This window comes from Heterodontus francisci, chromosome 25 (genome assembly GCF_036365525.1).
Source record: "Heterodontus francisci isolate sHetFra1 chromosome 25, sHetFra1.hap1, whole genome shotgun sequence".
In the NCBI taxonomy this organism is placed as follows: domain Eukaryota; kingdom Metazoa; phylum Chordata; class Chondrichthyes; order Heterodontiformes; family Heterodontidae; genus Heterodontus; species Heterodontus francisci.
Window position 1 is genome coordinate 29,241,510 of NC_090395.1, and position 144,179 is coordinate 29,385,688.

General features: G+C 44.5%; 1 protein-coding gene across 1 annotated transcript; it reads left to right on the plus strand.

Moving 5' to 3' along the window:
• Positions 1–17,908: 17,908 nt before the first annotated feature.
• Positions 17,909–85,652, plus strand: LOC137384069 (ras association domain-containing protein 8-like). Its single transcript, XM_068057643.1, has 5 exons — positions 17,909–18,162; positions 18,506–18,745; positions 23,534–24,438; positions 61,206–61,332; positions 85,515–85,652. The coding sequence occupies exons 2-5, from the start codon at positions 18,643–18,645 to the stop codon at positions 85,622–85,624; spliced, it is 1,245 nt and encodes a 414-aa protein (XP_067913744.1). The 5' UTR covers positions 17,909–18,162; positions 18,506–18,642; the 3' UTR covers positions 85,625–85,652.
• Positions 85,653–144,179: the final 58,527 nt, after the last annotated feature.

A 144,179-nucleotide genomic window follows, 5' to 3' on the forward strand; every position in this document is an offset into this window, starting at 1 on the left:
TAGCTTGTGTTGACATTTTTCATCTCCTCTGGCCCGGTTCAGGCTAGTACTCATCATTATTTCTGTCCCAATTCACCTTGGCACCCTTTATCCACACTGTCCCAGGCCAACAAGAACAACAACTTGCATTTATATAGCACCTGTAACATAGTAGAACATTCCAAGGCACTTCACAGGAGAATGTGAATTATCGAACAAGGTTTGACACCGAGCCACTTAAGGTGATATTAGGACAGATGAGGTAGGCTTTAAGGAACATCTTAAAGAAGGATAGAGAACTAGAGAGGTTTAGGGAGGGAATTCCACAGCTTTGGGCTTCAGCAGCTGATAGCATAGCTGTCAATGGGTGATACAATTAAATTGGGGATGCACAAGAGGTTAAAATTGGAGGAATCCACTCGGAGGGTTTTAAGGCTGGAGGAGGTTACAGAGACGAGGAGGGATGCAGCCATGGAGGGATTTGAAAACAAGATGAGAATTTTAAAATCATGGCATGCTGGACCAGGGGCTAATGTAGGTCAGTGATCACAGGGGTAACAGGTGAACGGGACTTGGTGTGAGTTAGAATACAGACAGCAGAGTTTTTGATGAGCGCAAGTTTATGGAGAATGGAAGCTAGAACTCTGACCAGGAAGCATTGGAATAATTGAGTCTAGAGGGAACAAAGGTATGAATTGGGGTTTCAGAAGCAGATGAACTGATACAGAAGTGGAGATGGGCGATTGTTTATGGAGGTGGAAATTGGTGGCCTTGGTGATGGAGCAGATATGGGTTTTGAAGCTTAGCTCAGGATCAAATGGAATGCTTAGGTTGTGCATGGTCTGGCTTAACCTTAAACAGTGACCTGGGAGAGGGATGAAGTTGGTGGCAAGGAAACAGAGTTTGTGGCGGGGACTGAAGACAATGGCTTCAGTCTTCCCAATATCTATTTGATGGAAATGTCTGTTCGTCCAGTACTGGATACAGGACAAGCAGTATAACAAATCAAAGGCAGCGGGGGAGTTGAGAGAGGTGGTGATGTAGAGATGTGTGCCACCAGCAGACATGTGGAAACTAATGCTGTCTTTTTAGATGATGTCGCCGAAGGGCAGCACGTAAATAAACAGGAGAGGGCCAAGTATAGATCCTTGCAGACATAACAGTGAGGGAGTAGGAAGAGAAGCCATTGCAGATAATTCTCTGGCTATGATTGAATAGTTCAAAATGAAACAAGACGAGAGCAGTTGCACCCAGCTGGACGATAGAGGGAAAGTGTTGGAGGAGGATGGTGTGGTCAACCATGTAAAAGGCTTCAGGCAGGTCAAGAAGATGAAGAGGGATAGTTTACCACCATTGGACACATACAGTGTTCATGCTGGCTGTCTGATCTTCTGTCTCAGTTCATTTTGGCACTCTTCATCCCACCTACACCAGTTTATGCTGATGCTGTTCACCCAGTCTATCCCAGTTTACTCTGGCACTCTTCATACCGTTTTGTGTCAGTTCATGCTGGTGCTTTTTATTTTATTTCTCAACCTCTTTTTCACATTGATACTCTTTCCCCCAATTCTCCGCTCCCTCAGCCGATTCTGTTAGAAGCTGATCTTGTGAAACTATCATCATATCAGGAATTGCTGAGCACAATGCACAGCAGAATGTCAATTCTCCTAGTGTAGCAAGGCGAGCAGAGAACACTGCTGATATTCACCTGCCAATGTGGACAAGTGAATGCTCAGTCCAAAATGCAGGTACTCTGGATGTAGGTTTCTTTCACTGGGTCCTGTATGTGGGAAGGGATGTGAAAATGACTGCATGGTTTTCTAATGCTTTGTCCAGTGTTGAATTAACTCGTGCACTGATGCTTTCAAATAGCCAGTCATTTATACTCTTTATTACTGATCCTGTTATCACTGCAGGAGTTACAATTCATAATTGGAGTAACACGTCTGCAGGATGCTGGATCTGTTGACTTGCCCTTCCTCCATGTGTGCTCATTGTGTGGAAAAACACACCATTGGCGTGTAAAACCAATGATGTGTGTCAGGTGTCTGTTACAGGAAGCCGCCCAATTTTCATTTCCTTTAGATGGGTTTCTATGGTGACACCAGGCCATTGAAAATTAACCCCAGTGTACAGTCTGCTTCTCCAATTCGTACTTCCCCAAGACCGCAACACTAAGGAGCACCTTCCCTCCTGTTTAAAATTGAATGGCTCAAACACCATGGTTGGCTTCACTTAGCCAATGTCCCTTGCTACTTTCCACCTTTTAGAGGCATCCTGCAGTATGGACCTTGGCTCTTCAACCAAATTTCTCAATTTAAAAAAAAAGCATAAAATCAAAGGGATGAATTTTTTGTCATTAGTGCTCCCAGTGCAGAAGGTCGTGTCTGGGAGCACATGCTGGAAATTTACCTCCGACTTTGGACAACATGATGGACAGTTCCAGTTTCAGTTCCTTCAGTTGACGACGGAGTCACTTTAAAGCATTAAAGTCTCTGGATAGTCACAGTAATACAGTTGTGAGGCTTCTTTCACACTCATAATCCCAGTGATTTAAAATTTGTACCATAAAGAGACAGAAGGCTTAGGGAGGTAAAGGTCAGTCAGCACAAAGCAGAACTGCCCTTTCTTTGTTAATCTCTTGACAGCTGGCAAAAAAAGATTTAAATCCTGGATGGTTTAGTCTGCAGATCTGGATGAATGAAGAAAGGATTTAAATATTGGAGAGTCCCAGAAACCAGCATGGGGTGGTTATCAATTAGACAATGTGCGCCTAGTTGACAAGTTAAGCCCGAGCTTTTATATGAGCCCGGTCAATAGCTGAGGATGCACTCGTATTATTCCATCACTCAGTGTGACATCCTGCCCATCTGATGTATTCACTATCAGTAGACACAGTTTCATAAAAAAGGTGTAAATCTGGAACTCACTCCCTCAAAAGATTTTAGATGCTGGGGCCGAATTGAAATTTTCAAGATCCTAAGATTGATAGATTTTTGTCAGCTAAGGATATTGAGGTTAATGGATCAATGGCGGATAAATGATCTAATTGGTGGAACAGACTTCAGCAGCTGAATGGCCTCATGCTGTTCCTATGATTTCTTAATCATATGGCAAGCCCTATCTGCTGATATAGCACTGGTAGAATCAACATTCCTAATTTTTTTTTTAATCAGTTGGAGATCAATGATGCATATCTCTAAAAGAAGGTCTGCATGGTTGAGGGGATGTCTGATTAGAGAGAGGGCAATGTTTTTTTTTCAATTTCTGTGGCTCTGACATGTCCGTGCTTTATTCCTGGGCACGAAATGTGGAAAAGCCAAACAGAGTCAGCACAAACCTTCTCCAGTTCATTAATTCCCGAATGGGGCGGGTTCCTGCCGCAGAGATAATGAATAATGACCTTCTTTGGAAACCTGCGTAACCTTCAGAATTATTCAGTCCTCTTGACAGCTTTTCAAGGTTGGGATGTAATTTGTAATCATCTATAGTCATCTGACAGCATGTTGATCTTAGTGAGTAACCCTTATACTGCTGAATAAAGACCAACTCTGTACAGTTACACAGGGAATAACCTTTACCTGACTAAATAAATAAGAACTCTGCACTCTGAGTAACCCTTAATGTACTGAGTTTATGGTAACTCCATTCACTTACACAGTGAGAAAGCCTTACCTGCTGAATTACCTGATTCACACTGTGATATCAAGAAACGACTGAAGGCACTGGATACTACAAAGGCTATGCGCCCTGCCCTGACAATATCCTGGCAATAGTACTGAAGACCTGTGCTCCAAAACTTGCCATGCCCCTAGCCAAGCTGTTCCAGTACAGCTACAACACTGGCATCTACCCAGCAATGTGGAAAATTGCCCAGGTATGTCCTCGACACAAAGCAGGACAAGTCCAACCCAGCCAATTACCGCCCTATCAGTCTACACTCAATCATCAGCAAAATGATGGACGGTGTCATCAACAGTGTCATCAAGCTGCACTTGCTTAGCAATAACCTGCTCAGTGACGCTCAGTTTGGGTTCTGCCAGGGCCACTCAGCTCCTGACCTCATTACAGCCTTGGTTCAAACATGGACAAAAGAGCTGAGCTCAACAGGTGAGGTGAGAGTGACTGCCCTTGACATCAAGGCAACATTTGACTGAGTATGGCATCAAGGAGCGCTAGCAAAACTGAGGTCAATGGGAATCAGGGGGAAAATCCTCCGCTGGTTGGAGTCATACCTAGCGCAAAGGAAGATGGTTGTGGTTGTTGGAGGTCAATCATCTGAGCTCCAGGACATCACTACAGGAGTTCCTCAAGGTAGTGTCCTAGGCCCAACCATCTTCAGCTGCTTCATCAATGACCTTCCTTCAATCATAAGGTCAGAAGTGGGGATGTTCGCTGATGATTGCACAATGTTCAGCACCATTCATGACTCTTCAGATACTGAAGCAGTCTGTGCAGAAATGCAGCAAGCCCTGGACAATATCCAGGCTTAGGCAGATAAGTGGCAAGTAACATTTGTGTCACACAAATGCCAGGCAATGACCATCTCCAACAAGAGAGAATCTAACCATCTCCCTTTGACATTCAATGGCATTACCGTTGCTGAATTTCCCCACTATCAACATCCTAAGAGCTACCATTGACCAGAAACTGAACTGGAGTAGCCATTGTAAATATCGTGGCGACAAGAGCAGGTCAGAGGCTAGGAATCCTGAGGCGAGTAACTCACCTCCTGACTCCCCAAAGCCTGTCCACCATCTACAAGGCACAAGTCAGGAGTGTGATGGAATACTCTCCACTTGCCTGGATGGGTGCAGCTCCAACAACACTCGAGAAGCTGGACACCATCCAGGACAAAGCAGTCCGCTTGATTGGCACCCCATCCATAAACATTCACTCCCTCCACCACCGACGCACAGTGGCAGCAGTGTGTACCATCTACAAGATGCACTGCAGCAACGCACCAAGGCTCCTTAGATAGCACCTTCCAAACCAGTGGCCTCGACCACCTAGAAGGACAAGGGCAGCAAATGCATGGGAACATCCCCTGCAAGTTACCGTCCAAGTCACACACCATTCTAACTTGGAACTATATCGCTGTTCCTTCACTGCTGCTGGGTCAAAATCCTGGAACTCCCTTCCTAACAGCATTATGAGTGTACCTACCCCACATGGACTGCAGCAGTTCAAGAAGGCAGCTCACCACCACCTTCTGCAGGGCAATTAAGGATGGGCCATAAATGCTGGCCTGGCCAGCCACGCCCATATCCCATGACTGAATGAATAAAAAAAATTAACACCACACAGTTCCATAATGAGCAATCCTTACCCTGCTAAATAGACAAGAATTCCATACAGTTATAGTGTCAGAACATCCGAAGCTCCTTCGACCTGATACATTAACTCGCTTTGGGTGTAACTGGATGTAGTTCAGGAGATACATTGACTACAGTATGGCATGGAGCTTAATTGTGAATGGGGTCTTTTTTGCTGCTCACAATATGTCCAGAGGAATATCTTCTGATGGGCATCTTCTCAGTTTAACATCTCATCAGAAATCCAGCATCATGAACAGTGCAGTACTCCCTCTGTACTGCACCAGTCAGCCTGGATTTTTCACTTAAATCTTTGGAGTGGGGTTTGAACTCTGAGGTGAGAATACTACCCACTGAGCCTAGGCTGACCTAGAAATATCAATACTGAACTGGTAAATATCAATACACTGCAGGTGGTAGTAGGCTGTGGAGAACTAAATCTGTTGATTCAGGAAGGTTTCCTGGGTCAATATGTCTCTACGTGGGAAACCAATGCTGCTCATTCTGATACATGCTCACCATGCAGTGTTTTTGCCAGGTGAGGAAGGAGGTCCCAGGCTCCCTTCTTGTCCTTCTTCTTATTTGACTGCAACAGGGTTTTTTAACAGTGGTTGTGCTTACCACCTCAGCGAGTGTTTTACCTTTTACCTTTAATGCGATTGGTTCTTTCACAAATCAGACAGGATTTCTTGAGTTTAAACAAGAGGTGTCATGCAGGCCCCCATCTGCTAAGAATGGGGCACAGATATTTCGCCACATGAACATTACATTTTAAAATTGTTGCTGGGAAGAAAAGAAGGCCTATTACAAGGGGTTGCCAAGCCCCTGACTGGAAAGACATTTTGCATATTAACAAACAGTACTTGGAAAGGACAAAGGGACCACTCCCTGCTCCAATTTAATTCACAATTCTTTCTTTCTTTTTTCTTTCTTTCTTTTGGGCCTCCTTATCTCGCGAGACAATGGATACGCGCCTGGAGGTGGTCAGTGGTTTGTGAAGCAGAGCCTGGAGTGGCTATAAAGGCCAATTCTGGAGTGACAGGCTCTTCCACAGGTGCTGCAGAGAAATTTGTTTGTCGGGGCTGTTGCACAGTTGGCTCTCCCCTTGCGCCTCTGTCTTTTTTCCTGCCAACTACTAAGTCTCTTCGACTCGCCACAATTTAGCCCTGTCTTTACGGCTGCCCGCCAGCTCTGGCGAATGCTGGCAACTGACTCCCACGACTTGTGATCAATGTCACACGATTTCATGTCGCGTTTGCAGACGTCTTTATAGCGGAGACATGGACGGCCGGTGGGTCTGATACCAGTGGCGAGCTCGCTGTACAATGTGTCTTTGGGGATCCTGCCATCTTCCATGCGGCTCACATGGCCAAGCCATCTCAAGCGCCGCTGACTCAGTAGTGTGTATATGCTGGGGGTGTTGGCCGCTTCAAGGACTTCTGTGTTGGAGATATAGTCCTGCCACCTGATGCCAAGTATTCTCCGAAGGCAGCGAAGATGGAATGAATTGAGACGTCGCTCTTGGCTGGCATACGTTGTCCAGGCCTCGCTGCCGTAGAGCAAGGTACTGAGGACACAGGCCTGATACACTCGGACTTTTGTGTTCCGTGTCAGTGCGCCATTTTCCCACACTCTCTTGGCCAGTCTGGACATAGCAGTGGAAGCCTTACCCATGCGCTTGTTGATTTCTGCATCTAGAGACAGGTTACTGGTGATAGTTGAGCCTAGGTAGGTGAACTCTTGAACCACTTCCAGAGCGTGGTCGCCAATATTGATGGATGGAGCATTTCTGGCGTCCTGTCCCATGATGTTCGTTTTCTTGAGGCTGATGGTTAGGCCAAATTCATTGCAGGCAGCCGCAAACCTGTCGATGAGACTCTGCAGGCACTCTTCAGTGTGAGATGTTAAAGCAGTATCGTCAGCAAAGAGGAGTTCTCTGATGAGGACTTTCCGTACTTTGGACTTCGCTCTTAGACGGGCAAGGTTGAACAACCTGCCCCCTGATCTTGTGTGGAGGAAAATTCCTTCTTCAGAGGATTTGAACGCATGTGAAAGCAGCAGGGAGAAGGAAATCCCAAAAAGTGTGGGTGCGAGAACACAGCCCTGTTTCACACCACTCAGGATAGGAAAGGGCTCTGATGAGGAGCCACCATGTTGAATTGTGCCTTTCATATTGTCATGGAATGAGGTGATGATACTTAGTAGCTTTGGTGGACATCCGATCTTTTCTAGTAGTCTGAAGAGACCACGTCTGCTGACGAGGTCAAAGGCTTTGGTGAGATCAATGAAAGCAATGTAGAGGGGCATCTGTTGTTCACGGCATTTCTCCTGTATCTGACGAAGGGAGAACAGCATGTCAATAGTCGATCTCTCTGCACGAAAGCCACACTGTGCCTCAGGGTAGACGCGCTCGGCCAGCTTCTGGAGCCTGTTCAGAGCGACTCGAGCAAAGACTTTCCCCACTATGCTGAGCAGGGAGATTCCACAGTGGTTGTTGCAGTCACCGCGGTCACCTTTTGTTTTTATAGAGGGTGATGATATTGGCATCGCGCATGTCCTGGGGTACTGCTCCCTCGTCCCAGCACAGGCATAGCAGTTCATGTAGTGCTGAGAGTATAGCAGGCTTGGCACTCTTGATTATTTCAGGGGTAATGCTGTCCTTCCCAGGGGCTTTTCCGCTGGCTAGAGAATCAATGGCATCACTGAGTTCCGATTTGGTTGGCTGTATGTCCAGCTCATCCATGACTGGTAGAGGCTGGGCTGCATTGAGGGCAGTCTCCGTGACAGCATTCTCCCTGGAGTACAGTTCTAGGTAGTGCTCAACCCAGCGGTCCATCTGTTTGCGTTGGTCAGTGATTATGTCCCCCGATTTAGATTTGAGGGGGGCGATCTTCTTGATGGTTGGCCCAAGAGCTCTCTTCATGCCATCCTACATTCCTCTGATGTTTCCGGTGTCTGAGGCCAGCTGAATATGACTGCATAGGTGTTGCCAGTAGTCGTTTGCGCAACGCCTAGCTGTTCTTTGTGCAGTACTTCTGGCTGCTTTAAGTGCTGCGGATGTTAAATCGCTGGGGGCTTTCTTGTAGTTCAACAGTGCAATGCGCTTAGCGGCTATGACAGGTTCCAGCTCTTCATTATGAGATTGAAACCAGTCTGCATTTCTCTTCGCACTTTTGCCGTAGGTGGTCAAAGCTGACTCATAGATGGCGTCTCTGATGTGGGCCCACTTGGTCTCAGCATCCCCTGTGGGAGTGTTTTGAAGGGCTGTTACAAGTGAATTTAGAAATTTTTGTAACAGCTGTGGGTGAGAAATTCTGCTCGTGTTGATGCGCGCGGGGCCCTTCTGCTTGGAATGATGCAACTTCTTTGGTCTGAGTCTAACCTTGCTGCACACCAGGGAGTGGTCGGTGTCGCAGTCCGCACTGTGGAAGCTGCGTGTGATTTGAACACTGTTTAAGGCGGCTCGCCTTGTGACAATGAGGTCTAGCTGGTGCCAACGATGCGATCTTGGGTGCCTCCATGAAACCTGGTGACAGGGTTTAGTGTGAAAGAACGAGTTGGTGATGCAGAGGTTATGATAGGTACACAACTCAATTCACAATGGACTTCTGATTACCAGACATTGAATGTGGAGAGGCTAGCATTCCAGGTTAACTACTAAGATGGCCAAATACACATCATGACATGGTCAGACCAGTTTAGTCACATGGCTGTTGGAGTTTTTTTGAATTTGAACTTGCCACAGAGAACTTGAACTCCAAGCTCTTTGCTTCTGGACTGAGAACATCTCTCTCCTGTCTGCTTCCCATCTCTTTCTCACAGGAACCCCAAGAGAGAAATGTCTCCTACAATGAACAAGGTTTAACAATACAGGGGCCCAACAAAAAGCAAGACTAACAGCAAAAGGAATACAGTGAGCTCAAAGCACAGTAACAAGAAACTCTTCTGATACTGCCTCAAATCTCTTTTTTTTTTCCTTCTCTTTTCTGTCTCTATTTGCATGTGCGTATGCATGCTAGCATGGGGTGCGGTATGTATCCATAGGCGTTAACTGAATTAGAGTTTAAGTTTCTTAATAAATTTTTACTTTTCTTCTTTAAACCTAAGAAAGCCTGTTTACGCTCATTTCTTTGCTTTATAATTTGGAAAGTGGTGAACAAGGATTCACTAAGGGGGAGCTCAAAACACAGTGTTTAAAAACATAAACCCTGTTACAATAAGACCAGGTGAAGGCTAAAAGGGACCCCTCAACACCTTTCTCACCTGGTCGTAACAGAGGTGGGTCTATTGTTAACAATCTATAGCCTCACTATCCAAGGCCCCAAACACTCCTTTCAGGTGAAGCAGCGATTTACTTGTACTTTCAATTTAGTACACTGTATTCGCTACTCACTATGTGGTCTCCTCTACATTGGGGAGACCAAATGCAGACTGGGTGACTGCTTTGCGGAACACCTCCGTTGAGTCCGAAAGCATGACTCCGAGCTTCCGGTTGCTGGCCATTTCAACACACTCCCTGCTCACATCTCTGTCCTGGGATTGTTGCAGTGTTCTAGTGAACATCAATACAAGCTCAAGGAACATCATCTCATTTTACCGATTAGGCACACTACAGCCTGCCGGCCGGACTGAACATTGTGTTCAATAATTTCAGAGCATGACGGGCCCCCTTTTAAAATTATTTTTAGTTATTTTTTCACACTTTTTTTTTTTTCTTATCTTATTTTAGTTTGTTTGGTTTGTTTCTACTGTGCCTACCCACTTTTTATTTCATGTTTGTGCTTGGGGCCAGCGTGTTCAGTTTTTTGTCAATTAACACCCTCTCTGTACTAACGCTTTGTCTTTCACCATACCATTAACATACCGTTTGCCTTTGTTCCATGACCTTCTGGTCAGTTATTCTCTGTGATGTTGTCCTATCAACACCTTCGCTTTTGTGATCTTTTGCCCCACCCCCACTTTATTTGCTTAAAACCTATTACATTTCTGGCTCTGCCAGTTCTGATGAAGGATCACTGATCTGAAACGTTAACTCTGCTTCTCTCTCTACAGATGCTGCCAGACCTGCTGAGTATTTCCAGCATTTCTTGTTTTTATTTCAGATTTCCAGCATCTGCAGTATTTTGCTTTTATTATACTGAGTTACTGCCTGTCTGTCTTTGTTCAAGGAAACCTTTTTTCACAGAGATGGCAGATGGTCACATGACTGCCTCTGTGTATTCACTGGAACCTTCTAATATTAAAGGTTTGGAATTGGCACCCCAGTCCCCAGGATGCCAATAACTGTAGCAATAACCTACTCAGTGATGCTCAGTTTGGGTTCCACCAGTGGCACTCCGCTCCAGACCTCATTATAGCCTTGCTCCAAAAATGGACAAAAGATCTGAATTCAAGGTGGGGTGAGAGTGACTGCCCTTGACATCAAGGCAGCATTTGACTGAGGTATGGCATCAAGGAGCCCTAGCAAAACTGGAGTCCACGGGAATCAGGAGGAAAACTCTCTCTTGGAGTTGTACCAAGCACAAAGGAAGGTGGTTGTGGTTTTTGGAGGTCAATCATCTGAGCTCCAGAGGACATCACTGCAGGAGTTCTTCAGGGTAGTGTCCTAGGCCCAACCATCTTCAGCTGCTTCATCAATGACCTTCCTTCAATAAGGTCAGAAGTAGGGATAATCGCTTATGATTGCACAATGTTCAGCACCATTCTTGACTCTTCAGATACTGAAGCAGTCTGTGTAGAAATGCAGCAAGACCTGGACAATATCCAGGCTTGGGCTGATAAGTGGCAAGTAACATTCACGCCAAATAAGTGCCAGGCGATGACCATCTCCAACAAGAGGAGAATCTAACCATCTCCCCTTGACATTCAGTGACATTAAAATCACTGAATCCCCCACTATCAACAACCCGGGGGTTACCATTGACCAGAAATTGAACTGGAGTAGCTATATAAATACTGTGGTTATAAGAGCAGGTCAGAGGCTAAGAATAAGCAGTAACTCGCCTCCTGCCTGTTCATCTGCAAGGCACAAGTCAGGAATGTGATAGAATACTTTCCACTTGTCTGGATGGGTGCAGCTCCAACAACACTCAAGAAGCTCAACACCATCCAGGACAAAGCAGCCCTCTTGATTGGCACCCCATGCACATTCACTCCCTCCACCAGCGATACACAGTGGCAGCAGTGTGTACCATCTACAAAATGCACTGCAGCAACATACCAAGGATTGTCAGACAGCATCTTCCAAACCTGTGACATCTCCCACCTAGGACAAGGGCAGCAGTTGCATGGGAACATCACCACCTGCAAGTTGCCCTCCAAGTCACACACCATCCTGACTTGGAACTATATTGCCATTCCTTCGCTGTCGCTGGGTCAGAATCCTGGAACTCCATTCCTAACAGCACTGTGGGTATACCTACCCCACATGGACTACAGCAGTCCAAGAAGGTAGCTCACTACCATCTTCTCGAGCAATTAAGGGTGGGCAATAAATGCTGGCCTAGCCAGTGATGCCCACATTCCATGAATGAATAAAAAAAAAATTACACTTGGAGGGGCTTTGCTGTTTCAAAAGTCAAGGTGTTGGGATTGTCTTGAATGCCATGCTAATGAAGCAATCTTGGGTAATTCAATCACTTAGAGCAAACCATTGTTCTGGGTCCGTACTGCCCAGACCTCTGTTTCCGGTTGGGTGTTTGGAATGTGAAGAGGTATTTCAGTTGCAAACTGAGGTGCCCATCTTTGCTGCTAGTTTTTTAAAAGTCAACTGCAGGACTTTATCCATTAAAAATTTTTAATTTAAGTTTCCAACCATTGAATTAATAATCCCTCATTTGGCACATTGATTTTTTTTCTTGACAACAGAGATTGGGCTTCAGGGCCTTTGAGTAGAGATGGGTTTGTTCTGATGTTGTATTTATATCATATAATTGCTTCTGGTGACAGCCTTATCTTGGGAGGCTGTTATATAATTCTGTCAGCACCACTGTTGCCAATGGCGCATAGCACCACCTCAAGAGCTCACTTCTTTTCCATGCTAGCATGGTGCAGCATTACCCAAGCATTTGCCACATTGGCAGCCAGTTTTTGTTGAGTCATCAGTCCACGAAGCTGGTTACAGTTGTGAATCCACACTGCGTTTGCACGAACATCAATTCTCTGAAGCATGGCAAAGATTCATAGCATGCAGAATTAACGTAAACAGAACTGTCTCCAACTGCAGTGACTGTCTGAAAGAAATGACCCGCACTTTGTGCTAAGATTCATCTCCAGTTAATTCTAATTCATGCCAGTTTGTAGAGGAAGACGTGTCATTTCACTCTATGCAGTTCCACCTCACCGATTTTGTTTTAATGTTGCTTAGGACAACATAAACCGAGCAGGCGATTTGTTGAGGTGTGTTTGTATATCTGCGTATACCATGGTTTGCTGCCCAAGTGCCACAACATTGAATAAAATATCCTGGCAGCAGTGAAAATACTTGTCTGTCAATGTCAACCAATCATTGCACACAGGATGCACAAGCTATTATTAATCACCTGGATACAGCAGAAAAATCATTGTGGCGATTAAAAAATATTGTGGGCTGAGTTTTGGTTTTGGGGGAAGGAAACAAGAGCTGCGACTGTTTGTGGGTCCAAAACCTGCCCCTGGTGGGAAAACTGGGACTTTGATCGGGGTGCCCCTTAATTGGCATTGAGACAGTTCCCCAGCCAATTAAGGGTGGCAGCTGGGCTGAAGGGCCAATCACAGGCCTTCCAGCTTCAGAGGCGCAGCTGGCTGTAATAAATGGTAAGTAACTGAGAGTGCGCTTCTGCATGAAGGTGCCCTTCAGCCAGGCCACCACTGTGGGGGGGGGGGAGGAGTCCCCCACCCAGGCAGCCAGGGAAGGCCTGTAGGTCTGCCTGGAGTGTTGCTACCCTGGCCAGGTGATTGAAATGTTGCCCATTGCATCGGAAAACTAGAGGCTGACTGAAAAATCCCATTCATCCTCCTTTTAAGTGCTGTCGTCGGGGATCTTAATGAGCCTAATTGGCTTATTTTGCTTCCTCAGAGAGCAGTCGAGTCTGGGTCATTGAATATATTCAAGGCTGAGTCAGATAGATTCTTGATAGAAAAGAGAGTCGAGTGTTATGGGGGGCAGGTAGGAAAGTGGAGTTGAGGCTACATTCAGATCAGTCATGATCTTGTCAAATGGAGGAGCAGGCTTGAGGGGTCGAATGGCCTACTCCTAATTTGTATGTACATATGGCTGCCTAGCTCGTGGGAACAGGCAGCCTCGCCAGTCTCCAAACACGCCTCCCCCAAAATGGCCGGCCCAGGGAATGGTTTCGGGAAACCGGCATGCTGGCTGGTGCCGGTATTTTTCAGATCCCATCCTGTCTCTTCCTGACCTTGGCAGGGGCCCTGAAAATCTGGCTCCCATGTATTTTGCTCATTTTCTTTGAACACTTCCATTTATTAGTTATAAAAATATTGGAAATGCAAAAATAATGTGGTCAAGAACAACATTCCCTCTGCACTGCTGAGCAGCAGTCCAGAACTTATTGCACAATGCAACAAAGGGGCCCCGTGCACAGCAAAGGGAAATGAGAGGGAACATTGGTCAAGAATCATCCAATTGGGTAACAGAGTCTGTTCACTTTTCAATTGGCCATGAAAAGAAAGTTGCATTTATATAGCACCTTTCATGGTGTCAGTCTGTCCCAAAATCCTTTCACAACTAATGAAGTACTTCCGAAGTGCGGCCACTGTTGGAATGTAGGAAACCGAGCAGCCAATTTGTGTACATTAAGCTCCCACAAACAGGAATGGGATAATTTTATTTTGTGTGTGGTGGTGTTTGAGGCCTCCTCGGCTCTTCTTCAAAATAATATCATGGCATCTTTTATATCTACCTGAGGCCCCCTCAGGTAGAACATCTCACCCGGGACATGGCACCTCTGGTGGTGCAGCCTGCAGTGAGACTTGAAACCACAACTTTCTGATTTAGAGATGAGTGCTATCAACTGAGCCACAGCTGAATCTTGGTGGACCTAGTGGATGGACGTGTTAGACAACAATGGGGCGCGTGTGGGGGTGTGGGGGAAAGATGTGATGAATCCTCCAGGAATTTGTCCAACGAGAGTTGTCAAACCAAGCGCAAGAGCATCTATTAACCATCTGCTTGCAGGGTCGCTTCAATTATGGATCTTCTTGAACCAAATTGAATTGGTTACAGATCAGGCCTCCACTGGCCCTCCTTTCATACCTGGTCTGTTTACTTGCTGAAATGTCCCAACTACAACATAGCCATTTTCAGTTTGAGAGTTCTAGTGTCCTTTTTTAGACCAAGGCCTTCAATACTGAATGAAGAATTACAAGACTTGCAATTATATTACATTTTATCACATCTGTCATAACTGTCCCAATGCTACATGCAAATAAGTGATGATGCTGGTCGCAGTTTTGCCCCAGAGTTAGATGGTTGTGAGTTTGTGGCTGCTCAGGTCCTCACTGCAGGGAAGTTGCTTAAATTGGCACATCTTGAGACCAATTGCTAAGGGAAGGTTCTATAGGTTGGCAGCTGCTTGTAAACCCCTGGCTCCTGCTCATAGAGAGTGTCCAGGTTACCAAAGTCAGGAAAAAAAAAGCTGGAAGTTGCTATCTTTTTTATTTCTTTTTGCATTGTTTGATACTTTGAAGTGTGATGGCTGCATGTTAGTCAGGGATATGTATATGTATTAGAATTCTCGGGCTTGAGTGAGGAAAGTTCTATGCTCTAATGTCAGTCTTGGCTCAACGGTAGTATTCAAGTAATAAGAGCAGGAGTAGGCCACACAGCGACTTGAGCCTGTTCCGCTATTCAATACAATCATGGATGATCCTTAACCTCAACTCCACTTCCCAAAAATCTGTATAACTCAACCTTAAATATATTCAATGATGGAGCATCCACAAACCCCTGGCGTAGAGAGTTCCAAAGATTCATAACGTTTTGAATGAAGAAATTTCTCCTCATCTTGGTCCTAGATGATCGACCCATTTATTCTGAGACTGTGGCCCTGTGTTCTAGATTCCCCAGCCAGGGGAAACTACCTCTGTGTCCACCCTGTCAAGTAAAGGCCTGCTCAAGTCACAAAAAAAAATGACCCAAACCCGATGGAACCACACAGGACCCAAGCCCGTCCCGACCACTGGAATGTTCCCTTTACTTACCTTCCAACTCCCAATCTTCAGGAAGCTGCAGCATGAGCATGATGATGTCATAGAGATGCTCACTGCGGGGACTCAGTTTCCCTGCTTGACATTCTGCTCTAAGCTCAGGTAAGTTTTTTTTAAAACTTTTAACACTTACCTGCAATTCTTGCTGAGTGTGTCCGACCCAACACACGTCATCGGGTCCTGTCTGGTTCGGGTCGGGTAGCAGGCCTTTACTGTCAAGGGCCTTTTAGAATCTTGTATGTTTCAGTGAGATCACCACTTCTCCTTCTAAACTCCAGAGAATACAGACATAATTTACTTAGCCTCTCATCATAGGACAGCTCTCATTCCAGGAACTAATCTGCCTCCAAAGCAAGTATATCCTTCCTTTAAATATGGAGACTAAAACTGCACACAGTACTCCAGGTGTGGTCTCACCTAAGTCCTGTAAATTGTAGCAAGACTTCCTTATTCTTGTACTCCAATCCCCTTCCTATGAAGGCCAACATGCCATTTGCGTTCCAAATTGCTTGCTGTACCTGCATGCTAACTTTGTGTTCCTTGTACAAGTACACCCAAGTGCCTCTGAAAATCACCATTTACAAATTTCACGCCTTTTAAAAAAAAAATTCTGTTTTTCTATTCTTACTACCAAAGTGAACAACCTCACACTTCCCCACATTATACGCCATCTGCTATCTTATTGTCCACTCACTTAGCCTGTCTATATCTCTTTGCAGCCTCTTTTGTGTCCTCACTGCTTACATTGCCACTGAGCTTTGTATCATTAGCAAACTTAGATACATTACTCTCGTTCTCTTCATTTCAGTTATTGATATAGATTGTAGATAGTGAGGTCCTAGCACTCCACTAGTCACAGCCTGCCAACTTGAAAATGCCCTGTTTATCCCTACTCTCTGCTTCCTATCCATTGTTCAATCCTCTCTTCATGCTAATGTATTATTCCCAACTCCATAAGCCCTTATCTTGTGTACTAACCGTTTGTGTTGCACCTTATCAAATGCCTTTTGGAAATCCAAATATGCTGCATATATAAGTTCCACTCCAGAAACCTGAACACATAATCTAGATTGACCCTCCATTGCAGGACTGGGAGGGGTGGGGGGGGGGGGGGGGGAGGGGTGGTGCTGCACTATAAGAGGTGCCACCTTTCATTAAAAGGAGACATTAAACCAAGGCTCCATCTGCCCTTTCATGTGGACGTAAAAGATCCCATTGCACTATTTTGAAAGAGAGGAAGGGAGGTCTCTCCAGTGTCCTGGCCAATATTTATCCCTCAACCAAAATCACTAAATCCGATCATCTGGTCATTATCTCATTACTGTTTGCGGGACTTTGCCTGTGCAAACTGACTGCTGCATTTCTGACATTACAACAGTGACTACACTTCAAAAAAAAACTTTATTGGCTGTAAATGCAAGCCTTTGTTTCTTTCTTTCCATTTGTGTGTTGTGACAGATGACCAGTGGCCAAGTCATTGGTTAAAGATTATATCCACATTGCAATTATGAATCAAAGGAATTGTGTTTTTGTTTTCAGTTTTGTTCTTTATCACAGGCTGCTATTGGTAAACAGCAGTTTCCCTCTGATCGGTGTCATGGTCAACTTTGATGACCAGGATGCTGTGTTTGGTTAGAATGATGGGCAGCCAGTGGACTCGGAACTTCCCCCAAGCAGCAGCCAATACTTGGAGAGGCGGAGGAAAAACCTTTGAAATGACAGCTGTTTACCTGAACTGAATACTAGAATGCTTTGGAAATGCACGGCATTTTCTGTTTCTGGCTAACTAGCACAGTAGGAAGATTCCTCCAGGAGGAGGCCATTCTGCCCCTCGAGTCCGCTCTGCCATCCAGTTAGATCGTGGCTGATCTGTGCTTCAACCCTATTAACCTCCCCTGCCACCGTCCCCACCGCGCCCCCCCCCCCCCCACCCCCCACCTTGCTCCATATCCCTTACCTAACAAAGGTATGCCCTTACCTAACAAAGTTTACTAATCTCACACTCAAAAGCTCCAATTGTTCACTATCCTTTTGTGTGCTTCCTATTTGTGAAGATGGTGCATGATGGTTGGGTGGTCTGTCTCTATTGTTACTATCCGATTTGCTATACTTCCTGCTGAATTCACAAACACCATCTGCTGCTGCTGCTTGTTACTGATCACAAGGTTAGAGTGAGAAAGTCAAGATAAACAAAAGTGTGGACCAGTCACTCATATATTTAGTTCAAACCTGAATCAGGGCGGGTTTGTAGTTCTGAAGTATTTAATGCCCAGCATATCTCTAGTATCTAATGTGATGATGAAATTGTGTGCAAAAGCAGGAAACTGCTGAGCGTGCTCTCTTCCGTTTGCCCTATGAAATTCACAGAAAACTGTGCTATATGCTGCTGCTGTCTCTGCCTGTCAATGTCGATAGACTCTCCTGTCTCATAGGAACATAGAAACTTCTAGATGAATAAAGACCGAGATCCATCTAGTTCACCTTCTACTACCCGAGTAGTCATGTGATATAACAATTTATGTCGTCGTTCAGTCATAGTAATCAATCTCTATCAATTAGTCTACAGCAGAGCCAGACACAGCGCGAGGAAAACTTTGATGCAGACCTTTGGGAATCATAGGTCCAAAGTCACCTGTTCCCTCAAAATTCTAAACTACACCTGGTACTGTAATGAGTTCTGTCAACACTGTGTAGACTCCAGGTTATACTCTGTGCTGTAACAAGGTGTATCAACTCTGCATACATTTATAACAAATCTAAAGGAGGTTGTGAGAACAGGTAGTGTGGGATGGAAATGCTACAGTAGGAGTTACCAGGCTGAAACATGCATTGATGCCCACTGATAAAGAACGAGAAGGTTTATCCTGTTTTAACCTGTGCTATCTACACCTGGGACTATTTTTTATATTGACACTATTCTATAAAGGTATTTGATTGCTCACTGGAACAAATCCCGATGCTGTCTCTTTCAGCTCAAAGTTCAGATTTTAATTTTCTTTTCCCAGATTCGGCCTTCACCCTAGTGACACGCACTCAGTACCCGTCTGAGGAGAAGCTATTGAAGGCCTTCATGAAGGTTTGGCACTGAGACTGCCTGCGGCCCCTCCCTTACTTCCCCCTCTCCCGATCGGAGCTTTGGACCATGGAGCTGAAGGTGTGGGTGGACGGAGTTCAGCGAGTGGTCTGCGGGGTCAATGAGAAGACCACATGCCAGGAGGTGGTCATAGCCTTGGCTCAGGCCATGGGTAAGGAGAGCATTTTCTGTCTGGTGATGGGTGATATCTGGGACGAGCGAATAATATCCTACAAAACCCTAACTTCATTTCTGATTGGAATTGGCAGGATCACCCTCAACAAGGGTGCACATAATGGGGGTGGGGGAGGCAACCTTTTGGAATATAGAAAGAGTTTTGTTTCTGTACTGTATGTATTTAACCCCTTCTGATCACACACAGACACATTCCTGTGGAGGGTTGTGTGTTGGGGTGATGGGGAGAGATTGTTAGCATCCACTACCTGTGTCTCCGGCCCCTTTGGAAATCCCAGTCAGACTACTTCAAATCATGGAATCATCGAGCACAAAAGGAGGCCATTTGGCCCATCGTGTCTGTACTGGCTCTTTGGTAGAGCTATCCAATTAGTGCCATTCCTCTTCTCCTTCCCCATGGCCCTGCAAGTCCCTCCTTTTCAAGTATTTATCCAACTCCCAAAGTTACAATTGAATCTCCTTCTCCTGCCCTTTCAGATGGTGCATTCCAGATATTTTTGCCAGTTATCTTTAAATCTGTGTCCTCTGGTTACTGACCCTCCAGTCAGTGAAAACAGTTTCTCTCTATATACTTTAACAAAATCCTTTTACAATTTTGATTACCTCTATTAAGTCGTCTCATAACCTTCTCAGCTCTAAGGGGGTGCAATTTTGCTGTGGCAGCTAACAACTGTGCCGGTGGGTCGATAGGACTGTGATGGGTGCCTCCAAAATGTAACTATTTTCCTGATGTGTCTCTCTGCCAATTTTGCCCACGCTAGCAATCGCTCTGCAATCTGCCTTCCAGAAACTGGTCTTTAAATGCTGAAAATGACTCCCTTCTTCCACAGCGTTGGCAACAGGGGAAAGTAGGGCCTCCCTGCCTTCAGTGTTTTTAATGGACTGTAACAGGGGATTTATGTTCCTCCGTCATACTGGGAGAGGATCGGAAAATGGAAGCAAAAAAAAAAGACAATTTTGTGGTCCACACCCTGAAGACGCCTGAAATACATCCAACCCATATTGGGTCAGGTGATTTTTTTTTTTCCCCAGGCATCCTAGAGGCTGCCTCAAACAGGCATTAGGCTCCCTGTATATGCTAATGAGTGGTCCAACACCAACTTTAGGACCCCTCCCTGAAATTGGGCAGCTCTGCTCAGGCTTTCCTGCAATGTAGGTCAATCTCAACAAAAAGGTCATGTGGAGTCAGGAGGAACAGGAGTCCTCCCCCGAAGGCCACTGCCAGCTTTATGGCACCCCTCTCGTTCACCTGTCCCAGAATCTACCTCAGATCCGCTTGGCCCATCGCAATCACTGCCTTCCCATTCTCCTACCCAACCCCGGGACTTGGCTGAAATAGGAAGCCCAAGTTGGATTGATTGAAATGGGTGAACTGCCTTTGGAGTTCCTGGTAGCTTACCCCTTTTATTATAATTGGGTCTGAGGCACAATTCTGGGCAAGCCTCAGGCCTCTGAGTTAGGCTGTCCTTGTGTGCTGTCGGTTATGTGCCCAGAAACTGTAATGTTTCTTGTGAAGGTGTTAATATTGACTATGTAGATAGTCACTCAGGGACAAAAGAATATAGCCTGTATCTCCAGAGTAAACTAGAAGGGGGTTGACTTTAATGGAAGGTAAAACTGAGGGGGAGCTGTAAAACTAGTGGCCAATCTAATGGGGTCAGTTTTCCTCAGGCATATTGGACTAAAATCACCCCCTAAGATCCTGAATTCTCTTGGACTTTTTTCTGCACTTCTAGTGAAGTTAGGGTGATGCAGCAACAGAAAATCCAGGGGAGTTCAAGGCCTAGGCCTTGCTGACTCTCCTGTTGCCATTGTAGTTCAGTGCAGCCACACTGTTCCATCTGCTGGAGGCACTAGGCACTGCAGCCTACTCAACAGAGCACCCTCTCCTGGATAGTTAATAAGAGGAAGAATTGGTCTAGTCACTCACTGCAGGCTAGGAATCAGCCAGTGATATTAGACGAGGGAACGTTTAACGCGCTCATATGGATTACACTGACCAACATTTTAGCACAAGTGTTGAGATTTATTTTGAGTCCTCACATCTGCTAAATTGATGGACAAAGGAACACCCTACAAGTGCCTTTGGTGTTTGTCTTCTGATATTGTCAACAGTCGTTTCTAGGCTGTTGTATTGCAGCCCGAAAATTAATTCATAAAGAATGTGTTCATACATAGCAACCAGAATGATTACTGACTCACAGCATTAAAGGAAATCCCAACATTTTCTATAGGCATATAAATAGTAAAAGGGTGATAAAAGGAGGAGTGGGGCAGATTAGGGACCAGAAAGGGGATTTACATATGGAGGCAGAGGGCATAGCTGAGGTATTAAATGAATACTTTGCATCTGTCTTTACCAAGGAAGAAGATGCAACCCAGGGAATGATGAAAGATGAAGTAAGTCAGACACTAGAAGGGTTTAAAATTGATAGAGGATAGGCTGTCTGTACTTAGTGGATAAAGCACCGGGACCAGATGAGATGCATCCAAGGATACTGAGGAAAGTGAGGGTGGAAATTGCAGAGGCACTGGCCATAATTTTTCAGTCTTCCTCCGACTCGGGAGTGGTGCCAGAGGACTGGAAAATTGCAAACAGTACACCCTTCTTCAAAAAAGGGTGTAAAGATAAGCCCAGCAACTCCAGGCCAGTCAGTTTAACTTCGGGGTGGGAAAACTTCTAGAAAAAATAATTTGGGACAAAATCAATAGTCACAGGGACAAATGCAAGTTAATTAAAGAAAGCCAGCATGGATTTCTTGAGGGAAAATCATGTTTAACTAACTTGCTGGAGATTTTGAGGTGGTAACAGAGAGGGTTGATGAGGGCAATGCTGTTGATGTGGTGTACATGGACTTTCAAAAGGTGCTTGATACAGTGCCACACAACAGACTTGTGAGCAAACTCGTAGCTCATGAAATAAAAGGGACAGTAGCAACATAGATACGAAATTGGCTGAGTGACAGGAAACAGAGTAGTGGTTAACTGATGTTTTTTGGGCTGGAGGAAGGTTTGTAGTGGAGTTCCCCAGGGACCAGTGTTGGGACCCTTGCTTTTCGGGCAGATAGGTAGCAGATGAAGTTCAATGCAGAGAAATGTGAAGTGATTCATTTTGGTAGGAAGAACATGGAGAGACAATATTTAAAAAAAAAAAGTACAATTCTAAAGGGGGGGTGCAGGAGCAGAGGGACCTGTGTGTAGATGTGCATATGTCATTGAAGGTGGCAGAACAGGTTGAGAGAGTGGTTAATAAAGCATACAGTATCCTGGGGTTTATTAATAGGGGCATGGAGTACAAGAGCAAGGAAGTTATGTTGAACTTATATAAGACACTAGTTCGTCCTCAGCTGGAGTATTGCATCCAGTTCTGGTTGCTGCACTTGAGGAAAGACATGAGGGCATTGGAGAGAGTGCAGAAAAGATTCCCGAGAATGGTTCCTGGGATGAGGAACTTCAGTTATGAAGATAGATTAGAGAAGTTAGGACTGTTTTCCTTGGAGAAGAGAAGGCTGAGAGGTGATTTGATAGAGGTATTCAAAATCATGAGGGGTCTGGGCAGAGTAGATAGAGAGAAACTGTTCCCACTCATGAAAGGATCAAGTAAGAGAGGGCACAGATTTAAAATATTTGGTAAGAGAAGCAAAAGCAGCATGAGGAAAAACTCTTTCACACAGCGAGTGGTTAAAGTCTGGAATGCTCTGCCTGAGAGTGTGGTGGAGGCAGGTTCAGTTGAAGCATTCAAAAGGAAATTACAGTTATATGAAGAGGAAGAATGTGCAGGGTCACGGGAAGAAGATGGGGGAATGGAACTGAGAGAATTGCTCTTTCAGAGAGCCAGTGTGGACACAGTGGGCCGAATGGCCTCCTTCTGCACTGTAACAATTCTGTGATTCAGTCCATCCCTAATTCCAATCAAGCCTCCCATGCACATCACACTCCCCACTGTAAAACAGCAAAGCAGCGGAAGACTGAAGGAAATTCATGTGGAATGACTCCAGGCCTATTTGGACCATCTCACCCATGTGAAGCAACTTTGAATACTTTAGATTAATAATAGATTGGAGGTTTTTTTTGCTTAATTAAAAAAGGCAGGATCTACCTGCGGCATTGCAAATGGATATAGACGATCCTGTGTCACCATTTTTTTTTTTTTAAGAGCAGGGAGTTCTCTTAGTATTGGTTGAGGGTGAAATTTTATGTATGATACTGTCAAAACAACTGAACCAATCATTTATTTCATGTCCTGTTTGCGGGAAAATAAATTAGTTCCACCACCGACAGTCGCTGTGTCAAAAAGTAGTCTAATAATCCAGATAATCCAATCTAGTCCATTGCATATGAAATACTTTGGAATGTCCTGAGAGGTGTGATAAAGGTCCCATATTAATGCAAATTCATTTGTTTTAGTTGACTGGATCAGGGAGAAATGGAAAAGTTGCTTTTTCAGAAGGGACAGTGATAGTGAAAGTTGGGCCTGCTGTCAGGTATGGCTCAGTGGGTAGCACTCTTGCCTCTGAGTCAGAAGTCCAAGAGTTCAAGCCCCACTCCAGAGCTCAATGTGAGTTTACATTCTAGTACTGCACTGTTGGAGGTGCTGTCTTTCAGATGTGATGTTAAACTGAGGCTCTGTCAGCCTCCTGAGGTTGTGAAAGGTACCATATAAATGCATTTTTTTTTTCTGCTGCTTTTGGAAGAATCAGGCTCTGGTAGGCCACATTCCCTTGGACAGTCTGTGTTAGCAACTTTCTTTCACTCTCATTCGCAGGTCGTACTGGACGCTACACTCTGAAGGAAAAGTGGAAAGATGTTGAAAGACATTTGACGCCAGATGAGAAACTCTTGCCCTCCCTTAGTAAATGGGGCCAGCAAGCTAAGGATGTCCAGCTGATACTAAACCGCACCGGGCCCTCCGTCAGCCTGCGGCCTGTTTCAGACAAGCTCCGAGGACCAGAGAGGAACATCCATAGGCAGAGCCTTCCGCCACTTGCAAAGCTGTGGAATAAAAGTGACAAAAATAGTCACTTGAAAGAAGCCAAGAGGAAGTCCCTAAACTTTGCTGAAGGAGCTAGAGAGTGGCTGGAATCCTTTGGGAGGAGCAAGGAAGGAAAAGCCAAGATCAAAGATGCCGAGCCTGAGAAAAAGGCCGCAAGCTCTGATCAACATCCAGGAGAGGACCTGAATCAGCTACTCCATCTTCAGCAGGAGAAGCTGAAGAGTCTTCAAGTGGAGCTGGAGTCAACAGAAATAGAGATCAAACAGCTGGGGGAAGATGGCCAATCAAATGACAGTGTGGAGATTATCAGACTCCAGGAACTGATTAGCAAGAGGAGCGCTGAGGCAGAGGAAGTGGAATTCTGGGAGAATGAACTAAAAGCTGAGCAGCTCCATGGGGGAGAGCTGAGCGAGCAGCTGGAGGAGATGAGGGAGAAGCTGGAGGAGTGTGAGGAGAAACTGAGGGAATGCATACTGAAAGTTCAAATCCTGGAGGCCAACACTGAGATGGCCAGGTCCCAGGGGGAATGGCAGAAGGCCAAATCCTGTCACTGCATCAGAATCAAGGTACAGGAACTGAAAGAGGAGATAACTATTAAATCTCAGGAAGCTGTTCAACTGAAGGAGGATGTGAGTCTGGTGGAGAAGGCCATTGAGAGGGTGGAATATGAAATTCAGGTCAGTCTGTAGGAGGATTTTGGGCAGTCCCAGTGCCGGTGACCTTTCTGTGCTCATATGTTTTACTTGTCATTTCTGAGAGACTAAAGAGCTGTGGAAGGGAATTTTTTTGTTGGACTTTTCAACCAGTAAAGATGCTGTGCCCAGGATAAGTGTTCCCTCTCTCTTACTGCACGCTATTTCAGAGGAGCAGCAGAAAACTTTTTTCCTGTCTATTTTCCTCCTCTCCTTTCCTCAAGATGCTGGCAGCCTCCCGTTACCTCATCCAATTGGTCATTCATGATGTGTGAGCGTAAACATTAGAGGTGCTTGGCTATTCAACCATGGGGGCATCACACCTGGATCCTAGTTACTACTCTGACCCAAATTACACATACACACCCACACAAATATGTGTTCCAGTAGAAGGCTTAGATAGCAGTCAGTACCTGGACCCCGGCTGATTTATTTTTCCCTGTTCTCTAACTCAGTGGTACTGAGGTCAACTGTCTGATCGTCACTGCTGCTCCAGCTGCAGTCGACTAATTCAACCTTGGCGGTAATTGAAGGTAGCACCACTCTGCCCAGTGCCTTTGCCAATTAAGCCCAGCAAACATTTGACTATATATGACCACCATAAGTTGGAATGTCCCAACCTGCCCTGAGTCCCATTCATAGGGCAGTTCTGCCAACACTGAAGAACCTGGTTAGTTTCCCTGGCACCATCCAAAATCTAGACCTTGCTCAGAACAAGGAAACAAGTCGGGAAAACCCGTAAGGTATGAGCTGGCATATGAACAAGCAAAACTGGCAGCAGGAAGAGTCCAGCTGGTCTGACAGCCTGTCCTGCATTCATGGCCAGAGCATTCCGACTGACTAAACATTGCTACCACCCCCACCACCCATCCCCCACCCCCTCCATCTCCCCACAGCTGTATAATCTCCTGGGAAAGGCAATAAAAGGAAAAACCCCAGGGCCAAAAAGGGGAAAAAATCTTTGGAAAATTCCTCTGTGACCCCCTGCAGGCATTTTGGAATTGGTCCAAGAAATCACACGGCTTACATGTACTTTAGTTGTTAATTCACTTGCTCTATATACGAGGAGATCTCTGCCACAGTCAGGAAGCAATCCAGCTCCCTGTTAAAGGCAGAGGGCCAATACTCACCACACCAGTGGCCATCACATTCCAGAACCTCACTATTCTCTGACAGCTGGGGAGTATTTGGGGATTAGGAAATGTGAAAGGGAACGAAGGGGAGGGTACCAGAGGAATGGAGCAGTGCTTGGCAGCACCTGTAGAAGCAACATCAGACAAGAGCAAAACATGGAGGCGGATGAGGGAACTGTCTCCAGTGCTTAACCTGCCAGGTTCAAGACTAACATCCCAACCAGTAAAAATAAACCCAAAGGACAGGATTGGTTGAATATAGATTTTAAAGTGCTAAAACACATTTGCATGTTGCCTGTGCTGACTCAGTGTCTGTCAGCCTGATTGGGCCCAATGGCTGTTCTGTTTGTCGCAGGCTTATTAACCAAGGTGGTGAGTTTCATTAGTAGGCTAGTCAGGCACTTAGTATCTGGAGCATTGCTTAGGCACTCCAATAACATCATGGGGAGGTATCCTAATTTAAATAAATGATCAGGCCTTAATGAGTCTTTGGTCCCATATCGGAAGCCACTGAACATATGTGGCACGTGGTAGGCCTCAGGCCTCTGTGTCCAACACATGGGACATGTTACTGGCCCCTGTGTGTTAACAGACAGGAACCTTGGCTTACCTTCCCACCCCCCTACTTTTCCCCACCCTCCCCGTCCCATCTGGAGACCAATTGTTACACCTGTACTTAAGGTTGCCAACTCTGGTTGGATGTATTCCTGGAGGTTTCATCACATGACCTCCTGCCTCCAACTGCCCTTCCATTGGTCACTCAACATGTGCATCCTCTCAGCTCGCTGCTTTCCCAGGGCCAATCGGAAAGCAAGTAGACTCTTCTTCATCCGATTGGTTGATTCTTGACTGTCAGTCAAACAGTCTTTACTCTCAACTCTGATTTTTATAACTAATAAACAAAGGTATTCAACGAAAATGAAAACTAAACATAAATCTGTCTTGTTTATTTTTTTTTCTCCTGGGTTGCTCGCAGCCGTGTCCAGGAGATTAACCTTTAATTCCTAGAGATTCCAGGACAATCCTGGAGGGTTAGTAACCTTACCTATACTTACTACTCTATCTGAGTGTATTGAATTAAACCAAAGAACAAGCCAAGGCCTTCAGCATGCTCCAGTATACTACACAGTGCATTCCTGTACTGAGCCATTGGAGGAGCTTCCTAATAAAAGGATGGGAAGCACCTGGAAGTTGTTAGAGCGTGGCACTCTGTAAGACACCCCCTTACCTTTTTATCTAAAGTCTCACATGCCACATATGGCCTGCAGCTGGTTAAATATAATGGGCTCATCCCATCTCCAGAACCACAGGCAGCATCCTGTTAACTGAAAGGAGTTGCCTACACCTTCTAAATTTTAACCTCATCCCTCCTCTGTTGGAGGCTGGGTAAGGTTCCACAAACCCCCAACACACTCCAATGCTTCATCCGTGTGAATCTTGGCAGCAACTGTCAGCAGGTAATTCAACCACGGGGTCCAATGAAGCCAGACCCCTCCCTAGCCCAGGGATGGCCAATCACACGCCCCGAGCTGAGATCAACTAGCTCAGGCTAGACTGCTGATTTGAACCTGCTCTCTCGGTCTCAGCTACTCACTGAATCAATGCTCTACATTTGTAATGGGAATGTCCTGAGGTGTTAGAGATTTGGGGGTGTGGGGTATGTGCTTCTGGGAACAGATATTCCCTCCAGTCCATCTTTCTAAGTGCCCATGATTATCGAACATGGATTAGATTGGTGGGGCTGTTAGCATCCTGCAGTTGCAGTTCCCCCAGGGAAGATTCCTTGAGGAAAAATATTTAAACTGAACAGAGATTAAATATTTTGACTCATCTGCCTTGCATCTGGCTGTGCTCACTGGGTTGTATCACACAACTTTCTCTCCGCCTGCTCTCTGCCCTTACTATCCCTATCAGTGAGCTTAGATGCTATAACATGATCTGAGAAACTAAATCTGGACAAGTTTGGCTTTTTCCTCCTAGACGCTCAGCCCACACTACCAGTAACCTTGTGGTTTATGGAGCTTTTTATAGTTTAACCAACATACTTCAAATTGATGCACAACTATTCTTTGGTAATTCTAATTATGTACAATGTCAGCAGCTGTTTATTGCGGCATTCTGTATTATTCTTGCGCTTCAAACCTGTTTGTAAATGGCAAATTTCCTGTAATGTCCCCTTTCTGTGTAAATAAAACTGTGTTTTATTTTTAAGTCATCAAAACAATCATTCTTTTCAGATTTCACCTCCTGAATTTCAAATCTCTAAAGCTTTTGAGGTCTTTGGTTTTGATTTGCATCGTTCCAACAAAGCTGTTCCTTCCCTCCACCAAAACTGCCGGCAGTTCTTTTTCCTCCAGACAGATATTGGTTTATAAAGGATTCCCCATTTCTAGCATCTACTGCAGCTTGTGTTGAGACTGTACCCCAGCCTGAGCACTACCAGCCCTTGCTAACAGGAACTTATTTATGTTTAGGTCTGGACATTTGTACCTTCTCCCCCTCTCCCTTCTCCCCCTCTCCCCTCACCCATGGGCTAAGTGGCCTCTTTCTGTGCCTTACACTTCCTGTGATTTCTCTCCTCTCCCTTGTTCCCCTTATTGCTTTCCTCTCCTCCTCCCTTCCCTTTCTTCCTCCTCTCCTCCCATAGGAACAGGAGTAGACAATTTAACCTCTCAAGCCTGTTCCACTATTCAGTGAGATCATGGCTGATCTGCAAACTAACTCCACCTTTGTCCCATATCTCTGAGATTCTTCTTATCCAAAGGTATTCTCAATCTCTGATTTAAAATTAACGATTGCTCTCGCATCAATTGCTGTTTATGGAAGAGTTCCAAACTCCTACCTCCCCTTTCATGTGTAGAAGTGTTTCCTAATTCACACCTGAAAGGTCTGCTTCTAATTTTTAGATTATGCCCCCAGTCCTAGACTCTCCAATCAGCGGGAACAAAGAACAGTACAGCACAGGAACAGGCCATGCGGCCCTCCAAGCCTGCGCCGATCTTGATGCCTGCCTAAACTAACACCTTCTGCACTTCCGGGGCCCATATCCCTCTATTCCCTTCCTATTCATATATTTGTCAAGATGTCTCTTAAACGTCGCTATCGTACCTGCTTCCACCACCTCCCCTGGCAACAAGTTCCAGGCACTCACCACCCTCTGTGTAAAAAAAAAAAACGTGCCTCGCACATCCCCTCTAAACTTTGCCCCTTGCACCTTAAACCTATGTCCCCCAGTAACTGACTCTTCCACCCTGGGAAAAAGCTTCTGACTATCCACTCTGTCCATGCCGCTCATAACTTTGTAAACCTTTATCTTGTTGCCCCTCCACCTCCGTCGTTCCAGTGAAAACAATCTGAGTTTTTCCAACCTCTCCTCATAGGGAATAGTTTCTTTCTCTCCAATCCTGTTCCACTTAATATTCTGATAACTTTAATCAAAGTTCATTTAGCTTCTCTCCTTTCTTCCTCCCCTCCCACACGCTACTTGCATCCTTTTTTTTTGGAGCTTTTTATTCTCTAATGGAAGCAGTGTTCCCTAAAGCGTCATTTCTCTGATTTATTATTCAGATGTGAGCCTTGAATGTGAGTTCTGGCAGAATACAGCAGCTTTCACAGCCAAGGCCAATCCTGTCCCTTCTGAGGGTCAGAGATTATTGGCAGCTCCAATCCCAAAGGCCACACCAGGGTCATGCCCCAAGGAACTTTGACCCTTCTGAGTCTATATTCAGTCACTTGCACTCCAGAATTCATCAAACTAAGTGTTACATATCAGAGGATCACACTTTGCTATAAATATAAAATGATTGTATGTGAAGGAGAATGAAAGGCTGTGGTTTTCCTCACCTGGAGCCAGAAGTTTACCAAACAGTAACAATAGCCTTCTGAGTGGCCTTGGGAGTTAACCAGCACTAACAATTACCCACAGTTTCCTTTTCAGACTTCTTCCCCACAGAGAGTACTTGAGCTATTGAGGGTTAGGCCAGGTTAGCAGAGTGGTTATGTTACTAGATTCACAACTTAGAGGCCTGGATTAATATGCCAGAGACTGGGGTCAAATCCCACCATAGCAGTAGGGAAATTTTTAAATTCAGTTGATAAATCAGTGTTGATGACTCAATAACTACTGGATTGTTGTAAAAAACCCATCCGGTTCACTAATGTCCCCTCGGAAAGGAAATTTGCTGCCCTTACCTGGTCTGGCCTCTGTGATTCCAGACCCACCCTTGTTAAGCCACTCAGTTAAGGGCAACTAGGGATGAACAATAAATGCCAACCTTGCCAGTGATACCCACATCCCATAAATGAATAAATTAAAAAGAAAACTAAGCTCTCGACCATAGCATGTGAGCAATGCCACACAGATCATCCACCAAAACCCTATTGAAATTGGTTTATTGAGACAATGGACACTTCATAAACATAAGTTTTATTGTAGCTGCTTAAACAGTGAATATCTGAACCACGCACACTGGGAATATGTCCCAGCATTGGTCTCTGGTCTGTACTGAGTTTGCTGATCTAAATTGGGGTGCTCCAACTGGCCTTAACTTAAGTAAAGGAATATTGGCTGGTATTCCCGCTCCGGGGAAACCAGTATCCAGTGCATCCTACTGGGAAGTATCTGTGTGGGGGTTGGGGAAGGACTGGATGGAGCTTTGTTGTGATGCCCCGAAAGGTTGAATAACTTGCTGACTCTTGGGCCTTCATATTAACCCCTACAATGAGCAGCAGAGGGTGGGAGGGAGGTTAAAGACTGTTACGATGAAGCATGCCCAGCAAGCAGCGCGTGCTACCTTTTTATACTGTGCGGGATATCTGGTATCCTCGTGTCCCACCGTGGTGAGGCAAAACACCACATTAACATATTTAAATCAGGCTTCAAGAGTGAAAATGGGAGCTTGATTTAAAATTGACTACTGCACAAGCTTCCCGGGGTTGGGAAACTTGGCAGGGAAAGAGAGGCGGGCGCTTCCGGCTTCACAAAGTAAGTACTTTTTCCAGCACTCCTTGTGGGCCAGGAAAAGCAGGAGTTCTCCCCTCATCCTATTCCCTAAGGAAGACCTTGATCTCCACCCTGCCAATTGTGCCCTCCGTCGCCCCACCTGCCATTCCCCCATCCTGATAGTGGTATGTTTTCCCTCAGTCTATGGCCAGGCTGTCAGTTTGGCCAGCCACTGTGAGGGAAAAGGAACAAAGAAATTAGAATGAGTTCCTGCTGTTAAATTCAGCGGGACCTCCTCATCCACTGGCCTTGCTGCTTTTGGCCTCTCCTGAACCTTCCCCTGAAATATCAGGGCCTTGGATTTTTGACCTACACATAAAGAATTGTTGTTTGGAAGTATCCCAGTGCAATGAATCTGTTCCTCTGAGCCAATAAAGGCTCAATATGGACTGGATTTTACAGACTCCCTGACATCAGGGTTCGTGGTGGGCGGGGGGGGGTGGTGGTGGGGTGTGGAAAATGCCTCCAGGTGAGGGCTGCCACGCACCCCTACGCTGGGAGGGCATGGCCCGATATTGCCGGCGGTGGTGGGGCCTCATGGCGCCCCCGCCGCTCGGCAACGGAACCCCCATTTGCATGTTTAAATAAATTTAAATGAATGCATTAATCATACTTATGCCGCCACCTTCCATCCTGCTGCCACTTTCCTGTCGTTGGCTGGCACTCCCGTGCCTTCGGATCCCCGTCCGGGGGAAATGAGGTGGAACACTTGTGGGGGGAGTGGGGGGGAGGTAAGGAGGAGGAAACAGGGTCAAGTTACATCATTGGTGTAGGGGATGGTGGGAAGGGTTTGAGGTTAAAGTTTATGCATTTTGGGTGGTTGTGGGGGGGGAAGGTCACGTGGACAAGGTAAGTGTTCTGGGGGGGGGGAAGGGCAAGCAATTTTATGGTTATGGGGGCGGTGGAAGAGGGACAAAATAAATGTATGAAAACAAATTAAATACATTTAAATATTTAAAGCTAAAGTGAAACGGTAGGGCTCAAAGCCCTTTTAAAAATGGCACCAGCGCCTGCGCACAGGCAGCTGACGCCATTGCCGGGGACGGACAGCCCTCCCTTTCCACGTGATTGGAGGGGGGAAGGGCGGCCCACCCCAGCTACTTAAATGAGCTGCTACAATCCGTGACAACCCATATCTTATGTGAAACGCAGCAGCTCCAACAATGCAGCACTCCTTCAGGACTGCACTGAAGTAGTAACTTAGGATATGCAGTCTGTAGAGGGACTTGAAACTCCAATCTTTTGAATCAGAGGTGAGTGAGCTACCAACTGAATGAAGCTGTGATTTATGGGGTAATTTTAACCTCAATTTGCAAGGCAGGAAACCCCTGGATCAGGTATGATGATTTTACACCTTGCCTGGTATTAATCTCCTCACATCTTAATAGAGAGTAAAATCAGCATTGCCCCAATTCTGCTAGTTTTTTTCCAATGGTCAGGTCAGATTAAAATTGCCCCCATATAGATTTTACTTTTTTCCAAGTACAATTGTCAGCAGAGATTGTGCACTTTATGTGTAATGCATAGGACACAAGCTGTATAAATGCTTCACTATATAAACACTCCCACACTCCCTCTGTTCATGCAGCTTCAACCATTTAAACGTCAACATGACCCTTCTCCAAGGTCCAGCTTCCAGGACTTGGGTAAACAGAGTTGTGTCCCTGTGAGCAGGTGAACCCTTCAGGGCAGCTAAGCAAAAATCTGTATTGGTTGGCATCCTTCCATCTACAAAAGATGAAGGACACGCAGCAAGCAATCCATTTAAGTGGGGTGTCTTCTGTTGGTGCACCTTTGCTAATGGCTGTGAAGACCAATCCTTGAGAGGCAGGTTCTGCCACAAGTGCTGCATATGAAGCTACCAAGTGTTGCTGTGAGTTGTTTTTGATGTTGGTGCCTGTTTCCAAGCTGCTGTAGCAATTGGTCATCGTGGTAGTGCACACCAGTCCACAGAATATGTTGCCATTTCCCTCTTTCGCCAGCTACTGACTCCCGGGGACGGCCGTTGACATTTAGGGCCTTCATGTCATGCTTGCAAGCATCCTTGAAGTGGAGCTTTGGGTGCACCACTGGTTGTCTGACCCCGGCTGCCTCACCATACAGAAGGTCCTTAGGTATGCAACCGTCTTCCATCCTGTGGACGTGTCCGATCCATCGAAGCTGCCTCTGCTTGATTAGTACCAAGACTCTTGGGAGCTCTGCCTTTGAGAGGACTGCTGCATTTGTGATTTTGTCCTGCCAGGATATACCCATAATGCACTGTGGACAGCAAAGATGAAAATTATTGAGCTTCTCTTCTGGATAACTGCAAGTTGTCCATGTTTCACAGCCAAATATCAAGGTGCTGAGAACACAGGCCTTATAAACCTAAGCTTGGTCCTAAGGGTCAGCTTGGTGTTATCCCATGCATGTTTCACCAGTCTGCCAAAGGTGGTAACTCTTTTTTTCCCTATGTGTGTATCGAGCTCTGCATCAAGAGATAGATTGTCTGTCTGTCACTGTGGTCCCAAGGTAGTAGAATTTGCTAACCACTTCCATTGGGGTGTCATTTAGTGTGGTCAGGGGCAGAGATGCAACACCTTGTCCCACATCCATGGTTTTCTTGATACTTAAAGTCAAGGAGAATAAGTTACAGGCATGAGGGATGCATGACACCAAAATCATTGCACTATACAAAAACAAAGGCGACAAAGGAGACTACAACAACTACAAGGGTATCTCACTCCTTAGCGTCACGGGGAGGCCTTTGCTAGAGTCATACTTTAAAAAAAAAAGTTCTACTTGATTGGATTTCCTAGTAGGTTGACTGGAAACTCTTAAACGTGGTGCTGGGTTTCCATGGGTGTCTGGCATCTGGCCGACCAAGCAAATATTTTAGGGCAGGGTTACTCAACTGTAACTAAGGGCTGCCATATTGGTCCTTGTCTGTCCTCCATCCTCAGCCACTTTGCTGGTGGGTTGTGAATGGAAGCCCAAAGACTCTTGGAGGAGCATTCTTCCTGAGGGCTACAGATAAGATGAAGGAAATGGACTGCCAGTATCTCATCACTATCACTGTGTGATTATTGGTCAGGCAGCTACCTCACAAATACACAAGCTTTTTACCATGTTTAAGAGTCTCCAGACCAGCTGCCAGAATTCTACTCTGTTTGCAATGCTCACTATTTCTACACAGGGACACACTCCCACGTTCGTAAGCCGAATGGTCTTCAACGTATGTTAATAGGAGCCAAGGCTTAGCCACTAAGGCTTAGACCAAGTATACACTGTGATGTTTGTAAACTTCTCACTGTTTATCAAGCTAAGACAAATTTACCTCCTAAATGAGAGAAAAATACAGTGAATGCTGGAAATCTGAAATAAAAACAGAAAATGCTGGAAATAGTCAGCAGGTCAGGCAGCCCCTGTGAAGAGAGGAACAGAAAAAGTTCTGATGACGGGTCACCAACCTGAAACGTTAATTCTGTTTCTTTCTGCACAGATGCTGCCAGATCTGCTGAGTATTTGCAGCATTTTCTGCTTTTACCTCCTAAATTGTTGGCTTGCAGGCTTGTATGGAGCTGCTGGAGTAGAAGCCTGGTATCCCGGTGGCAGGAAGCAACAACAAGGTTGATAGAAGCGAATGTGTATAGCTGGACTAGCAGGCATCAACAGCAAGCATAGCTGTCTTAGAATATGGAGAGGCAACACAGTTCACTTCACTCGGTGGTGGACAAAAATGGAGACTCGGGCAAGAGGGATAAGTGGATATAGATGTGAATGCACTGGTAGATGATGATCTTTAGGATGCTGTGGCTCAATTGGTAGCACTCTCACCTGAGTTAGGAGGTTGTGGGTTCAAGTCCCACTCCAGAGATTTTGAAGTGATTTATGACTTTAACCCCTTATAGGGACTAAACCAAATCAGGAGTACATCCCAATGAATCTCCTTTAATCAAGTTCAAACCAGACAAATTCTCAAGGACACTTATTTGGGTCCAAAGAATTGCACTAGCTTTTCCTCAAAGAAAGGAAAAAAACAGAATATTACCATCTTTTTGATAGCCTATTTTAATAATTATGGTTAAGTCACAAATATCCCAGATATTATAAGGGTCTGGGAACTCTCATCAATACGTATCTCTCCACTTAGTGACACAGAGAGGGGGTTCTTTGTAGTTGTATACAGAATGCTACATGAGATGATTTATTAACTTTTATAGATTTATTAAAGAATTTAACATACAATATGTTTCTAAGTGGATACGTATGTCAGAATATCAAATATTAGTAAGAGATGTAACACATAATCTTATTTCTAATATAGAATCCAAAAGTTTAACCTCGCTAATTTTACAGCAAAATATCTTTAGAATATCCATCAAAATTTAAAGTAAACTTTTTACCTTAAATTCCCCTTAGTTGAGAAACATTGAGAAATTCAACACTTCTAATTTTCACTTCAAAAACCTCTCATGTTTATACTGTTTCTGAAGTGTCATCTGACTTCCAGCATTTAGATGTAACCTTCCAGTGTGTGTTTAAAATCCATATCTTTAATTACCATTTCCCCTTTAATGTTTTACTGAAATTCCTTTGTTGTTGAAGGTGTGAGCATTTATCTGGTTAAAATGTTTATAATTGTGTTTACTTAAGCTTTCTTCTTCCTGTTAGTCCATTCCATTTATTGTTAATTGCCCTTTCCATGGCACCCCAAAGCAACCTCCAGAGCCGACCTGTCTGCACAAACTAAGTTTGTTTCTACCTCCTTACTGAGAGGATATTTCAATGTGTGTGTTTATCTTCCAAGCCCCTGACATCAGAGACACAAATGAATTTCCCAACTTATTTCTGGTTCATAACAGGACCTTGAAATTTTCTAACTCTACCTTCTTAAAGGGGAATGTTAGTGAGTTCTAAAAACTGACCATCCATTCAATCCCTAACTCGAAAAGGCATAATACACCAACTATTTCCAAATTCTATTTAATTAAGCCAATTATACCTATATTCCATCACAATTTGAGCACAAAAACCAAGGCTGGACTCCAGTATAGAGGGAGTGCTGCACTGTTGGAGGTGCTATCTTTCTATGAGATGTTAAACAGAGGCCCCATCTGCCCTCTCAGGTGGATGTAAAAGATCCCATGGCACTATTTGAAGAAGAGTAGGAGAGTTATCCCCGGTGTCCTGGCCCATATTTATTCCTCAATCAATATGACTAAAACAGGTTATTTGATCATTATCACATTGGTGCTTGTTGGATTTTGCTGTGTTCAAATTAGCTGCCGTGTCTCCTACATGACAATAGTGACTGCATTTGAAAAGTACTTCGTTGGCTTTAAAGTGGTTTGTAATGTTCTGAGTCGCTATATAAATGTAAGTCTTTATTTTTAAAGCCTGCGAAGAGATAACGTGGAGCTGCTGGGACAGGGCATCTCGGAGCGTAGGGTGCATTCGCCGACGTAGAAACCAGCAATGATAGGGCACAGAGACAGGCTTTGAGGAGTGAAGGCTGAGTATAGGAATGTTTGGCTGGAAGAGGTTACTGTGTTAGGATACGATGAGGAAGTCATGGAAGGATTTTTACAGTGCATACAAGGTCAGTCTGCTGGGTCACTCTGAGGTAATGGGACTTGGTGAGGACAGGGACGATGGTAATGCAGGGTGTCTCGCAAGTGAGGATGTGGGCCAAGCCATTTTGAATAAGTTGGAGTTCATTAAGGCTGGAGACTGTCTGGCAAGAATAACATTGAACAAGTTGAGGTAATAAAGGTCTGGAGAAAGGGTCAGACATGCTAGAGGGGGAGAAAGGGGTGGAGGTAGGTGACATTTTTGGGCAGAATGCCAATATTATGCTTGCTGAGACAACTGACCCCATATTCTGAGATAATGTGATCAAGGTAGGGCATATAAATGATAGAGTGGGGAGGATTATGGAAGTGACCATAGGAGAGGCATGGATGGGAATGAACCCTGAGAGAGGGACAAAAGTGAATTGTGAAGGAGAGATCATCAATGAAGAGCATTTGGTCAATGGTATGAATACAATGGAGAGGCAGAGGGAGAATAATCAAAAAGATATTCGGGGTAATTTTAACCACAAAAAAACAGGTTGTGGGTGGGATGATATTTAAAAAATCTTAAACAGACACCAACCTACCTCCACTCTGCCCATTTATTGTTTTAATGGGGTAGGGACAGTCATTTAAAAAAAACATGAATTACGATACTTTGATAAGTCTAAAAAGATAGGTTGATTATTTAAGTATTATAATGAGACTGCGTGCCTTGTATTTAATCTGTCTTCCATGTTTAATGCTGGCTGGATAGGTTTCCTGGGCCTCAGGAATCCTGACAGCTGAAGGGAGACAAAGAACAGTAAGTGCCTTTATAGCACTGCCTGTGGGCCAGGAAAAGTTGGAGCTTATTTTCCTTCCTGCCCACCATCAGATCAAAAGTCTTCCCCCATCCAAAGACTATCTGTATCAGACCCTCCTTCCCCTAGAGATCTGGGATTGGACCCTCCCTCCCACTGGAATCCACTTCACAGGGAGCTAAGCCTGCCAATCAGGCTGACTTCCGGGCAGGACACCTGCTGGAAGAAAAAAGAGATACACATAACTCCCCTCCCCTCCATTGACAAAACCGCCCCAGTCAATATCGGGACCATTCTTTCCGTTTGTGCAGTTACTGTGCCTGAGTACAATGTGAGCATTCTACAGACTGAGACCCTTCCTCAGTCTGTTAAAAGAATGCTTTGAACTTGAGTAAAGTGACTTTGCTTGTGTTGGTCAGAGCACAGGGTGGGATTTTAGAATTGCATTCCACACAGTGAGGAATTTATGATTATGAAAATTAATAATGTCATTTTATTAAATGTGAACTCACTAAGGTATCAGTGCAGCTGCCTCTATCATAGATTGTGCTGTTTCAAGAAATTCATACTGGAATGAAGGAAAAGTGAAAATAACAATTCAAAACACAAAACAAGAGAACCTTTTACCCCAAACCCTTGGAGCACAACAGAAGGAAAGGATTGGATTTTCTCTACTGCCTTTTACATCCAGTTTGCAGCCAATTAATTACTTTTGAAATGTAGTCACTCTTGTTTTACAGGTAAATGCAGCATGCAGTTTGCACGTGGCAAGACCCCACAAACTGTAGAGAGAAGAATGATCCATTAATCTTCTTTTGGTAGGACAGGTTGAGGGATTAATTTTGGCCAGGACACCAGGAGAACTGTAAAATAAAAGCAAAATACTGTAGATGCTAGAAATCTGAAATAAAAACAAGAGATGCTGGAAATACTCAGCAGGTCTGACAGCATCTGTGGAGACAGAAGCAGAGCTAACGTTTTAGGTCTGTGACCCTTCATCAGAATACATCAGTTCTGATGAAGGGTCACTGACCTGAAACGTTAAATCTGCTTCTCTCTCCACAAATGCTGCCAGCCCTGCTGAGTATTTCCACCATTCCTTGTTTTTACACCAGGAGAACATCTTGCTTTAAAAACAAAAAGCCACAGGGAATTTTACACGCACTTGAGCAGGCAGACTTGGCCTCGGTTTAACATCTCAGCCAAAAGGCCACAGTCTAGAAAATCGAGCGCACTCATATTTGAGCATAGGCAGGTCAAAGTACAATTCCAGCACCTGAATGGTGAGACTTCAGGCCTCATTTCCATGATGGCAACGATCTGTAGAAAATGAGAGCCAGCTCGCCCAGTGAAGTGTGTTTGAAAATCAGGTGCAGAAATGCTAGCAGCGGCCTCAGGTAAGAGAAGGAGGACAGCCAGTTTGGAAGTTAGTGGAGACTGGGGTGGGGGGTGGTGGGGGGGAGAAGGGTGATTGATAGCCGATAGTGACAGATAGTTAGCTATGGGGGCATGATTGGTAGTTGGGTGGGTCTGGGAGTTAGGAGGGTGGGTGTTAGCAGCCGCATTCTTTTAATGAGGGGTCAGGATGCACACTCCTCCTTCCCCTCCTGGCTCCAAAGTTATGTAAGTAATTTTAAAAACTTATCTTGTTGGTTGAGGCCAAACAGGTGGTCCTTAAAGTAGGCCTGATGTTCCTGAGATTGCCCTGGTTTGCTTCAGGCCGCCTTAAACTGGTATAAGACCCCTTATTTTCATGTACAAATGACCTAATGTCTGTTTATGTGCCTCCAGCCTGACATATTGTAGGCTTAGGAAGCTATTTGGCAGCCAAAAAACAGATTCTACATGACCAAACTTCTCTGCCCATACCTCCAACAGTGCAACTTCCTCAGTGCCATACTGGAGAGTCAGCCAGGATTATATGCTCAAGTCCTGGAGCGGAGCTTGAACTGCAATCCTTTGCCTCAGAGGTGAGAGTGTAATAACTGAGTCAAGTTGACACGTAAGCAAGCTCCTGAGAAAATCAGCCTGGGCATTTAACAACGTATTATTTGTAGTTTTGTGATGCTTGCTGATGTTAACCTCTTCTCAAATTCACCAAAAAGATCCAAAGTCTCCGAAGTTTTTGAGATCTAAGTAACCATTCTGCCTTGGAATTCGGCTTCTGGACATTAATGTATCAGTCCTTATTGTGTTAATATGAATTTCTGATGTCCTCTATTTTAACAGTGGTGTTAAGTAATTTACTTTGAGACTGGTGCATCTGTTAAACAAAGGCTGCGTTTGCTGACAACACAACAATTAGGTGGTGCAATACTTGCACATGTGCAAATGCAGCCGGGTGCTGATGTAGGCTGTGCATGCGTAGCATTATACTGACAGCAAGACTCCGTTCTGCACTTGTGTGAAGCTGGGAGCACTCTGATGACATCAGCACTGGGCTGCATTGTCAGGAGTCACTTTGTTTATTTACAGATGAAGGACTGTGTTCATGTGATGACATTTAAAGAGCCTCATCCCTAGACATTCATGCTCTGTTCCAACAACCCTTGTGTTGTACATTTATTATCTGCTTGATATTACAACTGAAGAATAAGAAAGAAACACTTGCATTTATATAGCACCTTTCACCACCCCAGGACATCCTAAAATGCTTTACATCCAACAAAGACTGTTGTAATATAGGAAGCACAGCAGCCAATTTGCACGCAGCAAACTCCCACAAACAGCAATGTGATAATGACCAGATAATCTGTTTTAGTAATATTAATTGAGTGTTGAATATTGGTCAGGACACTGGGGAAAACTTCCCTGTTCTTCTTCGAAATAGCGGCATGGGATTTTATATGGCAGGTTGTAGAACGTCTCATCCAAACTGAATCTGGTCTGTTCCTTTCGGGCGGGGGAGATTAAAATCGGGGCACTCGTGCTGTGGCTTTTCACTTGTTGCTTTGCTGGAAGAAACCCCCTCTAGATGTCAGCTTGCTTTCAGTTGGTAGCACTCTTGCCTCTGAGTCAGAAGGTTGTCAGTTAATCTGTGCTATAGAAAGAAACATTTCTATGATTATATGCCCAGATAATCTCGGCTGATACTTCACTGCAGTACTGAGGGAATGCTGTATGGCCCTGCATAAAATGAAATGTTGAATGGCAGCCTATCTGGTTATTCAGGTGAATATAAAAGATCCAATGCACTATTTGGGTGTGGTATTCCAGCCAACATTTCTCCTACAACCAAAATCAGATGATCTGGTCATTAGTTTATACACTGTTGGAATCATGTTGTGCACACATTGGCTGTGTTTGCATACATAACCGTCTCTGCACATCAGACATAATCCATAGGTTGTGAAGTATTTGGAAGGTCCTAATATTGTGATAAGATGCTATATAAATGTAGTTTATTTCTTTTTATAGTAAAAAAAAAATTGTAAACTATGATCTTTCTTGACTTTCATAACAGGGGGAAAAGATCACATTGTTTCACTTTGCTAGCCTTCAGTTCCAAAACAGGGCCATCTTTCCCCATCAGGGAGTTTTAACAGATGCATTTTCTTGTAGATCTAGGTTCCTCTTCCTTGCCTGAAAATACGGTAATAATCAGCCACCCATTGCCTCCTATAAGCACCACCCATTGGCAGGATAAATGGATTGGCACTGACCTCTTTTATACGCAGCCTTTCAGAACAAAGGGTCACATTAAAGGTTTCTACCATGTTACGAGGAGCCCAGCAACAAACCTGTAATTACCACAAGAAATTAGACGCTTCAAATATCATTTTTTTTTGATATCCTAGCAGGTGAAACTTACCCCAAAGGCACTTCAGATGAGATGCATGTTTTAAAAAGGAGATTAACAGACTCAGCTGATTAGGTCAGAGGTGATGTATTCTCAGGTGCTCATTACTCTAATGGTCCCCATTCACAGATGTGCATGCTGTCATTTACAGCCATTTTAACATTTGGTTAAATGATAATGTAATCAGACCATTATTGTGTACATTATGAAAGCTTACTGTGTAAATGCTGATGAGAATTCATTCTGAAATAAGGTAAACCCATATAAACTTTCTTGTCTCCTATTCTATCGATAACACTATAGCCAGTCTTCTCTAAATTCTTATCTAGATGTTTCAAATACACCATTCCACTTGGTCTTACTCCTTCCTCTCTGCATCCTCATTATGTTCAAATGAACAACAACACTTGCATTTATAAAGCACCTTTAACATAATATAACCTCCCTAGGCACTTCACAGAATCGTAATCAGAAAGAAATTGACACCAAGCCAAAGAAGGAAATATTACAAGATTATGATAGGCTTATATATGTTGGACAAGTTCTCATTAATTGATGGGACAAGGACTAGGAGACACAGATTTAAAGTTTTGGGCAAGAGCTGCTGAGGGAACGTGAGGGAAGAACTTTTTTCCGTATTGAGTGATAATGACCTGGAACTTGCCACCCACAGGGGCGGTGAAAGCGGAGACAATCAATGATTTCAAAAGGAAATTGCATGGGCATTTGAAGGAAATAAACTTACAGGGCAATGGAGATTGAGCGGGGAAGTGGCACTGACTGGATTGCTCCATGGAGAGCTCGCATGGACCTGATGGGCCGAATGGTCATCTTCTATGCCATAAATGACTCGTTGACTCTATTCGGACAAAGGACCAACACTTCTCTTCAAGGTGTTGTCTATGTTTGGAACCATGCTGGTCGTTGGCTGGCTTGACCAGACCTTGTGACAATGATGTGGGTGTGTCTCAAAATGTCATTCTCTCCTCCTGAAGGTTCTGTTTGGAAGGATTGTCCTCAACTGTTAGTGTGTTGTTTGTTGTCTCTTCATCTGCAAAATGTACGTGGGTATACGTAGTTGATGCTGGTTGGTCTCCTTGTGTATGGCTAGCAGAGAGTTCCCTGAGATGAGATCGATTCCTTCACAGTACTGCACTATTTGATGTTGTCACGTGGTTCTTTACACACCTTGGACACCTTTGCTAGGATCCGTGTCTGTTCTTGCGGGTGAAGGACCCTCCCCTTCTGGCCAACATATAGTGGTGGTAATCCTGCACCCACATGCACATCATGTGCGTCTTTCATCTTATCTTGTTTCTGATTAAATCGGTCTGTCTTCAAGGATGACTTGGTGAGATGATAACTTGGTTGTGTGGTTCTCACTCAACCAAACATAATCTCAGCAGGTGATAGCAATCTGGAGTCTAATGGCATTGTGCGAAGATGCAATAATGCAACTTGGATATCTTGCCCGGTTTCCGAAAACTTTTTGATCAGCAATTTGACTGTCATGAACATATGTTCAACCATCCCATTCAAACAAGGATATCTGGGTGATGATGTGACATGGTTGCTGGACCATCGTTTACACATATCTTGGAATGATTTTCGAGTGTATTGTGGGCCATTGTCGAACACCACGTCTACCGGAGCAACAAAACGACTAAAGATAGCACTAAAAGTGTTGCCCACTGCTGTAGTCGATGTGTCTCGAAGCTTCTGCACAATAGGAAATTCAATAGGAAATTTGGAGTGATAGTCACTAAGAGATAATCTTCTCTGCCCACAGAGTACAGATCTGTTGCTATCTTTATCCATGGTGATGATGGTATGTCATGATGTTTAGAGGCACAGCAGCAGTTGCACCTGTTCCATTTGGACCTTTCAGAATGTGAGATGTGGGATACTCAGTTGATCAACTTGACTGACTGCTTTTTCATCAGATTCTCTGCCCATGCTGTCAGACTTCATAGGGGAATGTTATACCGATCCAATGGGTGTACACGTGTTTTGATTGCTGTGGTCTTCTGACTGGGTCAGCTTGTGGATGGTGACCATGATAAGTTCCAGGTCTGTGACCTTTCATTAGAACTGTTCTGATGAAAGGTCACAGACCTGAAATGGTAACTCTGTTTCTTTCTCCACAGATGCTGCCTGACCTATTGAGTGTTTCCAGCACTTTCTGTTTTTAGTTCAGATTTCCAGCATCTGCAGTATTCTGCTTTTATTACCATGATAAGTTTGTTGCATACCAGCAACCCTGCTACTGCTGGTCCTGATACGACCACTGTGTAGAATATCTGAATAGACCATGTTGACTCATTGTACCTGCATTTCAGGTCTAGGGAACCTAGGCACTTCATTGTCGAACATTGTATGCCATAAGCTTCACACTTGTGAGTTGGACCACAGACCTCCATGCCTCATTGGACATGTGCTTGAGAATGCGGAAAGGTAGAGTGTTGGCACTTGGACCTGTGTTAGTATTCACCCTCAGTTGATGCGGTCCAATCTTATTGGGGCAGACAATCTGGAGTGTTACAAAAGCTTCCTTTTGTTAATGGACTGAACTGTTCCGCTAAGGTGATCATGTGAAATAGTTGTTTGCCTGTAGTGTCTTCACCTCGATCCACCTCATCTATTTTGGTCAGGCATTCCCTATTGTGTGGCTGGGGCTATGCTTTTGGCAATGCCTGAAAATGTCTCGCCTTCCTTTGCCTTTGGGTGGAGTACTTCTGCAGTTTGAGCACTGCCCGCACTAGCTTCTCACCGCGTTCCTGCTTCTAGACCTTCTGCAAAGTTTTGCCCAGTGCCCTCTAAGCCCACATGCCTTGCATGTGTCTGCACATGCTGGGCATCAATGTGGTTGGTGGGAGAGACCGCAGTTATTGCAGATCTTGTTCTGCCTGGCTGCCTTGGAAATGTACCGACAGGCATTTCGGACCCTAAGGCTTGCAAACACTGTCTCCCTGCGATAACTGCCTTGTATCTGCATCCATCCTGTAGTCTTCTCTCCAGGCCCTGTCCCTTTGGCTTTTCCAGGAAGTCTTTCTGGAACGCCTCAGTAGGAGTGAAGGCGATTACCAACTCCATAATTCATTTCGAGAGTTCAGTATCATAGAAGTCGCATTCTTGTGCTTCCTCTCTGCATCAGTTAACAAAGTTGTCCAAGCTCTCATTGGCTTTCTGTGCATACTGCATGAGTTCCAGGTGGTGTACTCTGAAATTAACTTTAATCCCAAGATGACTTTCTAATGCTGCCCATTGCTTTAATGGATCCTTCTGGTCAGCATCAGATAAACCAGAGGTATTGATTCTATGTGGACCTTTGCTTCCTATGGTGATCCTACTTTTTATAGCCTGCTTCTCTGCATCCACAACCTCATGGTCTAGGAAGCATAGTTCAATCCTCTGCTTAAAATGTTTTAACTTGCCTGGGACATCAGATGCTTTCCAGTCCATCTCTGGAAATCAGGCTGACATTGCCTAAGCCTTCTACTCTTCTGCCCCAAGGAGCAAACCTTGCTTTAAAAGTTGCAGCAAGCTGCGATGTCTGAGGAGCTGAGCAGGAGCCATTCCTGGAGCTGTGCTGCTGCAGTGTGGGCTTGCGAGCTTGTAGGCGGGTGGGGCCCTGGCACTAGGGTTGGCTAATGGTGTGTGAGTGTGGCGATGACGGGAAGGAATCAACACCAAAACACAATGCTGCACTGAGCTCTACAGCTGAAACTACTGACAGTTTACTTTCTGGCTCAAAGTAAAATTGGAGTGCACCCAAATTGCCTTCAATCATGACTCACACTGTTGCTGTCCTGATGTGAGAGCTGTGATGCAGTTGCAGTGCTTCAGGTATGGCTTTTGACTTGAATTTTCATTTTCAGCTGCTGATCAATGCTGTTGACTCACTACTGCTGCCACCATAATGTATTATCTCTTTCCAGACTAATATAAATGAAGCTGAAGGACAGGCATAAAGGTTTGAATGCGGACCTTTAATGGAGACTTGTTGCTTCGGCTTATGCATGCTAACTGTGCAAAAGAACTGAATCACGTGATATTGCATCACTTCCTGCGATGACATACTTTTTAGCATAAACATATATTTAAATGATTATAATTAACATACTAACAAATACACTATCACAACAAAAAGTGTACACAGTACTCCAGGTGTGGTCTCACCATAGCCCTATGCAATTGTAGCAAGACATCCTTGTTCTTTCACTCCAGTCCCCTTGCATTAAAGGTCAACATGCCATTTGCCTTCTGTCACAATCCCATTAGGGACAGTTAACTTTTAAAACAAGAAGTCAAATTCTCAGTTATTACTAAAAGAATTACGCCACAAGATTTCACAAGAGTTAAACAAAGCAAAAAACTACTAACTTAACATTATGATTTGAAATCACTTATACTTTAAACTTAAAATCTTAACAAAACATGATGACGTATATTTTAAACTCTAAATCTCAACAGAACACCCGGTTTGACTTTTGCTTTCACCCCAAGTATTCCTTATACTTTACAGGATCTTGGTGGGTTTTCATTTCTCCTGGGACCAATCAAAGTGTACCACAGCTCTTAGGAATTCACTTCGATTTTCCTTAATTTCTCAGCTGTCTTCCGAGCTATGAGATCTCCTGGGGATTCTCCAACTAGCATCCGGCTAGGCAATCCTCCAGCTCTCTCTCAACACCTCACAAACCTAAATTTCCCAGCTTGAGCATAGACTGTACTCAAAACAGAAACACCCCTGGTTCCTGATGGCCACTTTTCTCTTGAGTCCAACAGCTTCCAAAGCCAACTGCTTTCCAAAAAACAACTAACTGTTTGTGTTAGCAAGCACAGAGATTTAAAAAAACCTGATCAACAGACCTGTCCCCCTGCATCATCCAGTTCCATATCGATATGGTACATGTGGCAGCACAGTGGTGCAGTGGTTAGCACCACAGCCTCATAGCTCCAGCGACCCAGGTTCGGTTCTGGGTACTGCCTGTGTGGAGTTTGCAAGTTCTCCTGTGACCGTGTGGGTTTCCGCCGGGTGCTCCGGTTTCCTCCCACAGCCAAAGACTTGTATGTTGATAGGTAAATTGGCCATTGTAAATTGCCCCTAGTGTAGGTAGGTGGTAGGAGAATTGTGGGGATATGGTAGGGAATATGGGATTAATGTAGGGTTAGTATAAAATGGGTGGTTGATGGTTGGCACAGACTTGGTGGGCCAAAGGGCCTGTTTCAGTGCTGCATCTCTCTATGATTTTAATGTGGGATGTCCCAGATAGCAATTCAAACTAATTACCTCCAACTCCAAACATCTCGTTGATTTATGATACCCACATGAATAATTGATATTACTAACAATAACATCATAATCCTTCCAGACTTTCTGGCTTCAACTCTCAACTAAATAAGGCCACCTGCTGTTTTATAGCTCTCACCTCTCCAGTTCTATCTCTCTGTAAGCGCTCATGGAGAGATCTTTGAACTTTAAATCTTGTGTGGACTGCAACATTTTGAAATTCTTACAGCTACACATTTAATTCCCTAAAACTAAAAGTGACCTCTAACATAGTAATACAAATGATAAATTAGATGATGATTACACATCCTATTTGCTTGCTGTACCTGCATGCTAACCTTTTGTGTTCCTTGTACGAGTATACCCAAGTCTCTCTGATCATCAACATTTAAAAGTTTCATGTCTTTTCAAAAAATATTGCTTTTCTATTCTTACTACTAAAGTGAATAACCTCACTTTCCCACAATATGCTCCTTGTTGCCCATTCACTTAACCTGTCTATATCTCTTTTTAACCTCTTAGTGTCCTCCTCACAGCTTACTTTTCCAACTAGCTTTGTATCATCAACAAATGTAAGTGCATTACGCTTGGACTTTTCACACTGAATTTTCCCCCTGGAGTCGGGAAACAGGATTCCGGACTGTTTATGGGTCCCGACCCTGCCTCCAGCAGGAAACTGTTTAAAAGTCAAGATTTTTACCTGGGTGAGCCCTTAATTGGTATGGAGTCAGATTCCCTGTCCAATTAAGTGCGGCGGGTGGGCTCTCGAAGCTGGAGAGCCAATCAGAGGCCTTCCAGCTTCAGAGGAGCACCTGGCTGCAGTACAGGGTAAGCAACTGAGAGGGCGCTTCAACAATAAGGTGCCCTCTCAGCCACTTTTTAAAAACTTTAATTAAAAAAATACAAAAAGCAGCCAGGCCACCACTGTAGTGAGGTAACCCCTCTACAGGCAGCCTTTGGCTGTGTACCCACTCTGGCAGGTAGGGAGGGCCTGTAGGCCAACTAGGAGCTCTGGGACCCAGTCTGCCATGGGATGCCCGCCTCCAGGCAGTTAAACTGCCCCCTATCATGCCAAGAAACTAGAGGCTGCACTAGTCAGCCTCCTTAATTCCTGCTTAACAAGGCTCTTAAAAAGCCTAATTGTCTGCCAGTTTCGTGGGAGTGGGTGACCTTGTCGAGCCCCGAGCCCGCATCGGCCAAAAATCTAACATCGAGAGCAAAGGTGGGAAGCCAGGACACTGGCTGACCTGGTAATTTTCAGGGCCCATGTGCCTCTGTTGGCGGGGCCCAAAAATTCAGTCCTTCAGCTAAGTCATTAGTATAGATTGTAAATAGTTGAGGCCGAAGGACTAATCCTTGTGTCACTCCACTAGTTGCAGCCTGACAACCTGAAAATGTCCCATTTATCCTTACTGTCTGCTTGCTGTCTGTTAAACAATCCTCCATCCGTGCTAATACACCACCCCCAACTCCATGAGCCCTTATCTTGCGTATTATGCTTTTGTATGGCACCTTTTTGAATGCTTTTTGGAAATTCAAGTAGACTACATCTACTGGCTCCCCTTTATCTACCCTACTAGTTACAACCTCAAAAAACTCTAATAAATCTGTTAAACACAGTTTCCCTTGCGTCAAACCATGTTGACTCTGTCTGATTTTACTATGATTTTCTAAGTGTATTGTTAAGGCTTCTTTAATAATAGATTTCAGCTTTTGCCCGTTGACTGATGTCAGGCTAACTTGCCTATAGTTCCCTGTTTTCTCTGCCGCTCCTTTCTTGAATAACAGTGTTACATTTGCTCGCTTCCAATTCACTGGAGCCATTCTAGAATCTAGGGAATTTTGTAAAATCATAACCTGTGCATCCACTCTCTCTGCAACTATCTCTTTTAGAACCCTAGGATGTCGGCCATCAGGTCCTGGAGATTTATTGACTTTCAGTCCCTTCAGTTTCTCCAATATTTTTTCCTCTGTTGACATTGATTACTCTAAGTTCCTCACTCTTATTAGGCCTTGGTTACCCTCTATTTCTGATGTGTAATTTGTATCTTCTACTGTGAAGACAGAAACAAGAAGAAAATTGTTCAATGTTTCTGCCATTTCCACATTCCCCATGATAATTTCTGCTGTTGATGCCTCTAAGGGGTCAGGGTTTGCTTTAGCTACTCTTCTTTTTATATACTTGTAAAAGCTCTTGCAATATGTTTTATATTCCTGGCTAGTTTACTCTCATATTCAAAGTTTTCCCTTTATATCAACTTTTTGGTCAGCCTTTGCTGGTTTCTAAAAGTCTCCCAATCCTCAGGCTTGCAACTATTCTTTGCACCACTATTGGTCAAGGTAAAGACAAAAAAACGCTTGGAAATACTCAATGGGTCTGGCAGTACCTGTGGAGAGAGAAAGAGAGTTTAAGAATGGGAATTTTCCCAGGCAAGGGTGGTGGGTGTGCATACATACATGCGTGCCATGAGTTAACTTCCCTGAAATTGATGTCGAGTCAAGATCCTGACTCTATTCCGCCCTCTTTTGGGTTTCTGTGGGGGGGAATTGAAGGCGAGTGGGGAACCCCTTTAGATTTGTCGAGTAAGTTATTAAGATAATTAAAAAGCAAATTTAAGAACTGTTTTAACCTTTGTTTTCCCAGCTAGGGAACCTGTTTTCTGACTTGTCAGCAACTCACCAGGGTCACAAAGGTGAGTGAATAGAGGGAAGAGCTTCTTCAGTGAAACTGACCAGATGTGAAAGACTTTGAAGAGTTCCATCCATGGCCTTTGTGAAGCTGCTGTTCAAAGCACCTGTTCTCTGAGAGTGCTTTCACTGCCTGACAGGAGATTGCCAACTTCTTGGAAGGCACTTCACCTGTCTAGTACTTCAGTCAACTTAAGCTGCACTTCCCTGCTGTCAGCCTTCACCACGGCAATGAAGCAGCTTATGCAGCTCTACCTTACATCTCTGGTGAGGGTCAACAGCAGAAGCCACATCACTGCCAACAGCTCCAGCAGCAGCAGGAGCAACACCCGCAACAGCAACAGCTGCCTTCTCCTCAGCCACATGTCCCTTTACCATCAGAGGGATGGACAAAGAGATCCAGCTGGAAGGAAGCCAGACTCTCAACACAGGGTCTATAGACAGAGGATCAGCTCTCTCGATATGACTGAGCACCAGTGCCTGAGGAGGCTTAGGCTCTCACAGCAGCTGCTGATATCTGGGTCCTCCTGGAACACGACCTCCTTCCAAGTGGAGCAGGTGGGCGCATATTGGTAATGGCCGACAAGGTGCTTGTCACTGGAGGACAACCACGCCCACTCCCACTTCCCCACCCTTAGGTCGCTGCCTCTCGCCAAGTTGTGTGCTCTCTTCTCCTGCAAGGTGTGAGTGCTCATAATGGCTTGTGTGAAGAGGAGGGAAGGATGACATTTGTAAAGGGTGACTGTGAGCCTGTGACTGTGACCTCAAAACTCCAATTGCTGGTCAGCCCTTGTAACCTATTCCATGGTCCCTTTAATTAGAAATCCATCCTTTGACAGAATGGGTGCTTTTGTGTGTTCTTGTATTTGTAGCTTTGCTAGGGCATTCTGGAGAAAGTCTTAGGATCTGGATAAAGTCAACTAACAACTCTTTATTGTTAATATTTACTTTATACACTCTCCATAAGCCTCCTAAGCTAGCATCCGCTGTTCTGCTATCTCTTCTTCTCCTCAAGCCCATCCCATGTGACTGTTACATCATCACTCTTACGGTGGGAGGGGTTACTCTCACTGTCTACAATATTAACCCTTTAACTCCTTATACTACATCTCCCCCAAGTCTCTATCCAACATTTTCTTAAACATGCATGTTATATATATATATATATATATATATATGTATGTGATGCCATTGATTCCCTAGCCAGCGGAAAAGCCCCTGGGAAGGACAGCATTACCCCTGAAATAATCAAGAGTGCCAAGCCTGCTATACTCTCAGCACTACATGAACTGCTATGCCTGTGCTGGGACGAGGGAGCAGTACCCCAGGACATGCGCGATGCCAACATCATCACCCTCTATAAAAACAAAGGTGACCGCGGTGACTGCAACAACTACCGTGGAATCTCCCTGCTCAGCATAGTGGGGAAAGTCTTTGCTCGAGTCGCTCTGAACAGGCTCCAGAAGCTGGCCGAGCGTGTCTACCCTGAGGCACAGTGTGCCTTTCGTGCAGAGAGATCGACTATTGACATGCTGTTCTCCCTTCGTCAGATACAGGAGAAATGCCGTGAACAACAGATGCCCCTCTACATTGCTTTCATTGATCTCACCAAAGCCTCTGACCTCGTCAGCAGACGTGGTCTCTTCAGACTACTAGAAAAGATCGGATGTCCACCAAAGCTACTAAGTATCATCACCTCATTCCATGACAATATGAAAGGCACAATTCAACATGGTGGCTCCTCATCAGAGCCCTTTCCTATCCTGAGTGGTGTGAAACAGGGCTGTGTTCTCGCACCCACACTTTTTGGGATTTTCTTCTCCCTGCTGCTTTCACATGCGTTCAAATCCTCTGAAGAAGGAATTTTCCTCCACACAAGATCAGGGGGCAGGTTGTTCAACCTTGCCCGTCTAAGAGCGAAGTCCAAAGTACGGAAAGTCCTCATCAGAGAACTCCTCTTTGCTGACGATGCTGCTTTAACATCTCACACTGAAGAATGCCTGCAGAGTCTCATCGACAGGTTTGCGTCTGCCTGCAATGAATTTGGCCTAACCATCAGCCTCAAGAAAACGAACATCATGGGGCAGGATGTCAGAAATGCTCCATCCATCAATATTGGCGACCACGCTCTGGAAGTGGTTCAAGAGTTCACCTACCTAGGCTCAACTATCACCAGTAACCTGTCTCTAGATGCAGAAATCAACAAGCGCATGGGTAAGGCTTCCACTGCTATGTCCAGACTGGCCAAGAGAGTGTGGGAAAATGGCGCACTGACACGGAACACAAAAGTCCGAGTGTATCAGGCCTGTGTCCTCAGTACCTTGCTCTACGGCAGCGAGGCCTGGACAACGTATGCCAGCCAAGAGCGACGTCTCAATTCATTCCATCTTCGCTGCCTTCGGAGAATACTTGGCATCAGGTGGCAGGACTATATCTCCAACACAGAAGTCCTTGAAGCGGCCAACACCCCCAGCTTATACACACTACTGAGTCAGCGGCGCTTGAGATGGCTTGGCCATGTGAGCCGCATGGAAGATGGCAGGATCCCCAAAGACACATTGTACAGCGAGCTCGCCACTGGTATCAGACCCACCGGCCGTCCATGTCTCCGTTATAAAGACGTCTGCAAACGCGACATGAAATCGTGTGACATTGATCACAAGTCGTGGGAGTCAGTTGCCAGCATTCGCCAGAGCTGGCGGGCAGCCATAAAGACAGGGCTAAATTGTGGCGAGTCGAAGAGACTTAGTAGTTGGCAGGAAAAAAGACAGAGGCGCAAGGGGAGAGCCAACTGTGCAACAGCCCCAACAAACAAATTTCTCTGCAGCACCTGTGGAAGAGCCTGTCACTCCAGAATTGGCCTTTATAGCCACTCCAGGCGCTGCTTCACAAACCACTGACCACCTCCAGGCGCGTATCCATTGTCTCTCGAGATAAGGAGGCCCAAAAGAAATATGTATGTGTACGTGTGTGTGTGTGTGTGTGTGTGTATATAGACTTCTTTGTAAGTCTGGATTGCTGGCTTGGTTGAACTTCACTACGGAGTGTTGCATTCTATTCGATTTGGGTTTGTTCATCTTCCTCTGCGTCTTCCAAATTAATTATTGGCTATTGCTCTGATTTCTCCCTATGTTCCCTACAGTCGTGTGTATCACATATGATCACTGATTGTTTTTGTGTTTATGGATTACTGTACCTTCCCTTTCCAAGTCATGTATCCATATTTTTTGACCATTGTTTAATTTGGGTAAACTTCTTGCTCGAAATTTTCTATTATAATTCTGGCTTTGTTTCCTTCTATAGGAGTTTTTCCCTATCCTGTAATTTCTCATAGTCTTGAGTCTTCAATCCAGAAATTCATTTCTGAGGCAACACTGGAATCTGTTCTTTAACTTCCTGCCCATCAGTAATTCTGCTGGCAATAATCCACACACTAATGGAGTTGAATGATAAATTAGGAGTGCGATAGGAAGATCTTCATTTTTCTTGAGTAAAGATTTTATGGCTCTCACACCTCGTTCTGCCTTGCCATTGGATTGTGGAATACCTTAGTGAGCTTGTGAGATGCTGATAACCCATCTTCACTGCAAACTGAGTAAAACATTCATTCGCAAACTGCGGTCCCTTGTCTGATAATACTTCATCTGGAATCCCATGTGTCGCAAAGATGTCTTGAAGAATCCTGATAACTACTTTGGTTGTAGAATATAGCCTTCTGACTTCTATTCACCTTGAAAAGTAATAAATGATAATTAAATATGTCTTTCCACTAAATGAATAAATCCATACCTCGCCTTTGCCAAGTTCTAGTTGGAAATTGTGTAGTTAATAGAGGTTTGAGCTGTTCTGGCCTCTGTATCGTGCATGTCTGACAGTTCTGGATCATGGTCTCAATGTTCTTAGATATTCCAGGCCACCATATTGAAAACTGTGCCCTCGCTCTGCACTTGGTTATACCCAAATGGCCTTGGTATAGACGATCTAAGATATCGGATCTCATTGAACTAGGAATGACAATTCTGTCGTTGTAAACTAATAAGTCATCGATTATGGTAAAGTACTTCCTGTACTCATGGAATGTCTTCATTTTTTTCCCTCCTGGACTTTTTTGTGGCCACCCTTGTGTACAATACTGTCTAATGCGACGGCATTCTTCATTGGTTTTTTGGGTTTGTCGTATTTCTGGCAACTTCTGTGTGCTTTCTGGTTAATTTTGTGCTGTATGTCGTGAATATGATTCTGTGTCGCATATGAAATTCACATCTTCCTGTGTGGAATGGTCTACCACCACCCTTGATAGTGCATCGGCTGCCGATTGCAACTTCCCTTGGATATATACTGTCTCATACATACACCTCATCAATTTTGGACAAATTCTTTGTATACATGGAGGCATTTTTGCAATTTCCTTTTTGTTTAACAAGGATACCAAAGTTTTATGGTCTGTCTCAATGACGACACATAAACTAATGATGTAATCTGAAACATTTTCACATGCCCATGTGACGGCTAGAGATTCTTATTCCATAACTGCATAGCATGCTTCTGTTTCTGACAAAGCGCTTGATATACATACTGTTACGACTGAGACGGGAGCAATGCACTGTCAATTTGGTCCCAATACTCCACAGGTCGTAGCATGATATTAAAATTTTCCCACCTAACCAGATATCAGCCAAATTAAACATTTTATTAATGCCCAGAATAAATACATCAAACCAGGTGTCTTTAGACAAAAACAAAATAACTATTTATAAATAAACTAAATCTTAACACTATTAAGATAAATTTATGTCTAAAGGCCTTATAACTTCTTATTTAACCTAAGCCCCTACCCCCCACCCTCACCCTACCCAACGCACACCCATATGCATTCAAAGCTAACAATAATTAACTGGTTTAAAAAAAAAAGTGTTTCTTGGGAATAAAATAAGTAGTTGGATTGTAAGTCCTGGTAAGTTATGTTCCCAGTTGCTGAGGTGTCCCAGAGTAGAGTAATCAGATGCCATTTGAAGTCTCCAGGCAAATTCGATGGAACAGTTTTTAATAGATAGGCATTCAAAATATTTCAGCTGTAGCAGGTGTCCCACAGTTCTTTCAACAAGAAGCACATGAATAGGTTTACTTGGATTTTAAAATCGGTCGTCTTTTGGTAAAAACTTTATTGAGAGTTCCAGCAAAGACAAGTAGGCTATAGGAGAGAGTTTCTTCTGTAACAAACCTCTTAGAGCTTCGAAGTAAAATGGAATTTACTACCTCCTACAATGCCAATTGTTCTTTTTCAGGGGTTTATTCCTCTTTAGGCAAACACAGTTTGAGCTCAATGTAGATTCTCCCTGCTGAGATATAGACAGCTTGTTTTCAGTGTACAGCATGCTTTGTTTGTTCCCCAATCACCCTGGTTTTAGTTGGCTTTTACACACCATTAAAGTTTACAGTACACTCTGTGACCTTATTTCTCTCCTGCTGGCACACTGTGTCCCCTTAGTTTTTAAAGGTACACATCTTTTTAAACAGAGTCTTAAAGGCACACCGTTTTAAACAGATAAAAAAACTGCACTTCCATGACAATAAGAACATATGAATTAAGAGCAGGTGTAGGCCACTTGACCCCTCGAGCCTGCTCCACCATTCAGTAAGATCACGGCTGATCTGATTGTAAGCTCAACTCCACATTCCTGACTACCCCCGATAACCTTTCATCCCCTTGCTTATCAAGAATCTATCTACCTCTGCCTTAAAAATATTTAAAGACTCTGCTTCCACTGCCCTTTGAGGAAGAGTATTCCAAAGACTCACGACCCTCAAAGAAAAAAATTCTCCTCATCTCTGTCTTAAATAGTGACCCCTTATTCTAGATTCTCTCAAAAGGGGAAACATCCTTTGTGGGATATTGGTCTACGGGGACCATCAGGTTGCTCCTGAAAAAGACGCACCCAACCAGCTACGGAGGCATCTGCTGCTATCGTTGTAAGTAGTGTAGGGTTGTAATGCGTCAAGATGTCCGGAGTAATAAGTGTCTGTTTAATTTTCTGGAATGCTTGTTCCTGGCAGGAATTCCAACACTATGCTTGCTGTTTTCTGAGGAGATCTCTCAGTCGGTCAGTTATCTGTGCTAAGTGAGGTAGAAACTTTGCTAATTGACTCACCATTCCCAGAAATCTCTAGAGCTGTTGAACGGTAGTAGGAAGAGAAAATTCTGTACTGGTCCTTGTCTTCTGTGGATCTGCCATTATACCTTCATTGCTCACAGAAGGAAGATGGTTGTGGTTGTTGGAGGCAATCATCTCAGTCCCAGGACGTCGCTGCAGGAGTTCCTCAGGGTAGTGTCCTAGGCCTGACTATCTTCAGCTTCTTCATTAATGGCCTTCCCTCCATCATAAGGTCAGAAGTGGGGATGTTCACTGATGATTGCACAATATTCAGCACCATTTGCGACTCCTCAGATACTGAAGCAGTACCTGTGCAAATGCAGGAAGACCTGGACAACATCCAGACTTGGACTGATAAGTGGCAAGTAACATTCACGCCATGCAAGTGCCAGGCAATGACCATCTGAAACAAGAAAGAATCTAACCATCTCCCCTTGACGTTCAATGGCATTACTGTTGTATGATTGCCTTTAAGAGTGATGTTCCTTTAAGATCTTAGTATGCTAATGAGCTAAGTACCAGGATGTAGTCATGTGACTACAAGCTGAAGTCACTCTGCAACTGTAACACCCAGATGAAGGTTCTGTAAATGGTTTGCTCTACTGTATATAATAGTTTACTGTAATAAACCTGTTTGAGATCGTCAGCATAACTGGACTCCACACATCGCATTTATGTGCATCAGACAACATAAATCACTCATTATAATTACCATCACTGAATCCCCCACTATCAACATCCTGGGGGGTTACCATTAACCAGAAACTGAACTGGACCAGCCACAAATACTGTGGCTACAAGAGCAGGTCAGAGGCTAGGAATTCTGAGGTGAGTAACTCATCTCCTGTCTCCCCAATGTCTGTCAGCCATCTACAAGGCACAAGTCAGGTGTGTGATGGAATACTCTCCACTTGCCTGGATGGGTGCAACTCCAACAACACTCAAGAAGCTTGACACCATCCAGGACAAAGCAACCTGCTTGGTTGACACCCCATCCACCACCTTCAACATTCACTCCCTTCACTACTGATGCACAGTGGCAGCAGTGTGTATCATCTACAAGATGCACTGCAGCAACTCACCAAGGCTCCTTCGACAGTACCTTCCAAACCTGTGACCTATACTACCTAAAAGGACAGATGCATGGGAACACCACCACCTGCAAGTTCCTTTCCAAGCTGCACACCATCATGACTTGGAACTATATCTCCGTTCCTTCACTGGAGTTGGGTCAAAATCCTGGAACTCCCTTCCTAACAGCACTGTGGATGTACCTACACCCTAAGGACTGCAGCAGTTCAAGAAGGCAGCTCACCACCACCTTCTCAAGGGCAATTAGGGATGGGCAATAAATGCTGGCCTGGCTGGCGATGCTCACATCCCATGAAAGATTAAAAAAGAATTGAAGTCTTGGAAAATTTGCACTTCTCATTTAGAGTTAGTACTGCTTCTTGAATTCTCTGTAGAACCTATCGAACTCTTTGGTCGTGTTCCTCTACTGACTGCCCATGTATCAGGATGCCATCCATGTGACAAATAACTCCTTTGAGCCCTACTAAGATGTTGGACATAGACTGTTGAAAGATCTCTGGTGTGGAAGTTATTCCAAATGGTAACCTATTTCAACAAAATCGCCCAAAAGGTGTTATAAATGTGGTCAATAATCTTGAGGTCTCATCAAGGGGTACCTGCCAAAACACACTATTGACATCGAATTTCGTAAACATGATGCTCTGAGAGAGTTTCGCTAAACTGTCATCACCTGTGGACATTGGGTGAATCTTAAGCATTATTGCTTTGTTGAGTTGCATTAAATCCACGCAAATACACAAAGTTCCATTTTGCTTTGAGACAGGAACCAAGGCTGAACACCACTCCATTGGCTGTGTTACCGGAGAAATAACACCTATTCTTGTCATCTCTTCCAATTGTTCTTGGACTTTGGTCAACATTGGATGAGGTATTCTTCTTGGTGTGACGACACACACTGGCCTGGCCCCTTCCTTCAGTGTCATCCTTTACTCCATCTTGAGTCTTCCATGCCTTGTAAAAAAAGTTTTGGGTATTCTGCTTGAAAGCAATTGTTTACCTTTGTTTGCTTGACTTCATCTATCTTAATCAACTGCAGATCTAAACATGAATTCCTGCTCAGTAAAGAAAATTCTTGTCTATGCAAGACAAATAAAGTCTCTGCCAGTTGTCTTCCTACATGCTGAACAGTTGCCAGTTGTCAGCAATGTCACATCACCCATGCCTCTTGGTCAGACAGTACTGTGACGCTAGTCCCTGTGGCAAGTTTAAAATTTGTGAGGCGTCCATTCAGAAACCTTGATCTGGGTTACTAATTTCTCCCAGAAAACCTCCTGGTTCTTTCTCATCTGGATATTGATGTACTTGATTAACTGCTCTTTGTGTGAAGGTCTTCTGCTTTGTACTCTTAAAAGAGTTCCCATAATGTCCAGTTTTTTTACAATTAAAACACTCTGCTTTATTTGGTGGACACTGCTCCTGTCTGTGGGTCTTCCTGGCTCCATTACATTGGCACGGTTTCCCTGTGTCATGCAGCTTCTCACCTGTATATGTTTTCTTTTCCATGAGGTGTTTCTCTGACTTTGGCCTCACAAACTGTACTGGCATTAGACTTTTCTCATCCACGGTTTGTCTTCAGTTCATAGAATGGGCCTTTTCTGTTTGTGAACTTCAGCCTGTCTTACAATCTGAGTGGCCTTTTCCAGTGTAAAGTCTTCCTTGGATTGCAAAATGTCTGATAAGGATTCATCAGCTATGCCAACGACTATCTAATTAGTTCTGCCTTTGATTTGCTGTATTCGCATCCTTCTGCCAATCTATACAGATCATTAATACAGGAATCTACAAATTCACCAATCTTCTCCACCTGCTTATTAAATTTGGCTCTTTCCAAGATGTTATTGTCACGAAGATTGTAATATTTATCAAAGGCTTGAAGTACCTCTTCAAATGTACCGGAAGCCTGGTTGATCCCTTGTTGGACAATTATGTCGTCCGCAATTACACTTATTGAATATAAAAGGGTGTTCACTTGTTCCACTTCTCATTTGGTATGGAGTTGAGAAGCAATCCTAAATCTTAGGAACCTTTTCCTCCTTAAGGACCAATTTATACCTGATTGGGTCCATCTTGCTCGTAAAAACTTTCAGGCATTCCAAATTTTGAAGCCATATTATTTTCTTCAATAGACTTTTAGAGTTTGCATGCTTTAATGGAGGTGGTCCCACTGTTTTTGAGAGTTCCCTGCTGTTTTAATAGGCTTTTTAGGGTGTTCCCCTTTCTTTGAGAAATTCAGTTTGTTTGTTTTCAGGCTTGGTTGCTTTAATGGAGGTGTCCGTGCTGTTTTCAGGGTTTCATGCTCTTTGCCCTCAGGTTCAGCCCGAGTAAAGGATTGGGTTTTCCCCCTTTTTTCATTTACAGAGCACAATGGCTTTAGAGAATTATTTCAAGCTTTTCAAAAGGTTTTATAACCCAATCCAAGACCATTGGTATCGTGATTCACCCAATTGCTGGATTCTACTTGCAGACCACCACATTTCTGTGGTGCAGCCTGTATTTCTGTGCTCTGACTCACCACAGTTCCGAAGCTCTTCACAGCCTCTTCAGCAGTTTTCTTACTGTACTGGGACAGTATTCATCTTTAAATTTCTCTGTTCACCACAATTTTATTGTTGTTTTACCGCCAACATATTGTGTGTTGTTGTATTTGTAGCATTGCTAGGGCATTTGGGAGAAATGCTTAGGATCTGGATAAAGTCAACTAACAACTCTTTATTATACACATTTACTATATACACTCTCCACAAGCCTCCTAACCTAGCATCCTCTATGCTGTTATCTGTTCTTCTCGTCAAGACTATCCTATGTGACTGTTACATCATCACTCCTATAGTTGGAGGAATTGTTCTCACTGTCTTCAGTATTAACCCTTTACCTCCTTATACTACAGGCACATCATCCTGACTGCCCTACCCTCCCAAATAGGTTGGGAAATCCGAAGGCAGGATGAGTTAAAGAACCCTGACTGTAAGCCTGTCCATTAGATCTAAAGATGGTCCCACAATTCCAGCAGGGGCTAAATCCAGAAAATTCCTTCCAACGTTTCATGTGGGTGACCCGTGAAACATTAACTTCATTTCTCTCTCCTCAGATGCTTCCAGAGCTACTGAGTATTTCCAGCATTTTCTGTTTTTATTTCAGATTTCTAGCATCTGCTTTTGTACTTGGTCAAAGCTTTAGGTTTTAAGGAATGTCTTAAAGGAGGAGAGGGAGGTAAAGAACTAGAGAGGGAGAAAGGTTTAAGCAGGACATTTCAGAGCTTAGGGCCTAGATGGCTGAAGGCATGGCCACCAATGGTGGGGCAAAGGAAATGGTGGATGCATAAGAGGCCAGAATTGGAGGAACGTAGAGTTCTCTGAGAGTTTTAGGGCTGGAGAAGATTACAGAGAACTCTAACTTAATCTCATTCTCTATAGCACCTCAAAATAATATCCCTTTAGCTTCCTCATTCTTCCCTTGATCTTACTATCTACAGACTTTTAAGATGCAACCAAATGTACATTTTATTACTGCATTTGCCTTACCTTCCCTCTTACACTTTTCAACCTTGGTGGCATCCCGCACTATAGGCCTTGGTCCTTCACTATAATGTTTCTTAATTTTAAAATAAGACATTTATTAAGAGATTCACAGCTGTATTTTAGGGCAGGATGTCCATAAATTGCCAAAAGGTAATTAGAATGTGCAATGTGAATAACACATTACCATATTTATATTATAACATTCGGTTGCTATTTTGAATTGATTAAATTTTGTTTTTAATTGCTCCACATGGCACTGTATCATTTCTTGTTAGTTGATACCTAAGGACTGAATTTTTGCCTTATTTATGGGGAGCTAGGGATGCTAACCCTCCATGACTGCTCTCGAATCTCTTACATTTGAAAATTACTCTCCTGGACACTGCAGCATGCTTTTTTTTTTCATTTGCTTTGAACTTTTTTTTAATAAAATTATTGGAGACAGGAAAAATGGCTGTTTGACTGAGTGAGACGTTTAGAAGTGAAAGCCATGTGATGAAACCTCCAGGAATATGCCCACCAGAGTTGGTAACTCAATGGCGAGCTCTGTGGTGACCTTAGTAAAAAGGTGCTAGCTTATTCCTATGTAATGCCTTGGATCGTTATTGAGCCAAGTCAATGCCTTTGTTTGAATCGCAGGCAATGCCGTTTCCTGCCATTGTGTTCATTACAAATATTGCACAGCGCAATTTCACCCAGTTCTCTCTCTGGGCTGTAGACACAGTGGTCGGTTCGTACACAAAGACTGGCAGGGCTAAGCGCTCCGCTGCTTTTACATCGACCTTAGCGGATGCCATTGCGTGAGTCTCCCACACCAGCCGGCAATCTCCAATGTAAATTGGCCGGACTCACTAAGAGTGACCGGTTGGGAAGACCTGGTAAATAAATTCTGAGTCGCCTGGAGAAGAAACTTGGCTGTGGTGTAAAGCAGGCCACCGATTCCCTTTGAGCACATTTTGTGCTACTGGCCAAGATCAGTTTCAGCCCCATTGTCTTTGGATGGCCATTCTTAACAAATCTGGCAAGCCTGAATCACAGTAGCTGCCCGGAACATGGATCTAAGCACCCAGAGACATCACTGTAAGAAAGCCTCTAAGCCTAATGTAAAGCAGGTTAGGAAGAATAGAATACTGTTCATTCACCTCTGAGATGTTGGTCAAAGCCACTGACGATCATAGTGACATAGAAACTGGAGTAGGCCATTCAGCCCCTCAAGTCCATTCCACCATTCAATTAGATCCTAGCTGGTCTGCATCTCAACTCCATTTACCTGCCTTTGCTACATAACCCTTGATACCCTTCCTGAACAAAATTTATCCATCTCGATCTTGAAAGTTCCAATTGTCACCCAGCACCCACAGCCTTTGGGGAGCTAGTTCCACATTCGCACTACCATTTGTGTGGAAAAAGTGCATTCTGATTTCCCTCCTGAATGGCCTACCTCTAATTTTTAGATTATGCCCTCTTGTTCTTGATTCCCCCACCAGAGGAAATAGTTTCTCAGCATCTACCCTAACAAATCCTTTTAACATTTTGAACACCTCGATCAGATCACCCATTATTCTTCTAAACTCAAGAGAATACAAGGCAAGTTTATGCAGACTGTCCTCATAATTCGACCTCCCAACCCCTGTACTTTTCTAATAATGAGGGACGATATTCACCCTAATAGACTCTAGAACTTGGAACCAAGCAACTTCTCTTTTTCCCCACACAGAGGAAGCGCTGTGAGCTGGATGATCTAACCAGAGAGCTGCGACAGGCAAACCTCCTCCAGTTCATTCAACAGACGGGGGCCAAGGTCAGCATTCTCCCGGCACAGGAGGGACCTGCTGCGGCCGCGGGTGAGTAACTACAATTACTCCTGTCACTGGCACTCCGCTCTTTCACTGCAATCCATTGGCAAGATTCCCACAAAGAAATGGACTGAACCACAGGGTATGATCCCCAAACCACTGGTTGAAAACCCAGCAATTCCAGATAATGAACCTGAAATATGAATGACTCAGTCCCCAGAAACCAGTAGCCCCAATTAAAGGAGAATGGTAGCCCCTTTATATATTCTAGGTGGGGAACTCTCTTTTTCACACTTTCTCAAGTGAAAGTTTCAACTGAAGGTCAAAGATGGAGAATCCATAACAGTGCCCCGAATAAAGAGAGGCGGCTTTTTCATTTCTATTCACAAAAGCTCTTAACCTTTGATCCTCAGCGATTGTTGCATCATCTTGTCATGAAAATGTGACAAAGCATTTACTGTATCTTAATAAAGCAGGAGCTCTAGGTGTGAGGAGCATTGTGATTAGTGAGTGACTTGACATGTTTTAAGTTGCAACCTGTTTATTTTTATTTAAGCTAGGCCATTTATTATCTGAGCAGGCATTCTAGTTTCAGTTTCTGATGTGAACTGCACAGCAAATGTCTGGTTTGTGGATGTGGTTATCTCCATTTACTGTTTTTTTTTGTCATTCAGTTGCACAGGCTTTATATTAGGATATTGAAGCTTGGCTGAATCCAACCACCTACTGTGGCTCCAACAAAAACCCACCCAGGGCCTCAAAATGGAGATGACCACCACAGCACAGAGCGGAGAACTGGTCCTGGGAGTTAGGGGCATGGCACCCAACCCAGCAGCTGGGAAACAGGCAGTTGCCAGGAAATTCTGCAATACCAGAGAGAAAGACAGAATTTAAATAAAGGAACCCCCAATACTAGTGCAACAGTACAGGTAGAAAAAGTATTTTTGACCAAGTCACTCCCTCTGGTTCCACTCACTGGACCTCATTCAATTTGGCAATTCTATGTTACATAAGAAATAGGAAAAGGAGTCAGCCAATCAGCCCCTGGAGCCTGCTCTGACATTCAATAAGATCATGGCTGATCTGATTGCGATCTTAAACCCACTTTCCTGCCAGCCCCCCATAATCCTTGACTCCATTGTAGATGAAATATCTGTCTATCTCAGCCTTGAATATATTCAATGACACAGCCTCCACTGCTCTCTGGAAGAGAATTCCAAAGATTAATGACCCTCTGAGAGAAGGAATTCCTCCTCATCTCCATTCCCACTTTATTTTGAAACTGTGCCCCCTTGTTCCAGATTCCCCCATGAGGGGAAATATCCTCTCAGCATCTAGCCTGTTAAGCCCCCTCAGAATCTTATATGTTTCAATAAGATCATCTTATATTCTTCTAAACTCCAATGAGTATAGGCCAACCTGATCAACCTTTCCTCATAAGACAACCCCTTCATCTCAGGAATCAACCTAGTGAACCTTCTCTGAACTGTTTCCAATGCAAGTATATCCCTCCTTAAGTAAGGAGACTAAAGCTGTACACAGGACTCTAGATGTGGTTTCACCAATGCCCCGAACAGTTGTAGCAAGACTTCCCTACTTGTATACTCCCTCCCCCTTGCAATAAACGCCATCATTCCATTTGCCTTCCAAATTACTTGCTGTACCTGCATGCTAACTTTTTGTGATTCATGTGCAAAGACACCCAAATTATTCTGTACTGCAGCATTCTGCAGTCTCTCTCCATTTAAATAATATTCTGCTTTTCTATTCCTCCTGCCAATGTGGACAACCTCACATTTTCCCGGATTATACTCCATCTGCCAATTTTTTGCCCACTCACTTAACCTAACTATATCCCTTTGCAGACTCTTTGCATCCTCCTTATAAATAGAACTTCTTGTTCTATTTGTTTTTCAACCTTTGAGAAGTGTTCTGAAAGAAAAGGGCCTGAAAGTTAAGTTGCAGTTACAGTTTTTTTTAAAAATTCGTTCATGGGATGTGGGCTTCGCTGGCTAGGCCAGCATTTATTGTCCATCCCTAATTGCCCTTGAGAAGGTGGTGGTGAGCTGCCTTCTTGAACCACTGCAGTCCATGTGGTGTAGGTACACCCACAGTGCTGTTAGGAAGGGAGTTTCAGGATTTTAACCCAGTGACAGTGAAGGAATGGCGATATAGTTCAAGTCAGGATGGTGTGTGACTTGGAGAGGAACTTGCAGGTGGTGAAGTTCCCATGCATCATGCATGCAGTTTGTTACCTAACCTGAGAACTGAGTTATACTGGCTTGCACTAGGGGACTGAGCTCTGCATTGCTTACTTACATTGTGAGCCAGAATTATTTAAATTTTTGAGATCATGGCCAGTAGCATCCAATTTATCAAAACATTACATATGAATTAGGAGCAGGAGTACGCCACTCGACCCCTCGAACCTGTTCCGCCATTCAATACTTTCATGGCTGAACTGATTACTCCACATTTCCACCTACCCCTGCTTTAGCTTTGGGCATCCAGCAGACCTCAGAATGTCTTTTAAACTTGCTTTGACACCTCACCACAGTTATATCCTGTGTGGATTTGATCGCATCAGCAGCATTCTTATAAATGTAACTGAACTCTTAGTCTGTGGGTGTGAAAACATGCATGTGATTTGTTAGTACCCCATGTACATAAATGGGCTGCAAGTGCAGCTGGGCATTGACAGCATATGTACCATGTATTGCATCGAACTAGTTTCTAGGAACAATTCTGCGTTTGCTTTATTAAACAGCTGTGGATTGATTTAGTTAGAGCAACAGTACAGTGAGATACACAGTGCAGGATGGGCCCAGGCTTGATCTGTACTGAGTTAGTTGATCTCAACCAGGTACTGTTTAGATCACTACAGTTGGTCCAAGTATTTCTGGACTGGGGAGGAATAATCAGCCAGGTTCAGGCTCTTGGCCCTGCTATTTACAGCAAAGTGAGAGGGGAGCAGGGAGAAACCCAGAAATCCTAGGACGTGGAGTTCCTAATGCATTTATTATCTTTTATTCAGTTTTCCTGCCCACCCCTCACCCACCTCCCCAACAGACAGCCAGGGCCTGATTTTTACGTCCTGTCGGGGGCAGGAATGGAGTTGGGCAGGTGATTAAAATAACTCGCCGGCCAGCTTCCTGTTACCATTCCTGCCGCCGGCAAGTTTCAACAGGGTAGGGGGAGGCCGCCAGCTCTGAGAAGCTGCCTGATTCCCAATATGGTAGTTAAAGAGCTCATTGAGAGTTTCTGGAAGGCCATGTTTAGATTTTGGTGGGGGCTCATGGGCTGCAACCTGGGTCACAGGCAAACCAGGTGCATGGAGGTGGTAACACAGCGGGGAGATAGTCATGGCTGCCCCAAGAAATTAGGTGGGTGCATAAAAAAAGGAGAACGGGGTTGGGGGGGGGTGCGGGGGTGCGGTCTCAGCTATTGACACACAGGTGACATTGGGTGTGCTCAGGTTGCGGGGAGAGTGTCCTGTACATGTTCAGACAATGCAGGGGTCACCACCCTCCTGGCATTGCGGGGGCATAAGAGGAGGGAACAAGGCTTCCAGACACAATTGGGAGGCCACCCAAGCACAAACAAGGGAGCAGCTGGCAATGGGGGCACGACACTCAGATTTCGGGGACAGCAGCAGGAAGGGCAGAGCTCTGGACATCAGGACAGCAGAGGAGAGCGACGAGGGACAGGGTGAAAATGGAGGCCATACCCTCAACATAGGATGTACCGGTGAAGAAGGAGCTACCTTGAGATGACCAAGAAGCAGTAATGGAGGAGACTATGACTCTCCAGGCAGATGGTCACTGAGATTTATGCTGTTACTGCAGAAGACCTCTTGCCTCGCAACACCGCTCGCCATGCCCTGCCAGTAGCCATCAAAATCACTGTGACCTGGAACTATTTTGCTTCTGGCTCCTTCCAATGATCAGCTTTGGACCTTCATGGCGTCTCGCAAATGGCTGTATACCGCTGAATCTTATAGGTGCCCAATTTGCGAGTGCTGGACAGTACATTCAATTCCAGACAGATGGGGCTTTGCAGGCACAGAGGGCAGTGGGTTTCGCCTCCATTGCTGGATTCCCACAGGTGAAGGGCGTCATTGATTGTACCCATGTGGCCATCAGTGCACCAGTGACCTGCCAGTTGGATTCATCAACAGGAAGGGCTTCCACTCCCTATCGTTTAACTGGTCTGCAACCACAACAAGAACTTCCTGCATGTGTGTGCTTATTTTCCTGGTAGCTGCCAGGGCTCCTTCATCCTCCAGCAATCCAGGCTGCCACAGCTCTTCTCTCCACCCAACAAACTACTGTTTGGATTCTAGGGGACAAAGGATATCCCTTGAAGAGATGGCTACTCACTCCTCTGCGAGAGCCCAAGCCACAGCCCCAGAGGTGCTACAACCGAAGTCCTCAGTCACAAGCCTCTGAATCCACTGAAGACGCATGAACCCCAAGAGAGAAAAGTCTCCTACAGCGAACAAGGTTTAAGAATACTACTGGGCCCCAATGAAAAGCAAGATCTACCTACAATCAAGGACTCTACAGTGAGCTCGAAGAAGCGTAACAAAAACTCTTCAGGTATTCCCTCAAGCTTTTCCACTTTATTTTTCTTCTGCTCTTTTCTGTCTCTATTTGTATGTGTGTATCACGTATGCATGCAAGTGTGCATGCATCTGTTGGCGTTAAGCAAATTCGAGTTTAAGGTTAATAAATTTAAACTTTTCTTCTTTAAACCTACGAACGCATGTTTATGCTGGTTTCTTTGTCTTATAATTGGATAGCAATGAACAAGGGTTCACCAAGGGGGAGCTGAAAACATAATGTGTTTAAAATTAAACCCTGTTTCAATAAGACCAGGTGAAAGCTGAAAGGAAACCCTAGACCTCATTCTCACCTGGTTGTGAGAACATCAGTTCAGAGGTTTCACTGTCCCTGTGCAAGGACCCTTGCTCCCCTTCCCCATTTCATCCCTCTTTTCTTCTCCCATCATTAATAAATGGAAGCTCACACATTGTTGTTACGCCCATGGTGGGAGGAGTGCACTGTTTATTCTAGTTCCACTTTTCCATAGGTCACAACATATATTTAAATTTTTTTCCACTTACCGATACGGTCAATCATAGACTCTATTTTTATCCCGGAATAAAATACACCAACCAGGCTTCTTGAATAAACAATAAAATTATCAGTTTATTTTAAAACAATTCTTAACCAGTAATGACGTAAAGCATAAACACACAGATTGAAATATTAAAGTTCCCTTTTTACCTTAGACCACACACACACACACAAAAACTGGTTAACCGGAAGAATAAAGGGATTTGCGTTTTAGAGCTTTATTACAAAATAGTTAAATAGATGCTAATTCTTGAAGAAAAAAGAGAAGATATGGAAAAATGTCCCTTGTTTTGGTTTGGCGTCCAAATGCGTATAGACGGCTGTCACTGGGATCTTCCTAAAACAGTTCTTTTCAGATGACATTGAAGATCAATTTGGGTAGGCTTCCAGGAAATGCAGCAACAGAGGTTTCAGACACAGCAGGAATGCAGCCACAGTTTCAGTCTGCTTCTTACACTTGCTTTTCAGCTCCTCGAGAGATGGAAAACTGGCAGGCTTTTTCCAAACTGCTGGAAGAAACTGAGTTGGAGTGGTTTGTTCTTGGCAAATTATTTCCAACTCCTTTTCAAACCACTGTTCATCCCCAAACAAAAACAATAAGTGTTGGAAATACTCAGCAGGTCTGGCAGCATCTGTGGCGACAGAAGCAAAGTTAATGTTTCAGGTCTGTGACCTTTCATCAGAACTGGCAAAGGTTAGAAAAGAATTAGGTTTTCAGCAAGTGAAGGAAGGGGGTGTGGGAGAGAACAAAGGGGAAGGTGTTTGATAGGGCAGGAGAGGTTAAATAACAAAGCTGTCCTGGGACAAAGGCAAAGGGTGTGTTAATGCTTGTGGTGAAAGAAAAAGCATTAGTCCAGGGAGACTGTTAATAGCGGAATAATAGACAGCTCTGACTACATGAAAAGCAGGCACATGGTTAAAAAATAAAATATAAAAAAATGGTCAGTCATGCTCTGAAGTTATTGAACTCAATGTTCAGTCTGCAAGGCTGTAGAGTGCCTAATCGAAAGATCAGGTGCTGCTCCTCGAGCTTTCATTGATGTTCACTGGAACACTGGAGCAGGCCTTTGGCATCCCCATCCTGGAAGGAAAATCTGGCCCCCAAGTTGGCAGACTGCCGGTTGCTGGGCAGAAAAGCCAGCGCGGAGGGTCGCAGCCAATGTCCATTTGGGATGGTCCTCAGCAATCAGGATTTGAATGGGAGGATTGCAGGGCAGGAAGCTTGGCATCGGAGGTTGGGAGGTGTGTGGAATCGGCCGATCACAGCAGCAAGAAGAGGCCACAATTGGTAGAAGGTTTGCTGGGGAGGGGCCTGGGTTGGAGGAGGATAGGTGGGGTTGTAAACACTCCTGTACCTCCTGACCCACAAGGAATGCTCCAAAAACCGCTTACCTTCTGCCGCCAACTGTTCCCGTCTTCATTTCACTGCTGGGTTTTCTGAGCCCTGGAAAAGCTGTCAGGCCAGCATTAAATTTAAATCAGGCTCTCAACAGCACTGTAAGAGTCCGAGTTAAATATTATAATGAAGTGCCCTGCCTCTCCATGGTGGGGCACAGATACACCATGCAAACTGTCATAGTACTATGTGGCAGATACATACACGGTGGTTTGGGATCATGTTTCCGAGACTGAGGTGGACCTGTGAGGGGACAAGTACCAGTGAGCGGGAGTCAGCTTAAAAGAGGCTGTGAGAGGCCTGAGAAAGAGCAAGACTGAGGCAGATCTGCAAGGGGGCAAGCACCAGCAAGCGGGAGTTCCAGTGTCTTAAAAGAGGCATATTCTCACACACTCTCACAGGGACAGCAAAAGAGTTCCACGACTGATGCCACAGTTCAGGAAGTGACGCATTGCAAGGGGAGGCAGCTGATTGGTAAGTAGGAACAGGTGGGTATTTCTACCCTTTTTTACTACTTTCAATAGCTGAAGTAAAAGTAAAGGTAGGGACTTTAGAGTGTAGTAGGTTGTGTTTGGAGTGGAATAAGGTCCATAGCATAATTAGTACTCTAAATTAAAGGGGGTAATGAAAGAGCTTAATCTAAGGGTAAGTCTCAGTAGGAGAGCTCAGCCTCATGACATGCTCCTCCTGCGCTATGTGGGAAATCAGGGACATTTCCAGTGTCCCTGGTAACCACGTGTGCAGGAAGTGTGTCCACTGCAGCTACTGGCTGACCGCATTGCGCAGCTAGGGCTGCAGATGGATTCACTGTGGAGCATCCGCGATGCTGAGGACATCGTGGATAGCACGTTTAGCGAGGTGGTCAAACCGCAAGTAATGGCTGCACAAGCAGAAAAGGGATGGGTGACCACCAGGCGGAGTAGTAGGCACAGGCAGGTCGTGCAGGAGTCCTCTGTGCCATCCCCCTCTCAAACAGATGTATCACTTTTTGAATACTGTTGGGGGGGGATGGCCTCTCAGGGGAAAGCAGCAACAGCCAAGTTCGTGGCACCACGGATGGCTCTGCTGCACAGGATGGGGGGGAAAAAACTGGGAGAACCATAGTGATAGGAGATTCAATTGTAAGGGGAACAGACAGACTTTTCTGTGGCCGCAAACAAGACTCCAGGATGGTATGTTGCCTCCCTGGTGCTAGAGTCAAGGATGTTTCGGAACGGCTGCAGGACATTCTGAAGGGGGAGGGTAAACAGCCAGTGGTTGTGGTAAATGTCGGTACCAACGACATAGGTAGAAAAAGGGATGAGGTCCTGCAAGATGTATTTAAGGAGTTAGGAGCTAAATTAAAACGCAGGATTATTTCCTGCGCCACGTGTTAGTGAGTATAGGAACAGGAGAATAGACCAGATGAAGCGAGGCTGGAGAAATGGTGCAGGAGAGAGCGATTTAGATTCCTGGGACATCGGGACCTGTTCTGGGGAAGGTGGGGCCTGTACAAGCGGGACGGGTTACACCCAAGCAGGACCAGAACCGATGTCCTCGCAGGGGCGTTTGCTAGTGCTGTTGGGGAGGATTTAAGCTAGAATGGCAGGGGGATGGGAACCTGAGCGGGGAGACTGAGGAGGAGAAAACAAGGATAGAAATGAAAGACAGGAAACAAAAAGGCAAAAGTGGAAGGCATAGAAATCAAGGACAAGAAACAAATAGGGCTATAGTGCGAAATAATGCTAAGATGACTAAGAATGTTAAAAAGACAAGCCTAAAGACATTATGTCTCAATGCACGGAGTATTCACAATAAGGTAGGTGAATTAACTGAGCAAATAGATGTAAATGGATAGGATATAGTTACGATTACGGAGACATGCCTGCAGGGTGGCCAAGGATGGAAGCTGAACATCCAGGGGTATTCAATATTTAGGAAGGACAGGCAAAAAGGGAAAGGAGGTGGAGCAGCATTGTTAGTAAAAGAGAAAATCAATGCAATAGTGAGGAAAGATGTTAGCTCAGAGAATCCTGATGTGGAATCTATATGGGTGGAGCTAAGAAACACCAAGGGACAGAAAACGTTGGTGGGGGTTGTATAGAGACCCCCAAACAGCAGTGGTGATGTAGAGGATGGCATTAAACAGGAAATTAGAGACGCATGTAATAAGGGTGCAACTTTAATTATGGGTGATTTTAATCTACATATAGATTGAGCAAACCAAATTATCAATAATACTGTAGAGGAGGAATTTCTGGAGTGGGTACATGATGGTTTGTTGGACCAATACGTTAAGGAGCCAACAAGGGAACAGGCCATCCTAGACTGGGTATTGTGTAATGAGAAAGGATTAATTAACAGTCTTGTTCTGAGGGGTCCCTTGGGGAAGAGCGACCATAACGTGATAGAATTCTTCATTAAGATGGAGAGTGAGAGAGTTGATTCCGAGATTAGGGTCCTGAACCTAAATAAAGGAAACTATGAAGGTATGAGGCGTGAGTTGGCTATGATAGATTGGGGGTTACTTAAAGGGTTGACAGTGGATAGGCAATAGCTAGCATTTAAAGATTGCATGGTTGAATTACAACAATTGTTCATTCCTGTCTGGTGCAAAAATAAAACAGGAAGGGTGGCTGAACTGTGGCTTACAAAAGAAATTAGGGATAGTATTATATGCAAGGAGGAGAAATATAAAATGGCCAGAACAAGCAGCAAACCTGAGGATTGGGAGCAGTTTAGAATTCAGCAAAGGAGGACAAAGGGATTGATTAAGAAGGGGAAAATAGAGTATGAGAGTAAGCTTGCAGAGAACATAAAAACTGACTGTAAAAGCTTCTATTGATATGTGAAGAGAAAAAGATTAGTGAAGACAAATGTGGGTCCCTTACAGTCAGAAACGGGGGAATTTATAATGGGGAACAAAGAAATGACAGACCAATTAAATACATACTTTGGTTCTGTCTTCACAAAGGAGGACACAAATTACCTCCCAGAAATGTTGGGGAACATAGGGTCTAGTGAGAAGGAGGAACTGTATGAAATCAGTATTAGTAGGGAAATGGTGTTAGGGAAATTGATGGGATTGAAGGTCAATAAATCCCCACAGCCTGATAATCTACATCACAGAGTACGTAAGGAAGTGGCCCTAGAAATAGTAGATGCATTGCTAGTCATTTTTCAAAATTCTATCGACTCTGGAACAGTTCCAACGGATTGGAGAGTAGCTAATGTAACCCCACTATTTAAAAAAGGAGGTAGAGAGAAAACAGGGAATTATAGACCGGTTAGCCTGACATCAGTAGTGGGGAAAATGATAGAGTGCATTATAAAAGATGTAATAGCAGAGCACTTGGAAAACAATGACAGGAACGGACAAAGTCAACATGGATTTACAAAAGGGAAATCATGCTTGACAAATCTACTGGAATTTTTTGAGGATGTAACTAATAGAATAGATAAGGGAGAACCAGTGGATGTGGTGTATTTGGACTTTCAGAAGGCTTTCGATAAGGTCCCACATGAGAGATTAGCTTGCAAAATTAAAACACATGGGATTGAGGGTAAGTTACTGGCATGGATAGAGAACTGGTTGGCAGACAGGAAACAAAGAGTAGGAATAAACGGGTCTTTTTCCGAGTGGCAGGCAGTGACTAGTGGGTTACCACAGGGATCAGTGCTAGGACCCCAGCTATTCACAATATATATTGATGATACAGATGAGAGAATTATATGTAATATGTCCAGGTTTGCAGACGGCACGAAGGATGGGAGTGTGAGCTGTGAGGAGGATGCAGGGGAGGTCCAGTGTGATTTAGACAGGTTAAGTGAGTGGGCAAATACATGGCTGATGCAGTATAATGTGGATAAATGTGACGCTATCCACTTTGGTGGCATAAACAGGAAGGCAGATTATTATCTGAATGGCGATAGATTGGGAAAGGGGGACGTGCAGCGAGACCTGGGTGTCCTTGTGCAACAGTCGCTGAAAGTAAGCATGCATGTGCAGCAGGCAGTTAAGAAGGCAAATGGTATGTTGGCCTTCATAGCGAGAGGATTCGAGTACAGGAGCAGGGATGTCTTGCTGCAATTATACAAGGCCTTGGTGAGACCACATCTGGAGTATTGTGTGCAGTTTTGGTCTCCTTATCTGAAGAAGGATGTTCTTGCTATGGAGGGAGTGCAGCGAAGGTTCACCAGACTGATTCCTGGGATGGCAGGACTGACGTATGAAGAGAGATTGGGTTGATTAGGCTTGTATTCACTAGAGTTTAGAAGAATGAAACCTTCAAAATTATAACGGGACTGGACAGACTAGATGCAGGAAAAATGTTCCCGACGGTGGGGCAGTCCAGGACCAGGGGTTACAGTCTAAGGATAAGGGGTAAGCCATTTAGGACTGAGATGAGGAGAGATTTCTTCACCCAGAGAGTGGTGAACCTGTGGAATTCTCTATCACAGAAAGCAGTTGAGGCCAAATCATAAAATATATTCAAGAAAGAGTTAGATATAGTTCTTAGGGCTAAAGGGATCAAGGGATACGGGGAGACAGCGGGAACAGGGTACTGAATTTGCATGATCAGCCATGATCTTATTGAATGGCAGAGCAGGCTCAAAGGGCTGAATGGCCTACTCCTGCTCATATTTTTCTACGTTTCTATGTTCTATGTTTCACGACTTTTAATTTTTAACCCCCATCCCCACACCGACCCTCCCCTGTTCCCTACAACCCTCTCACGCCCATCGTTAATGATGATCTCCTGACTGCTGTTCAGTGAATCATGTGTGTGGACATCTTTGAAGGGAAGATGCCCCCACAGTTGACTAATCTACCAACACTCAATGTCCAGGCTCATCCAAGTGAAGAATGATTAGCTGAGTTAGGCATTGGAGGGCGCTTGGGATCTTTGGAATGGTATTTCATCAATAACTCAGTGCTTTCAAGAGAGGTAGGGTAAAATGAAGGAAAAACTATTCTCTATGGCTGCATGTGTGCTGTCTGCAGAATGCACTGCAGCAACTCACCAACACTCTTCAACAGCACCTCCTAACCCCACAACCTCCACCACCTAGAAGGACAAGGGCAGCAGGTGCATAGAAACACCACCACCACCAACAACAGCTGCATTGATATAGCATCTTTAAAGTAGTAAGTTATCCAAAGACGCTTCACAGGAGCGTTATAAACTAAAAGTTGACCACCAGGTCACACACCATCCTAAAGCACTTATATCACCATTCCTTGTTTATCACTGGGTCAAATCCTGGAACTCCCTGCCTAACAGCACTGTGAGAGCACATGATCTACAGCAGTTCAAGAATAAGACTCACCACCATCTTCTCAAGGACAATTAGAGATGGGCAATAAATGATGGCCTTGCCAGCGGCATTCTGAGGAGGACAAAGACACAATCACAAGACGAGGAAGGCCACTCGGCCTATCTTAGTTCATTCATCCAGAAAGATCTTATGTTCTCCACACCCCCGCTGCCTCCATTGTAGCATCTCATCATTCCTTCAATAATTCCAGAATTCCAGCACACAAAGACTTTGTATGAAGAAGAATTTTTGATATCTGTCTTACGTTTGTTTTGAGTACTTTCAGCCTGTCCAGCATCTCCATCCCATTGATATTGAAATTGTTAATTCCACTTCGGTTCCCTTTGTTTGAAGAGAGCATGTTGCTCACATCTTCCTTTGTGAATACTTGGAGAAAGTAGTCATTTGAGCTTTGGAAAGTGGTGCCTCACTAGCAGATAAATTCCACATCAGAACAGCAAGAGCTGTTAGTACCAGTAACTTGAGATATAACCACATTAGTTGGAACATGTGACTCCTAAAGCTTCATGATATGAACTGTGCTAATGAAGATGAAAGCCTTGGCTCAATAAGGAAACGCTTTGAGGTCGGGCTCACCAAGGCTCAGGAGTTGCAGGTTGCAAAACTTTTCAGTGCAGTCGACTTTTATAGAAGGGATATTTGTGCCAAATAGTGAAGACTGTGAATGCAAGCATACTCCAGCACACACTTAGCATTCTCCTGGGAAGCAACAACTATATCACAGCATGCTTTTGCTGTCATGTCCTGTCATTTTGAGTGTGAAAAACACTCCCAATCTGAATTAGGGCCCAATGTGAAAAATAATTGCAATCACAGTTCTGTTCATTTGATTGCAAGGTACATGCCATGATTGATAGCTCTTTCTCCCTGCAGGGAGAAATGTTGCCACCTTTCAGCAGGTTCAATGATGTATTGTTTTGTTTGAAAATGTTCTATTCAGGCTGTGGGCTTCTTAAAGGGGAAGTCCAATCATCCTGCTGCTGAAATCTAAAAATTAATTGCAGCCAACTTCCAACTTGTTGAATGTTACCTTCATCATTTTTAATTTGATTAATGAGCTGATTCTATACTTTGGAACAGAGAAAAGGAAAAAAAAACACTTGTATGGTACCTTATTACATTTCCCAGTAAAATTCCAAAGTATTTCGCATGGAATTAAATATTGATATGACCGAGGTGGGAGGAGTGCACTGTTAATTCAGTCCCACTTCTCCACAGGTCACAACATATTCTTTAAATTTTCCCACTTACTGACACAATCAATCGGATACGCTATTTTTCCCAGAATAGAACATGCTAACCAGGTTTCTGTACTGAACAACAACATTAACAGTTTATTATAAAACAAGTCTTAACTAGTAATGAAGTAAAACAATATCACATCAAATTATTTAAAAATCCAACATTAAATTTTCGCTAAAAGGCCCCTTTACCTTAGTCCCTTCACACACACAGACACACACACATATATGTGTATATATATATATATATATATATATATATATATATATATATATACCGGCTAACTGAAAGAATAAAAAAGGATTTTTAGATCAGAGCTCTATTACAGACAGAAAAATAAAACACCTGGGTAGATCACTTGCCCACCCCTGAAAAAAAAGCAGATAAGACACGCTGCATTAAACTGGCACACAGTTCCACCTCCGAGCACATGCAGGCAGGATCTTTAGAATCTTCCAGAATTAGCTCTCTCCAAGCAGTGTTGAAAAGTAATTTTGCAGGCCTTTCTCAAATACTGGAAACAAGACAAATTGACACACTGAAATTCACAGAGTCTTTTAGGGAATTGTGAGAAAGTGAGCTGGGTTGTAGTCTTCTGTTCTTTCTTGGAATTCTTTCCTTCTGTCTTTTTTTGACACTTCAGCAGCACTTGACTTTTTAAAAGCATTCAGTAAAAATCTGGTCTCTTCCTCTAGAAGGTAAAACACACACACTGACTAACAACCAGAAAGCTTGATAGTTTTTTGCCCACCCAGATGTTCTGTTGTTACTAGGCTTGTCCAATCAAAGAAGTGCTTCTCAATTTTCTGCCCCTGTTGCCATGGCTTCTGCTCATCTTTAACCCAAGCCATGTGACAAACAGCAACACTGTTGCCAATCTGGCTCTCACTGTCTCCTTGATTAAAAAAACGTATTTAACTTAACTATAAATTCCGTTCAAAAATATTACAACAAAGCAGAGTCACTCTCATATTATCTTGAAGTGTAATGTCTGTAATTGGAGTACTGTGAACAAATTCTGGTCTCCATATTATGAAGAGCATCAGGAGGTACTGGAGAAATTGCAAAAAAGATTTACTAAAATGATACCAAGACCTAGAGATTACACCTATCAGGGAAGGTTGAACAGGCTGGGGCTCTTTTCTCTAAGAAAGAAAAGACTGACGGGTGACCTCATAGAGGTCTTTAAGATTATGAAAAGGTTTGACAGGGTGGATGTCGAGAAGACGGGTTCACTTGTTGGGAGAACAGAACTAGGGATGATAAATGTAAGATAGTCACTAATAAATCCAATAGGGACTTCCAGAGAAACTTCTTTACCCAGAAATTAATTATAATATGGAACTCGCTACCACAAGGAGTAGAGGTGACTAGCATAGATGCATTTGAGGTAAAGCTAGATAAACACATGAGGGAGAAAAGAATAGCAGGCTATGTTAATGGGAACGAAACAAAACTAAAATACTGTAGATGCTAGAAATCTGAACTTAAAACAGAAAATGCTGGAAATATTCAGCATTTGTAGAGAGAGAGAAACAGAGTTAATGGGATGAATTCTTCTAGCCTTGTAGTGGCAGGAGTGGAGGCAGGATGTTTGGAGGGGCCAGGAAACTACTAGCGGGGAACAGTGTCGGAACATACCTTGGAGGCTAGATAGAATTGGGATCAGCACGGAGTGAGTCACTGGGTATGAGTGTGCTGCAGCCAGGCCAGGGGTAAATGATGGTTTGTTTGTCAGCTAACTGGAGGGAAATGTCGTAGAGTCATTTACGGCACAGAGAGAGGCTATTCAGCCCATCAAGTCCATGTGGACTCTTTACAGAGCTATCCAGTCAGTCCCACTCCTCTGCTTGATCCCTATAGCCCTGTAAGTTTACTTCCTTCAAGTGGCCGTCCAGTTTCCTCTTGAGTCATTGATTGTCTCTGCTTCCACCATCCTTGTGGGCAGCAAGTTCCAGGCCTTTCCCACCCGCTGTGTAAAAAAGTTTATCCTCATATTCCCCGGATCTCTTGACCAAAACTTTCAATCTGCGTCCCCTAAGCCTTGTACCATTAATTAATAGGAACAGTTTCCCCTTGTCTAGCTTATCTAAGCCTGTCATAATCTTGCACACCTCTATTAAATCTCCCCTCAATCTCCTTTGCTCTAAGGAGAACACACCCAGTTTTTCCAACCTAACCTTGTAACTAAAATCCCCCATCCCTGGAACCATTCTGGGGCATCATAGAGTCATGGAGTCATACAGCACAGAAACAGGCCCTTCGGCCCATCGTGTCTGTGCTGGCCATCAAGCACCTACCTATTCTAATACCATTTTCCAGCACCTGGCCTGTAGCCTTGTCTGCTATGGCATTTCAAGTGCTCATCTAAATACTTCTTAAATTTTGTGAGGGTTCCTGCCTCTACCACCTCTTCAGCCAGCGCGTTCCAGATTCCAACAACCCTCTGGGTGAAATAATTTTTCTTCAAATCCCCTCTAAACCTCCTGCCCCTTGCCTTAAATCTATGCCCCCTGGTTATTGACACCTCCGCTAAGGGAAAACGTTTCTTCCTATCTAATCTATCAAAGCCCCTCATAATTTTGTATACCTCAATCATGTCCCCCCTCAGCCTTCTGTGCTCTAAGGAAAACAACCCTAGCCTTTTCACTGTCTCTTCATAGCTGAATTGCTCCAGCCCAGGCAACATCCTGGTGAATCTCCTCTGCACCTTCTCCAGTGCAATCACATCCTTCCTATAGTGTGGTGATCAGAACTGTACACAATACTCCAGCTGTGGCCTAACTAGCGTTTTATACAGCTCCATCATAACCTCCCTGCTGTTATATTCTATGCCTCGGCTAATAAAGGCAAGTATTCCATATGCCTTCCTAACCACCTTATCTACCTATGCTGCTGCCTTCAATGATCTATGGACAGGTACACCAAGGTCCCTCTGACCTTCTGTACTTCCTAGGGTCCTACCATCCATTGTATATTCCCTTACCTTGTTAGTCCTCCCAAAATGCATCACCTCACACTTCTCAGGATTAAATTCCATTTGCCACTGCTCTGCCCATCTTACCAGCCCATCTATATCGTCCTGTAATCTAAGGCTTTCCTCCTCACTATTTACGACACCACCAATTTTCACGTCATCTGCAAACTTACTAATCATACCTCCTATATTCACGTCTAAATCATTAATGTACACTACAAACAGCAACGGTCCCAGCACCAATCCCTGCGGTACACCACTGGTCACAGGCTTTCACTCGCAGAAACAACCCTCGACCATCACCCTCTGCCTCCTGCCACTAAGCCAATTTTGGATCCAATTTTCCAAATTGCCCTGTATCCCATGGGCTCTTACCTTCTTAACCAATCTCCCATGCGGGACCTCTGAAGTCCATGTAGACTACATCAATTGCTTTACCCTCATCTACACATCTAGTCACATCCTTGAAAAATTCAATCAAGTTAGTTAGACACAATCTCCCCCGACAAAGCAATGCTGACTATCCCTGATTAATCCCTACCTCTCCAAGTGGAGATTAATCCTGTCCCTCAGAATTTTTTCCAATAGTTTCCCAACCGCTGATGTTAGGTGTTACAAGAGTGCTTCTATTTTTTTTTGTAAAATATGTTTTAAGGACTTATAGTTGAATTATGGATACTGATTCATCTGGAATCTTGGAGATGCTAAACTTTGTGGGTTTTTTTACAATTCAGCAGAAGGTTCCTGGATTTGGCTTCTAAACAAGTCTTCTCTGCACCCTCTCAAGGACCCTCACATCCTTCATAAAGTGTGGTGACCAGACTGAATACTGCTGCGGAGGACTCTGATGAGGACCTCAATGGAGCAACATGCAGGAGGGCACTAATGGATGCTGGGTACATTGGTTGGTGTGCCAGACAGTTTCCTGTCACTGTCAAGGAGCATGGAGGAGTCTGGCCCCAACTTGGAAGAGGGGATGGCATAAACCTTTCCCTTTGTGCTGCAAACCCAGAGGCAATGCCACTGTTGTCCCCCCATATCTTTTGCAGCCTTTGTGTGGACAGGTCACCTACTCCTCTGCCATCCCTGCGAGGATGCAGCAAAAATTTCTGTCAAATCTAGGAACTCAAAACTACACTTCAAGAGTACTTTCAGACACTTTCCAATAGAAAAAGTTTCAAAATGTAACTTACCTGCAATCGGGGTGCCTAGCCCTTTAAATAGCCCCACTGCAGGGCCCACCTTGCTGCTTCGCACTTCTTGTTTCAGGAGTGGACAATGCATGAAATGCCAGGTTCTGCGTTGTCTGAATTTGGAATCCTGGATTCAGATCAGCTAGTTAGGTTGTCTGACGTCAGAAAAGCGCTAATTCAACATGTTCGGGTGCACGCAGGGGGTGTCACTGCTTGCACCCATGTCATTGGAGAACACCATGCGGGCCGTGCACATAACAACGCGCATCGCAGCCTATCCTCAGGGAAGCCGGGTAGGCCTGCATAGTACTGCTTTGCAATGCAAATTTGTGTGCATAGGTTAGAAAGCAGCAGTAACCTTTTACGTAGAAGATTGTGAGGCTGCGGGATGTCAGTGTCAATATTTGAAAATAGGCTAGCTTGGTGGTTGAAGGAAAGGAATATAAAGAGATTAGGGAACTACTTGTCTGGAGTAATCTGTTTTGGTGTTGTAATTCTATGTAATCAGGAGAAGGGGGCCCAAGTCTGTGATGAGATGGTTGATCCCAGCTAGTGCTGCAGTTTTCACAGAAGTAAATCAGCATTAACAGGACAATAAGGGCTTAAAAATGTAGCCAGTAGCCTCACTACCCTGTTGACATTGACTGTAACTTTCACAGCCTGGGCTTGAAGAAAAAGAATGCCGGTCGGGTAACTGTGCACCTGCCAGATCTATGAGAGGCCATTACCCTGTGAAAGAAGGGAGCAGAGGCTCAGTGTGTAAATGTGCACAGTTTGGCACTGAACCATGCAGTCTAGGAAGATCCTAAATTCAACCTGTTGCCTGTGCTGAATTACATGACACCAGGAGGATTGCATCTGACCTTAGTATCCTCGGATAAACCAGTAGGAACAGAAACATCAACCAAGGTTTCCACATCTGCCCATTGTCTATGGATATTGTGGAGCATGGATCTGTGTAAGGGAGAGTAGGGCGGAGCTTGGATATAGTGCTCTTCATGATAAGATTGACTACTAATGTTATTTATGCTCACACATAAGAAATGGCCCGTTGGGCTGTGAAACTAATGCTAATTCTAGCGCATTCCCAATTTTCATGGCTTCACTATCGGCAGCCTTCAGCTGCTAATGCCTAAGCTCTGGAATACCCTCCCTAAACCTTGCCACCTCTCTACCTCTCTCCTCTGTTAAGTTGTTCCATAGAATCTACCTCCTTGATCAAGCTTTTGGTCACCTGCCTTAATATCCCCTTCTGTGACTGGGTGTCTTTTTGTCTGGTAACATTCCTGTGAAGTGTATTGGGACAGTTAATCACATTAAAGGCGCTATGTACATGCAAGTTGTTATGGTTGGGCTGTGAAGTTAATGTGAGAAGATAATATGCATTTTAAACAACATCGTTTTTGAAATGGGAGCTCCAGTCTAAAACGTCTTCAAAGGAAAGCAGAGAGTTTACGAGCTCTCAGATTTCTGTATTCTATGTTTGTTGACTGACTGCACATTATTCACGTTGCGGTAGATTAATGAAACACATGTTTTCTGTAATGATGCACTGGTTTCCTTTCAGCAGATGACACTATCTTTTTGGAGTTAGGATGAGGCCAATATTTGCAGAGTGTTCCCCCACCTGCCCACACAAAAATTGAAACAATTGAAAGCTACAGTTTGAAGAGTGATGAGGGAAGGAATGCCAAAGGAGACAGGGGAAGTTAATAAAGAGAAACGAGAGGTCTTGAGGGAAGAGACACTCTTGTTAATAAAGCAGATCAATCACCTTCGTGAATCAGCAGCATCCTCCAGCCCCAGTGTTATACCAGCTGTAGCAAATCAACCAGCACATCCGGCTGACATTTCATACACTGAGGAAAGAAATGGGGTGAAGATTGTCCTTGACAGCGAGAGGGAGATGATGGAACCTAGGAACCTAGATGGAGCCTCTTGATCCTAGAAAAGAAAGCATACGTATTAATGCAGTGCCTCCTGTCTAACAGTCACCCCAAGGCTTTATAAAGATGAAAAGGCATTTGCTTAAATTAGCGCACAGGTCTTTGAGCTCTATTCGAACTCAAGATGTAGCCCTGATTTGGGGCAGGATTTACACATTTTAAAATCTAGGAAATGAAATTATGTTTGGAGAATCCGTTGGTCTCGTTCTGCCACCATAACAATGGCAGAGAAGACCTGCCATCCGATGGCAAATTGTACCCTTGACTCCGTCCTGTGTTCCATGTATGAATAGGGTGGGTGCCTTTTGCACTGCTATTGGGGCACCCACCAAATAAAGCCATGCCACAACGTCAGAGTCCTAGCCAGGCTGGACAAAGGAGTCTCCAATGCCCGAAAAGTAGTTCTGGGACTGGTTGCTATAAGGAGCCTTTGAGTCATAGTGACTTCACTTTTAGCAGGACATGCAAGTGCACCAGATTTGTACAGAGGTATGTAGCACTGGGGGCTATAGAGGCAGAACTGACCAGAATTGTAGCAGACGGTGCCATCTCTCCTGTTCCACCTCTTTCAGTGATTTCTCACACTGAGTGGTGGGAGCCCCAGTATTGCCTGTCCCTCTAATTCTAACAAAAAAAGCCAATGGACATAAGGCTCCAAATTCCAACAACCCCCCTGATGTGTCTCAGATACAGTGCCATTTCTCCAAAATGGATGGGGATTTTTGGAATCGTCATATTGATATCTCATCAATGTAAAATTCTAAACTCATGAATCATGGGACCCACCCAACTGGCTACAATACAATGTTAACTGCTCTATAAGATGCAACCGTGATTCAGCTTTTATGTAGAATTTAGTGAAGAGCCAGTCGAGGCATGGTGGCCTACATGACCTCCTGTGATGTAAACATCACTGGTTTTCTATTTAAAAGAAATTTGGGGGGGGTGGGGGTCATTTTCCATGGCCTGAATTTTACGCCACCCCAGCGAGCCGGATGGTGCTGGTGGGGTGGTGTAAAATGGAGCAGGAGGTTCCGGGAAGCCATCCCGACCCGCTCCGGCCTCCACTCCACTTTACACAGGGCCGGGGGAGGTGGGGTGCGAAAAACGGGCTGCCTGCCCCAGGCCAATCAAGGCCCTTAAGTTGCCAATTAATGACCACGTAAGGGCCTTCGCCCGCTTCTATGGGGATTTTACCTATAGCAAGCGGATGTCTTGGAGCCGGGAAAGGCTGCCCAGTGAAAGCTGGCGGCCTCTCCGCGCCCTGGGGGTGGGCCCTGACAAACGGGCACAGGGTGCCTGATTGAGTGCCATCCCCGCTTCCCCAACCATCCCAGGACCCAAGACGCCCTCCTCTCAAATGACCACCCTTGCCTCTCTGGGGCCCGACCAATTACCCCCAGCGAGGCAAACCAAACTTACCTGCACTCCTGGTTCCAGATCTTCAGCTGGGCTGCAGTCCTAGCAGTGACCACTGCTCCCGGTGGCGCTGCTGGGACTAAGAGCTGCCGGCCCGATGATTGGTCGGCAGCTCAATGAGGCAGGACTTCCTTCTTCAAGCGGGTGGAAGTCCCGCCTCGGAACATTTAAAGCCTGGGGACCTGTAGAATGCGGGACGGATCCCCACGTTAGGCGGAAGCGGGTTCGCCACCGACTTTTACATCGATGGGCAGCTCCAGTCCGCACGACGTAAAATCCAGTCACATGTATGTGTTGTCCTGGAAAACCTTGCCTGTTGCCTGTAAATAGCACACTCATGATTTTCCTATCTGCTCCTGCAGCGGGCAAGCTTTCCCACCCCTGGTGCATACAATGACAACTCACCTTTAATCATAGAAAGTTCCAAGGTGTTTCACAGCAGCATAATGAAACAAAAATTGACACAGAGCCAAAGAAGGAGAGATTAGATTCGGTGACCAAACACTTTGTTAAAAAGGTAGGTTTTAAGCAGTGCCTTAAAGGAGGAGGGGCGGAGTGGTGAAGAGGTTTAGAGAGGGAAATCCAGAGCTTACGGTCTAGACAGCTGAAGGCATGGCCACCAATGGTGGGGTGAAGGAAATGGGGGATGCACCAGAGGCCACAGTGTAATTAGAAAATGCTTAACTTTACCCTTCATTTTTACTGTACCTCTATTCGTATTGCAGTATAACCAGTCTAAATTCCAAATAAAAGATGGCTCCACACCTGTGGCTGTCATCTGGCCTCAAGCCATTTGACTGCATTTAATTGAGTTCAAGGTTTCAAAACAGTTATCAACACTTCAGAGATTCATTCAGGGTTCAGAGTAGTGTTCACTCATGGTATATTCACACTCTTCCTTTGATTCATTGGCACCATGCTTCAAAATCGATGATCATGCGAAGCTCCACACATCAATCTGCAGACAGGAGCTCATCGAAAGCTTCAGCTATCAATCCTTATGACTGCTGATTGTCTGCCACCTCAGATGATCTGTCACCTTCAGCACCAGGTGTTAGCTATGGAACAATTACTTTCTGATGTGTATGAACATTTTCTAGATTGCCTTACACCTGCATTAAAACTCTGGCTCAGTGTTAACTCCCTCGCCTCCAAGTTAGAAGGTTCAAGCCCTACTCCAGAGATGTGAGCACAAATTTTAAGCTGACACTCAGTGCAGTATTGAGGCAGTGTGACTGTAATTTATTAGGTTCATTTATTATGGGCAACAGCATATTTTTTGCTCAAACTGTATAACCTTGTGTCTCTGCATAAGTTGTGAATAACAGTGGCCATGCTTTCGGGTGATCACTCTTCTTCATCCTCTTGTCCATTACTTTTTTTTCTTGTCATGTTCTTAATCTTTGAATTTCTCCTTTTTCAGGGTTGCGCCTCGCTTTCCTGTGGTGATTTGTGTCTGTGGATGGCACTAGTATTTGGGAGAATGAGCATGTGGCCATTACGCTCTTCAAAGAAAGCACTTGCATTTATATAGCACCTTATCTGGCCTTCAGGCCATCCCGAAGTGTTTCACATTCAATGGGTTACTTTTGAGCTGTGATCTCTATTGTTGAATATGCAAGTACGACAACCAATTTGCATACAGCTGGGCCCCACAAACAGCAAATAAGATAAACGATTAGTTAAGTTGTTTCGGTAGCATTGGTTGAGGAAGGGATGTTGGACAGGACACTGGAAGAATTCCCTGCTCTTCTAATAGTGCCAGGGAATCTTTTATAGCATCCTGAACAGGTACATAGGACCTCAGTTTAACATCTCTCCAATTATGCAGCAGGGAACAGAAGTGTCTGCCTGGAATTGAGCTTAAAACCACAGCAGGACTTAAAGGTGAGAGCACCATAATCTTAGCCAGGCTGACACCTATAAGGAAGTCACAAGATGACCAGTATGGGAGATGGAAATGTCACACCAGAATAGGGAGAACTCTTTTCCCTTTTAAGACACATTGGACTGGATTTTGCTGTGAAACTAACAGGGAGACTAACAGCGTTCACCATTAATTACGTGCAAATTAGATGGCAACTTCCAGTGAACACACATGCACTGTTAAAAGTGAAAATCTGGGAAGTTGCTGTGCAAGACGCACTGCTCCTCTATAAGCTGTGTGAAAACAATATCTTGCTATCTGGCTCCACATTCAAATTTATTGAACGGCGCGATGATAGCACTGATACGGACTAAACCGGCCAGAAACTGTTAGAGTTTGTCCATTCCAGTGTAAGGATCCTTTTAATGGCATGATAAGTCTTAATTACTGCCAAACAACCTCTCTGGCACTAAAAATTACTTTTTATAAGTATGGAGTCTCCTTCCTCCAGCTTTTAATTATTGCTGGAAATTTAAAATGAATTTAAATAACATTTTTTAGAAAACTTTTTTTCTGTCCCTTTTATATATTTCTCTTAATCCAATCTTTCTCTCTCTTTATTTTGCTTTCTATATCCGATTTGTTATTAATTTTTCTAACATATTTCCTCGTTCAGAATCTACACAGCTCATTAATGATTCTTCTCACTGATTAGGGAAATACATAGTTGCTTTCCTTGTTCACATCGGTTCCAGAAGTTCTGTAGAGGGCACTGTGCTGATTAGATGTTCCACTGACAGCAATTTGCCATGCAAAACCCCATAGCAAGTTTATGGGCAAGTTCAAGTCTAATGAACAGCAGGCACCGTTCATTTGCCACTCAGAGCAAAATCAGGGCAATTGTTTGGCAGAGAGGAAGCACTAACCTGGGACTGCCTGATGCTGACATTGGGTAACAATAGCAAGACAGTGCTCCATTGATTAATGTTGGTATCATTTACATTGATGGCCATGATGGGCTTCCCCTCTCAAAAACCTTATTGATAGATCAATGTAATTCTGATCTTCCATGCAGTGGTCAATGCAAAAGATATTGCCAACTCCAGGATTGGCAAGGTTAAGTGATTTTTAATTGGTAAGGGAATTCACATGTACGACCATGATGTAGTTATATTTGTTTCTAGAGTTGCATGGATGGTTACAGTTTATTGGAACACAACACATCAGTAAAGGGACCAATTGCTCTGAATGACTTTAATTTTATGTTGCTCTGCATCAAAACCGATAAAGGCAGTGGAGATACCCTAAGTAAAGCAGCACAGCATCTGCCTGCTTCTCTCCCCTCTTGTCCTGGTGGCAGTGAACTAGTGTAGGGCACACTTCTATGCATATCAACAGGCTTCTAGTATCTCACCCAAATGGTTATTCTACATCATTGAGTCTGGAGACTGAGGCAAAGTGTAACTGAGTGCAGTGAACAATCAAAAAAGAAATGGACAGATTTCTAGTTTATTGGCGATTAGAGAGGTATTTAAGCTTAGCGCAGAGGTAGTAGATCCAGGCAGTTCTGGAGCAATGAGATGAATGGACTGACTGGCCATTTTATGCTCATTTTCCATTCAAATTCCTGTTACTAATCAGGGAGAGACTGGATTTTGCCTCTTTTGGTGGCTCTACTTTTGCACTAATGCAATTTGAATATTCATCCATGTTTTTTTTTTCTCCTTTTACAGTGTCTCTGCTCCATCCAGACTCTTTCAAGTGTGAAATGCTTCCTGCCAAAACCAAGGAACTCCAGTACTCAATGGTCTCTAGTTTTAAGCAAGAAGGGATCTACGTATAACTCTTTCATTTTACACTGATTTTGACTCATTTACATACAACAGATCACTCCAACACATGCATGGCCTGTGCTAATGGGTTGATAGTGTTGATAGGAATTAGGCGAGAAGAATACATCACTGATGCATTGAAAGTTTTAAAAAGGGACTTAATTCTTGCTTTAAGGCTTCAGCCACAAGAAGGTGACCTGATCCAGTTGTGTCTTGGATTTGGATCTAGCTCTTAGACTGGGAATTGCAACCACCATATTAACAGCATGTGCACTGTCTTAATACAGCTTAATCACACCGAGACATGTATATGGATATGATACTGAGAATGAAAATGAACATAGCACATATAGTATTGAAGCTGGTACAATACATTTAGTACCAATGAGAGTACATAGATCGTGCACTGTACTGGGCCAAGAGCAACAACTTGTATTTATATTGCGCCTTTAACATAATGATACATCCCAAGGCACTTCACAGGAACTTGTGGCTTAGGCAGCTGAAAGCATGGCCACCGATAGTGGAGAAATTAAAATCATGGATGCTCAAGAGGCCAGAACTGGATGGGCACAGTTATCTTGGAGGGTTGTGGGGCTGGAGGAGATTTTGGAGATAGGGAGGGGTATCTGCTGAGTACCTGTACATAAATTTGGGACTGCATGTAACAGGATGTACATTTTAGTATCAGCTAATTCTACAATAGATATAGACCTGGAACTGTGTATACTTTGTCAGTCCATTGGGTACTTTAATAAATAGTTGAAAAAAGACCAGGAGTACGTTGCTGTGTCAACACAGTCTACCCATTACCTGTTTTCATATGGATCTGACACAGAGACTGAGAGTAGCAGGATACATAAAGTACTTGAATGCCCAAGGACATGACACTATCAGGAACAGGAAGTTCACTGTTCTACTGCAGTGTACTGAATTCCTGTACATGTACATAGTTAAAGTACTGAGACTGAAAGTCATATTTTCAGAGTCACAAGATTGCATTTTCTTATTAACTGCACACCCTTGTATTCAGCTCAGATCTTGCCAATGCAAAACTGGTGCAGAAGTACAGACACTTTAGAAAACATTGCAAATGCAGAATGTGTTGAATAATTAGAGAGTTAGCACATTTATATTTTCACAAAAAACTCTGAAGTTTTCCATTCTACTCCATCAGCGGGTGAAAGCTTAACATGATTGACTGAGAAAGTAGATGAACATCCAAAAGAAGGAAAGAAGCTCTTTATTTGTAACTTTTTATATCTAAATCATTTCTATAGGAATGCACAGAACCAATAAAGGTCAATTCAGGCCATCTAGGTGACTAAACAGAATACACAGTTCACTATCTAGATCCTTCAACTGATTTTTTAGTCAAATATTGAACTCACATTTAAAGCTACTGTGCTAGCTATCAGCCTCACTTGCCTTCCTGAGCAGTAGATTTGCCAATCCTGCAGGATTGTCCCAGAATTTCCTGTAATTATAGAGTCATAGAGTAATTATGGCATAGAAGGAGGCCATTTGGCCCATCGAGTCCATGCCAGATTAATTAAAGATTAATTTCCTGGACACTGCTGTGAGCAACATGGGAGAAAAAAAATAATAGGGGCATTAAAAAAATGTGTGCTTTGAACACTTCCATTATTGGTTATAGCAATAATGGAAATGGGGGGGGAAAAGGCTTTTTGAGCAGATTGTAGGTTGTAGTAGGGGAGGTCATGTGATGAAACCTCGAGGAATGTGCCCAACCAGGGCTGTCAACCCGACTGAGCAGTCCACTCCAAGCATTCAGTAGTGTCTCTGTGAAATGGTTATAGTTGATCTATCCATTCACCTGCCCTCTACTGAGCTTCATTTTTGTTGCTGGGTTGCAGGTAAATAGTTTCTCAGCTGTGTCCTGTGTGGATATGGGGAAAAGGGAAGTTGAGTGTGTTCACACAATGTCATCGTTCCTCCTACAATCTACAGACTTCTAAAATGCAAACTTGGTACTATCTGAACATTACTTCTTGATTTACACTTGTCTGCTCTTGCACTGTTTTGTAGCTTCAGTGGTGTCTTGCAATATGGGCCTTGGCCCTTATCCTACGGTTATTGTAATAAATTTTAAAATCACCCTCAAGATCAAAAAGCTTAGCAGTTTTTTCAAACACAGTCCATTCCTTCACTCCAAGCCAGCTGTGACCATCGGTTCAAGCAAGGTATCAAATAGCAATTGGCGATTGGTTCACTGTAATGTACTTGCAGTAAAATATGCTGCATTTTTAGAATTTATTGCTTGTTTCTTCAACTTCTCGACAGATGTCTCCAGCCATTGACATATTAAACTTTTATTTTAAAATAAAGTCTACACTATCTACACGACCTCAATGCAGGAGTATTTGCAAAACTTTTTCTCATTTGACGGCAAGAAAATGTTTTCCAATTTGTATTCATGCAGGCAATACCCCTTTAAATAATTCGCTGGATGTAAAATTGGGGATACACAAGGCACCAGAATTGGAGAAGCGCAAAGATCTTGAAGGATTGTAGAGCTGGAGGAGGTTACAGCGAAAAGGAGGGATGAGACTGTATTGGGAATTGGAAACAAGGATGAGAATCTTACAAGAAGCATTGATGGACCTGGAGCCAATGTAGCTCAGCATGCACAGGGCTGATGGGAGAATGCTAATTAGTGCAAGTTAGGATACAGGCAACAGAGTTTTGAATGACTTCAAATTTATGGAGGGTGGTAGATTGTAGTCAGCCAGGAGAACTTTGGAACAGTTAAGTCTAGAGGTAACGAAGGCCTGGATGAGGATTTCAGTAGCAGATGAGCTAAAGCAGGGCAGAGTTGGGCAAAGTTATGGTGATTGAGCAGATATATGGCCAGCATCTCAACTCGGGATCAAGTACGACACCATGTTGCGAACCGTCTGGTTCAGGCTCAGGCCATCATCAGAGAGAGAAATAACGGCAGTGGCTGGGGAACAGAGTTTCCAGTGGGCTTCAATCTTCCCAATATTTTGTTGGAGGAAGTTTTTCCTCATGCAGTACAGGATGTTGGACAAGCAGTTTGACAATTTGGAGACTGTGGAGGGGTCGAGGCAGGTGGTGGTGAAGGACAGCTGTGTGTCATCAGCAAAAATGTGGAACCTGACATTGTTTTTTCTGATGATGTTGCCGAGGGACAGCAGGTAGATGAGAACTAGGAGGGATCCTTGGGGGACTCCAGAGGTAAGAGTATGGGAGCAAAGAGAGGAGCCATAGCAGGTGATTCTCCAGCTATAATTGAAGGTAAAATAATGGAACCAGGTGAATACAGTCCCACCCAACTGGGTGATAGAGGAGAGGCGTTGGTTATTGTTCCCAACATGGACCGTGGCAACTGGATCTTCCTTCCTTTCCAGGTTCCTCTCCGGTTGCTCTGAGATATTCTTTACATTTGCACCAGATAGTCAACACATCCTTCTGGACTCTTGGTCAGGTGAGAATGGGTGACCAAAACCTTGGTCAGAGGTAAAATTTACAGAGTGCCTTAAAGGAGGAGAGAGGTTAAAGAGGTGGAGAGGTTTTTGGAGGGAATTCCATTGCTTAGGATTGAAACAACTGAAGGGACAACCACGAATGTTGGGGCGACTAAAAACAGGGATGCATAAGATGCCATCACTGGGGAAGTGGCAAGGTCTCAGAGTTTTGTGGGGCTAGAGGAGGTTACAGAGATAGGGAGGGGCAAGGCCATGGATGGATTTGAAAACAAGAATGAAAACGTTATATTCAAGGAATTGCCTGACCAGGAGCTGATGTAGGTCAGTGAGCAAAGGGACGCTGACTGATCATGGCTGGTCTTTACCTCAACTCCATTTACCACTGAATCACTAAAAACTCTGTCAATCTCTGTCTTGGAAGCTACAATAGGTTTCCAACATCCACCATCTTTTGATGGAGAGAGAATTCCACTAACTTTCATGTGAAAAAGGGTTTTATACAGTTCAATGCAAGTATCTCATATGTTTTCTTAACCACCTTATCTACCCCTCCTGCTGCCTTCAGGGATCTGTGGGATTGCACTCCAAGGTCCTTCTGATCCTCTACATTTCTCAGTACATTGCACTTCCATTTGCTACTTTTCTGCACACCTGACTAGTCCCTGCAGTCTGTAGCTTTCCTCCTCATTATCCAGTACACGGTCAATTCAGGTACTGGCACTGCCTGTAGCATAGACGGTAGTTTACAGCTTGGGTCTGCACATACTGGGCTGGATCTTACCGGGCCCCTGACGTCGGGTTCCGTGGAACGGGGAGCTGTAAGATGATACTGGCAGAGGCCCGCCACGGAGCCTGATACCAGGAAGGACGGCCCGATCATTTCGGCAGTGGCGAGGCTCCGTGGTGGCCCCACAGCTGCTGGGCAACGGGACCTGCATTTAAATAATTAAATGAATAAAATGAATAGACTTTAAAAAAGTACCACGAAACTCCCGGGCCTGCCGTGATCTTCAGTGCGGCGGCCGGCAATCCCGTGCCTCCATTTCCCCGTCTGGGGAAAGCAGGCAAGACACAGGTGAGGACGAGGGGCGGGGGTAGTTAAGATTTTTAGTGCGGCGGGGGGACGGGGTCAAATAATGGTAATGAGTGTAGGGGATGGTGGGAAGGGGTGAACTTTAAAGTTTGTACATTCTGCGGGGGGAAGGTCACATTTCAAAGGAAAGTGTTTTGGGGGGAAATGACAACTACTTAATGTAATTGTTATTGGGGGTGAGAAAGGGTCATTTCAATTTTATTTGGTAAATTTTGGGGGGATACTTCTTTAAAAATTCAAATTGACTGGCAGAGATGGCTGCCCTTTAAAAATGGCACCAACGCCTGCACACAGGCAGCTGACACCATTGCTAGCGTCGGACAGCCCGGCCCCTCCATGTGATTGGGGGTGCGGGCAGACACGGCTATTTAAATGACCGCCGCGCAGGAGATCGAGGTGGCTTGGCGGTATGTGGCCCACACATGTGGGCTGCCATTTTAAAAAAATCCAGCCCATTGAGTCACCAGCCACGAATGGGCTGCGTCCAGGTGAGGGGGAAAGGATAGCATGGGTGTCCAAGGGTGAGGTGGCATGGGTTCTTCTTCAGGGGATTCAGATGAGGAATTTGATGGAGCAACATGGGGTGGCACAGTGGCGCAGTGGTTAGCACTGCAGCCTCACAGCTCCAGTGACCTGGGTTCGATTCTGGGTACTGCCTGTACGCAGTTTGCAGGGTTTCCGCCAGGTGCTCCAGTTTCTTCCCACAGCCAAAGACTTGCAGGTTGATAGGTAAATTGGCCATTGTAAATTGCCCCTAGTGTAGGTAGGTGGTAGGAGAATGGTGGGGATGTGGTAGGTGAATATGGGATTAATGTAGGATTAGTATAAATGGGTGGTTGTTGGTCGGCACAGACATGGTGGGCCGAAGGGCCTGTTTCAGTGCTGTATGACTATGACTAACGTCCAGAGAAAGGCTGATGGGTATTCACACAGAAATGGTCAGTGCATTGGCAGGCCTGCCAGAGTAACTACTATCACTGTCAAGGAGCAGACAGCAGTCTGGCTCCAACTTAGCACAGCGCTTTGCACAGCGCTTAGAGCCTATCCTTTCCAGTGTGGAAAGGGTGGCTAACTTCAGGAGAACACTTGGAAAGATATGGGTTAATAAATGTCAACCAGCACAGGTTTATTAAAGGAAAATCTGTTATGAGGAGAGACTAGAGAAGCTGGAATTGTTCTCCTTAGGGCAGAGGTGAAGAAGAGATTCAATTTAGGTGTTCAAAACCATGAAATGTCTTCACAGATTAAATAAGATTACCATGGTCTAATTGAATGGAGGAACAAAGTTGAGGAGCTGAATGGCCTACTCCTGTTCTTATGTATCTGAATTGATCAAGGAATATGAATCAAAGACAGGTAAACAGAGTTGAGATAAAGATTGGCCATGATCTGATGAAATGTTGGATCATGCTCGAGGGGCTGAATGGCCTCGTCATGTTGCTGTAAATTTATCCAATTATTGAGCATAATTGATAGGCAAACAATCCCATCACCTGTACACCCTGTTCTCTGGCTCAAAACCACATGGAAACCTGTCATTGCATTCTAACATCAGGTTATTTTAACCTAAATAAATCCCGAGGTCTTTTGCCAAATACACTTTCATTTAAGGTGAGTCCCTTCAACTGGATGGGTTAAACCGTGACATCACACTGCGCATCACAATGAGATCAGATATCACAATAGGCTGGTAACCTGGGTAACTGTGAGGCAGGAGGCTGCTCAACCAGTTTGAATGAAGGAAAGGGAGCTGCACTGACTGTGTCTAACTAGTTGATCTATCTGGGAGTGAATGTGGTTAAACTAGATCATCAGAACAGCTTTGCTTTGTGAAGGGTTTGAACAATGGAACCATCTCTAAGCAGCTGACAATTGGAAGGGTGTTGATGTCGAAGGTTTGTTTCGAGCTGCAGTCTCAGGTTGTATCATTTCCTGTGAAAGTCAGAGTAAGTAACAGCAAAATCTACTGTAGTGACTGTGCAGATAGAAAGGCTCCAATCCTGGAAACTGAAAGTAGGTCAGTACAGGTTGTTTGTTTCGATCAGCTTGCCCCGCATCCTGGGATTGTCCTTGGGAGAGCTCAGCTGACCCGACAATTTAAACAGTGGATAGAGTCAGCGTAAATAGACAATTTAAACAGTAAAGAGCCTCCCTATTTAAACTGCTGATTGGCGTTGTGCAGGAAGCGACTCAGAGCAGCTTGGGACAGAATGAATGGGACTAAATAAGGGGAGAGGCTGAGAGGGGGAGGGACTAACTGAATAATCAACTACTCAAAGTGTGCACTAGGTCTGGGAGCTCAGGGTTAGGCCTCTGAGAACGAAACAGGGTGAAGTTGAAAAAATTCTTCACATATAGGTTATTAGAACAAGTAGCTATTGAGACAGAAAATGGAAGATAATTTAATAATGAATTGGATATTTGAAAATAAATAATATAAAAGAATACAGGGAAAGGCAAGGATTAGTTGGTATCAGTTGAAGAACTTGCATTGGGCACAGATGGACAATCTAAATGGTCAGCTTCTGTGCTGTAATTGAGCAGCAGTAGATGGGGAATGGGCTGGGATGGTCAGTGGGCTACAGTCATCATCTGTTCCAGCACACAGCTCGAGCCAATTCGACTGTGTGAACATTTACATAGATTCAGTAACACTGAGACACAGCAAGGTCCAGTGCTTCATTTGTTGTCACTGCTAGATCTCCTGTGACTTTACCCACAGGTAGGCCGAGGCCTGGAGTGCAGTTACTGACACTTACTGGACCCAAAGTGGAAACGTAACACTGGATGTTCCTCCTCCCAGTAATCCACTGGATCCGTGTTAACTGAGCTTGGTACCTGCCCACACATCTCCCAACACTGGCCCAGGTATTAACTTGCAAAAGGGAATTGAATACATATTTGTAAAGGAGAAATATTCAGGTGACCAATTGGATAGCTCTTTCAAACAATAGCACTGAGCCAATGGGCTGAATGGCCTCCTTCTGTGCTGTATAATTCTATGATTCTAGGTGGGATTTCTTGAAAAGGAGAAAAGAGAGACAGACACGAGAACTCAGAGAAGGGAGGTGGGAAAACTTTCACAAGACGGAGATGCTCACAGACTCAACTACTGCAGAAAATCAGTGCTGTACCAACACCTGTGTATTTGAGCTGTCGGCAAAATTTGAAACACAGAAAATATGGCATTGTGGTGGGTAAAGGTAGTGGTAATTTCAAACAGAAAATGGAAATACTACTCCTGAATTATTTTCTGGAAAAATTAAAAAATCTGGAGCTTGGACTTGGCATCAGTCATTGATGCTGAAGGAGTTGGGGAGAAACTCTTGTCCCGGATATTCCAGCTATTGTCTATTGTTTTCAATCCCAGGCTCCTTGGCGATAGACCTGGAGGTTGGAAGCATGGAAAATAATGTGGGAAAGAATCAAGTGTCTGGGGGGTACCTGATATCTTCCCACAGCCATGCCAATTGAACTACTTGAATGGTCAATTCCGGGCCTCTTCCCATCTCTGTGGGCATTTTGCCAGAGATGGCAGGGTGGCTACCGTGGCATAGGGAGACTGTCCGGTGAAACCTGCCAACTTCCCAGTGGGCTCCGGTGGGGGGGAGCTGCCCTCCTTTTTGGGTACTCCATGACTCATGGAGGGGCCCCCCCAGCAGTGATGTTCCCTGCCCTCAGTAAACACCCCTGGCCTGACCCTGGCGTCCCCAGACCTCACTTACCTATCTTTGAGGGCACATGGCCATCGATGCGCCTTCATCCTGCAGGTCCAGCAATGGCCATCACTAGCTGTGGCACTGCTGAGCTGCCAGGCCTCTGGGCCAGCAGCTCTCGAGAGTGTGCCGGCATTCCTAATAGGGACAGGAGCCCCCATGGCGCCCACTTAATCGGCCACCACTGGCAATATTTGACTCCCTGAATCCTGCCGCTAGTGAAATCGGTCTCCTCTGGTTTGCAGCCCATTGTAGCGGGACTTCAGCCTCCTTCAAAAAATGCAGCCATATGTTTCTAATAGTGTCAGACATCTCCTCTTGTTCTACGTCAGGTTGTGAAGGATAGAACTGGAGCCAATCTTTACAGTCTTTTCTCACCTTTTATTTACAGAGATACACATTCCATGCACACACCTTGTAACCCAACAACTACAATTCTGGGCTCTTCCGATTCATAAGAGCAAAATGAATCAATTCCCAGTTAATGCCCCCACCTGCATACAATTAAACAAAATGAATATACAATTAGCCGGTTCCCTTGTGACTACGAAAATAAAAAAAGACCTCAAAAGTATAATATTTCAAAACAATTTAAATCAAAGACTTACATTTTCTGCGTGAAACATTGCATTGGAGCCGCCCCTTGTCTAGGTCCTCAACAATTTATTTGTACCTGCATTTCTTTTAATAAAACAATCAGACAGTTGACTTGTATTCACCCATTTAATTTTAGAGATTTCCTTTCTCTTCAGCATTTGTTTCAATCTTTGTGCCTGATTAACTGGAATGGGAATAACACAAAATAGGATTGTTGATTGAAAATTATTTCAGACCTGCTTTGCTTAATATCTAAACCAATATATTTAAAAGTCCCAGGAACCTGACTCCCAATTTTAAATTCTACTCCATTCTTATCAATAACATATTTCTCAAATTCCACAGTACCACCCATTAGAAATCATCAACATGCATGATGGAGATGCCCGTGCATTTTCTTTAACGATACTGATAAAACACTGAGATCTGCTTTTAGTTTAACATAATGTATTTTCAGCAAAACAGATCTCACTGAAAAATACCATTCTCGGGACGCATCCTTCAGGCCAGTTACGAAAGGGCTTCAATTTTTTAATATTTATTTTGAGGACTTGTGTTTTAAAGCTGAAAAGATTCCATGGATATGTTTAATTTACCAAGTTCATTGAAAGGACATTTGAAATGTTGTTTGAAAACAACCTTTGCTGTAAACCATGTGCTTTAAGCTCAATAAACAACAGAAACCTTGGTGATCTGGGGAAGATGTTTACAGAGAAGCCACATGTCAAGCTTTATGGAGGTCAGCAGGTTTACTTTCTGTTTGGGGTTTGGATATTGTTTTCAGTTCAGTTGGGGTGTGAACTGTTTTGAAGACAGTTGGAGATCAACTTGGGAAGGAAAAAATGCCCAGCTCATCTCTTTCTCTGCCTCTTTGAAGAAATCCTGCAAAGATCCAGTGTGGGAGAACTAAAATCCCTGGCAATGCATCTCTCCTGAGAAGCTGAACAAACCTGCCAGTTAATTCTCAATGCTGCCTGAAAAGAACTGCTTTAGAAAAGATCCCAGTGACCCATCACCGTAAACCCAGATGACAGACCAAAAGGGACAAATGACTTCCTTCCATTCTTTTTTCTTCAAGAATTAGCAAGTATTTGGCCAAAGTATTCTTTTCTTACCTGTTTTTTTTGTAACAGATCTCTGCAGAGAGAATTTTTGCATTTTTTTCTGTGTGTGTGTGTGAATGTGTGTGTGGGGAATTTAAAAAGGGAACTTTCATATTTCAATCTGCGTGTTAATGCTTTGCTTTGTTACTGGATAAGTCTTGTTTGATAATAAATTGATAATTTTGTTGCTGATTAAAGAAACCTGGTTGGTGTATTTTATTCTGGGATAAAGAGTAGAGTCTATGATAGGCCAAACTGGGTAAACATTTTAAACATATTAGTTGTCACCTGCGGAGAAGTGGGACTCAAAGAGAGTTCACTCCTCCCCACGTCAGTCGTAACAGGCCACAGACACATTTGTTTAGTTTCCATAGTTTTCTAAACTCTGCACAGCTGGGCACAGATGCTAAACCCCGGGGTCCATCGACAAAGATGATACTTCGGCATCAAAGCAAATAATGTGTGATGTACTGACGGGTGCTCTAGATACATTGTGAACACTCAGAGAGATTGGAAGGGTCTGTCTCAAGTATGATGTCTTTGTGACAATGTTTTCGTCCATGGAAACAGTGGCCACCTGCATGGAGCATCAAACGCACCAATCAGCCGAGTGCAGGCAGGCCCTCACCAATGACTTGTGCACTACGAATGCCACCTTAAGTTGGATTATTGGTAGCCTCGCCTTGACTGTTCATCAGGCCACTGATCTGCAGTGAAGTACTTTTCAGCTTATTGCTACCTGCCAAGAGTAGGTGGGCCATGAGCGGAATGTTGGTGAAAGCAGACATGGAAGTGGGGATTCAGCTCAAAGCACTTCCACTTCTCACCCGCGGCCTCTACATCAGTCAGTACCACACATGCAGCCTTGTGTCCTAATGGCCACGTCTGCCCTCGCACAGGTCCTTGTATGGACCCTCAGGGGCTCCAAAACTCTGAGAATGTCGACCGAGAGCATCGCAGTAGTCAGAGCAGGGGCCTGAGCAGCCTGTCTCTATTTCTGCTGAAGCCATAAGAATAGCACCATGCAGAAATGCAGGGAAGAGGAAGAGTAAGAATTTGTAGTTGCGCATGGGTGTGTTACACTACGTTAGATAAAGTTTCTGTTTTAATTTTGAGCTACATAAATATTACAGCCTATCATGCTAATTGGCTTTGTTGAATGATAATTTTCTTTAATTCACTGACTAGAGATCTGAATTTATTTTTTAAAGACATTTAAAGAAGAAAAGATTAGGATGGTCACCTAATTTGCCGCACTATATCCTACACAGCAACGCTGTGAAGAGGGAGACAAAATGCCTGTTCAGTCCCCAGCAAGAACCAAGACCCAGGAAGTTTAAAGGAACTACCTGTTCTTTTCAGCAAGCAGAGAAATACTGCTGACTGCTATGTTTGAATGACTGCATGCCTGTCATGTGACAAGCCACTCCTCATCTGTGGTTTTATGCTGGTGTTTTCTCTGCAGCCAAGAAGAAGAAACTGAACTCTGACATGTGCAGACCCTAAGTGGGAGTCCCTCTTTCTCTCTCCATTCCAGCTTGAAACCATAAAATCCTGCTTCTTGACTGACCACATGCATACTCCAGCTACAATCAGAAACAGAGGAAATCATCCACTTCACTGTCTCCAAGAGACTCACCAAACCACTTATCTACCTCTTCAAACTATAAGCCTCTGGACCACTGAATTCGGCTAGAAGTCAGCCGAATCTCCAAATTCCACAGACTATATACCGTTTTTATGGACTCTAACTCAACCAATCTATCTTTCCCCACTCTGTAACGTGTGTGTTTATGTGTGAAAGTTGTTGCGTTGCTTATTATTTTTATTAGTTTTGTTTAGGTACAATAAAGTTAACCTCTTTCTTTGTTAACTCATGAAAACCTGTCCAATTGGTTCTTGTTATGATCATAGCGAGTAAGCAATCAAACACCTACTGAATTGGCCAGTACATCCACTTTAAGAAAGAATTAAACCTGGTCAAACAAGGAGAGAGAAAAGAGAATCCTTTCAATTCCTCCTCACTTGACCGTAACACAGCCGCAAAATTGGGCTCTGTAGCGGGTGTAGTTTTGTCACGACAGGCATTACTTCCAACACAGCCCAGTCTGAATCCCATTTGATGAAAGTATTAGCATGGGCATTAGGAGTGTATGCTGGAAGCATGCAGATAGGCAGATCATGATGTCAGTCAGTGTGTAAGACTGATTTGGCTGCAGTGCTGCCATTTTAGACCTTGTCGATCTAGCTGGCACCCTTTCTTGAACTTGCACTGCTCAGCCTGCACACGGAGCAGAAGGACCCCCACTAATGCTAGGTAAAGGGATCATCAGCTTGTTGGTTAGTTGCTGATTAAGTTATTCTATTTCTGTTTGAGTTTATGGAGGTGCTAGGTGTGGTGAGGAGTTGGTTACAGTTGATGATGTTGATGGGGAGTGGGGTGCTGCACATGGAGAAGGCATTGTTTGTGACTTCAAGGGCTCTGAGAACACCAATTGCTCCCAGTTATGGGAGGGAAATGGAGAAGTGGTAGCAAAACAAGAGGACAAACTGCTCAAAGAGGGAGGAGGAGGAGAGGAGAAGGACCATCAGCAGAAGCCTTCTCCACTTAGGGTCTTTAGGAAGCATTTCCGTCATCTCCAATTAAATCAGGAGGTTTGTTGTATCGCCTGTGATTCACAAAGGAGGTGCTCCCAGAACTCTTCAATCTCTTGGACCCAGACCTCAGAGCAGGACGAGGACGGTATTGCCAATGGCTGTGAAGGTGACCATACCCTGAACTACTTTGTGCAGGATTCTTCCAGGCTGCAGCAGGTGACATGCCTTCCATCTCCCAGCTCACTGCCCACTGCTGTAACAGTGAGGTAACAGAAGCTCTTTATGCCAGAAGAAGTAAGTTCACTGTGTTCTCTCTGAACAGAGAAAAGTAGATGAAGTGCACAGGTGGCTTTGCCAGGATAGCGGGCTTCCCCATGGAGCAGGGCAGCATCAATTGTACACAACTTGCAGATACTGTATCTCAATGCTGGATGTACCACCACTCCGAAGGTTAACACTCACTGAATATACAGTTGGTGTGTGTCAATGCTCAGTACATCATACTTGTAAATGCCCATTCTGCGCCAGTCCACTGTCCCCTCAATCTATCAAGCATGTTAAACCAGAGGGTGGCTGCTGGGTAATAAGGTCTATCTGCTCTAAACCTGACTCATGACACCTCTTTGCAATTCAACCACACGTGTCCAGCCATGTGAGAGCCACGCTGCCATGAGAAACAACAACAAGCAGATAATTGGGGTGTTGAAGCTCCAGAGGATTCATTGGTCTGTTGCATCCTCCACAATCTGGCCATCATGAGGGCACAGACCTTGCCAGTTCAGGTGAAGGAAGAACAGAAAGAGCGGGGGAAGGAGGCGGAGAAAGGGTGAAGGCAGCCATGTTTTAGCCCCGCTGTCCATGAGCACCTCATTCAACTCTGGTTCCCATAAGCACAAGTGCAGATCCCCACTGAACAACAATCCCACATCTTACCATCTCTTTCTTACGTTCTGTTCTTGATAGCCAGGAGGTGAAGGATAGAACTGGAGTCTAATCGTTACACACTTAGAAGCATTTATTTATAGAGACAGGCATTACAAACATGCACCTCCAAACCAACAACCAGTTTCAGTCTGCTCCTATATATAGGAGCACAAGTGAATCCCCAGTTAAATTAAACATTAACATTGGATTAACACATTCCCTTCTCTCTCTTTAAATAAAAATTAAATTTTATATATACAACTAAATATTTTTCAATTAAATAAAAGAGGCATTACACTGTGAGACACCCTTCCTCAAGGACCCTTAATAATTTCTTCATATATACATTTCTTTCATTAAAACAATCTGACAGTTGGTTGCTTGAATCTACCCATTTAATTTCCGAGATTTCCTTTCTAACCAGCATTTGTTTCAAACCAGCAAAGTCAGTCCGTAACCTCTAATCATTGGCACTTTTCATCGAGTATACATTATCCCACAATAATCAATTACCTACATAACACTCAATGGGTATACAATCTTCAGTACGCTCATTGTAGAGACTCCCACTTAAAATATTAGATAAGTAGAACCTCTACAAGGTATTTTTAACAACCCTTTTTATTTTCTTAGCTTCCCAAGCTAAAGGACATTTCCCAGATTTCATCCATAAGAAATATTATGAAACCAGCTGCATTAGAAAACCCATCAGGAAGGTTAGCATGTGAAACATTGTTAAAAATGACTAGCTTCATGTTCTTTGAGTCACCTAATTTTGGAAACTTAAGTTCTGATGAAAGGTGAGCGACCTGAAACGTTAACTTTGCTTCTCTCTCCACAGATGCTGCCTGTTATGTATTTCCAGCACGTTCAGTTTTTATTTCAGATTTCCAGCATCTGCAGTAGTTTGCTTTCATTTAATTTACTTCATGTTTATTCGCCCAGAAAACATTCTCTACTTAAAGGTGTTTCATCATAGTATTTAACTCCAATACATCAAAACCAGCATCTGGTCCAGTCTGAGTGCACAACCAGTTTAACTGACCAATCGAGCTTCTCAATTGCTCTGTCTCTTCTTCAGATAAAGCACCATCTTTCAGTGATGACCTGATATTAACTGGGATGGGAATAACACTCTTTAAATAGGATTGTTGATTTAAAGTTATACCAGGCCTAATTCGCTTAATATTTAAACCAATATATTTAAAAGCCCCACAAGCCTGACTCCCAATGTTAAAATCTACTCTAACCTCATTAATAACACATTTCTCAAATTCAACAGTACCATCGCATCAGAAATGATCAACATAGAACTATAGAACCATAGAAATATTATGGAACAGAAGGAGGCTGTTCAGCCCATCATGTCTGTGTCGGCTGAACAAACTAGCCACTATCTAATCCCACCTTCCAGCACCTGGCATGCACAATGAAGATGCCTGGAAGCTTTCTTTTATTATACTAGTAAAGCATTGTGGGATCTGCTTTTAGTTAAACAAAACCTATTTCCAGCAAAGCAGCTGTCACTGTAAAATACCAAATCCTGGAAGGCATCATTCAGGCCAGAGACACTTTCGTTTAGGTTGCATTATTTTCCTTCTGCTTCAGATGCCTCTTTAGGTGGTTTCAGAAGCATTTCTCTCTGAAAAGTAAAACCCTTCAGAAATGCGGCTTTTATGTGGATTGATCTACATTCCCATGGATATGTGGCCAAAAGAACTAAAATAATATTTAAATTGCTTTTCCAGCCATCCGAAAGTCTACTGTAACATCTGTATCACCCAGTCGCTCTTAAAAACCCTGGCTATTAGCCTTGCTTTAGCCTCGTAAATGCCATCTACAAGGACTTTTCAGTACAAATCCACCGATGCGACAAAGCTGTTTGTCCCTTGACTCTCTAATTCCCTTTGTTTTGCCTCTCTTATTAGCTTATGCTCAAGTTAATCAGCAACCACCAAATCTTCACCATCATGAGGATTTCTACTTATAGTTCTTTTATGTGACTGTTCTGTGGTGTTTATTTAATTGGTGAATCTAATCAAGCTACAGCTTCTACTATTACTTTGATGTCTGTTGGGATTACTACTGTGGGATCTCCCTCTGCACTAACAAAGGGTTTTCCTCCAGTTCTTGATAATTTCCTGACGCAAGAGTCACTTCCAGCCCTGCTATTAGAACTTGCATACACTTTCATACTTTCCACTCTTTCACCCCATTCTGCCAGTCCATGGACCTCACATTATCCTGAACATTCAACCAATATTTAAACTTACCAGTAGTTTTTCCTGCACAACCCACAATCATCTCTTCCCTTCAATTATTGAACTCCTCTGATATATGTCATCTGAGAACCCACTCTGGGTAATTGTCTGTACATGTGATAGCACAGGGCTGCTGAGCAATCAGGAAGGTGCTACACAGACCGCTCACAAGTTGCTCTGTTTAAGGTGTCAGCTGTGGCTGAGTTGGTCTTTTCTCCTCTGCAAAACTTGACCCTTTGAATCAGGCTCAAATCTAACCAGCCTTTTGCTGTATTGGTGATGTGACAGCAACTGTTCCCTCAGAAACAGCCCACTGGTGTCTCTCTCTGTCTCTTTCTCTTTAGACGGTGCAGCAGACTGCTAATCTTCATCTCTTCTTTCAGTCCCCATGCCTAGGAAAGCCTGTTGAATGTATCCAGATCAAAAGTCAATAGTCGTTTGCCTTTGACAATCCTCAGAGACCAGAAGTTTGACCTTACCAAATCCACCTGCACCTTCATTTGTATTTTAGAGCCTCTGGTTCCCTGTTTGCAATCTGTGAAACTGGGACAGTGGAACCCATTGTCCTTTAGGTGTTACAGCTTTGCACCCTGCTTTCAAAAGGGTTTTTGTTCTGGGTTCCTTGCTCTCATGGTAACCATGACCCCTGGCTTGCCACTGGACAGATTTTTGATGAGGTCACATATTTCCTATTAATGTCGAGATAGAGGGGAAGAAGACCAACCGTGAGAATGTGTGTGGGGGGTGAGAGAGAGAGAGAGGTGTGAGACAAGTTAGGACAGAGATTGAGTGTGAGAGAAAGGGAGAGAGAAAGAGAGAGGTGAGTCAGTCAAAGCAAAAGAGGGAGAGGTAGAGAAAGAGGTGTAAGGTAGGCCAGGCCAGAGATTGTAAGAGAGAAAGGAAGGGAGAGTGAGAGAGAAGTCAGGCAGCCCCATCATGAGTAAAAGTGGGGGAGAGAGAGATGAATCATGCCAGGGAGAGAATGCATGAGAGAGACAGTGAGGTAAGGCAGGCCAGGCAAGAGGATTGTGGGAGAGAGAGGGAGAGGTGAGCCTGGTCAAGTGATAGAATAAGGAGGTGATGAGAAAGAGAGAGGTGAAACAGACAAGAGAGTATAAAGAAATGCCTCTGGTTGTGCTTAAATGTGTGCAGGGTTTTATGTGTGTATGTGCGCACAGACGTGTGTGCATGAGAGAGACAGAGAGAAGTGAGGCATGCCAGGCCAGAGAGGGAGAGAGGGAAACAAAGAGAGCAGTGTGAAGCAGACCAGGCCAGAGAGTCAGTGAGAAGAGAGTGTGAGAGAAGGGCGGTATGCTAGGCAAGAGAGTGAGTGTATGTGTGAGAGAGAGAGACAGAGAGAAAAAGAGAGGTGAGAGAGTAAGTGCGATTTGCCGTTAGGAAACCCATGACAGTGTATTACTGATAGCAATGTGTCTCTATAGGTGTATTAATATATATTGTGGATTTGTTAGAGAATTTTATTGTGTAATGAGTGCCTCTGGTTGTGTTTTAATGTGTGCAGGGTGTTATGTAATTTAGTTCATATTTACACAGGGAGTGACTTAATGCTCACAGGAGTTTCTCTCCCTCTCATTGTAAATATGAACCAGATATCTGTGGCAGTGTTTTATTCATTACTGTCAGCCTTTGACAGTAACACAGAAGGTACCACGCTGGCCGCTCACAAGTTGTACCCTTTAAGATACGACCGTGCAAGAAAACTTAAAGTTGCCACACCTTCAAATGACCAGGCTATGCACAACAGTCATTAAACCACTTTCAGCATTGAATGCACGAGTGTGGAATCACACTCCTGCTACTGACCTCATAGGCAACCACCAGTCAGTCCTTCTTTGTTTCACTGGCAGGCTTCTTCCTCCCGACCGTAGACAACAGTATCTTCCCATCAGCCCAAGCATTACATCCAGGGAGATGCCACTAAACCAAGGCGCAGCCTTTCAACCTGTGTACTTCATTCTGTCAGTTTGTTCTGTTCTACTCCCAACCCTAGGATCCATCAAATTTCGTATTGGAATATCCCATTAAATACTGGAGTTAAAATCAATACATGTGGGTTGGTACCATCGCCTGCTCAGCTAATTAAAAAGATGTTAATGCAGTGGCTGGATTGAAAAGCTACTGACAGACACACAGCACTCACTTCTGGGTTTCCCATTCACAAATGAACCTCCACACCAGCGTCCAGCCAGTCAGGAACACAAGGACACAAGAAATAGGAGCAGAAGTAGACCATATGGCCCATCGATCCTGCTCCGTCTTTCAATACGATCATGGCTGATCTTGGGCTTCAATTCCACTTTCCCTCCCAGTCCAAAAATCTATCTTAAATGTATTCAATAATGGAGCATCCACAACCCTCTGGGGTAGAGAATTCCAAAGATTCACAACCCTTTGAGTGTAGTAATTTCTCCTCATTTCAGTCCTGAATGATCGGCCCCTTATCCTGAGACTGGACCCCCGCGTTCTAGATTCCCCGACCAGTGGAAACGATCTCTCAGCTTTTACCCTATCAATCCCTTTCAGAACCTTGTACGTCTCAATTAGATCGCCTCTCATTCTTCTGAACTCCAGAGAATATAGGCCCAATTTACTCAGCCTCTCATTACAGGACAACCCCCTCATCCCAGGGACCAATTTAGTAAATCTTCGCTGCACCACCTCCTGTGCAAGTATATCCTTTCTTAAATGTGGAGACCAAAACTGCACACAGTATTCCGGGTGCGGTCTCACCAAAGCCCTGTACAATTTTAGTAAGGCTTCTTTATTCCTGTATTCCAATCCCCTTGCAATAAAGGCCAACATGCCATTTGCCTTCCTAATAGCCTGCTGCACCTGCATGTTAACTTTGTGTGTTCCTTGTACGAGTAACCCCAAGTGTCTCTGAATATCAACACTTATCAGTTTCACACCTTTTCAAAAATATTTTGCTTTTCTATTTTTATGTCCAAAGTGAACAACTTCACACTTGCCTACATTATACTTCTTTTGCCATCTATTTGTCCACTCACTAAAATGTCTATATCTCTTTGCTGACTTTCTATGTCCTCCTCGCAAATTGCCTTTCCACCAAGCTTTGTATCAACAGCAAACGTAGATACATTACTCACTGTCTCTTCATCTAAGTCATTAATATAGAGTGTAAATAGCTGAGGCCCCAGCACTGATCCTTGTGCACCCCACTATTCACTGCCTGCCAACTTGAAAATGCCCCATTTATGCCCACTCTCGACTTCCTGTCTGTTAACCAATCCTCTATCCACACTAATATATTAGCCCCAACACCATGAACCCTTATCTTGCCGATTAATCTTTTATGTGGCACCTTATCCAATGCCTTTTGAAAATCCAGGTATACTATATTTACTGGTTCCCCTTTTTCTACCCTACTAATTACATACTCAAAAACTCTAATAAATTTGTCAAACAGGATCTCCCTTCAGTAAAACCATGCTGACGTGTTCTAATCATACTATGTTTTTCCACGTGCAATGTTAAGACTTCCTTCATAATATTTTCCAGCATCTTCTCAATGACTGATGTTAGGCTAACTGGCCTGTAGTTACCTGTTTTCTCTCTACCTCCTTTCTTGAAAAGCCATGTAACATTTGCCAAATTCCAATCTGACGGGACCTTCCTGAATCTAAGGAATTTTGGAAGATCATAGCCAGTGCATCCACTATCTCTGTAGCTATCTCTTTTCCAACCCTAGGGTGCAGGCCATCTGGTCCTGGGGACTTGTCAGATTTTAGTCCCTCAAGTTTCTCCAATACTTTTTCTCTGATATCAATTTCCTTAATTTCCTCACTCTTTTTAGCCCCTAGGTTACTGCCTATTTCTGGTATTGAATTTGTATCTTCTACTGTGAAGACAGACACAAAATACTTGTTCAATGCCTCTGCCATTTCTTCATTCCCCATGATGATTTCTCCTGTCTCTGCCTCTAAGAGACCAACGTCCACTTTAGCTACTCTCTTCTTTTTATGTACTTATAGAAGCTCTCACAATCTGTTTTTATATTGCTGGCTAGTTTACTCAGTTATTCTATTTTTATCAAGTTTTTGGGGACCTTTTGCTGGTTTCTAAAACACTCCCAATCCTCAGACTTGCTACTAGTTTTGCAACATTGTAAGCCTCTTCTTTTATTCTAATACTCTAACTTCCTGAGTGAGCCACGAATGGGTCTTTCTCGATGGATTTTTGTTTTTGGATGATTGTACTTTTCGTGAACCCTTTGAATTGTTTCTTTAAATGTTTCCCACTGATCATTTACCACCATACCTTCCAGTCTATTTTCCTAAGTAACCTTAGCCAGTTCTCCCCTCATACCTTCGTAATTGGCTTTGTTTAAGTTTAAAGATTCTTATTTGTGATTGAAACTTTCAAACTTAACATGAAATTCAATGGTATTATGATCACTATTTCCCAGTGGATCTTTTACAATGTCATTGCTTATTAACCCTGCTTCATTACACAATATGAGTTCTAAGATAGCTTTATCCCTCGTCAGTTCTACAATGTATTGCTCCAAAAAAACTGTCATGAAAACATTATACAAGCTCATCTTCTAGACCACTGTTGCCAATTTGATTGTCCTGGTCTATATGCAGATTACATTCCCCCACAATTAATACATTACCTTTTTTTATGTGCTCCAATAATTTCCCATTTAATGTTCTGCCCAATAATATAACTACTTTTAGTGGGCCTGTAAACTACTCCCACCAATCTTTTCTGACTCCTGCTATTCCTAATTTTCACCCAAACTGATTCTACTTCATGATCTTCTGAGGCAAGATCCCTTCTTATTAATGTCCTTATGTAATTCTTTCCCATCAGGTCTACTCCTCCTCCTTTGCCATTCTGTCTTTCTCTCCAAAATATTGTGTACCCCGGAATATTCATTTCCCAATACCGATCTTCTTAAAACCATGTCTCGGTAATGGCAATTAGATCTGGATCATTTACCTCTATTCGTGCCATTTGTTCATCTATCTTATTACAGATGCTTTGTGCATTCCGATAAAGGAATTTTAATTTCATTTTTTTTAGCTCTATTCCCTGCAATGACCTTATTTGCCAATGTACAATTTTTGTTAAACTCTCTGTCCCGTCCTGTCCCATTCTGTTGGGTGTTACCCTCATCACTATCCTGATCCGATGTGCTGACCTCTCTCTTTGGATTTCTAAATTTCCAGTTACCCAAATGCCACCCCCCCACCCGACCCCACACCTCCCAACCCAGATATTTTAAAGGCCTGTCCACAGCTCTAGTTATGTGAACTTAAAACCCAGGCCAATAATCCAGCTGGGATCAAACTAGTGTTTTATATAGATTTACTATAATTTCCTAGCTTTTGTACTCTATGCCTCTATTTATAATGTTCAAATCCCATTATGTTTTATCAACTGCTTTGTTAACCTGTCCTATCACCTTCAAAGCATTGTGAACAAACACACTGAGGTCTCTCTCTTCTTGCACCCCCTTTGAAAATTGTACCATTTAGCTTGCATTGTCTCTCCTCATCCGGCCTACCAAAATGTATCAGCTCACAGTGCTCAGCATCTAATTTCATCTGCCACCTCCACCGGATCGAGCATATCCTCTATCGTGTTGTGTGGCACTAATATGTGCTAAATGAGATGAAGTCAGAACAGATCTAGTAGCTCAAAACTGGGCCTCCATGAGTCGCTGTGGGCCATCAGCAGCAGCAGAATTGTATTTAAGCACAATCTGTAACCTCATGGTCCGACATATTCCTCACTCTACCATTACCAACAAGATAGGTTCAATGAGGAGTGTAGGAAGGCATGCCAGGAGCAGCACCAGGCATAATTAAGAAGAGGTGCCAACAAAGTGGCATCCAACTTCCTCTTGGAGTCATTGATTCCACTTGTGGGCAGCAAGTTCCAGGTCATTACCACCCACTGTGCAAAAAAGTGATTCCTCATATTTCCCTTGCATCTCTTGCCCAAAAGTTTCAATCTCTGTCTCCTAGTCTTTGTACCATTATTTAATGGGAACAGTTTTTCCTTGTCTAACTTAACGAAGCCTATCATAATCTATTAAACCTCTATTAAATCTTCCCTCAATCTCCTTTGTTCTAAGGAGAACAATCCCAGCTTTTCCAACCTAACATTGTAACTAAAACATTCCATCCCTGGAAACATTCTGGTAAACCTCCTCCGCACTCTCTCGAGGACCCTCACATCCTTCCTGAAGTGTGACCATAACTGGATACAATACCCCAGTTGGGGCCTTACCAGAGCTTTATAAAGGTTCAGCATAACTTCCCTGCTTTTATACTCAAAGCCTCTATTTATGAAGCTTAAGATCCCATAGGCTTTACTAACCACTATCTTAATATGTCCTACCATCTTCAAAGATCTATGTATATGCACCCCCAGGTCCCTCGGTTCCTGCATGCTCTTTAGAACTGCACCATTCAGTATATATTGCCTCTCCCTATTCCTTCTGTCAAAATGCATCACCTCACATTTGTCAGTATTAAATTCCATTTGCCATCTTTCTGTCCACTTTGCTAGCCTATCTCTGTCCTGTTGCAGGCGATTCATATCATTCTCACTGTTTGCCACACCGCCAAATTTTGAGATTCTACTCTGCATTGCAAGAGCCAAGTCATTTATATGTAGCAAAAAAGCAGTGGTCCCAGCGCTGACCCTTGGGAATGCCACTGTCTACCTTCCTCCAGTCTGAAAAGCAACCATTTACTACGACTCGCTGTTTTCTGTCCTTTTGCCAATTTTTTATCCAATTGGACACTGACCCTCATATTCCAGGAGCGTCAATTTTGTTAACCAGCCTTTTATGTAGTACCTTATCAAACACTTCCTTACAAAATCCATATGGACAACACCCACTGCATTCCCTTCATCAACCTTCTCTATTACTTCATCAAAAATTCAATTAGATTCATCAAGCACAATCTGCATTTTACCAAGCCGTGCTGGCTAGCCTTAATTAACTTGAACCTCTCTAAGTGTCTGTTGCTATTTTCACTGATAATTGTTTCTAAAACCTTACTCACTGATGTTAAGCTAACAGGCCTGTAGTTGCTAGGACTGTGCTTACAGGCTTTCTTGAATATGTGTGTCTGCAATCCTCTGGTACCTCCCCCGTATCCAGGGAAAATTGGAAGATTATGGCAAGTCCTACTGCTATCTTCATCCCCACTTCCTTTCGCAACCTGGGATGCAAGCCAGGGAACGTATCGGACCAGGGAACGTATCTACCCTAAGCATAGCCACCCTTTTTAGTCCCTCTCCCTCTCAATTTTTATCCATTCTATCCATTGCCTCTACTCTCTCTGCTTCTACCGATATTTTGTCAGATGCCATTGCCTTAGTGAATACTGATACAAAGTACTCATTAAGTATATTAGCCTTGTCCTGTGTCTCTAAGCATACATTACCCTCCTTGCTCCTAATAGGCCTCACTCCACTTCTTACTTCTCGCTTACTATTTACATGCCAGTAGAAGATCTTTGAGTTCCCTCTTATTTTGACTGCCATTCTATTCTCATGTTCTCTCTTTCCCAGTCTTATTTTCCTCTTTACCTTCCCTCTCAACTTATTGCACATGGCCTGGTTCTCAGTTGATGAGTTCACCTGACATGCATCATACACCCTCTTTTTTTGTTTAATCATAATCTCTATCTCCCTCATCATCCAAGAAGCCCTGTTCTTGGTTCCCCTACCTTTCACCCTTGTTTAAATATTCCTAGCCTGTACCTTAACCATCTCTTTCTTAAAGATAACCCATTGTTCCGACACAGCTCTTCCTGCCTGTCTTTGGTTCCATTTTACCCTGTCTAGATCCCTTTTCATCATGTTGAAATTAGCTCTCTTCCAATCTAGACATTCTACTTTATTTTGTTCTTTGCTTTTCTGCATTACTATTCTAAACCTTATGATACAATGATCACTGTTATCCAAGTGCTTCCCATCAGACACTTGGTCCACTTGGCCCACCTCATTTCCCAGCACCAGATCCAGCAATGCTTCCTTTCTAGTTGGGGTGAGAACATACTGATTGAGGAAGTTTTTATTTATTTATTTAGAGATACAGCACTGAAACAGGCCCTTCGGCCCACTGAGTCTGTGCCGACCAACAACCACCCATTTATATTAATCCTACATTAATCCCATATTCTCTACCACATCCCCACCATTCTCCTACCATCTACCTACACTAGGGGCAATTTTTAATGGCCAATTTACCTATCAACCTGCAAGTCTTTGGAGATGGGAGGAAACCGGAGCACCCGGCGGAAACCCACGCAGACACAGGGAGAACTTGCAAACTCCGCACAGGCAGTACCCAGAACTGAACCCGGGTCGCTGGAGCTGTGAGGCTGCGGTGCTAACCACTGTGCCGCCAAGTTCTCCTGAACACATTTCAGAAATTCTTCCCCCTCCTTACCCTTTACTCTAAAATTATCCCAATTGATATTTGGAAAATTAAAGTGCCCCAATGCCTCCACACGATAGTTCTTGCACATTTCTGTGATTTCCTTGCAGATTTTCTCCTCTATCTCTCTCTCACTATTTGGAGTCCTGTACAATACACCTAGTAATGTGATCATACTGTTTTTGCTCCTCAACTCTAACCAAATGGATTCTGTCCTTACCCCTTCAAGTATATCCTTCCTTTTCAACACTGCATTGTGTTCCCTAATCAGTACTGCCACCCCAACTCCCTTTCTTTCTTTCTCTATCCTTTCTGAACACTTTACATCTTTGCATATTAAACACCCAGTCCTTGCCAGTTTTAAGCCATGTTTCCATTATTGCCATGACATCATAATTTCAAATTGCTATTTGTGGATTTAGCTCACCAATCCTACTCAAAACACTTTGCGTGTTTACGCCCAGGCTTTTTAATCCTGTCTTTGCATTCCTTGTAGTCCTTCTCAGTCTACTCCTATCTAATATGGAACTAGTCTCTTCTCCAGTACTGTCAAACACTCTCACTCTGACCGCACCTAATACTTTACTATTTCCTACTCTAGTGATATCCGTCTCTTCCAATTCTCTCTATACCTTGGTCTTCCTCTCCTGTATTATCTCCTCATTCCTACACCCCTGCAAGTTAGTTTAAACCCTCCCCTATAGCACTAGCAAATTGCTCCACAAGGAAATTTATCCCAGCTCTGTTCAGATGTAACCTGTCCGACCTGTACAGGTCCCACTTTCTCAATGCTATTGAGCCCACAATGCTATTCTGGTTCTAAGTGCTCTCACTCCCAGGGAAAGTATGGGCTGAATTCAGTGAGCCTGCTGCAGGTCCCAGCAATGGGCCCGAAATAGGCACCATTCCCATTAGTCACATGGGTGACCGCACCACTATGAGCACATGGTGGGCACTCATTTTGCACAATGGAGGTGTGGGGCCCCACCCCCAATTACACAGCATCAGATGACTCCAGAGCAGGCACCATATTTAAAGCCCTGCTTTCATTGCTTCTTTGCATTCATTTGCTGATAGCTGCTCTAAACTGAGACCCGTTTGCATTGACTCTGGACCCCCCAACCCCCAGAGGTGGACCCCACAGGACGGCCGAGCCAAGACACAGGGTGGCCCCATAGTTTCGCGTTGCTTCCCTCCAGATTCTCCTGCAGGCTGCAAGGGAAAGGCGGGAGGTTCTCTTCTCCAGGGATGGCAAGAATAGATCCTCCCACTTGGCCAAGCAAGCCTGGATGGAGATTGCAGAGAAGGTCAGCAGCCATGGGTTCACCCCACCACCACCACCCCCCCAAACCCCCCCCCACCGCCAGAACTGGGTACAGAGCCACAAGAGGGTCAACGATCTCCTGTGTTCAGCCATGGTGAGTGATCCACACCTCTCTCCTGTTTAGTGATTGCAAGTGGCTACGCAGGAGGAAGCGGGACATGGGGAGGGTGGCACTACAATGGCGATGGCAGAGGGGTTAGACATCACCTCATCCTGACAGATACATGACTGCATCACGGCCACAGGCCACCTTCTTTCACAGCTCACCCCCATTAACTCCACTGAGGGCAGACAGCAGCATGAGTTTTATGTGAAATCCCAGTAGGGGATGGGATTTGACACTAGCAGAACCGTCATGTTGATCTCTCTGTAAAGTATGACTATCTCCATCTTTCTTCTTGCAGGACCAGAGGGCCCATAACAGGAGGGAGACATCCCGAACAGGCAGAAGCATTCCGGATCTTCAGCCTCTCAGTAGAGCCGAGGAAGAGGCCTTAGAATTGGCATGGACACAGGACAGCTGCACCTTATCCAATGGAGAGACTGGAGTCTTCACACAAAAGAGTGAGGATTGGCTTCCATTGACGTAGAGTTTACTTCTGGAGACCCACATCATGTATCGGTATGCTGAGGTTTGCACTGCCTAACCCATATATGTTTGTGTTCTCTCATGCAGGTCGTCATTTGCAGGAGACTCAACCAGAAGGGGGGGGGACAGGCACCCACCTCTGAGGAGGAGGAGCATTCAAATGATACACCGTCCCATGATTCTCTTGCACTTCCACCAGCACAGATACTTTCACCTCGGTGAGTTTCCGCTCGGCTGTAGAATCAGGACACAGGCTGGTGAGAGAACCGCAGACCAGTCCGAGCAGCTGGCTGAGGTTGAAGGAGCCGAGGGCTCTGACAGATGGAGGACTGTGGGTGGCCAGGGGTGGCCAGGCCCATGCTGAGCCCAGGCTAAAGATGAACCTCTGGTGTTGACAGCACAGGGCATGCTGGAGTTGCAGAGAGAGGTAAGGCAACATCTGGCGGAGATGCCAGAGGCTATGCGCAGCCATGAGCGGATGATGGAGGAGCCCATCCATGCCATGTGTGCTGCCAGGTCTCAGGCATGTGAGTGCATGGTTTCCTCCATTGAGAGGTTGGGGAACCTCATGGAGAGTCAGATCCCACAGATGCGCACAGACCTGTACACCATTGCCTTGGCTATGAACTCAAAACAGCAGTGGCAAGGCGAGAGAAGGACAAGGCCCCTGGAGTCTTCTCCCACTCCTTGCCCTTCTCTGGTGAGCTGGGAGATTCCAGTGAGCCTTGAAAGGAAGGAGAAGAGGCTGACCTCCACATCTGGGGCTCCCCTCAGGGTGCTCCAAATATAGACAGCGGCTCCTCAGCCCCTCTGCCAGTGAGCCCAGCTCCAGCAGTCGCAATGCTTGAGAGAGTCCTGTACCAGTGCAGGAAACCCTCCGGCAGCCGGTAGCCTCCAGTCCTCAGGCAAACACAGGACGGCCTCTGAAATCATCACAGGCCAAGGGGCAGCCTGATCAGCAGTCTGCCTCCAGCCCAGCTGCTCGTGCTGGGTTCACACCTCGTATAAACACTCACCAGCACATAAAGAAAAACACCTAGAGACACTTGCGGGGTTCATGGGTGTTTGATATCTGACATGTGATGCTTCATATAAAGTTTTTTTGTTCAAGCCATTAATGTTCATTGTGTAAGAGTGATTATTTTATCATGCCTTAATTGTGAGTGACTAACTTTAACCTTCTCTCTTAGTGGAATGCCAAAGAAAGCACAGCCCTCATTTAAATATGATCACCCATGGCCACTAGCATGTGTTTCAGCTGGACACTAGGCATGGAACACAAGTGGAAAGAAGGCGACAGACTACATGCATTGAGGTCAGTCTTTATTGGTGTCTCAGTGAGTGAACATCAGGGTGGCTGGAAGTGGGTAAGTATGAGATTGTCTCTTGCCTCTTTGGAATGTTGCTCAGTCTGCCCGGCTTCAACATCCAGTGCTGCTTCCTCCTCCCCCTCCTCCGCATTCTCCTCAGGCATCTCATCGTCATGCAGGGCCTCCCCCCTCCGCAGTGCTAGAATGTGCAGAGCACAGCAGACCACCATGATACGCAAGACCCTCGCTGGGGCCTACTGCAAGGCTCCACCAGATCAATCTCGGCAGTGGAATCTCATCTTCAGCAGCCCAATGGCCTGCTCAAAGGTCACTCGAGTGGGTCTATGGCAGGTGTTGTACGTCTCCTAAGCTGCATTGCGAGGTTCTTCACAAGCTTCAGTAGCCAAGTCTTCAATGGATAGGCCTTGTCCCCGAGAATCCATCCCTGAAGGTGATTGGAGAGCTTGAAACACTCTGGCACCTGGAATTGTTGAAGTTTGTAGGCGTCGTGGCTGCTTCCCGGGAAGTGGGCACACAGCTCCAGGAAAAGCTTTCAGTAGTCACGGACCAGTTGAACATTGATAGAATGAAAGTCCTTCCTGTTGATGAAGATGGCTGTCTGGTCCGTGGGAGCCTTGATGGCCACATGCATGCAATCTATCTATCTTGCACCTGACGGAATCCAGCGATGACCCCGAATCCAATGGCCCTCTTAGCCTGACTGTCATGGTTGCTCTGGTAGCACTCGTAGTCACTGGCCCTCTTGAACAGGGCATTCGTCACCTCCTTAGTGCAGCGGTGGGCTGCTGCCTGGGAGATGGCACACATGTTCCCTGTGGATCACTGGAAAGATCCAGAAGGCATAAAAGTTTATTGCCGTCGTAATGTTTAGGGCCACTGGCATAGGGTGACCCACAAGTTCCATAAGTCACAACTCATCCTGCAGTAGGGCTCATAAGTTGTGACAGCCGCCCTGGAGAGGCATAGTCTTCGTTGATCATGCAGCTATGACATTTGGAGGGAGTTGATTCGAGTCCGGTACACTCTCTGGCATAGGTGGGCCCTTCTTGGCATGGCCGGCTGCTGTTGCTCGTGTCATGGTGCTTTACAGGCAGATGCAGCTTCCTCGTGGGCTTCCCTCCATTGGAAGTGTGCATCACACCATGGGGGTCCAAAAAGACAGGGTCTGTGAGACCCAGACCAGGTGACCAGTGGGCCTACAGAGTGCTGACGACCCTGCCCTGGCAACTGAACTTTTGCTACTTCTCCTGGCAGAATCCCTGGTGGACTCAGTGTCCACCCTCGCTGATGGCCAATGCTCTCACCCAACAGTTTGTTCACCAGATACAGCCACCAAACCCATACCCCACAACCCTTGCACCCTGACGCCCCCTTGGTGTCCTCATTCCCCTTGACCTTCCCCAATGCAGTGCTGTTCATGGCTGTCAACCCGTTGCGTCACTGAAGCCTCCCCTCGGTTCCACCAGCTTTAAATAGTCACGAATCCGGAGGTGCGTGAGTGCCGCCTGCCGTCCACTTAATGCGAAGCCCCCAGTTGAATCACAACGATATTGATGCAAATGCACTAAAGTTAACTGCTTTACAATTTAAAATATATTCCCGTCAGATCAGGGTGGCGATTCCACCTTGGTGCTTTCCCGCCGCTGACTAAATCCAGAACTGACGTCAGCATGCTGGAATTCCGGGTGGACATTTCCAAAGCGACTCTCTGTCCCCCCAAGGGCACCATTCCTGCTTCAAATGGCCACACAAAATTCTGCTCTAGGTGTCCCCCAAATGGCAAGGGCCCATGTCTCAAGGGCTGAACATGATACAAATCCTTCAGTTATGGCCAAGGTAGACACACAGGCTGGAACTTTTCTGAGGCAGCAAAAGTCCCACCACTGGGGCTGAAAGCAGGAGCAGATGCCACTTTGGCAGGCAGCGGAACCCGATGCCGAATTTTGCCAGCGGCAGCCAATTAAGAGGCCACCGCCCTGGCTGCCATCCTTATTCAGGACGGCAGCCCACCCCAAGAGCTCAGCAGCATCATCGCTAACAGTGGCCTTTGCTGAGGTTGCAGCTGCAGGATGAGGGCGCCTCAATAGGTGGGCACCCTCGAAGAGTTAATGGGGTTTCACTGGGTGGTCTTCCCATGCAGCAGTGGGCCCTGCTGATATGGACAAAGTACCCATGGAGGTGGAAAGTGACCCTACCACTTAAATGGTTCAATTGGCCTCCGGCAAGGGGCTGATCAGCCAGCTTTTCCACTACTGGCAAAATGGCATGATGGCAGGATCACTTCAGGCACCCCACCCCCGATGCCTGCCCCTGCCATTTTGCCAGCCTTCCCACTTTGCAGCCCATGACCAAAGGGCTGGCAAAATTGAGCCTATATGTCTCTGCTACCCTGCTCACACCATGCTGTTTGCTGGTAGTTGGTGAGCTTTAGTCACAAAAACATCAGAAGGAAGGCGATCTCTCAGTAAACCAATCTTGCTCCACTAAATGTGGAACTAGTGGGGACATCTGACAGGGTTTGGTGCACATCCCCAATTCCCTGCCACCAAATCCACTGAGACCAGCTTTACTTATCTGGAACAAAAACAAGAAATGCTGGATTCACTCAGCAGGTCTGGCAGCATCTGTGGAAAGAGAAGCAGAGTTAACGTTTCGGGTCAGTGACCCTTCTTCGGAACTGACAAATATTAGAAAAGTCACAGATTATAAACAAGTGAGGTGGGGGTTGGGCAAGAGATAACAAAGGAGAAGGTGCAGATTGGACCAGGCCACATAGCTGACCAAAAGGTCACGGAGCAAAGGCAAACAATATGTTAATGGTGTGTTGAAAGACAAAGCATTAGTACAGATTAGGTGTGAATATACTGAATATTGAACATCAGCAAGTGCAAACCTGAAGAAAAACAACCTGAAAAAAACAGTGGGTGAGCAAACTGAACAAACTAAGATGAACTGAAATAAATACAAAAAAAGATTGTAAAAAATGTAAAAAGGAATGCCAAAAAAAAAAAAAGGAAGAAAAAATAACTAAAAATGAAAGTAAAGTGGGGGGCTGTCATGCTCTGAAATTATTGAACTCAATGTTCAGACCGGCAGGCTGTAGTGTGCCTAATCGGTAGATGAGATGCTGTTCCTCGAGCTTGCGTTGATGTTCACTGGAACACTGCAGCAATCCCAGGACAGAGATGTGAGCATGAGAGCAGGGGGGAGTGTCGAAATGGCAAGCAACCGGAAGCTCAGGGTCCTGCTTGCGGACTGAGCGGAGATGTTCCGCAAAGCGGTCACCCAGTCTGCGCTTGGTCTCCCCAATGTAGAGGAGACCACACTGTGAGCAGCGAATACAGTATACTACATTGAAAGAAGTACAAGTAAATCGCTGCTTCACCTGAAAGGAGTGTTTGGGGCCTGGGATAGTGAGGAGAGAGGAGGTAAAGGGGCAGGTATTACACCTCCTGCGATTGCAAGGGAAGGTGCCCTGGGACGGGGACGAGGTGGTGGGGGTAATGGAGGAGTGGACCAGGGTGTCGCGGAGGGAACGATCCCTTCGGAATGCTGACAGGGGAAGGGAGGGGAAGATGCGACTGGTAGTGGCATCACGCTGGAGGTGGCGAAAATGGCGGAGGATGATCCTTTGGATATGGAGGCTGGTGGGATGAAAAGTGAGGACAAGGGGAACCCTGTCACGGTTCTGGGAGGGAGGGGAAGGGGTGAGGGTAGAGGTGCGGGGAATGGGTCGGACACGGTTGAGGGCCCTGTCAACCACAGTGGGGGGAAATCCTCGGTTGAGGAAAAAGGAGGTCATATCAGAAGCACCGTCCATGACGGTGCTTCTGATATGACCTCCTTTTTCCTCAACCGAGGATTTCCCCCCACTGTGGTTGACAGGGCCCTCAACCGTGTCCGACCCATTCCCCGCACCTCTACCCTCACCCCTTCCCCTCCCTCCCAGAACCGTGACAGGGTTCCCCTTGTCCTCACTTTTCATCCCACCAGCCTCCATATCCAAAGGATCATCCTCCGCCATTTTCGCCACCTCCAGCGTGATGCCACTACCAGTCGCATCTTCCCCTCCCTTCCCCTGTCAGCATTCCGAAGGGATCGTTCCCTCCGCGACACCCTGGTCCACTCCTCCATTACCCCCACCACCTCGTCCCCGTCCCAGGGCACCTTCCCTTGCAATCGCAGGAGGTGTAATACCTGCCCCTTTACCTCCTCTCTCCTCACTATCCCAGGCCCCAAACACTCCTTTCAGGTGAAGCAGCGATTTACTTGTACTTCTTTCAATGTAGTATACTGTATTCGCTGCTCACAGTGTGGTCTCCTCTACATTGGGGAGACCAAGCGCAGACTGGGTGACCGCTTTGCGGAACATCTCCGCTCAGTCCGCAAGCAGGACCCTGAGCTTCCGGTTGCTTGCCATTTCGACACTCCCCCCTGCTCTCATGCTCACATCTCTGTCCTGGGATTGCTGCAGTGTTCCAGTGAACATCAACGCAAGCTCGAGGAACAGCATCTCATCTACCGATTAGGCACACTACAGCCTGCCGGTCTGAACATTGAGTTCAATAATTTCAGAGCATGACAGCCCCCCACTTTACTTTCATTTTTAGTTATTTTTTCTTCCTTTTTTTTTTTTGGCATTCCTTTTTACATTTTTTACAATCTTTTTTTGTATTTATTTCAGTTCATCTTAGTTTGTTCAGTTTGCTCACCCACTGTTTTTTTCAGGTTGTTTTTCTTCAGGTTTGCACTTGCTGATGTTCAATATTCAGTATATTCACACCTAATCTGTACTAATGCTTTGTCTTTCAACACACCATTAACATATTGTTTGCCTTTGCTCCGTGACCTTTTGGTCAGCTATGTGGCCTGGTCCAATCTGCACCTTCTCCTTTGTTATCTCTTGCCCAACCCCCACCTCACTTGTTTATAATCTGTGACTTTTCTAATATTTGTCAGTTCCGAAGAAGGGTCACTGACCCGAAACGTTAACTCTGCTTCTCTTTCCACAGATGCTGCCAGACCTGCTGAGTGAATCCAGCATTTCTTGTTTTTGTTTCAGATTTCCAGCATCCGCAGTATTTTGCTTTTACTTATCTGGAATCCGCCCGCTGTCCTTATTTGGACAGTGAACCTGGAGGTGCCCTGTTAATTGGCCACCTCCTGTATAATTCAGCTGACAGGCTCACTGTGACCTTTAACAGGGTCGGGATCCAGAAATGGTCCAATGTTGGGGTCCTGAAATTTGCAGCAAAATTCAACCCAATGTTTCTGGCATCAGCTCCTAGAACAATAAGCATGGCACCATTATCACTTAAAAAACAAATTGATTCAGTTTTCACTCAAGCTGGAATGACACAGAAGTGGGGAATCTGGAAAACCCGCCAACTGGTTTCAAGTCTTTGCCAAATGTTAAGGTTGTGATTTTGCTGGTGCAGAGTTTGACTGTAAGATCATTGGAGATCAGGCTCCGAGGCCCTTGTGTTCAGATCATGTCAGCAAAGTCGATGTGGTAAAGTAACAGCCTTATCAGGAATCGTGTGATCTCCTGGACTAGTTTTGATCGCCTAGAGGGGTCGGAGAGGAATTTTCCAGATTTTTTTTCCCAAATTGATCTGGGTTTTTGATCTGGTTTTTCGCCTCTCCCAGGAGATCACATGGTCTGGGGTGGGATGGGGAGTGTATGTATGTGATGCACAAGGCATCGCAGTTGTGTGGGACAGACTGAATGGATCAGAGGGGCTTTTCCCCTCTGTCATTTTTCATCTGTTTTAAGTCAGGTTGTGACACTGACTGAAATGTTAGAATTTTAACATCTGGAAATAAACATGGAAGGAAATGTAACTAACGTACTGTGTGTTTTCTGATTTGTCCATGAATCTTAGCAAGGAACAGAAAGGTGAAGAGAGATGTGTTCTCCGATGGGGAATGGGGATTGTCCCTGGGCTCAGCTACTGACTGGTGAACTCTCCTGAGCCACACACCAGGCAGCACACAGAGTTGACTCAAGTCTGCACATATAAATATATAAAAACACTATTGGTAACTAAATTCTATCAGGCCCAACAAGCTCTCCCATCTAGCAGACAGTATAACCTCATCTGCTGCCTTCCCATCTTCTAGTAATGCTTTCTCTTAGAAAAGACAAAGAAACATGGCCAATTGAGCAAAATAAAATCCTCTGGACAATTGCTGCCCAACTCCCTGAGGTTCCCGGAGACAGAGCACTGTTGCTCCCGACACAGCACAATTTAAACAGACACTAACCCCCTGTGACTGGGGGAATGTCCTACAGCAAACTTGTCAAGTTCCCCTTTGACCACACATAGTGCATGTTGTGGCATTATTCCAGAGGCTGATGACTCTGTGACAAAGTCATAGAAACATTCAGCACAGACGGAGGCCTCTCTGCCCATCGTGCCCATGCTGGATCACTGAAATAGCCACCCAACCAGACCCACACCTCCTCCCCCTCCCCACTGTCCTGCAAATCACTCCCTTCCAAGCACTCATCCAATGTTATGGTGGATGGCAATAAAAGTGGAAGGAATTCTGTGATTCCAAAACCTTCAAATCTCCAAATCCCATGTCAGTAAAAACTGAATTTACTGATTCAACAACATCTTGCATTTATATAGCACTTTAACACAGTTAAACATCCCAAGATGTTTCACAAGAGCATTATCAAACAAACGTGAACACTAGGACAGATGGCCAAATTTTGGTCGAAGAAGAAGCCATTTTAAGGAGCATCTTTATTGAGGAAGTAGATGTAGAGAGGGAGGGAATTCTGGAGCATAGGATGTAAGCTGCCGAAGACACAGCTTCCAATGATGGAGCTCTGAAAATCAGGGATGCACTAGAGACCAGAATTAGTGAACTGCAAGAGTTCTCAGAGGGTAGTTGGGTTGGAGGAGGTTACAGAGGGGTGTGGCCAAGGGATTTGAAAACAAGCATGAAAAATTTAAAATCGAGGCATTGCTGGACTGGGAGTCAGTGCTGGTCAGCGAGCACAGGTGATGCCTGATCATGGCAGGTCTGTACCTGAACTACATTTATGCAGGGTTATCACCTTACCCAACAAATGTCTATCAATCTCGGTCTTGAAAGCTTTGATTGGCTCTCAACATCCACAGTCTTTAGGGGAGAGAATTCCAGATTTCCATTGCCCATTTGTGAAGAAGTGTTTCTTGATTAGATTCCTAAATGGCCTAGCTATCATATGATCATAGGAAATAGGAGCAGGAGTCGGTCATTCGGCCCATTAAACCTACTCTGCCATTCAAACAGATCATGGCTGATCATCTACCTCTGCACCATTTTTCCCCACTATCCACATATCCCTTGACGTCATTAGTCTTCGGAAATCTATCTCAATGATTGAGCTTCCACAGCCCTCTGGGGTAGAGAATTCCACAGATTCACCATCCTCAGAGTAAAGAAATTCCTCCTCATCTCAGTCTTAAAGGGCCTGCCCCTTATTCTGAGACTGTGTACCCGCCAGAGGAAATATCCTATGCACATCCACCCTGTCACACCCTGTAAGAATTTTGTAAGTTTCAATGAGATCACCTCTCATTCTTCGAAACTCTAGGCCCAGTTTCTGCAGTCTCTCCTCATTAGATAATCCTGTCATCCCAGGGATTAGTCTGGTGAACCTCCATTGAACTCCCTCTATGGCAAGTATATCTTTCCTTAGATAAGGAAACAAAAACTGTACACAATACTCCAGGTGTGGTCTCACTAATGCTTTATACAGTTGAAGCAATACATCTTTACTCCTGTAATCAAATCCCCTTGCGATGAAGACAACATACCATTTGCCTTCTTAATTGTTTGCTGCGCCTGCATACTAGCTTTTAGTGACTCATGAACAAGGACACCCAGCTCTTTTTGGACATCAACACTTCCCAACCTCTCACCATTTAAGAAATATTCTGCCTTTCTGTTTTTTCTACCAAAGTGGATCACTTCACACTTATTCACATTATATTCCATCTGCCACGTTCTTGCCCATTCACTTAGTCTGTCCAAATCCCCTTGAAGCCTCCTGGCATCCTCCTCACAACTTACATTCCCTCCTAGTTTTGTGTCATTCACAAATTTGGAAATGTTACATTTGGTCCCCACATCCAAATCATTTATATAGATTGTGAACAGCTGTGGCTCCAGCACTGATCCTTGCAGTACCCCACTAGTAACAGGTTGTCATCCTGAGAATGACCCATTTATTCCTACTATTTGCTTTCTGTCTGTTAACCAATTCTCAATCCATGCCAGTATATTACCCCAATCCCATGTGTTCTAATTTTGTTTACTAACCTCTTGTGTGGGACCTTATCAAAGCCTTCTGAAAATCCAAATACATCACATCCACTGGTTCCCATTTTTCTAGGCTACAACTAACATTCTCAATAAACTCTAACAGGTTTGTTAAACATGATTTCCCTCTCACAAATCCATGTTGACTCTGCCCAATCATATCATTTTCCAAGAGTCCAGTTATCTCATCCTTTATAATAGATCCCAACATTTTCCCTAATACTGACATCAAATTAACAGGTCTGTGGTTCTGTTTTCTCTTTCGCTCCCTTCGTAAATAGTGGGGTTATATTTGCTACTTTCCAGTCTGCAGGAACCCCTCCAGAATCTATAGAATTTTGAAAGATAGCTACCAATGCATCCACTAACTCTATAGCCACCTCCTTCAATACTCTGGGTTGTAGCTCATCTGGTCCAGGGGATTTATTAACGTTATCAGCTGCCAAATTATGTTCCCTTGTCTGTGCTCTCACATGAGGAAATAATATTTCTATATCTAACCTGTTGAATTATTTTATCATTTTAAAGACCCCAACTAGATCATCCCTCAGCCCTCTAAACTCAAGGGGAACACAAGCTATGTTTATACAATCTGTACTCATAATATAACCCTTTAAGTCCCAGTATTATTCTGATGACTCTGTACTGCAACCTTTTCAAGACTAATGTATTCTTTCTGGGATGCAGTGTCCAGAACTGAGCAGATGGCATCTGAGAAAGACTCCATATAACTGAAGCACCACATCCTCCCCTTTGTACTCCTGCCTCCTTGAGATAAATGCTATCTTTCCAATAGCCTTCTTGATGACTATTTATACCTGTGCACCAGCTTGTACTGATTTTTGTACGTGGACATCCAAACCCCTTTGCTCTTCCACACTTCCTACTTTTTTCCACCAAGAAAATTTCTGATTTTTTTTTCTTGGTTCTGAAGTGGAAAACCTCCTAAAGTTCCAAAGGTTTGGAAGCAGTGCCTGAGGACTTGAGTATTGCAAATGTTAAACCATGTTCAAGACAGAAGAAAGGGATAAACATATCAACTACAGGCCAGCCAGCCTAACATTGGTGGTGGGGAAACTTTTAGAGATAATAAAGAGAAACATATTTATTTCTACTTAGAAAAAATAAGAAATAATAAATGACAACCAACACAGATTGTTAAAGGCAAAACAGTTACATGGCAAGAGTAGAGAAGCTGGGGTCGTTCTCCTTCGAGCAGAGAAGGTTAAGAGGAGATTGAATATAGGTGTTCAAAATCATGAAGTATCTTGACAGAATAAATAAGGTTAGCATGGTCTAATTGAATGGCAGGACAAGTTTGAGGGGCTGATTCCCATCCCTATGTTCCTAAGTTGATCAAGGTTTCGGGATTAAAAACAGCTAAATGGAGTTCAGGTGCAGATATGCCATGATCTAAGTAAATGGTGGAGCAGGCTTGAGGTGCTGAATGACCTACTCCTAATGTGGTAAAGATATACAATTACTTAACATAATGTGTAGAAGGAAAACAATTTCACCGCTGCCCACTCAAGAGAGCAGTTTGGGACTGAATGAATGGGAATAAATAAAGGGAGGCTGAGAGCGAGAGACAACTAAATAATCAAATACTCAAAACATACACCAGCACTGAGTGCTCAGGGTTATGTCTCTAAGAATGAAGGTTCATATAACAAGTGGCTATTGAGATAAAAACTAAAATCATTTAATAATGAATTGGACATTTGAAAAGAAAGAATGTAAAAGAATACAGGGAAAAGCAAGGATTAGTCGGTATCAGTTGAAGAACTTGCATTGGGTACAGATGGACAATCCAAATGGTCATGTTCTGTGCTGTAATTGAGCAGCAGTAGATGGGGAATGGGCTGGGATGGTCAGTGGGCTACAGTCATCATCTGTTCCAGCACACAGATCGAGCCAATTCAACTGTGTGAACATTTACACAGATTCAGTAACACAGACACAGCAAGGTCGAGTGCTTCATTTGTTGTCACTGCGAGATCTCCTGCGATTTACCCACAGGTAGGCCGAGTCATCGAGTGGAGTAACTGTTACTTACTGGACCCCAAGTGGTAACAGAGGGCTGGAAGTTCTGCTTCCCAGTAATCTCAATAGAACTGAGTTTGGTACCTGTGCACACATCTCCCAACACTGGCCCAGGAATTAACTTGCAAAAGGGAATTGAACACAGATTTGTAAAGGAGAAATATTCAGATGACCAGTTAGATAGTTCTTCCGAACAACGGTACTGAGCCAATGGGCCGAATGGCCTCCTTTTGTGCTGTATGATTCTTTGATTCTAGGTGGGATTTCTTGAAAAGGAGAAAAGAGAGGCAGACACAGAGAGCTCAGAGAGGGAGGTGGGAAAAACTTCACAAGGCGGAAACCCTCACAGAGGCAACTACTGCAGAAAATCAGTGTTGCACCAACACCTTCTGCGTATTTGAACTGCCGGCAAATTCTAAAACACAAAATACTGCATTCTGGTGTTTAAAAATGTGCTTGTTTTAAACAGAAAATGGAAATAATGCTCCTCAATTACTTTGTTTTGGAAAGGTTAATTTTTTAGTTGAAGTCTCAATTAAAAATGTAAAAGTATTCTGGAGCTTGGGCTTGGCATCAGTCAACGATGCTGAAGAAGTTGGGGAGAAACTCTTGTCCCAGGTATGACTGCTGTTGTCCCTTTAAGGACGAGGATCCCGCCTCCAAGAGCTGCCGGCCTATCAGATATCCGGCAGCTCAGTAGTATCGGCACTGGGAGGGCGGCCACTGCCGGTACTACAAGAGGCCTGAGAGCAGGCCCAGCGCTGGAGACCCCGACTAAAGATAAGTGAGACAAGGTCGCCGGAGCAGTCCGGCAGACCCTGGCGAGGTGGGGGTGGGAGGGTGAGCGATGAGTTGGGGGATGTAGGTGGCGTTATGGGAGGTGGGATGTTTGCTGCTGGGGGCCCTCCGTGGGCCACAGATTGCCTATCGAGGAGGCCCCCCTCCCAAGCCTGCAGGGAGGTCACATCATTTCATTGGGTGACCTCCCCACGTGGCAGAGGACCCCGCTGTTGGCTCAATTCCAGGGGCAGCAGGAAGAGACCCTTAGATGGCTATTAATTGGCCACTTAAGGGCCTCAACCGGCCCCTGGGTGGGAAGGCCATCTTTGGCCTTTCTCGCTTTCCAGGGCACTCTGCTCCCCGGCTCCTGTCGCAATTCTATGAGCCCCCTATCTCCTCGCCCGTCTCCAGGAGGGCCATTAAATTCAGTCCTCTGATTCACCTTATGGCATTGGAGCCATTCTGGACCTTCTCTCTCATTCTGATGAAGGTGTCAATTGTCCAACTTCAGAATCAAAGGAATTTTCTGTCTTTATTGCTCGGGTGGTGTTCCATGTGGTGTGTAAAATGGCTACTTTCAAAAGCCTTTATTTACATATCATAACATCAGAGGTCACGTGTACTGCAAGCCAAAGTGTACAAAAGTATTTATCCATACGTCCCCCTTTTCATAAAAAAAGTCTGTTCATTCTTGTCAAATTTGTCAATCCCGACACAAGCATTTCACAAATAATCATTAAAGTGTTCAGGTCGTTTTATGGTAAGTATGCGAGTTGTTATTGTCTGTTCGTCTGGTGTCTGTTGGTTCCTTGGGTGATGTTGCTGGTGTTCTTTTTCGGGGAATGTTGTTGCTACAGTGATTGTTGCTGCAGTGATTGTTGTTGCTGCAGTAATTGTTGCTACAGTGATTGTTGCTACAGTGATTGTTGCTGCAGTGATTTAGATTTTTTTTAGATTTAGAGATACAGCACTGAAACAGGCCCTTCGGCCCACCGAGTCTGTGCCGACCATTAACCACCCATTTATACTAATCCTACACTAATCCCATATTCCTACCACATCCTCACCTGTCCCTATATTCCCCTACCACCTACCTATACGAGGGGCAATTTATAATGGCCAATTTTCCTATCAACCTGTAAGTCTTTTGGCTGTGGGAGGAAACTGGAGCACCCGGAGGAAACCCACACAGACACAGGGAGAACTTGCAAACTCCACACAGGCAGTACCCAGAATTGAACCCGGGTCGCTGGAGCTGTGAGGCTGCAGTGCTAACCACTGCGCCACAGTGCCGCCCTGTTGCTGCTACAGTGATTGTTGCTGCAGTGATTGTTGCTGCAATGATTGTTGTTGCTGCAGTGATTGTTGCTGCTACACTGATTGTTGCTGCAGTGATTGTTGTTGCTGCAGTAATTGTTGCTGCTACACTGATTGTTGCTGCAGTGATTGTTGTTGCTGCAGTGATTGTTGCTGCTACACTGATTGTTGCTGCAGTGATTATTGCTGCAGTGATTGTTGTTGCTGCAGTAATTGTTGCTGCAGTGATTGTTGCTGCTACAGTGATTGTTGCTGCAGTGATTGTTGTTGCTGCAGTAATTGTTGCTGCTACAGTGATTGTTGCTGCAGTGTTTGTTGCTGCTACAGTGATTGTTGCTGCAGTGATTGTTGTTGCAGTGATAGTTGTTGCTACGGTGATTATTGTTGCTACAGTGATTGTTGCTGCTACAGTGATTGTTGTTGCTACTGCAGTGATTGTTGCTGCAGTGATTGTTGCTGCTACAGTGATTGTTGCTGCAGTGATTGTTGCTGCTACAGTGATTGTTGCTGCTACAGTGATTGTTGCTGCAGTGATTGTTGTTGCTGCAGTAATTGTTGCTACAGTGATTGTTGCTGCAGTGATTGTTGCTGCAGTGATTGTTGTTGCTGCAGTGATTGTTGCTGCAGTGATTGTTGCTACTACAGTGATTGTTGTTGCAGTGATTGTTGTTGCAGTGATTGTTGTTGCGACAGTGATTGTTGCTACTGCAGTGATTATTGTTGCTACAGTGATTGTTGCTACTGCAGTGATTGTTGTTGCAGTGATTGTTGCTGCTACAGTGATTGTTGCTGCTACAGTGATTGTTGCTGCAGTGATTGTTGTTGCGACAGTGATTGTTGCTACTGCAGTGATTATTGTTGCTACAGTGATTGTTGCTACTGCAGTGATTGTTGCTGCAGTGATTGTTGCTGCTACAGTGATTGTTGCTACTGCAGTGATTATTGTTGCTACAGTGATTGTTGCTACTGCAGTGATTGTTGTTGCAGTGATTGTTGCTGCTACAGTGATTGTTGCTACTGCAGTGATTGTTGTTGCAGTGATTGTTGCTGCTACAGTGATTGTTGCTGCTACAGTGATTGTTGCTGCAGTGATTGTTGCTGCTACAGTGATTGTTGCTGCTACAGTGATTGTTGCTGCAGTGATTGTTGTTGCTGCAGTAATTGTTGCTACAGTGATTGTTGCTGCAGTGATTATTGCTACTACAGTGATTGTTGTTGCTGCAGTGATTGTTATTGCTGCAGTAATTGTTGCTGCAGTGATTGTTGTTGCTACAGTGATTGTTGCTACTGCAGTGATTGTTGTTGCAGTGATTGTTGCTGCTACAGTGATTATTGTTGCTACAGTGATTGTTGCTACTGCAGTGATTGTTGCTACAGTGATTGTTGCTACTGCAGTGATTATTGTTGCTACAGTGATTGTTGTTACTGCAGTGATTGTTGTTGCAGTGATTGTTGTTGCTGCAGTGCTGTTTGTTGCTGCTCATTTGTTGCGCTGGTTGGTGTACTGATGACTTCTGGGTCATTCAGTTCCTTGTTCAGTTGGCAAATTCAAATCTGCCTCAGCAGCCGTTAGCTGTGATGGAGCAGTTTCTCTGGTTGAGCGTGTATGTCTCTGGTTGCAACAAGAGATTTGCTTATTCAGCTTAACCTGGTATGATCGAGGTGACAACTTCTTCATGCAAGTTGCCAAATGGGCTCATTTTTCCTGAGTGTGTTGAATGCTTGCACTCTGACTGGCTGTACAACTCTCAGCTTTGGCAATGATTTGGCAGTTTTATCAAAGTGACTTTCTGTCATTTCATTATGATTTTGTCCCTCACATGGGCCACCACTTCTGCCTTCAGTAGTTTTTTAACTGTTGAAAGTGTTGCCTGGGTGTGGCGTGACATTAGTCGCTGGACTGGACTACTTTCCAGGCCTTCAGTAGGTGGTTCCCCACTCCAAGATTACCTTGTACACATCAGTACCAGATCTAGTAGATTTCTTTATTATCCTTTTGGCAATTTTCATAATTGCATCAACCTTTCCATATGACTGGAGTAGTGTGGAGATGATGTGTAGTGCTGAATTTCTCAATCATTCATGAAGAGTCTGAATTCTTCACCTGTGAACTGAGGGCCATTGTCGCTCATCACAATGTCAGGAATGCCAGGACAACTGAAGTGCGCTTTCAGGTGTTCTATCATATCACTGGTAGGTGTGCATATCAGCTGGTTTAACGCCCAGTAATCTGAATAGTCGTCGAGTGTTACGGGATAATCAGTCCAGATAATCTGTTGAGTTTAGTTTAGAGATACAGCACTGAAACAGGCCCTTCGGCCCATCGAGTCTGTGCCGACCATCAACCACCCATTTATACTAATCCTACACTAATCCCATATTCCTACCACATCCCAACCTGTCCCTATATTTCCCTACCACCTACCTATACGAGGGGCAATTTATAATGGCCAATTTACCTACCAACCTGCAAGTCTTTTGGCTTGTGGGAGGAAACTGGAGCACCCAGAGGAAACCCACACAGACACAGGGAGAACTTGCAAACTCCACACAGGCAGTACCCAGAATTGAACCCGGGTCGCTGGAGCTGTGAGGCTGCAGTGCTAACCACTGCGCCACAGTGCCGCCCTGTTGCTGCTACAGTGATTGTTGCTGCAGTGATTGTTGTTGCTGCAGTGATTGTTGCTGCTACACTGATTGTTGCTGCAGTGATTGTTGTTGCTGCAGTAATTGTTGCTGCTACACTGATTGTTGCTGCAGTGATTGTTGTTGCTGCAGTGATTGTTGCTGCTACACTGATTGTTGCTGCAGTGATTATTGCTGCAGTGATTGTTGTTGCTGCAGTAATTGTTGCTGCAGTGATTGTTGCTGCTACAGTGATTGTTGCTGCAGTGATTGTTGTTGCTGCAGTAATTGTTGCTGCTACAGTGATTGTTGCTGCAGTGTTTGTTGTTGCAGTGATAGTTGTTGCTACGGTGATTATTGTTGCTACAGTGATTGTTGCTGCAGTGATTGTTGTTGCAGTGATACTTGTTGCTACGGTGATTATTGTTGCTACAGTGATTGTTGCTGCTACAGTGATTGTTGTTGCTACTGCAGTGATTGTTGCTGCAGTGATTGTTGCTGCTACAGTGATTGTTGCTGCAGTGATTGTTGCTGCTGCAGTGATTGTTGCTGCTACAGTGATTGTTGCTGCAGTGATTGTTGTTGCTGCAGTAATTGTTGCTACAGTGATTGTTGCTGCAGTGATTGTTGCTGCTACAGTGATTGTTGCTGCTACAGTGATTGTTGCTGCAGTGATTGTTGTTGCGACAGTGATTGTTGCTACTGCAGTAATTATTGTTGCTACAGTGATTGTTGCTACTGCAGTGATTGTTGCTGCAGTGATTGTTGCTGCTACAGTGATTGTTGCTACTGCAGTGATTATTGTTGCTACAGTGATTGTTGCTACTGCAGTGATTGTTGTTGCAGTGATTGTTGCTGCTACAGTGATTGTTGCTACTGCAGTGATTGTTGTTGCAGTGATTGTTGCTGCTACAGTGATTGTTGCTGCTACAGTGATTGTTGCTGCAGTGATTGTTGCTGCTACAGTGATTGTTGCTGCTACAGTGATTGTTGCTGCAGTAATTGTTGCTACAGTGATTGTTGCTGCAGTGATTGTTGCTACTACAGTGATTGTTGTTGCTGCAGTGATTGTTATTGCTGCAGTAATTGTTGCTGCAGTGATTGTTGTTGCTACAGTGATTGTTGCTACTGCAGTGATTGTTGTTGCAGTGATTGTTGCTGCTACAGTGATTATTGTTGCTACAGTGATTGTTGCTACTGCAGTGATTGTTGCTGCTACAGTGATGATTGTTGCTACAGTGATTGTTGCTACTGCAGTGATTGTTGCTACAGTGATTGTTGCTACTGCAGTGATTATTGTTGCTACAGTGATTGTTGTTACTGCAGTGATTGTTGTTGCAGTGATTGTTGTTGCAGTGATTGTTGTTGCTGCAGTGCTGTTTGTTGCTGCTCATTTGTTGCGCTGGTTGGTGTACTGATGACTTCTGGGTCATTCAGTTCCTTGTTCAGTTGGCAAATTCAAATCTGCCTCAGCAGCCGTTAGCTGTGATGGAGCAGTTTCTCTGGTTGAGCGTGTATGTCTCTGGTTGCAACAAGAGATTTGCTTATTCAGCTTAACCTGGTATGATCGAGGTGACAACTTCTTCATGCAAGTTGCCAAATGGGCTCATTTTTCCTGAGTGTGTTGAATGCTTGCACTCTGACTGGCTGTACAACTCTCAGCTTTGGCAATGATTTGGCAGTTTTATCAAAGTGACTTTCTGTCATTTCATTATGATTTTGTCCCTCACATGGGCCACCACTTCTGCCTTCAGTAGTTTTTTAACTGTTGAAAGTGTTGCCTGGGTGTGGCGTGACATTAGTCGCTGGACTGGACTACTTTCCAGGCCTTCAGTAGGTGGTTCCCCACTCCAAGATTACCTTGTACACATCAGTACCAGATCTAGTAGATTTCTTTATTATCCTTTTGGCAATTTTCATAATTGCATCAACCTTTCCATATGACTGGAGTAGTGTGGAGATGATGTGTAGTGCTGAATTTCTCAATCATTCATGAAGAGTCTGAATTCTTCACCTGTGAACTGAGGGCCATTGTCGCTCATCACAATGTCAGGAATGCCAGGACAACTGAAGTGCGCTTTCAGGTGTTCTATCATATCACTGGTAGGTGTGCATATCAGCTGGTTTAACGCCCAGTAATCTGAATAGTCGTCGAGTGTTACGGGATAATCAGTCCAGATAATCTGTTGAGTTTAGTTTAGAGATACAGCACTGAAACAGGCCCTTCGGCCCATCGAGTCTGTGCCAACCATCAACCACCCATTTATACTAATCCTACACTAATCCCATATTCCTACCACATCCCAACCTGTCCCTATATTTCCCTACCACCTACCTATACTAGGGGCAATTTATAATGGCCAATTTACCTACCAACCTGCAAGTCTTTTGGCTTGTGGGAGGAAACTGGAGCACCCGGAGGAAACCCACACAGACACAGGGAGAACTTGCAAACTCCACACAGGCAGTACCCAGAATTGAACCCGGGTCGCTGGAGCTGTGAGGCTGCAGTGCTGACCACTGCGCCACAGTGCCGCCCTGTTGCTGCTACAGTGATTGTTGCTGCAGTGATTGTTGCTGCAGTGATTATCGTTGCTGCAATGATTGTTGTTGCTGCAGTGATTGTTGCTGCTACACTGATTGTTGCTGCAGTGATTGTTGTTGCTGCAGTAATTGTTGCTGCTACACTGATTGTTGCTGCAGTGATTGTTGTTGCTGCAGTGATTGTTGCTGCTACACTGATTGTTGCTGCAGTGATTGTTGTTGCTGCAGTAATTGTTGCTGCAGTGATTGTTGCTGCTACAGTGATTGTTGCTGCAGTGATTGTTGTTGCTGCAGTAATTGTTGCTGCTACAGTGATTGTTGCTGCAGTGTTTGTTGTTGCAGTGATAGTTGTTGCTACGGTGATTATTGTTGCTACAGTGATTGTTGCTGCAGTGATTGTTGTTGCAGTGATAGTTGTTGCTACGGTGATTATTGTTGCTACAGTGATTGTTGCTGCTACAGTGATTGTTGTTGCTACTGCAGTGATTGTTGCTGCAGTGATTGTTGCTGCTACAGTGATTGTTGCTGCAGTGATTGTTGCTGCTGCAGTGATTGTTGCTGCTACAGTGATTGTTGCTGCAGTGATTGTTGTTGCTGCAGTAATTGTTGCTACAGTGATTGTTGCTGCAGTGATTGTTGCTGCAGTGATTGTTGTTGCTGCAGTGATTGTTGCTGCAGTGATTGTTGCTACTACAGTGATTGTTGTTGCAGTGATTGTTGTTGCAGTGATTGTTGTTGCGACAGTGATTGTTGCTACTGCAGTGATTATTGTTGCTACAGTGATTGTTGCTACTGCAGTGATTGTTGTTGCCACAGTGATTGTTGCTGCTACAGTGATTGTTGCTGCAGTGATTGTTGTTGCGACAGTGATTGTTGCTACTGCAGTGATTATTGTTGCTACAGTGATTGTTGCTACTGCAGTGATTGTTGCTGCAGTGATTGTTGCTGCTACAGTGATTGTTGCTACTGCAGTGATTATTGTTGCTACAGTGATTGTTGCTACTGCAGTGATTGTTGTTGCAGTGATTGTTGCTGCTACAGTGATTGTTGCTACTGCAGTGATTGTTGTTGCAGTGATTGTTGCTGCTACAGTGATTGTTGCTACTGCAGTGATTGTTGTTGCAGTGATTGTTGCTGCTACAGTGATTGTTGCTGCTACAGTGATTGTTGCTGCAGTGATTGTTGTTGCTGCAGTAATTGTTGCTACAGTGATTGTTGCTGCAGTGATTGTTGCTACTACAGTGATTGTTGTTGCTGCAGTGATTGTTATTGCTGCAGTAATTGTTGCTGCTACAGTGATTGTTGCTGCTACAGTGATTGTTGCTGCAGTGATTGTTGTTGCTGCAGTAATTGTTGCTACAGTGATTGTTGCTGCAGTGATTATTGCTACTACAGTGATTGTTGTTGCTGCAGTGATTGTTATTGCTGCAGTAATTGTTGCTGCTACAGTGATTGTTGCTACTGCAGTGATTGTTGTTGCAGTGATTGTTGCTGCTACAGTGATTGTTGCTGCTACAGTGATTGTTGCTGCAGTGATTGTTGCTGCTACAGTGATTGTTGCTGCTACAGTGATTGTTGCTGCAGTGATTGTTGTTGCTGCAGTAATTGTTGCTACAGTGATTGTTGCTGCAGTGATTATTGCTACTACAGTGATTGTTGTTGCTGCAGTGATTGTTATTGCTGCAGTAATTGTTGCTGCAGTGATTGTTGTTGCTACAGTGATTGTTGCTACTGCAGTGATTGTTGTTGCAGTGATTGTTGCTGCTACAGTGATTATTGTTGCTACAGTGATTGTTGCTACTGCAGTGATTGTTGCTACAGTGATTGTTGCTACTGCAGTGATTATTGTTGCTACAGTGATTGTTGTTACTGCAGTGATTGTTGTTGCAGTGATTGTTGTTGCTGCAGTGCTGTTTGTTGCTGCTCATTTGTTGCGCTGGTTGGTGTACTGATGACTTCTGGGTCATTCAGTTCCTTGTTCAGTTGGCAAATTCAAATCTGCCTCAGCAGCCGTTAGCTGTGATGGAGCAGTTTCTCTGGTTGAGCGTGTATGTCTCTGGTTGCAACAAGAGATTTGCTTATTCAGCTTAACCTGGTATGATCGAGGTGACAACTTCTTCATGCAAGTTGCCAAATGGGCTCATTTTTCCTGAGTGTGTTGAATGCTTGCACTCTGACTGGCTGTACAACTCTCAGCTTTGGCAATGATTTGGCAGTTTTATCAAAGTGACTTTCTGTCATTTCATTATGATTTTGTCCCTCACATGGGCCACCACTTCTGCCTTCAGTAGTTTTTTAACTGTTGAAAGTGTTGCCTGGGTGTGGCGTGACATTAGTCGCTGGACTGGACTACTTTCCAGGCCTTCAGTAGGTGGTTCCCCACTCCAAGATTACCTTGTACACATCAGTACCAGATCTAGTAGATTTCTTTATTATCCTTTTGGCAATTTTCATAATTGCATCAACCTTTCCATATGACTGGAGTAGTGTGGAGATGATGTGTAGTGCTGAATTTCTCAATCATTCATGAAGAGTCTGAATTCTTCACCTGTGAACTGAGGGCCATTGTCGCTCATCACAATGTCAGGAATGCCAGGACAACTGAAGTGCGCTTTCAGGTGTTCTATCATATCACTGGTAGGTGTGCATATCAGCTGGTTTAACGCCCAGTAATCTGAATAGTCGTCGAGTGTTACGGGATAATCAGTCCAGATAATCTGTTGAGTTTAGTTTAGAGATACAGCACTGAAACAGGCCCTTCGGCCCATCGAGTCTGTGCCGACCATCAACCACCCATTTATACTAATCCTACACTAATCCCATATTCCTACCACATCCCAACCTGTCCCTATATTTCCCTACCACCTACCTATACGAGGGGCAATTTATAATGGCCAATTTACCTACCAACCTGCAAGTCTTTTGGCTTGTGGGAGGAAACTGGAGCACCCAGAGGAAACCCACACAGACACAGGGAGAACTTGCAAACTCCACACAGGCAGTACCCAGAATTGAACCCGGGTCGCTGGAGCTGTGAGGCTGCAGTGCTAACCACTGCGCCACAGTGCCGCCCTGTTGCTGCTACAGTGATTGTTGCTGCAGTGATTGTTGTTGCTGCAGTGATTGTTGCTGCTACACTGATTGTTGCTGCAGTGATTGTTGTTGCTGCAGTAATTGTTGCTGCTACACTGATTGTTGCTGCAGTGATTGTTGTTGCTGCAGTGATTGTTGCTGCTACACTGATTGTTGCTGCAGTGATTATTGCTGCAGTGATTGTTGTTGCTGCAGTAATTGTTGCTGCAGTGATTGTTGCTGCTACAGTGATTGTTGCTGCAGTGATTGTTGTTGCTGCAGTAATTGTTGCTGCTACAGTGATTGTTGCTGCAGTGTTTGTTGTTGCAGTGATAGTTGTTGCTACGGTGATTATTGTTGCTACAGTGATTGTTGCTGCAGTGATTGTTGTTGCAGTGATACTTGTTGCTACGGTGATTATTGTTGCTACAGTGATTGTTGCTGCTACAGTGATTGTTGTTGCTACTGCAGTGATTGTTGCTGCAGTGATTGTTGCTGCTACAGTGATTGTTGCTGCAGTGATTGTTGCTGCTGCAGTGATTGTTGCTGCTACAGTGATTGTTGCTGCAGTGATTGTTGTTGCTGCAGTAATTGTTGCTACAGTGATTGTTGCTGCAGTGATTGTTGCTGCTACAGTGATTGTTGCTGCTACAGTGATTGTTGCTGCAGTGATTGTTGTTGCGACAGTGATTGTTGCTACTGCAGTAATTATTGTTGCTACAGTGATTGTTGCTACTGCAGTGATTGTTGCTGCAGTGATTGTTGCTGCTACAGTGATTGTTGCTACTGCAGTGATTATTGTTGCTACAGTGATTGTTGCTACTGCAGTGATTGTTGTTGCAGTGATTGTTGCTGCTACAGTGATTGTTGCTACTGCAGTGATTGTTGTTGCAGTGATTGTTGCTGCTACAGTGATTGTTGCTGCTACAGTGATTGTTGCTGCAGTGATTGTTGCTGCTACAGTGATTGTTGCTGCTACAGTGATTGTTGCTGCAGTAATTGTTGCTACAGTGATTGTTGCTGCAGTGATTGTTGCTACTACAGTGATTGTTGTTGCTGCAGTGATTGTTATTGCTGCAGTAATTGTTGCTGCAGTGATTGTTGTTGCTACAGTGATTGTTGCTACTGCAGTGATTGTTGTTGCAGTGATTGTTGCTGCTACAGTGATTATTGTTGCTACAGTGATTGTTGCTACTGCAGTGATTGTTGCTGCTACAGTGATGATTGTTGCTACAGTGATTGTTGCTACTGCAGTGATTGTTGCTACAGTGATTGTTGCTACTGCAGTGATTATTGTTGCTACAGTGATTGTTGTTACTGCAGTGATTGTTGTTGCAGTGATTGTTGTTGCAGTGATTGTTGTTGCTGCAGTGCTGTTTGTTGCTGCTCATTTGTTGCGCTGGTTGGTGTACTGATGACTTCTGGGTCATTCAGTTCCTTGTTCAGTTGGCAAATTCAAATCTGCCTCAGCAGCCGTTAGCTGTGATGGAGCAGTTTCTCTGGTTGAGCGTGTATGTCTCTGGTTGCAACAAGAGATTTGCTTATTCAGCTTAACCTGGTATGATCGAGGTGACAACTTCTTCATGCAAGTTGCCAAATGGGCTCATTTTTCCTGAGTGTGTTGAATGCTTGCACTCTGACTGGCTGTACAACTCTCAGCTTTGGCAATGATTTGGCAGTTTTATCAAAGTGACTTTCTGTCATTTCATTATGATTTTGTCCCTCACATGGGCCACCACTTCTGCCTTCAGTAGTTTTTTAACTGTTGAAAGTGTTGCCTGGGTGTGGCGTGACATTAGTCGCTGGACTGGACTACTTTCCAGGCCTTCAGTAGGTGGTTCCCCACTCCAAGATTACCTTGTACACATCAGTACCAGATCTAGTAGATTTCTTTATTATCCTTTTGGCAATTTTCATAATTGCATCAACCTTTCCATATGACTGGAGTAGTGTGGAGATGATGTGTAGTGCTGAATTTCTCAATCATTCATGAAGAGTCTGAATTCTTCACCTGTGAACTGAGGGCCATTGTCGCTCATCACAATGTCAGGAATGCCAGGACAACTGAAGTGCGCTTTCAGGTGTTCTATCATATCACTGGTAGGTGTGCATATCAGCTGGTTTAACGCCCAGTAATCTGAATAGTCGTCGAGTGTTACGGGATAATCAGTCCAGATAATCTGTTGAGTTTAGTTTAGAGATACAGCACTGAAACAGGCCCTTCGGCCCATCGAGTCTGTGCCAACCATCAACCACCCATTTATACTAATCCTACACTAATCCCATATTCCTACCACATCCCAACCTGTCCCTATATTTCCCTACCACCTACCTATACTAGGGGCAATTTATAATGGCCAATTTACCTACCAACCTGCAAGTCTTTTGGCTTGTGGGAGGAAACTGGAGCACCCGGAGGAAACCCACACAGACACAGGGAGAACTTGCAAACTCCACACAGGCAGTACCCAGAATTGAACCCGGGTCGCTGGAGCTGTGAGGCTGCAGTGCTGACCACTGCGCCACAGTGCCGCCCTGTTGCTGCTACAGTGATTGTTGCTGCAGTGATTGTTGCTGCAGTGATTATCGTTGCTGCAATGATTGTTGTTGCTGCAGTGATTGTTGCTGCTACACTGATTGTTGCTGCAGTGATTGTTGTTGCTGCAGTAATTGTTGCTGCTACACTGATTGTTGCTGCAGTGATTGTTGTTGCTGCAGTGATTGTTGCTGCTACACTGATTGTTGCTGCAGTGATTGTTGTTGCTGCAGTAATTGTTGCTGCAGTGATTGTTGCTGCTACAGTGATTGTTGCTGCAGTGATTGTTGTTGCTGCAGTAATTGTTGCTGCTACAGTGATTGTTGCTGCAGTGTTTGTTGTTGCAGTGATAGTTGTTGCTACGGTGATTATTGTTGCTACAGTGATTGTTGCTGCAGTGATTGTTGTTGCAGTGATAGTTGTTGCTACGGTGATTATTGTTGCTACAGTGATTGTTGCTGCTACAGTGATTGTTGTTGCTACTGCAGTGATTGTTGCTGCAGTGATTGTTGCTGCTACAGTGATTGTTGCTGCAGTGATTGTTGCTGCTGCAGTGATTGTTGCTGCTACAGTGATTGTTGCTGCAGTGATTGTTGTTGCTGCAGTAATTGTTGCTACAGTGATTGTTGCTGCAGTGATTGTTGCTGCAGTGATTGTTGTTGCTGCAGTGATTGTTGCTGCAGTGATTGTTGCTACTACAGTGATTGTTGTTGCAGTGATTGTTGTTGCAGTGATTGTTGTTGCGACAGTGATTGTTGCTACTGCAGTGATTATTGTTGCTACAGTGATTGTTGCTACTGCAGTGATTGTTGTTGCCACAGTGATTGTTGCTGCTACAGTGATTGTTGCTGCAGTGATTGTTGTTGCGACAGTGATTGTTGCTACTGCAGTGATTATTGTTGCTACAGTGATTGTTGCTACTGCAGTGATTGTTGCTGCAGTGATTGTTGCTGCTACAGTGATTGTTGCTACTGCAGTGATTATTGTTGCTACAGTGATTGTTGCTACTGCAGTGATTGTTGTTGCAGTGATTGTTGCTGCTACAGTGATTGTTGCTACTGCAGTGATTGTTGTTGCAGTGATTGTTGCTGCTACAGTGATTGTTGCTACTGCAGTGATTGTTGTTGCAGTGATTGTTGCTGCTACAGTGATTGTTGCTGCTACAGTGATTGTTGCTGCAGTGATTGTTGTTGCTGCAGTAATTGTTGCTACAGTGATTGTTGCTGCAGTGATTGTTGCTACTACAGTGATTGTTGTTGCTGCAGTGATTGTTATTGCTGCAGTAATTGTTGCTGCAGTGATTGTTATTGCTACAGTGATTGTTGCTACTGCAGTGATTGTTGTTGCAGTGATTGTTGCTGCTACAGTGATTATTGTTGCTACAGTGATTGTTGCTACTGCAGTGATTGTTGCTGCTACAGTGATTATTGTTGCTACAGTGATTGTTGCTACTGCAGTGATTGTTGCTACAGTGATTGTTGCTACTGCAGTGATTATTGTTGCTACAGTGATTGTTGTTACTGCAGTGATTGTTGTTGCAGTGATTGTTGTTGCAGTGATTGTTGTTGCTGCAGTGCTGTTTGTTGCTGCTCATTTGTTGCGCTGGTTGGTGTACTGATGACTTCTGGGTCATTCAGTTCCTTGTTCAGTTGGCAAATTCAAATCTGCCTCAGCAGCCGTTAGCTGTGATGGAGCAGTTTCTCTGGTTGAGCGTGTATGTCTCTGGTTGCAACAAGAGATTTGCTTATTCAGCTTAACCTGGTATGATCGAGGTGACAACTTCTTCATGCAAGTTGCCAAATGGGCTCATTTTTCCTGAGTGTGTTGAATGCTTGCACTCTGACTGGCTGTACAACTCTCAGCTTTGGCAATGATTTGGCAGTTTTATCAAAGTGACTTTCTGTCATTTCATTATGATTTTGTCCCTCACATGGGCCACCACTTCTGCCTTCAGTAGTTTTTTAACTGTTGAAAGTGTTGCCTGGGTGTGGCGTGACATTAGTCGCTGGACTGGACTACTTTCCAGGCCTTCAGTAGGTGGTTCCCCACTCCAAGATTACCTTGTACACATCAGTACCAGATCTAGTAGATTTCTTTATTATCCTTTTGGCAATTTTCATAATTGCATCAACCTTTCCATATGACTGGAGTAGTGTGGAGATGATGTGTAGTGCTGAATTTCTCAATCATTCATGAAGAGTCTGAATTCTTCACCTGTGAACTGAGGGCCATTGTCGCTCATCACAATGTCAGGAATGCCAGGACAACTGAAGTGCGCTTTCAGGTGTTCTATCATATCACTGGTAGGTGTGCATATCAGCTGGTTTAACGCCCAGTAATCTGAATAGTCGTCGAGTGTTACGGGATAATCAGTCCAGATAATCTGTTGAGTTTAGTTTAGAGATACAGCACTGAAACAGGCCCTTCGGCCCATCGAGTCTGTGCCGACCATCAACCACCCATTTATACTAATCCTACACTAATCCCATATTCCTACCACATCCCAACCTGTCCCTATATTTCCCTACCACCTACCTATACTAGGGGCAATTTATAATGGCCAATTTACCTACCAACCTGCAAGTCTTTTGGCTTGTGGGAGGAAACCGGAGCACCCGGAGAAAACCTACGCAGACACAGGGAGAACTTGCAAACTCCACACAGGCAGTATCCAGAATTGAACCCGGGTCGCTGGAGCTGTGAGGCTGCGGTGCTAACCACTGCGCCACTGTGCCGCCCCCATCTGCAAGGTGACTTCCTCGTTGACATCATAATACCTCAGCACTGGCACTGTTGTCACGAGTTGTTTGATGCAAAAGTTGCTTTTTGTTCTGTGCCCCAATACCACTGAACATCCTTTGCAGTGAGCTTGCGTAGAGGTTCACACTCTGATGACAGATTGAGCATGAACTTGGCTAGGTAGTTCACAAATCCAACAAATCTGTGTTGGTTGCTGCATCTCTGCTGCAACTCACACCTTATCAGGATCAGGGCGAAGTCCTTTAGCTTTCAGTACATGCCCTATGTACCTGACTTCAGGCACCTTCAGCTGCAACCTTTTCTTGTTCAGCTTCAGATTCATCTGGCAAGCTCTCTCCAGCAGTCTCACTAGATTCCGATCATGGTCTGCGATGGCATCTTCCATCGTGTTTCCACATCCATAGACTAGAAGATCATCCACAATTGCTTCCAATATTGGTAGACCATTGACTATCTCATGCTGTTGTCAGACAACTTTAAGAGAGGACCATCTTAAGAAGCTGCAAAGTGAAGGTCACCAGAGGAAGTGATGTCATGTCACACATGACCAGGGAATTGTGGATGTCACCTGACAGAGTGAGGTGTGTTTAGATATGGCTCATGCAGTAACTGTTCGTATATATATGTTCCACTTAAGTTATAATAAAAACCCAAATTTTCTTTGGATATTACTTGTAGTCCTATGAATCTTACAATAATAATTTCAATGCGATGAGCAGGGAAGATGTGTTTGGTGGTGGCATCACGCTGGAGATGGCGGAGATGGTGGAGGGTGATTCTTTAGATGTGGAGGTTGACAGGGTGGAATGTGAGGACAAGGAGAACCCTGCCGGGTTCTGGGAGGGAGGGGAAGGGGTGAGGGTAGATGTGCGTGAAATGGGTTGGACACGGTTGAGGGCCTTGTCAACCACAGTGGAGGGGAATTCTTGGTTGAGGATAAAGGAAGGCATATCAGAAGCGCTGTTGTGGAAGGTTGCATTATCAGAACAGATGCGACAGAGACAGAGAAACTGGGAGAATGGGATGGAGTCTTTACATGAAACAGGGTGTGAGGAAGTCTAGTCAAGGTGACCGTGGGAGTCAGCGGGCTTATAATGAATTTTAGCAGACAGCCTATCTGCAGAGAAGTCGAGGAGAAGTGTCAGAGATAGACCACATAAAGCTGAGAGAAGGGTGGAAATTGGAAGCAAAGTTGGTGAAGCTTTCCAGTTCGGGGCAGCAGCAGGAAACGGCACCAATACAGTCATCAAAGTACCAGAAAAAGAGTTGAGGGAGGGTGCCTAAATATGACTGGAACAAGGAATGTTCGACATATCCTACAAAAAGACAGGCACAACTAGGAGGCATGCGGGTACCCATAGCAACACCTTTTATTTGAAGGAAGTGAGTGGAGTTGAAGGAGAAGTTGTTCAATGTGAGAACAAGTTCAGCCAGGGGGAGGGGGGTGGTGGTGGACGGAGACTGGGCCTTTGTTTAAGGAAGAAGTGGAGAGCCTTCAGATCATCCTGACGGGGGATGGAGGTGCAGATTAGACATCCATAGTGAAGAGGAGGCGGTTAGGGCCTGGAAACCGAAATGACATGGGGCATCAGAAGAGTTATGAATGTAGGTGGGAAGAGGTTGGACAAGGGAAGAAAGCCAACTTCAATGGCATAAGAATGAGCTCTAGAATCCCCCCTCTGTGGGATTCACCTACAAGAGTGACTGATGCCAGCATGTAGCAAGACCCGGACAACACTCAGTCTTGGGCTGATAAGTGGCGAGTAACAATCGTGCCATACAAGATCCAGGCAATGACCAATCCAACAAGAGAGCATCTAACCATCTCTCCTCAACATTGAATGGCATTACCATTGCTGAATCCCCCACTATCAACATCCTAGGGGGTGACCATTGACAAGAAAGTTAACTGGATCAGCCATATGAATACTGTGGCTACAAGAGCAGGTCAGAGGCTGGGAATTTTGAGGTGAGTGACTCAACTCCTGACTCCCCAAAGCCTGCCCATCATCCCCAAGACACAAGTCAGGGGTGTGATTGAACACGCTCGTCCGGCTCAGTCACGGTGCTACCCCAGTCAGGAGCAAGGTCCAGAAAGCCATTCAACAGCTGAAGAACAACAAGACCTCTGGAGCAGACGGAATCCCTGCTGAAATCCTGAAACATGGTGGAAATACACTCCTGGCATGACTGCACAACCTCATATCCCCCATCTGGGATGAGGAATGTTTGCTGGGTGACTTCAGGGACACTGTGATTGTGACTGCATTCAAGAAGGGAGACAAGACCAAGTCCGGCAACTACAGAGGAATCTCCCTGCTGGCTGCTACAGGGAAGAACATTGCAAAGATCCCACTCAATCATCTCCTCCCAGTGGTGAAGAGCTCCTTCCAGAGTCGCAGTGCGATTTTTGACTGCTGAGAGGCACCACAGACGTGATCTTCACTGTGTGGTAAATCCAAGCAAAATGCAGGGAACAACACCAACCGCCTTTTTCGACCTCACAAAAGCCTTTGACTCTGTCAACCACGAAGGCTTGTGCAACATCCTGCAGAAATTTGGCTGCCCTCAGAAGTTCGCACCATCTTCCCTCTACAAGCGTGCTGTGATCCGCACCAACAGAACCACCCTATCTCAGTCAAGACCAGGTTCGAGCAAGGCTGTGTCATTGCACCAACCCTCTTCTCCATTTTCCTCGCTGCGATTTTATAACTCATCTTCAGCAAACTATCAGCAGGCGTGGAGCTAATTTACAGAACAGATGGGAAACTGTTCAATGTGGGCCACCTTCAATCCAAAACCAAAATCACTCCAACCTCAGTCGTCGAGCTTCAGTATGCATTTGAGTCTTGCACGTGTGCTCACTCTGAAACTGAGCTCCTGGATATTGTTGACTTGTTCTCCAAAGGCTCTCTTCCAACCAGCTCCCACAGCACAACACTTCCCCCATCAATCAAGATCAGTGGAGAGATCCACTTTCCATATCTTGGGAGCCTCCTCTCAGTGAAGTCAGACATAGACGAGAAGGTTAATCATCGCCTCCAACTCCTGACCTCATTACAGCCTTAATTCAAACCCGGACAAAAGAGCTGAACTCAAGAGGTGAGGTGAGAGTGACTGCCCTTGACATCAAGGACACATTTGACCGAGTCTGGCATCAAGGAGCCCTAGCACAACTGGAGTCAATGGGAATCGGGGGAAAACTCTCCGCTGGTTGTAGTCATACCTAGGGCAAAGGAAGATGGTTGCGGTTGTTGGTGGGCAATCATCTCAGCTCAAGGATATCACTGCAGGAATTCCTTAGGGCAGTGTCCTAGGCCCAACCATCTTCAGCTGCTTCATCAATGACCTTCCTTCAATCATAAGGTCAGAAGTGGGGATGTTTGCTGATGATTGCACAATGTTCAGCACCATTCGTGACTCCTCAGATACTGAAGCAGTCCGTGTAGAAATGCAGCAAGACTTGGACAATATCCAGGCTTGAGCTGATAAGTGGCAAATAGTATTCATGCCACACAAGTGCCAGGCAATGACCATCTCCAACAAGAGAGAATTTAACCATCTCCCCTTGACATTCAATGGCATTATCATCATTGAATCCCCACTATCAACATCCTGGGTGTTACCATTGACCAGAAACTGAACTGGAGTAGCCATATAAATACCATGGCTACAACAGCAGGTCAGAAGCTAGGAATAATATAAGCAGAATACTGCAGATGCTGGAAATCTGAAGTAAAAACAAGAAATGCTGGAAATACTCAGCAGGTCTGACAGCATCTGTCAAGAGAGAAGCAGAGTTAACGTTTCAAGTCAATGACCCTTCATCAGAACTTCCTGCGCTCCTATATACTTCAGAGACTTGGACAGCCTACAGCAGGTACCTCAAAGCATTGGAGAAGTACCACCAGAGGTGCCTCTGCAAGATACTCCGAATCTAGTGGCAAGAAAGGCGGTCCAACAACAGCATCCTCTCCGAAGCCAACCTGCCCAGCATTGAGGCACTAAACACCCAAAGCCAGATCCACTGGGTGGGGCATGTCACTCATATGTCTGACACTGGACTCCTGAAGCAGCTAATTGACTCAAAACTTGGTTATGGCAGGAGACTCCCAGGAGGTCAGTGGAAACGCTTAAGAGATGTCATCAAAGTATCCCTTATGAGATCAAACATCCTCGTCGACTAATGGGAGTGTCTGGCTTGTGACCGTCGTAGATTTGATTTAATTTTGATTTAGAGATACAGCAGTGAAACAGGCCCTTCGGCCCAGAGTCTGTGCCGACCATTAACCACCCATTTATACTAATCCTACATTAATCCCATATTCATACCACATCCTCACCTGTCCCTATATTCCCCTACCACCTACCTATACTAGGGGCAATTTATAATGGCCAATTTACCGATCAACCTGCAAGTCCTTTGGCTGTGGGAGGAAACCGGAACACCCGGAGGAAACCCACGCAGCCACAGGGAGAACTTGCAAACTCCACACAGGCGGTACCCAGAATTGAACCTGGGTCGCTGGAGCTGTGAGGCTGCGGTGCTAACCACTGCGCCACTGTGCCGCCCTAAGAAAGCTTATTCGAGAAGGCATTGTACGCCTCGAAGAACTTCATCTGGAAGATGCAGAGGTGAAGTCGATGCATTGGAGGGAGTGCACAAACCTTCAACTCATCTACCTGACCCTTCAAGCACCACCAGCCCCTCATGTGGCAGAGTCTGCAGATCACACATTGGACTTATTAGCCATCTCAGAACCCATCGAACTGGAGTGGAAGCAAGTCATCCTCGATCCGAAGGGACCGCCTAAGAAGAAAGAAGGAGTCATTGGCCATGACTTAGTTCCCTATTCATGATTTCACCATGACCATCTAAGAAATAGGAGCAGGAGTAGGCCATTCAGCCCTTCGAGCCCACTCTGCCATTCAATGAGATCATGGCTGATCTTCTATTTCAACATCATTTTCCTGCACTATCCCTGTAACCCTTGATGTTTTTAATATGTAGAAATCTATAGATCTCGGTCTTGAACATGCTCAACCACTGAACCTCCACAGCCCTCTGGGGCAGAGAATATCAAAGATTCACCACCCTCTGAGTGAAGAAAT

Bases quoted from the DNA above. Each gene is read 5' to 3' on its own strand.
- LOC137384069 (XM_068057643.1), top strand. From the start codon at position 18,643: ATGGAGCTGAAGGTGTGGGTGGACGGAGTTCAGCGAGTGGTCTGCGGG. The intron at 18,746-23,533 runs GTAAGGAGAGCA...TCTCATTCGCAG, and splicing joins AGCCTTGGCTCAGGCCATGG to GTCGTACTGGACGCTACACT. The intron at 61,333-85,514 runs GTGAGTAACTAC...CTCCTTTTACAG, and splicing joins GGGACCTGCTGCGGCCGCGG to TGTCTCTGCTCCATCCAGAC.